Genomic DNA, 114,740 nt, shown 5'->3' with positions numbered 1-114,740 from the left:
CGAATAAGGCAAGTGGAGTGTGGAGGGTTGGGGCATAGTGGACGGGTGTTTGTTTGTGATGGAAATTAGATCCGACAGCCCTTTTCTCCACGTTGTGTGCATGGTCAGGCTGGTCCGCTCGAGTCTAATCGGAAACAAGTCCGGAAACTGTTCACCTTTCATGTTCCGGAGCGGTGCGGGCGTGGTGAAGTACATTGCCCAGAACAGCCCGGAACCGGCACTGCGCGATGTTTGGGTGATTAGTCATTCGATGTCAAAGCGTAACTCCGGTGGGAAATATACTGCCTATCAGGTGGATTAATTTCATGTGCTCGGTTGGGTTTCTAATTTGAGAAGATGATGAAAATTCTCGAGAAAAATCCGCTCCAGATCTCACGGGGAAAGCGATGGCAGATTAAATTGGCAAACGAACTCCAGAGGGAGTTAGAAATTGATAGCCAATGTAGGGCGGTTATCGTGCTATCAACATACCATTTTACGAATTGGAAAAATTGGAAACCTTATAAATTATAGTGACAAAAATTGAGTATTACAACTCTACCGAAATGCATTTTCATACTGGAACAACTGCCAACAACTAGCTTTTGAATATAGTGGAGCCTCAAGTTCATTAAGAACAATGTAATTTGTTACCACCAGCTGGCAGGCATGGACATGGAGCAGTAAGGACTTAATTTTATTACCAATTGAAAGGCGTTTTTCCATTTGTTTCTCCATGAAAAGTTCAAACGAAAGCACTGTAGAGTACTACGGCACAGAAAAAGGGAAGAGAAAAGCAAATCAGTAGATTCTTTTTGTAAAGTGGCAGAGTGTCCTCAAGAAGACGGAGGCAGCAAGAACATCGGCTTGCTGGAATCATGCCAAACTGTATCGAATGAATACAGCTAGAACGGGCAACAATATTTATCCCGGATGTTGTAATCAACAATCTGTTCGATAGTTTAAAATTCTTGTGATTTCCTTTACTTTCAATGCCGATCGAAAGCAGATTTCGACTTCAAGACATTCATGGCTACACATCTTGAACCTTGAAGCTCATTTATGCACGGAGCAGATACTGTTGAGCTAATCGAATCGATGGTAATTGTGCATGCATTGCGAGAGACCTGCCGCTTCCAAGGTGTCGAATCACAAATTAATCCTTCTGCCACGTCAGTCTCGAATCGTTCATTCAAATGAGCACGCTTTAATGGGCTGTATCGTTGAGCGTGCTTGACGCTAGTCGGGCCAAGAATACAGACAACTGAGCTCACTTTCAGTTGCGCCCCCATGAATGTTGCTTCTCATTACTGCTCGGTTCACGGATCCGGTTGAAACTGACAAGTCAAAGCAGCTCAGGAAAGAAGCTACGGATTGCAAGAATATCCATCTCGCACACAGTGCTCGTCCGGCGCGAACATCAATGGTCGGGGTTGGATGCCAATTAGTATTCGCCGGGCGGATGGGCTACAGGCAAAACGGGCGCGGTTGAAATCTGCAAACCGAATCCGAACGCCATGGACCCGTGAAACGCAATCTAAATATTGAAGCAGAGTTCGTGCGGAGCGGTGTTTTGGGAGGAGAAGGTAGCTATAACCTCTACCCTAATCAGTGCTGCTTCATTCCGGAGATGCTTCTTGCCCATTTTTAAACGAGATCAGCAGAGCCAACAGTTGGTGGCGATGATTCGGCGTTACTGCTGCCCAAACCCACCCAGCTAGAATTCCCTTGCGTATGCTTGAAAAACTCCAACTCCCCACTGTGCAAGATGGCAGGCGAATGCGCTCCATGCCACGCGCATTGAGCAAGGATATCTGCCACTGTTAAATGCAAGCATGGCAACAGAAAGGAAAGGCAAAAGAATCGATTCCTTCCTTCGTCAGCCTGCAATGGTCTTGAGAAAGGTTGTGGCATTTTGTTGGTGAAATAGTGTGTGTGTTTTTTTAGAATCTGGGTTTTGTGCAGTTTGAATCAACAGTTTCTTGAACGTGTTTGGATTTAAAGAGATAAATGAATCACAACTCGGATTGGAAGAAGATCACGAAGAAATCGATGTACAGAATTACCTATTCCACTGATTCTTGTCAAACTCTCTAAACTGTTGGACTTTAAATATTAAATAGCTTCTTCTGTACGAAAAATATGTATGCCTAAGATTTGACCACTTTAAGATGTTACGGTAGGGTCTGCTTCATAATAATCCAGTATGTTTTAATAAACCATAGGTCCAGAGTTTCGTGATGGCTCATGTCTTAGGATACGAAAGTATTACCCTCGACTTCGTAGCCAGGGTAACATTTGAATAATGAGATAATGAATAATGATCCAGGGCGACCTGGGTTTTTATTGATAACGGCACCGGTCTTCACAAGAAAGGACCTGTTAAAAATCCCATCGTCACCAATCCTCCGTACGCAGGACTGACTGTTACGGTGCGGGTAAATAAAGTCAATGAAAGCCAGAAAGGCCTAGACAACCTCTTGACGTTGTTGTGCCGTAAAAGAAGGAGGGATTTCGTGTTACTTCAAAAGACGATACAAACGCTTCTGTAGATACTCCTTTAGGTAGACCTCCTTATTTAAAGTCCCGGCAGTAACGACCTTATATTTATATTTCTTATCGAACTTTTACAGTCTCTGCTTCTGTTACTTCCTTAGAAATATCAAATTTATGCTTTGCGGTGAAAAACAGCAGTTTCGAAAGCTACTTGAAGTCCGTCTTGTTGAAAGTCTTATCATCTATGACGAGCTATTGAGGCTTCGTTAGCAACTGGGTGTGCGACTTTCGGGTCTTGGACTTTTTCACATTATTTAAAGATTTAAAATTAAAATTAAGTCATTCGTTAATATTTGGTTCCTTCTATAGTTTCTACCAATGCTGTCCCTTCGGCTCTTTGACTGCCTTAGCGAAAGACGTGAACAGATTTAACTTTTCAAGGTCACTGAACTGAACTCAAGGTCCTTGACTTAAGCATTGAAATACTGCTTAACCGGTTTCATGACACGTTTTTATCCTGAGTAATAAAATATCCATTCTAACCACAATTATTCTTCCATTCGATCCGTTTCGTTACATAATAAAACCGTTAGCGATAATAATACGGTATAAACAATACACTTCAAACAATTTCTACGCCAAAATTACTAGATGAAATACACAATGGGTAATTTTTAGCGCGTTTTTCCGTGATGCAAGTTTTTTGTGTGACATGTATTATTTTTAAAAAATTGTAAACTATAACAGTAAAATGCTTCCTTAAAAAAATTATAATGTTCTAGGAAACAAACAAATTCAAACCATATGAACTATCCATATTCAGATGCACCAAAGAGTATGAAACATATGATACAAATGCAACAGCGACGTCAATTCATCGGAAATGTCAACATTTGTTTGCATGTGTAAAATGCCACACCAAGGAACAGTGCACTATTTGCGTACCGTTGAACATTTTCGAGGGTAATTAAACTTTAGGAACAGACTGCATGGCTTAAAATAACGCCCATAGTTTAAATGTGGCTCATAATTTCTATCCCCCAGTACTATTAATAGTAACACTTTCAAAAAAAAAAACAATAAAAGAAACATGAAAGCAAACAAAACACAACAATTGTAGCAACATTGTACCTGTTTTCTTGATGTCACTGACGATAATAAAGCGCTTTCCTAATTATTTTTAATTGAAAGCAATGCAAAGGCAACGACGCGGGGCATATCGTGTCGTCATCGAGCGTCGAGGCCGAGTCGCGTGGCCGAACGGTGCCGCAACAATTTTTGATGGGTGTTTCGTACAATAGAGTTTTGATAGTTTGAGTAAATAATGAAGCACAATTTCCACAATTTGTTTCGTTCGAGCGACAAATTCAGTGTCATGTGTGTGTAAAGTGTAAAGAAGGGAAGCGAGAACGAACGTAGCAGAGAGAGAGAAATAGAGAGACACGGAGTGGGAAAGATGTTGGCATTCCATTTCCCATCGGACGCGGAAGTCGTAAACGGACGTGGGGCCGATTTTCGGACGCACCATCCATGTTCGTGAATTGTTATTGCGGTGTACGGTTTTGCAGTTGTTATTGTAAAGCGTGGCAATCAATTGCGCGGTGGGCAAGAAGCGGGTGGCAGGTGGAAAGCGGACATCGATTTGATTTCCGTTCCAGGCGGCGGATTTGTGCGCGTGTAGAACATCCGGAAGCGTTAGCAGTCGTAATAACGATCGCACAAGCACCAGCGCAAGAGAAAGAGAGAGAGAGAGAGAGAAAGATAAAAGGAGAGAAAGAAAGAAACATTTAGGTTCATTAATGAATTTAGTTTTATTAGATTGGATCTACGCTAGCGACATTTATCGATGGGAACAACATTAACGATATACTGTCAAACAACTACGAATCAGTTCAGTGAAGATCTAGAACGGCATCTAGAGGCATCCAATGGAATGAACGAAAACGATTGGCTTAAGCTACGACAGAATAAAGAAAACACAAACCGGATAGTCACTCCATGTAACGATTAACAGAAAATGGGTATAATGATCGTGCTGGTTGAAGGGTAGCAGAGACCCTTTTTCCACGCACTCTAGAATACGTCTAGACAGCTAGTCTACTAAGGATGCTCGTAATCATGCAGCATCGAAGAACTTGTCGATAAGAGTTTACTCGTCGAACAGTCTCGACATACTACGATTTCACTACTTCGTACCGTACTTCATCTATTGCTTTACACATACTCATACACACTACTTAGACACGGCTCTGGCTAGGGGGCACGGAAACACATAACAAAAATGTAATAAGCTTCAGCTCGTTGGTGCGCCCGGTTTGAGCGAGGTCCAACGATCCAAAACTCGAACACAAAGAACCTTGCCATTGTTGACCGGGCCGTGACGGTAGTTACCCCGTTTTCATTGGCATTACCCCCGGGGAGCGATCTTGAACTTACAAATTGTTTAGCGCCCCAAAAAACCACCCGTGAAGCCTTGAACGAAACGTCTTCGATAGAGAGTGAAGGCAGGAATAGGAATAGGAAAGGAAAAGAGAGAGAGAGAGATGGTGGTGAACGCGTGTGAAACAATTGCCAAGTTTTGTGCAATGAGAAAGTCGGACGGGATAAAATTTTTGGCATAGTTTTTACGTGCTGGCGGATTATTATTGTGATGGGTTCGGTGGTGGCGATGGGCAGGAGCAGTGATGTCGGAATTACTGTTCAGCTTTCTTTGCCGTTCGGTTTCCTGCTACATTCATCATGTTTTAAATGCGTTTGCTGCAGATGATACACAAAGCGATTGTTTTCGGCCAGTAATGAGCTGTGGCACGGGGAACTTGTTGCCGTGGAAACCACTTTGTTCGTGTGTAACAACTATTTACTTCTGTTGGCAGCATGTCAACGCGCTACGATGTTGGTAGTTAGTATCACTTCATTAAAATAACTTGCATTGTGGTATGATTGGCCTTATCTATATGTTTGGTTACAAGGTTAAAGTGAATAATAAAATTGATTTGTTATTTAACTAAGCTTGTAATTGTGTGAGATACATCTTTTTGTTAAAATATCGGGAGAATGTAGTTAAATATATCGCTTTCACGAATAGAGTAGTTTCAGCATATAAAACAAGATATACTCAAAATGAATTGAAGGATTGAAAACAACCAGGCGCCTCCATTCGAAAAAGTAAAATTTACTCATATAGGGCAAAACTATATTCCAAAGATTCTTATTCATTTTTTTACTTTCTTTTCTTCAAGTAGGATTTTTTCATCGTTAGTATGCAATACAATAATTTTAATAAGCTATCCGAACTGAAGGATGAGTATGATTGGTTTTTGAAAACAACCAGGCGTCTCCATTTAAATAGACATAGTAAAAAACTAATGATATTGGGCTATATTATATTCTTATGATTTAAAAAATATGTAAATGAATATCATATTGTTGCTTATATACAAATAAAACAGAGCATTAAAATGCAAGTAGGATTTCTTCATTGCTCAAAAGTAACAACTACTAGGCGCCTCCATTAAATAGACAGCAGCTAAATCAGATCGGCCTAATCACTTGATTTAGCTCTGATCTTGCTTTCGAAGGTTTGTTTTTGCTTAAATAATATTTTGCCTTTGTAACAGCACTTTGTATACAATACTTGGTTCAAACTAAATTTGAACCATCCCAGGCGTGTTACGAAATAGTGATCATTTTCATTTCAATGATTTGTTAATGCAAATAGCCGAAAAGTAATAGAAAAATCTTTACATCTTTAATATCTTTCCATTTTTACATACCTAAAACAATTTCTTACGAATTTATATATTTTTAAAGGCAACTCAAACATCACTGGTGAAAATGCCACTAAACGTGAATTAATAAAATGGTTTGAAGATGAGCAGTCACGCTGGGTAATATAATTTATAACCTCCACTACTCAAGCTTTCCTGTGGGGTCGATGCGCAATACAAATTGTTACCTCAACATCCGTCGGCCAAGGGTGAGAACTGAATGTAACGAAAATCCGATTATCGTAACTTTTTTCTCTCTCTCCCCTTGCGGGAGGGTGAAACTTGAGAAACAAATTAAATTTAAGCAAGCAGCCTACAAACACTTCATTAGATCTGCCGGACAAAGGGAAACTGAGAAAGGTTTTTTTTGTTACGCCTACAAGAAGCGAAAAGCATTGGAGCAAATGAATGAACAAAATATCGCCCATGGAAGGCACAACATTTTTCACATCTTCAGTGTACCGTGTCAAAGACACCGGCATGGTGACAAAAGATTTTATTTTTCTGTATTTGTGTGTGTATATGTGCGTAGGCCGTATGCTGTCCGTGTCCTTTAGTGTTGGCGAGTATCTCATCTTTTCATTGCAACATCGGGGGTCATGAATTTAGATTCGCGATCAAGGGTGGTTGGGATAAAAGCTTGGGTTTTATCACCGTTTGCCGCCCGTTGGTTCATGCGCGCCGCGCGTTCGGTTTTCTGCTTCAATGAGCTTAGAAAATCATTAAAACTGATATTTTACGGACGCTCATAAATTGTGGCGCACGCGAGAGGAGTGTTGTAGTGTAGGGAAGAGACCATTTTCGTTTTCCAAAACCATTACCTTTTGTTCCTGTGTTCTGTCAACCATTGTCGACTAATCATTGAAAAATAAAGATGAAAAATCACAAACACACCAGTGTATCCAATTTGCCAGCGTTAAAGCACTTTACCAGCGGATGCAAACGGTATGTGAAGTAGCAGAAACACGGCAGTTCACCCGGGAAGGAGGAGCAAAAACGTGACACTAAACAACAAGGATAACACGCGATTCCGGAGGTGGATAACAGATAAAAAATACGTTATTCGATTATGAATCGACAAATCCATGCCATTGCAAGTGCTTACGGTTCAGGGAAGGTGGCCAGCAGGCCGGTGCAAGGTTATCGGAAAAGCTTTTTCAATTCACCTTGATACTTTTACGCTCAAAATGTTGTGAAGCATCATGATGACAATTTTCTGAGGCGTATCGATCCAACATTAACCATTCGCGACGGTGCATGGAGACGCGAGAGCAAACAAGGTGCAAAAGGATGGATTTAGCTACAAGGAAAGCAACATTTGCACATTTATTTCGGGGCCATTTAACAACAAGGATACAAAACGAAGCCCCTTTTTTGAGGAAGCTTGTTCAAGATGGCACAGGAAGAATTAATGTATCTTTACACTTTAATAGCATTAGAGGCGCATGGTTGGGAAGCCGTCAAAAGTCAAACCGAAATGCCTCCAGAAAAAATTATTATGTTTCTCTCACAGTTGGTGGTTTATCGTCACACGACCGCTGTGTTGTTTGTATACAACAAAACAATAAAAAAAACTTCATTGCTTTTAAAGCGGCTTGAATTGGTAAACTCTTTTGGTGTCTCAATTTCTTTTCTCCTCCACGATCATATAATTCCAGTGGTTGTTTTTTGGTGAACACGGTGAACTGCAAAATGTAGTTCTTTTTTTAAACTAGTTGCCTGCAAGTTTTTTGGATGGAAGTGAAACTAACTTTGAACTTTTGTCTTGTTGCAGTTACTGTGACGGAGCAGCATGATTTATTCGTGCCGAAAGTTTTCTTCCCGATCAAAAAAAGGGGGTGTATGCGGAGCCTCGGCTGTAAAAGTACAATACAAATTGAAGAAAGACGCTCGGAGAAGGACAACAGGGAAAGACATATGTTTTACGATATCATTTCAGTGCGAATTTGAACGTTCACATTTTATGGACCACAATAAAAACGGAAGCATGACAAACGATTTCGAAGGAAAGTTTGCGACTTGCTTTAATTATTTCTCGTTGCTTTAAAGTTTTTCCTTCAATGTGATAATTAATTTATTTACAAACAAAAAAAGCTGCTGATTGGGCGAAATTAGCATAAATATTATAAAACAACGAAACATATACGGCACGAAAGCGTGCCGTTCAAAATCAGCTGACTTCAGCGGCAAGTTTCTTTACGCCTGGGCACGATAACATCCCGAGTGCAGCCTCAGAGTGCATGATTTTCCCGGAAAAAAAGCGTAGCACTACACAAAACCGGGCGGCCCAGGAAGAACCGGCGTTCTGCAGAAGAAAAAAAAACCGGTCGCCTTCCATCGACCGGAACGAATACGGTACAAGCGTACCGTTCCTGCCTGCGAGCCTAAAATATCCGCAATGCGTCACGACAGCCGAGCCGGTGTCGGTGAAAAGGCACACGACCGGGGGCCAACGGACCCAACGAGCCCGGGCGAGCGCGAGTGTGAGTGTCTGTGTGCACGCGTGTGTGTGAGAGCGACCCACACAGACTGGGCCCGGTTTTTGGCGGTTAAAATGCCAATGCCACTACCAGGTGCCGGGATACTGAGCGGCAGGTTTGTGCGTCGGTAAAACGGTGGGTGAGTGTCGGTACTGTGTGAGCGAAGCGTGAGCAAGAGAGCCCGAGATGATATTCACACGGTGTGCGAACAAATCTTTCTCACTCCCGGTCGGTGTGCACGCTACCATCTCGAGAGTGGTTTTTGTGTGGAGGTGTGTGATTTTTTTTTATGTGTAGCCGAACAATACCGGCTGGGTTTTGCTTTGGCAAATCGAATGAAGGCTTGTGAGCATCCAAAGAAAAACAAAATCAACAACAATGCAATCAAAAGTAAAAGAAAGAAACAGCGAAAAGGACGATCCTACCGGAGCGATCCTCAACAGTTACCGGAACCGTTTTATACACACTGGCAAAACGGGAGGATGGGATAGAAAAAAGTCATAAATTTGATTATAAATATGCATGCACCGTGCCCGGTTGTGATGAGGACGGCAAGCGAAGGCTAAACAATGGCTAGGCTCCATCCGGCATCGTGCAACGGTATTGGTTGGTTGTTGCTGTGGTTGGTCTATGACAGCAGAAGCTTTCCGTCCCATATGGATGTACGGCGGCTTAGAAGCGCGTAATCGGTGTCTGTCAAGCGGAAGGAAGATGTTTTGCTACCCTGCTACCGGCACTCGGATGCTGATGCTGGCGCAGGCATCTTTGAACGATGATTGAAGGATCGTTTGACAGATGAGCGAACGGAGCCGGATCCGAGCAGCTGAGTTCATGGGTATGCAACGTTGTTTAGCTGTTTGAAGTCTCCCGGTGGAGACTGGTTAGTTTAGGTGATGCATGATGATGATTAATTTCTTTACAGAATGATTTTCTTTACATTTTCCTAACACTAATATAATATCTGGCAATTCTTAGTTACGAAAAATACATTTCTTACTGTGTCTTATTAACTAGCTGGTTCTTTTGTAAAACATTTGTAGACATACGTTGAGTTTAAAAATGTCAAATTGATTCCAAACATTCCTATTTGTGAGCTCATCAATGCAATTGATGTTGTATTCGGTAGGGAAAACAGAAATCTATTGAATTTGAGAGAAATTCTTTAATTTATGTTTAAATGTTTATATTGTTGCATGATTTGTTGCCATTTTAAAGGTGGCTTCATAATTCCTCTCCCATAGTTCTGGTTCTTCTAGGCGAAAAACTAAAGTAATCGATATTCAGAATAGATTCTTTTGAACTCAACTTCTTATCACTCAGAATGCTGGTGGAGTTAATCTTGTGGTGATAGGTCTGAACTTTATGCTGGATGTATTAGACTTCCCTACCAAGCTCCACCAAGTTTCTGATGAGTCAATAAAGACGTGTGTGGCCTAGCGTTGTTCTAATAGAACACAACATCTCCTCTGTTGGCAAATAATGGTCATTCGCTAGTCTCAGACGGTCTGCTTGTTGACAGTGGAAATCGGAAGCAATTTAAAATATACGAATCCGTTTCAGTTCCAGAGAATAGACTAACTTTGTAATTCGTTTTTTCCAAGCAGTATTTTTGAAGTGCTTTATTTAAAGATAGAGAGAGAGAACTGCTTTTAATGTATTTTAATTTTCTATTTGAAATTTGAAATATTTTTTCAGATATGTGACTATAGAAGGAATTTAAACAGTTATACAGTACTTAAATATGGGATATATATCGAAGGAATTTTACAAACAATAAACCCGAAATATGTTATTGTTATGTGTGGAATTAAACCCACAAAAGACGGCGAGTCGAGAAGAATTATGATTCTTTTCCAATCAATCTCGCCAATATCATGAAAATACATTGGATTTCGCCAGATATCACTTCATTTCATCAGTAAATATAGCTTCATTTTGTAATATATAGCTGTCATCATTAAATTACTAAGCTCTTGAACTAAAGTATCACATTTTTCCTAATTACCATTATCTCCTAAAGATTTCTTTTCTGTTTAGTATGTAGAGGTCACACATTTTCTTTCCTTGCTACTTTAAACAATTTTAATTGGCATTGGCATTCAACGTTAGGTTGTTGGTGCGGGAAATTCAATGCCATTTGTATTCACATTAATCATATAGAAATAAAATTCATGCAGAATAACAAAAAAATCCATTTTAACCAGTGTCCCTTATTCTGGAACTAGCATTATTTTTTGCGTTTAACACACAAAGGCACGCAAATGAGCTACCTAATTTATGCATCAGAAATAACACTGCGGTTCCATTAGCAGAATGACCTTAACAGGAGTCATTCGCGATGGTCATTTGAGGATCGTTTATGGGCCAGTGTGACATTTATTTTCTTGTTTTTTTTTTTTTCAATTTGTGTTTCACCCATACCGAGTTAGGCTAAGCTTTTCTGTGAGCTTAAAGCAGAATCTAATTAGGACATCCATCGGCGGACTCAACGAGCCGTGATGTTGGTTTGGAAAAAAAACTAATTGCAGGAAATGAACCGGCACGGCTCTGATCCTAATCTATTTCGCAACAAAGTTGCAAGACTTTCTTTCATGAGCTGGAAATAGCTGTTTGTTTGCAAAGTTTAAAAGCACGAAAAAATAAAATAAAATATTAAACCAAGCCACCCGTGTTCGGTTTAATTTGCAAGTCTGAGCGGGGAACATTAGGCAAATGGTGTCGGGCCCGTTCGCAGATGTCTTTCGCTACTTTCTAATCGTAATATTTCTGCTGGCAATGGCAATGACGCCTTGACGAACGGTGGCGGTAATGATAATCTGACGCGAATTCCGTTTGGGTAATGAACCCGTGGAAGCTGATAAGTTAATCCTAGCGCTGAGCATGCACAGTTAATTATGCATGCAGAGCGCTGAAGAAATGTTGATTCCTTTTTTTTTCCTTTGCTATCCAAAGCTGGAAATTTGTAGCCTGTGGGCGATGAAACTGTCGCCATTATTTATCGCCATGTTCGCAGCTGAGCGCAACGTTACACATCATTTCTAGCGCACAGCGCCGTCCGTACCGGATGGCTGTGGAACGCGACTGCTGTCATGTTTCAATAAGGTAAATAGAATGGCATTATTCATCGGTTTCAATTTACCCCTTCCTTGCAAGATTTATGAAAACATTACCCAGGAACACTCGTTTTCAGCGCAGCAAAAAGTGAAATCCTTTATTCAGTGCAGTCGAGTAAGGATAAATTGCCGTAGTATTAAGATCTGACAAATATCTTCATTAAGTACTATAACTCAAACAGGCTCGTTGCGTTTAGGTTCTGGTCACAGTCCTGCGAAACTTTAACAACGAGCACGAACATTTTCCCCAGCATTAACACGCATGCATACGGAAAATCGAAGCCGAAAACAAATTTATTCCACCACCAAAGCCAAATCGCTCCTCCTACTTGCGGAAGGACCTTAAAAAATAATAAAGCAAAAGAAATATGACTTTGCATTGGTTTAAGCCCTAAGAACAACCGTACCTCGCAGAGTTCATGCGATTTTGCTCCGTGCCCTTTCTGCTCGGAGAAAGGAATGTATGATTTTGGCAGGGCAAAGATGAAATGGTGCAAAGCGTGAGAGATCGTTTCCGGTCGCGAATTTTTGCCAAGCAAGGAGCGAAGGCTCAATAAAGAAAGCAATTATCGTGATTAATAGTTATAGGCATGAGCAACACCAACGGCGTACCGGTGGTTGCGGTTTGCACCATGTGCCACGAATTATTGTTGAACAATGTTTGAGGTTTGTTTAGCATCGTATTATTAAATTTAAGAGTTGATTCCGACTGACGAGATTTGTACAATAATTTTACAGCTATTGGTTGCCAGGGTAAAGGCCGGCGCACAGACGGTTACACAATGCAAGATCGGTATCAAATCTCATTTGAGCTGTTTGCCCTTAGCAAAGACTGACTAACCGACGACGAGGTAGAATGAAGTCCGATAAGCCAGTTATAACAGACATGAACGAGGGGTATCATAATAATTAGAAGAAGAAGAACAATAAAAAGAAGAGCAATACTTAACATGAAAGTAAAATAAATTATAACGATAATAATATTAACACAATACAGCGTTTCCCGTCCTACTACAACGTGGCGAGCTCAATCATTACCGTCAGTGTTGCATCCATTATCGTCATTTTCACACCAAGTATCTCTCATTCGTTCTTCAATGACAAACTCGAACGTCATCGTGACAGTCAAATGCGTCGCGGCTGTTTAATCTCTGTTTATTTTGTAATTAATCGGGGGTATATATTTCCAAACCTTCCAACTAACTATACCAATACAAAATATAATGTTTAATATTTATACATAGAGTGGAGCACCCGGATGCTATTTAACAGGGCTGTCGGATTATCCGTGCAGGTCTGTAATGACAATTCCAAAAGAAAATTGACATATTCCCTGCAACATCGTAGACAGGAGAATTCTTCTTCTTCTTTGGCCCGCTCTTATTGTTGAGCACGTCGTGCTGACATGGCCTGGTCACCAATATGTTCAATATGACAGGAGAATTGAAAGACTCAATTTTATAAGATAAAAAGAGCCCCTCACATTCTAAAAACATAACTACAGTTTTTTTGCATCGATAAAACACACAGGACAAATAAATTGTAAACCAAAAAATCAGTAACAATGATACATTTTACATACAAAAGGAATTGTGCTTCTTATCCGTGTTATCCGATTATCCGCACGGATAATCGGCGCTCCATTGTATGTATATTTAATACATGAACTGAGTCAAAAACTCCATTTTCTTTGCACTTTATACTATAAACATATTTGTTCATAAATGCCACCGTGTGTTAGGTACGAAGAATTGAATTATGATATCAGAAATTAGAAATTTCATTAACTTTAGGTATTATATAACTCATGGAATACTACTCATCAATCTATCTTCTTTTGGTATTGGGAAAACCAAACTGACCAAACCAAACTTAATTATCTTGGCATAAAGGTTTTCATATTTAATAATATATAACTCGTAACATAATATTCTTGAATAATATTGTTAATATAAAAGAATATATATATAATATAAATAATAATTATTGAAAACAATTCTTTGCCGTTTCTGTTTACAACAAATATGGTTTCTATGTTTTCCTTGTTGAACTTTAGCTTCTTTCATTTTCGGCTTATTCCTTCCACAGGATTAGATGTGTAATCCATACATATAATATTTATACCACTGATGTTATACTACTCCAGCTTAAAGTGTGATCATTGCAAAAAATAACCTCCAATCACTATCAATCACACCAATAGCCCCAAACCTCAACAGCAGGCTTTTCTCGGACGCGTTCCTTGAGTATCTAGTTCATTGACACAGATATAAAACAAGCGTGTACAAGTACACGATAGAAAAAGTCCGCAGCCTTCCTTCGACGACTAGGCAAACAATCACCTAGCGTGCCACATTGCTTCTTTTTATCAAGCAGCATTGCACGACCTTTCCCATCGGGACTTGCGTACCGACCGTTCACGTCGGTTTCGGACGCGAACATAAAACCGTTTCATTGCGTACGTTTGCTTTTGGGCCACATTTTCGTAACCTTCGCACAAACGCGAAGCGACCCACGGCCGTATGTGTGATCTGTGCTGAACCAAAGCTAAAAAAAAAAACAAGACACCCATAACCATCGTTTGTTCGTTCCATTTGGGACCATTTATGCTGCTTAAGAAGACCGGGGCCCGGGTTCGTTTCGGTTGAAAATGGTTGAGTGATTTTCCGTACCTCCCCATAGCTTACGATTATGACTGCGAGCGGGCACCATCATTACTTATGGGCGCCTGGGCGTTCTGAAAGCTACCGTGTCACCGTCGTCAGCAGATTGTGGGAAGCTTCATCATGATTTGCTACCAATGAGTTTCGATCTGGTGCTCCCGTTTTATCTGGTAGAATAATGGTACGGCTGGAAATATTGTTCTGACCTAGCAATTTTCCGCAGCTTCCTCTCTAGCGACGGCCGGTTTCACCGGTGCGAAACTATGCTGTTACGATGAATCTCGATGAGCTCTTTAATGTGCGAAGTTCGTTGGCAGATGAAAACGAATCGAAATAAAGCGAACTGAAAGCATCTTTTTTCATTGATAGTGTTTGTTACGGTAATCAAACGTATGACATTCCTTTTTGCTCATACTCAAAAACGAATACTTTAGGTAACGTGTTGCTGTTTTTCCAGTTCGATTGTTCCCATCATGTTGCCAAAACTCGAATCAAATTTCTCACTCTAGAAACAGGGAAATCGATGAAATCGAATTTCTTGATAGCTTTTGGGACGGTAACTTGGGAAGCCTTTGCTCAAATATCCCTAAGGGAGCTCATCTACATTTTAGAACGGGGAATGAAATGTTCCCCCAAGGAATAACTGTTTCCGTTCTTATCTTTTGCGCTCCAACGCGTTGATTTGAGATTTTGCTGTGGTAAACTAATTTTCTCATTCGGCTTGAAACATTTCCAAATGGAGTGAGATGAATGAAATTTCATACTATTTACCTTATTTAAAGTAGACAAAATCATGACACTTCAAGCATTTCAAAACATGGAGTATAAGTAGGTTATGAATATATCTGGAAGGTGCAGCAGGTCTCTCCCTCCAAGACTCCGAGATAGCGAGATTAATTATGTAGTTGTACGGAATAAATAATATGTTTATACAAGGGTCTTGATATCATATGTATGAAAGGACACAAAATTTCCCGTGTTTTGCTAGGATAGATCTATAAATCATCGAACTGTATATATCATTGATTTTATGCTAAGTTTTCTCGTTATTTGCATTAAAACGATTTGGTTCCCAAATAAGGGACCTTTCGGTTATGTTACGGACTGTAGTGTTCCATATTGCTCTATTATTGTTAAACATATCGCATCACTGTTGTACAAAAACGTGACAATGCAGATCAGCTATCAAAATTGCATCATACAATGGAGTTTGGCAAAACTTTTAAAGTGCATTGATCGGCTGACTCTACACCGTTCTGGGTGTGTTTTCTATGCATCTATGAGTTATGTCTCTAATGGGCTGTTGCGATACAAATGGATGTAGAGAAAGCAGCAACAAACTCAATTTAAGAACACTTTTTTCGTTCTTCCTACGAACCGTACCGGTGATGCATTGAAAACCGCCTTTCCATTTGGCAGGGACGAGTTTGGTAAACGTGCCAACAATGGCGAACGACCGCTGATAAGAATTTGATGAAATAAAACTCACATTCCGTTCCGCAGAACTCAAACACACACACACACACACCCAACCACACACCTGTCTGTGGTCTGGGTCTTTTAATCGATTTGCTAGACACGTTTTCTGGCCGGATGCTGACGAAAATTTGCCATTTCCGCCCAGTTCTTTCAGTAGATGCCTTTTTTTTTCAACCATCCTTTCATTGGGGTTGAATAAAAGGGCGAATACACTTTCTTAGACGGACTTCTGCTGAAGTAGCACGCTGACAAATGGACCATCGAGCATTGAAAAGCATTCTTTTGTGCTCGACTATGACAAGATAGAAAATGTGATGTATTTCATCTGGTGAGATAGCATATTTGCAATCGTTGCTGCTAAATTTTGTTTTTAAGTCATCAAGTTTTAGCAATGCACAACAATAACCATGTCTCTACGGGATTAATTGCTGACAGTGTGAATCAAGTTTTGTCTGATTTTCTGCCTGTCTGTATGAAACTTCTAGAACAATTTTCGCAAATTGATTCAATAAAAACAAAAAACAATTTAAAGCATAAGTTCTATTTGCGTATAAAAAAGCGAATTATTAGCTTAATTCAGCAAAACGTTCAAGCGATTCGAAATTCAACAAAATAGTATTGTAATGGATGTACAACAATACAGCGAGTAACACACAAGTTCATTGTCGCATAACATTTGCCGTCTTCTTCTGCGAATACAGTGGTGGTCCCAAAATAATGAGCCCACTTCATCTTTTTTTTCTTCAATTTCTTTGCTGATTGATGTAAACATTATGCATTTTTTTGTATCTTGTTTATTCGCATCCTTTTAAAGTTAGAATACCGAAATGCTTTAAGAAACCAACGTGGATTGCTCGTAGTAAATCAAACAAATTTCTATCGAACACATAATAACAAAATACAAACAAAATAAAGTGCTCACTTCACTTTTTCCCCAGAAACAAAATTGTTTTAGTCAAACTATATGAATAGTTTATTAGTCTCCCTTCGGCTTTTAGGACTCTTTAGGACCAGGTCCTATGCCGTGGAGCAAATTTTCCCCCAGGAATTCTAAAAGGTTAAAAAAGATAATTTTATAAAGTAAAATCAGTTGTCAGTTCTGGAATCGAGGTGACTTACAAATTCTCGATCAGGATTTATGTGTGATTATAAGAACAAATATTGCCAATATTGCGTAGTAATTCAATAAAGTAAACACTTATGCAGTAAATACCTTAACGTGATCCACATAATGGAGATAAAATTGAAAAAAAAAAATCAGGTGGACACTTTATTTTGCCCACCACTGTACACGGTGCACACAAAGGCATGCAATGTAACTCTTTTTCCAACTCGTTTGTACACAAAAAATGTACCCTTTTGTTGCCTCTCAATCATTCGGTTAAAGCCCAAGACGGAAGCCTAAGGCGTGGGAAACAATTTCCTTTGACTTTTTTTGTTGTTTGCTCCAAAACCGATTTGCATTCCACATGCGGCAAGAGAGCAAGAAAAGGCCCTCCGTAACCACGTGACAGGTAATTTCCGTGAAGCAGTATTGCTCCGTTCATTACATGCTACGGGAAGCGAGTTTTTTTATTCTGCTCCCAGCAAACGTACATTCGACCGTTTGTCTTTTACGAAAAAAAAAAACCAAACGGACTTTTCATGTATCGCGGCAAGTTGGAAGGGGTGCCGTTACACATACCATTGCTCACATACCACTGTTGGCCGATGAAGCACGTTCGGGCGTAATTCATTGAAAGCAAAAAGTGAACAACACCAACAAGGACCGGTTGGTGGGAGCCGACTGCTCTCACTTACCGACTTCCGCCGGGTGGAACCCGTTACCGTATGGTAACGATCGAAAGCCAAACGGGGTTAACCGGCAACCGCTTCCATAATTGATCCACAAACGAAACGAAATTGCTAACGACCGACACTTGGTCCACGAAGGAATGATAATGTGCACTCGATACTTCCGGCTTGGGGAGGGAGAAATAGTGAGGCACCATCTACACCCCCCCTGCCCACTCCGTTCCGTTGTGTGTGCTACCTTATTTGCTTCCATTTCTTCCAAGGCAAAAGTTTTTCGTTCGCTTCAACTACTAAAAATGTTCCGCAAGCAGAATCCTTACGAAGGAGCAGGACATAACTGCGACTTCTTTTTGCCCCCCAAACCCTTCCGTTCGCATGTTTTCGTTTTAGCCCAAGTAATGTTTACACCCAGTAAGTAAAAGCACACCAGCGTAATCACTCGGTGTGGAATCTGCCTTCTTCACAACAACATCGACCAACGGCGGTAACTATCCTTCGGCCAGAAACCAACCGACGACACGGCTAAGAAACCGGGACAACCTTACCAGATGGAGGCCAATCGTGGCCAATGGCACTTAGGCGAAAGTGCGAAAGGTTGCTTGGGAAAATTGAATTAGGCACCGCTCCGGTAGTCGTCTTCGTGACGAGGGTCGCAATGGTCGGTAATTAATTGGTACACGCACCCGCAGGCTCTCCTGCTAGCAGAAAATCCACAGTGGTGAGCACGGGCAAAACAAAACGTATCAAACCTAATGGTAAAGAAATAAGGTAGCAACAACAAAAAAAAACCGACACCATTTTGGAATAGTTGGGTAAAGCGAAACGGGGAAAAAAAGTACGCAAACGGTATCATTTACTACTTAGCAGGGCGTTCACAACATGCTAAGAAAAAAAAAACCCAAAACAGACGCTGCTCAATCAGCAATTGGAACCACACCAGGAAGGGTGATGAACTGAAAGGTAATAATGAACTCATTCATCACCACTGTGGCACCGAAAATGCACACGAAACTATCTACGATCTACTTTTAAGCTTACGGTGGAGGCCTCAGGCGATGTTTGTGGAGATAGAAGCCAACCACCCCACCGTTTGCTTTCAGATTATGACGTAATGTGGTGTATTAATTGAAAGATATCTTATTGCGAGTGAAATCATGCGGTTCTCGCGGATGGGTTATTGCTACTGAGGACGTACTTTAGGTGTTGCTCTTGTCCAAAATCAACAAAGCTGTCCGACCACGTATATTAAAGCGTTGTATTAGGTATTAGCTGCTTTTAATGCGAGGTAAATATACTTAAACACTATGTACCTATGTGTATAATAAATGCCCGAAAGTTCATTCTGATACAGATTAAATCATTAACATTTTTAAAAAGACATAATTTAAAAATTCCATTTCGAAACATAAAAATCAATTTAATGATTTATTCCTTGGTTTTGTATGTCTTATATGAGGGAGTCTCTTTGAATGCAGGGTCTCATCAACAAGTTCACTGTAAAGATAACATTAAATATCTAATAAAATAAAGCACAAAAAACGAGATTGAAATCAGTGGTTTTCATGATTTTTTGGATTAACTTCCACAGTCTCGCGAAATCCGAATAATACGCAGTTATTTTCATAACTTGCAACTTGAATAACGGATTTGAAGAACGGTCCAGCTGTATTGTTTATAGCTAAGAAAATGGTTTCCTTTCTTGGTGTGAATCGTAATATTATTTAAAGACGTTAAGAATATTTCTAACCTTTAAGAACAGCTTTACTACCAAACTCCTCTAAAAAGTATTTACACGGCAGTGTGATAAATTATGCTCCAAACCATTTCGATTTGGCACCTGCTGTAAGTTCCCCATCACGGTAAGAATTCTAGTGTTCTACCAGCAAATTCCTGAGCGCCTCGGAAACATTCCGACACCGCGCAAAGCATTTCTCCGTGTAGCGTTACCAGAACGTTTGGCTGGGTGTGGAAAATCTCAGCCACAATCATTTTCGGCCACCGAAGTCTATTAGTGCGAAGTGGTCGAAAGCACTCCTGATTCTAGACAGACACAATAAAAATGGTCCGGTCACTTTTAGGTAGCTGGAGCTTACCATGAATGAAGATTAATGAAGTCTGCCACGATGTGACAGTAGATTTCTTTGCCATGAAGTAAAAGAATGAGAGCAAAAAAAAAACACCCCCCGCTAATCTTTCTCATCTTTATCCACCCACAGGAACTGCCCCAAAATCGCGTCCAGTACATGTGACGGGGCTAATTAATTAATGATTCTACCGGTGTGACTTTTATTGGGAAATGAATGCAGAACAGAACCTTGCGGCATTTCTTGCGACTCTTGAGGGAATAATTTCCGTCCTTTGCCGATGGACAACTGACGGTAACGTACCACAAAGAGAAGACGCCGTCGGTCAGTTCGGGTCGTTGTTTTTGGATGCGGATAGGCAAATGAAAGGATGGGTTTGGATTAAATGTCGTCAAATTCTTACACCGGGAATTGGAGGTAGCATCATGAATATTTCATCACATTTTCGGTGAGTGTCCGAATCAGTATTCGTTCAATACTACCTCTACCTGTACAAATTTCCTACATAAAGCACATTTTATGTACAGTGGTTGTCAAAATATAGTGCCCACATACTGATGCAAAAAAAAAAAAAACGTTCGGATCAGTGGTGGATTGGCCAGCCAGCGACAGGAAACCCTAGATTCTGGCTACCTATGACAGTACTATTCGTCGCCAGATCAAAGCGCAAAGTTTCGACAAAAAGCTGGCTAGGAAATGTCCGTTCATTGACAAGGCTAATAAAGTTAAAAATCCGCAAAAGACCATGCGGATACAGTTCCGATGAATCCAAATTCCAACTGTTCAATCGAAAGCGGTGGGACCGTGTGTGGTGCATTATGATTAGGTAATGAATTTGTTAGAGTGCGTTAAGAGTAACGTATTTAAAAGATTTGCAGTGTTGCAGCTTCATTTTTCATTAAAAACAATGTCATAAACGTAAAAAATCAAGAGGGTGCACACTTTATTTTGACAACCACTGTATGATGCTAGTAAAACAAGGAATCCGAAAATGTGTTATGAGGAATGACACCTTCAAGCAAAAGTAAGTAAAACAATAAACAAACAAAACAATACATGTCAGATTTATCAAAACATACATGTTCATAATAGACACAAAACGCAAAGTTATGACAGAGATAGATAAAGCTCTGCCGGCATGTGAATTAATCTCCCGGGCATATCAACGTGGCTGAACAATCGCCACATAATCTCATGGTGGTGTCTGTTACAAGCATGATTTTGCTGCACTATCGATGCTGTTCATCGCTCACTTTATACCACACCATCGCCAAGCAACGGGCTGTTGCTTTAAAATAGAAGCGTTCATGGATGATGTAAACAAAAACAAAAAAAGCATGGCTAAAGTGAAGCACACCAGGCGCCTCCATCGCTATCGCCCTATTCATAGAGCTTTGACATGCCGTTGAGCAAACAATGGCGTGAAAAGGAAAAGAAACCAAAAAAAAAAAGGTACACCGCATAAAGGAGACATTCGCTTTTGCCGGTGTGTTGCAAGTGGCAATGAACAGGCCGAGGTGGGGGAACAATAAAAGAACATAAGCGGAATCGAGAGTGTGCCGTGTGTACCTAAGAGCAGTAAAGATATCTAGATAATGCTCAACATGCCACCCGCACTTGTGAAGCATGCTTGTAGTGTATGGTAGAAAAACTCCCCTCACCCCTCAATAGGGCGGGAAACAATATTGAAATGGAGCGAAAAACAATGCCACTGCAAGAGTTGATCATTCCTTCACCTTTTGAATGCACCGACGTATGGTGTATCACGCCTGGCACGGTTTATGTTCACTCGCACCACGTGTGGCGCAATTTAAATTCCCTTCAGAGCAGTTGGAGCATGTTGTCGATTGGGTATTGTTAACCGTGGTGTGGTGTAGAAATGCACCGTCCTCCAAGGGAAAAAGTGCTTCCAAAGCGATGGTTTCTGTTGGGCATCGGTCGTGAACTGATTTAAATTTTCTAGATAAACCCAATGCACTCCATGCTACAGGTAGCGCGGTACCGAAAACCCCTTAATTAAGTAAAGTGCAATGGAACAGTTTTCCATTACCCGCGCGCGTCTACACGGGCCAGAATGGTAAATGAAAATCCCATTTGCACCACTTCCGCTGCGAACGTTTTTCACAGTTACTGCACGATGGGGCAGACACATTTGCATGCATTTCGCTGCGTACTTCATTAAGGATGCAGGTTATCAGGTACGTGTACGTCAAAATTTTGCACACGTTCGGCCAGTGTGCAAATGAATATTTAAAATCCGAGCCCCGTACGCAAGGGTGGTATGGACAGGTATGTCACGTACATGCCATTCTGGTGTAAGAAGAGAAAGCATATTGATGCAACAAAAACAATTGAGGATGTAACTATTGGTGAAGATCCTTATCCCTAGGTAATGAAATTGGGACGTGGGTGGCATATGGGTAGAGGCGACGGTCCTCACAAGACAGAACCGGTCCAAAATCCCATCCGCAAACAATCCTCCGAACACAGGACTGAGGGAAATAAATTCAAAGAAAGCCAAACAATGCAGACCTACTCCTATTGAGGTAGTTGTGCCGATAAAGATGAAGGTGCCATTTTTTAATTCAATTAAATTGAAATTATTTTTTTTAACAAACTCAAAGGTGCCATTTTTAATCCAATTAAATTTAAATGATTTTTTTTTTACAAAATCAAAGGTGCCATTTTTTTAACTCAATTTCAAATTTAAACGATTTTTTTACAAAATCCTTGTCATTATAATTTAAATGATTTTTTTTTACAAAATCCTTGTCATTATAATTGACAACATTCAGGATATTCGGGGTTAAGGAAGGGAAAGGATTAAAAAAATACTTAGAAAGTTTTTTAAAAGTTGCATAAAAGCCTAAATCGGCACTCCCTCAAATTATGACTCAAATTCGAAACCATCACAAGTCCAAGTTGGATGTCGAATGTATCATTTATGTAACGCTTTCACAATAATACCAAGAATAACAGACTTCTGGCGTTTTGCATCTTGCCCAACGAATAATAATGCCAATGAACTTTAGAACTTCTTCCCCTTCTACAGCAATCGAAAGGTTCTCGTCTATGGTTCGTAAATTTCCACGACACAACAGCTCCCCCTTTTTTGTATACACGTCTGCCAAAAGAGATTTTGCTGTGGTAAGAACGAACGCGGTTCGGCGGTGGAAACGAGCTCACACACAAAGAAACACACCATTCCATAACCCCCCGAAAAAGTCCGCATCGTTCTGCATCATCACCCGACGCCCGAAGACGTTTGTCAGCATTTCCATAATAAAGTGAGCAAACTAACAGCCCGCTGAGTATCGCTTGCAGCATTGCTGCTGATAAGGTTCCATCCCAGCGGCCAGCAGCTATCGATGATGTTCTGGTCGACCGTTTTGGCTTTTTCGCCATTATTTAACACAAGCTACAAATTTCGTTGGAAACATCGACCGCGGGAAATACGAAACGAATGTTGCACTCGATGGTGAAAAAAAAAAAACTAATGGAAAACAGTTGCCTAATCTGTTCGAGGCGCCATTTTTGAAATGGTTAACTTATTGTGCTTCGAAAACCGAAGTGTAATCAGCATCTTCGGTTCCTTGCACTGCGTTATTACGCCGATAGTCATGGAGAAGGTCATGAATAACGAACATCGACAGCTTCAGATACAGAAAAATTGCCAATATTTGGTGAATCGAAAGAAACAATGGATTCGCGTGGCTATGAGTTGAAAGGAGAATAGCAATCATATTCGTTGCGACTTCATCTTTTGGTCGAGTGTCATCGATTTTGTGGCAATCAGAAAGGAGTGTATTTGATTTTAATAGGTTCTATAAAAATTTATTACGAAGTAGACAATCTGTGCCTAACAGGATAAATGCGTTTTATGCTTTTATGCACTCTCTATAGATTTCTGTTGGGATTTAGCTGGGAGTGACTAAACGAACCAGCACGGCGTGACTATAGCAAATAAAATAAAACTTCACACAGCAGAAATATCGCAAAGCCCTTTCTTATACCTTTTGTTGTGATTTTTTCTACATCTCATTTCAATTTCCTTTACCACCAAACGTAATGATTGATTTTCGAATCGATAAATCAAATGAAAAACAAAACAAAATATTAAAATTTGATGTTACCACTCGTCTGTAAGCAGGTGTAACAGTTAGCCATTAATTTCAAAACTTTTTTGTTTCATGTTATTACAACCGTTATCGTAAACAAACACCGTCTGCGTACAATGAGGTTATTCGCTTGTGCAATTTCAAATAGGGTTGTTTAGAAGCCACCTACTACCGCCACCTGGCACGGTAGACGGAGCCGGTGCTTAGCTAAGAAAGCGGAGCGGAAATTTATGATTTCGTGCCAGAGGTGAATTTGGCAGTACGTTAGCGCAAGTAAAAAAACGAAAGAAAACGGAACGGAAGAAGCGTACGTCGCGGGGTTTTGGACAAAATTTACAAACAGTTCACGCTTCCAGTAATCCCAAACACGTGGGAATGTTTGTTGAATGCGCTACCAGGCGCCTCCACCAACTGTACAAACGGCACATGCATTTTATTACGTTGTTGTACGGTTTTTCTCTCTTTCTCTGTCTACAATGCATTTCCGGGCGAAGGATAACAGCCGTTGTTTGTAGCAGTGAAAAAGCACATAGAGACAATTGGTGTATTAAATATGTTGTGTGTCGGTAACGAATGAAGTAAGAAGTGCCTCATGCCGTGAAACGCGTCTTGCTTGAAGCAAAAGGCATAAAATTCATATTGGGGTAGATCATACCTTCAACTAGGTTTTCTACATGCAATTTAACGTTTGGAGAAATTCCTCAATAGCGAGCAATATCAGCACAAAGCATTTTTCTAACAGGCCTGAAGAAGGCAAGGCCATATTTCTCATTTGCTAAAAATATAAACAAAAAAAATCAACATTTCAACAACACAACAATAACACCTTACTCAATTAATATTATCACGTAGCTAGATAGTCAGTCTTTGCTACGGGAGATTGGACTGGATGGGATTTTGCACCGGTCCTATCGTGTGAAGACTGGTTCGGCTACCATTACACCACTGGATCGTGCTTATAAAGCAACATTTAAACTATTTTACTTACAAAAAAAATAATATTGTGCGATGGCAATCATTCTTTAAAACGTTCCGTACCACGTCACCCAAATAATGGGTGACGTGAAATGTTTCCCGTCAACCGCGTCACCCATATATGGGCGACGCTATTGTGCGCATAGAATTAAATATTCGTTTGCATTTTTGGAACGGAAACAATTGAACGAGATGCGTAGTGTAAATTAGTAATTGATTGTAAAACATTAATTTAAACTACTTTAAACAAGTATTGTATTTCATAAACAAAATACTTTTACGTTTTTATCGGATGTTAACCGCCCTGTAGTTGTTTAGACAGCTCTAGAAGATTGTTTGTTTTTAGTTTATTTCGGTTCGTTTTTTCTACAATTTTCTCTGTTGTTTGTTAAGTATAAAACATGTAAGAAATTATTTTTAAAATCTTTTTTCAAAAAATTCGATCTCTTAAAACACTTCTTGAACTATCGGGATGTACAGAGGCGTGACCAATTTAAGTTATATTTACTGCAGAATATAAAGTGCAAGAGAAGCCTAAACTTTCCATCATTCGAACCAAAACCGTACGTTTTAGCAGATGTTCGGGAGCAGTTAGTAAAGTTAAGTTAGTTAGTTATTATTTCAAAATGATTGTGCCCTCCATCGACACGATATAAAAAGTATGTACAGCACTGTTAGTTGCATGTATTGTTGATAGTAAAGTAAAGGCAGTAAAGAAAGATTGAGCGGGGTTTTGGTGTATTTAATTTCTCAAACAAATGCAGCTGATCTGTGCCGAAAAGGACGTAAAGTATCTTTTATGTCAATAGAATCTATAGCGCACAGCATGCTAATTTATCCCGCCAACATCTGTTGGAAACGGTTTTGGGCACATCCCGGATGTGCCTTCATTTAGTGCTGGTATCGGGTTCGGCCTTCGCCACGGTCTTGACTGCAAGGAAATTGCGCTACAGTGTCGGTCTTCCTATTGCCTTTATTGCCCAGCCACTTAAGCTGCGGCCACTGCAATGCGGTCAATGCGTCAATGACGTTAAGCTTGATTTTCAGCCGATAAATACATCCGAAACGAAACCTATCCTTATGGTAGCGACATTGTTGGAACTGTTTACGATAACTATTAAGTACATCTGCCCGTTTTACTTCCATGGCACCACGGTTGGTACATAATGCAAGCTGTTTTTTTTGCAGTGCGAACCATTCAAAGTTTAATTTAAGCGTTTTGCTATCCCATTACATTTGCTCAAAGAGGGAAGGAAACGATGGAAAACTTTTTCACCATCGCTCACCTGTTGTGCTTTGGTTTGATGTATTTTTGCGTGATTAAGCGCGCCAAAAAGAAGGGAAAAAATAACAGCTCTTTTCAATTTCGATTTGCATTGCTGCTTTCCCTGCCCAGCGGGTTTGTTTTTGCTCCCTCCCCCTTCCCCCTTTTCGGCGGTGTGAGAGTTTTCCAATTTTTCCCGACAGTGATTAATCACCGGACGTTCGGAAAAAAAGGCTTGAAAGGGTGGAAGAACCTTCACACAGAGAAAAGTAAACAGCGTTTCGGGTTCTATGGCAATATGGGCGGATGTTCGCAAAGGAAGCGAAAGTAAAGTTTTTTTTTTAATTTTATGTAGTGGAAAATCAATATTTAAACATTACATAGCATGAAGATGATTATTAAGTCTACCAAAGAAAATGTATAAAAGTAGGTAGAATCGAAGATAGACTCAAGAATGTAAGCTGAAAAGCTTGATTTGCTTTCAAGTTTGTTGTAAACAGCTTGAAATAATGACCCTGTCAATGGTAAATACACTTTTCCGCAATAAGAAAAGGTGCTAAGACAGCAATAACGCCTTGAAATATCCCCGGAACGAACCATTTCTGGGAACGAGTAGAGATAAAAAACCTTTAAAAGCTTTCAAAGAATGAATTCCGTACATATTTTTCATAAGCAAAAACCCTTTCCTTAACATTTCCTGTACAGTTTGGTAAAGTTTTTTTTTTATTGTTATGGCAACAGTTAACAAATGAGTCTATCCCACTGCACCCATAGATGGCCCCACAACTGTTTGAGTGGCAAGCAGTAAGCGGAGCGCGAAGGGAGAAAATATTTTCTCGGTGTTTAGAGTGTTCTGAGAAGGTTTATGAAGATGCTGTCGTCGTTTTCCAAGTGAAATGATAGACTCACATATTCTTAACGATTGGAACGTGATCTTCGGTCGTAAAGATGCCATTAGGATTCAGCTTTCTCCGTTGCTTTCATCGCACCGTGGTACCGCTTGCAGCGGTGTTACGTGTTCAAGCAGTCGGATCGAATGCCGCTTTAGGACATGTTTTGCCAACTTGCGTTTGAGATTATCGGACAAACATCGATTTGTTCGCCTGTTCAAAGGGCAAACGCAACCGGACACATTCGCATCCCATATTCTTGCTTCCCATCAAATGAAATCGTTTGATCCGGCCCGAAACACCTTGCGGCTCTTTTCGTGCAGGTTCGTTTCGCACAGGAAGCAAATGAAGGGTTCGAAGGATTCTCGATAGTGGTGCCATGTTCGGGAAATTGAATCCGATAATATCAACTGCGGTATGTGATGGGTCCCATTGTGGCACGGTTCCATTCCTGCTGGATCAACTTTCCTCCAGGAGCGCGCTGTGATATCGATCCTGAAAGCATACACTGTGCCGTTCGCAAAAAATAAATAAAAGAGAACGATGACAGGATGCAAAAGTGAAAGGATGCTCGCTCTAATCCGATCCGGTCAGTTGTGTTTCAATCGATCCACCAACTGCTACCTTCCTCACTTTAGCCTCTATAGCTTTGTTTGAGTTTCTGGTCAGTCGACGATTATACGTATGTATAGTGGAAAGACCAACAGCGCACCACGGTTCGAAGGACTTTTTGAGACCGCAATGCAGCAGCTTTCGTTAATCGCATAATGGAGAAAGTCTTGCGACGAATGACAGTTAAACATTCTTGTCGTAAGTGTGTCCAAGAGTAGAATGTTCCCCTTGCCGTTGTGTATACAAATTTATTCAAATCAAAACATATGTATCGGTAGGGTGTTTAAATAGCCATCGGCTCGCACTCTGGTGACATTTCGTGCGGGTAATGCTGGCTGGCCATTAGTTGCCTAGGAACGCAGCAAGTAAAGCAGAGACTAGCGATGACATTAATCACGCATTTAGCTCTTCAATGCATCTTGTTTCCATAGATTACAATAAGACGTTTCTATTCTCTGTATGTGTTTGGTACATGTTGAACCCAACACATTTCCTGAGTGTAAAAGCATATGCAACTAAATCTAATTTTTGCATGAATTGATAATATTTTCACGAGGAGGTACAGTCGAGATACTTCGAATCGAAATTATTTTTTTATTCTCAAGGCATTAGAACTCAATAACTTACTAACTTAGCAAACGCTACAATCCGTCTTGATCTGCTGGAGTAGTACCCGAAGTTTGGGACCACTGGGAGCTTCGACCGTCGTGTTTTTTTCAGAAGTTTCAAACTGTAGAATGGCCAGTTCACGTCCACCACTCTAACGCGTATCGCCACATTTTATTGTCGATGTTAAACTTTGACCCAAAAAAGATTTTCGAACCTATCTGTACATCATCCATTTTGTTAACAGAGAAGCCAAAATTTTAGATGATATTCTCCGAATGTCTCAGACTGATAAGCATCCGCCACGAGGAAAGCCGAATTTAAAAGAGGTTAGTGTAAAAAATATTTTTAGTAATTAATTTAAATGAAAAAAGGCTTTCGTTTAGTCCATTAGTAAATTGTCCATAAGAAAACGCCTCATGAAATTTTGAAGTAAAACGTTGAGTTTTACTTTCGCTGAGTTTTTAATTGAATTATTCGCTGTACAGTTAGTTTATACGAACATATGTCAAGAGTTAAGCAAAAAATAACCAACATTAAATCAATACGATACTGACAAATCAAAATGCAAATTTTGTTTAATAATGATTCGAGTTTTATGAGCATTCCGACTAACCGATGCAAACAATTTCGCGACCAAAATGATCCACACAGAACTTTCGCACAGAGGAATCGTTTATATTCGCTTATGAAAAAAACTCTTTTGCACAAAAAAAAAGAAAACAGCAATACGAAAAATCGACCCATCAGCAGAAGGTACACACGCTAGCATAAACGGAAAATGGAATAAATATTGGACTGGCGCTGAAACCGTAGGTAAGTGGTATAATTCCATTTCAGCAATCACCGTTAGAAACGAAAGCTTGTCGTTTCGGTGTTAAAGTACAACTAACCCTTATATTGGTGCAAATAAAATATGGCGGCAAAGGTTGGTAATATAATAAGGAAAACATTTGTTTTTGTACATAATTTTATTTACAAAATTTTTAGTTTAGTCAATAATTAAATATTAATAAAGCTTAATAATATAGCTACAAACTTTGAGTCAACATATGTATTTGTATTGACCAAAACAGATACAAATACAGATAAATCATCCGTTTTTTACCATCAGCTTCAGCAAACACTGGTAGAAATGTAGTACAATTCTTTGTTATTAAAATTATAGCGACTGTGATTTAACTCTATCTCATCGTCTACTAAGTATTCCATTCCAGATTTGATTATTTGATAACTCAACTTCAAATGCATACACCTTTCAGAACAAAAGTCAACAGAAATCTTCAGGATAGATACAAAACATTTATCTCCAATAATATGCCAAGTGTAGGAAGCTTGCAGCTCAGACAGCAACAAATAGAGAACTCTAAACCGTAAATCTATAACATTTTGTTCCTTTTTTATAGATTTTTAGGTGATAAGTTCAGAAGTAACTAAAGAAGTTGTTGTTGTTGTAATGGAAAACTTATGTGCAATTAAAATAATGGAAAATAAAAAAGTTTATTCTAATCAACTATTCCCCAAAGAAACAGTGCGTCTTACTGTGTTTTCAAATAATAGCAAATGTATCTGATTGCTCTCCATTTCACATATGCGACAAGAAGCTGAGAACAGGCTTGGGGTGTTCTGTAACAACGCCGAACCACTGCTCGAGAGAATTATCACAAGCAAATTTACGACCAGTACATACATCATCTTTATCGTACCATAAGCTCACTTTTCGGTTATGGAACTGTACAACAACAAAAATGTTGCCAAAACTTTCATTCCTCCGAGTGGCAATCACTAATCCCATAGAGGGCCCAACTGTGGATTAAGCGAAGTGCAGGCGTAGATGATTAATTTGTCGTTAGTTTTAATGAGTTGCAAACCACTGACACATATTTGCGGTTGTTGTCGACAGCACGCCCGATAAGAAAATCGTTACGGATGGGCTGCAAGTGATTAATGGAGCCGGTAGCAATTATTAGAAAGACGAGCAAGTAATAAAGTGAAACATTTCCATTTGATAAACTGCGAGCGGCACACGGGTGAGGGTTAGGGATGCTTAGGGCTATGGTCGATATGTTGAAGGTGCAAATTGAGATTAATATGTTGAATGTCTTAAGTTTGGTTTTAAATTAAAAATGATCATTCGGTGTTTGGTTCGTAAATTAGCATTTTTGATTTATGATGTAATTTAATTGGTTTTACTACGAAACGTTAAGTTTAGTATGTTAGACAGCTAATTAATTTTAAACAACAACAATTTGCATTTTTTTGAAGTAATCTATAAATATTTTTTTCAACAGCAAGCAAATCAGAAAGTAATATATCAAACAATAGAAATGAATGCAACATTCAGTGCATTTAGCAACTCTACGTTCAACAATAAGCTACCGAAAATCAACTTAAACCCTATCCCTACACACAGATGCACCACAAACACCGATAAAAAAAGAACACAACACAAACAAATCCAGTCAAACCTAAAGAGCTTTACTACCTACATGAGCTTAACTACAAGTAAAAAAAAAGCTTACCGTTGGAATTATGATTTGCATTGTTGTTGTTGTTGTTGTTGTTCCCATTGTTGTGGTGTTGATTGGCAGCATGTTTCTGGCCGTCGCCGTGGGCCATCATGCCGTGTCCAGCATTCGGCAGCTTGCCCGGTACGCCACCGACGACCGGCAACGAGTTGGCGTGCGCCAGATTGACCGGATGCGGACCGTGATGGCCCGGGACGGTGCTGTGATCCGCCGTCGTCTGGATCGCGGACAGCGGTATCGCGAGACAGTTGTTACCGGGCGCCTGCAAACAATCCTGCTCCGACTTCGGCAGTGGCGAGTAGGCAATGATGGACCCCCGGCCCGAGGATGGACTGATACGGTTGTACCGTCCACCGGTGAGCTTGTCACTCATCTTGTGGCGGCGATCTGGCACGGGCACGGACAGGCGGCGCTGGTAGCTGGACGGCACTGGTGGCGGCTTTGGTCGAGACGCAACGGAAGGATCCGGCTGGTGGTCAGTGTCAGATCCGGCACGTGCCGATCCGTACTGATCATTCTAGGTAGGGCCTTGTCTGCCACGATGGAACCCCCGATGGTGGCGCTGTGTCGGCTACTGCATGTTGGGGGTCCGTAATGCACTCACTTTGCGTTAAATTTGGGTCACCGCAATGCACCTGTGATTCACAATTTTTCCCTCCCTGGAAGGTGAAATGCACGTCACGAGCTCTGGTTTGCTGTAAAAATTAACCTTCCGATATGTAACTCACGGAGGAGAAGTAACATTCATCACACTAGAAGAACTTAATCCCCAACCGTACACGGCGGGCTACACAATTCGATTTACCGATCCGCCGCTAGTAGGCGACGACGACTTTCATCTGACAGCCACCTTGGGTGGGAAAGATTGCAATTGAACGATTGACACACATCGCAAATACAATTAAGCGTATTGTCGGCCCATTTCACTGCATCACCCCGCCCAACACAATGCATTGGCCATCCCTCCACTGCACACGTTGACTATTTTTCGTTTGCAAAATGAAGCATTTCAACAACCACACAGAGACACGCATTGCTAACGAAAAAACACTTGTTTTGTTGTCACTTTCGCATATTTTTTCGCATTCTCTTCTCAATCCCTCCGGATCACCCGTGCTGTACCTCAATTCTCATCCTCCACCGCTAAAGAATTCCACTCCCTTCCTACCGCCCTCGACCAAGTGGTAAAAGGTTGAGGTTTTTTTTTTTTACCGAAAGAAATTTCCGTTTTTTACGCTATAATTAGATAGCACAGGCTCAGCAGTAAGTAGCATCAACAATCATCATCATCTGATCGGTTCTCTCGCTTTCTTCTACTTCGTACCGCTCGCTCTCGTACCTCATGTATCGTAATATGTTATCTCGCGATCGTTATCCCCGTTGAAGAGCTATGTTTATCGTAACCTTTTTGATTTTTATATAAACCAGCTCGATAAATGTTACACATTAAACAAAACAGTACATTAATCACTAAAAAGTCTGATTCGTACGTGGTCCGGTGTGTCAATTGCTGGGTTTTACTTTTTTACCTACTGTACAAAACTATTTGTAGCTAAAATTAATAAGCTATCCGTTTAAATGCGTTGTTCTTTAAACACTCTCTAGTAGCAGAATGTGAAGCAACACAAGAGCACTAACACAAACTTAAAGTTGCACATCGAATGTCCTTAGTACAGCAACTGTAAACAACAATGTGGCTGCACTACATGCTTGCCAAGCAGCCGAAAACATTCACCGTGTGCTGTACACACCTACACTCGCTTGTTAAACCGGGCCCCGCGTGTCGTGTGGCGCATTCGGCAATATAACCCAAAGCGAAACGGACAGTGTAGCAAAGCAAACAAAATCAGATACAACCAAAAAAAAACTACGCACGCACCCACACACACACACAGAACAGCTGTCACGCGGCTGCTGCAGCACTACACACACGCGTTTTCGCACACTGTGTCGTCACCGGACAGGACGACCGCTACCGCACTGCACGAAAGCGTTCAAACGACTACTGCGTTTGTGGCTTCGGAGGCGACGAATTTTCCGCAATACCACCACTACTGCTACGAGAGCGCAGCACACCGAGTTGGCGTGAGAACGTGCGAGCGAGTGTGAGCGAGTGAGCCTTCGCTCTCGTGGCAAAAGCGGAACAGGCACAAGGTGCTTTGGGCTTGTTGTTATAATAAAAAAGGCACACCAAACAGCAGCACGGAATTCAGCATTCTTGAGAGAATGGTAAAGAGGTTTGAGAAGGAATCGAAATGAAATGCCAACGAATGGAGACGCCTGGTTCGCAGCGAAGTTTGTTGATGTGTAATGTTGCGGGAGATACCAATGGGTCTGATGTTGCGGGTTGAGTAACGTCTGGGAGAATGCAGAACATCCGGTGAGTTATCTTGCAATAGCCTTGTGTAGCTCCGAAGATTTCTGTTGATGTCTCGCCTTTCCCAACGCATGTCGTAGATCTCGGGACAGCTGATCTTGACCAACATGTGTTTCAAGCAGGAAAGATTTAACACGTTCACAACTCCAACTTGTGAAAATAACATACCGCTGTACTGAATATTATCCTTTAGTTTTAGATCTGTGATCATGTTTATTCTATTGGCTATTATCAATACACAATATGTCTTTCCTATAAATGATTGCAATCAGTGCGAGCTGCTAGTATGCTGATGCGCCATGTTACGTGACTAATAGTTTGCTTGTACGAAATCATCCTTACCGATAGGTGGTTGATTCGGTTCTGTTTTACTATCAATACAATTAAAAAAATAAAAACAAAACTGTTCTCACCTACTGTGCTAGCATCTACTGCTAACGAGTCCTGTAGCTGCAAGCTTCTAAAATTTGAATTTCCTACATAAATGGAATTCGATGTCGTATGGCATAGTTTGGGACCTGCCACCCAATGGCATCCATTTTGCGGTACCTCCTCAAACGGACAGCACCCGAGAGAGCGACAGCCAAAACACTTTTATAAGCAGTATAAACACGAATAGTGTGCCAATAACGTTGACCGCTAGCGAAATCATGTCCCGTTTGCCTTTCTGCGGTATACGCTGCTGGATTGTGCCGTCCGTCAGCAGCGTGTTGACGATATGCTGCCCATCGAAACCATAGCACGGCATTACGTTGATGAACGCTAGGCCGATCGCAAACACGGTCACATACTTGAGCAGCAACTGGATCGAGTCGGCAAAGCGTGGCGCAAACAGGCCCGTCTTTGGGACGAAGCGCGAAACGTGCACTGTTCGGGTTGCATCGCCCGGATGCCCAATGTAGATGACGTCCGGTTTAGACTCGCGCCGTATCTGCATGATCGTGGTGTAGTTGTTGATGCTTGGCTTAAAGCAATGCCCTTCCGAACATTGGCCGTTGTGTTGACAGTACCCGAAACTGTTCTCGATCGTTTTGCGTATGTTGAGGCACATGTGCTGCGGTAGCGCCACATCGTCATCGTTCGCGTCCACCATGTACTCGAAGCAGCTCGAAGCGGTGTTTTCGCTGCCGCAACACTCAATCAGCCCGTCGTTTTTGTGCGACATGGGTACGGATTCATCGTTCAGGTGAACGAAATCAGTCGACACGCAGTAGGCCGGTGGTGAATGAATCGTGTGAAGCAAACATTCGAACCAACTTTCCTCGTGGTGTATCTCACAACTGTTGATCGATTTTATGATGTCACCCTGCTCAAGCCCGCGCGAACCGGCCATGGGGGAATTGTTTTTGAGCGCGGTCACGATCACACCATCGCTGGTGCGATAGATTGCGGAGAAGAGTAGTGGGGTGGAGATGAACAGCAGGTACGTGAACAGTCCCAGCACCAGATTGTGCCAGATGCCGGCACACAGTACGCGCAGTTTCTTCCACAGCCGAAGCGTATTTAGCTGGTCCGAATCGAGCTGCGTGTAGGCCATCGGTATGATTAGCAGCACGTGCAATCCAAAACCCTTGATTTGTACGTCTTCGAGCACCGCCGCCAAACCATGCCCCAGCTCATGCACAACGCTGTTGATGGCTAAGGCCGCAATGTAATAACCAATTTCGTTGATCGGTAGATTAACGCCCGGCACCACCAGGTCAATTTCTACCATCCGCCGTACGGGTGTGCGGGAATCTCCTCCTACCCCGCCCGAAGTCACCACGCGGGCCGATTGTCCGTGAAGGTTTGTTTGGAAGGAAGATATTACTATCATCACCACGGCGAATGGCATCAGCACGAGGCTCAGGTAGACGCCGACATTGAAACTACAGTCAAGTATTTTCGGATACTTTGTGCTCCATTTGACGATTGACCGGTTCAGTGCCGTCGTGTGCCACTGCAGCCGCAGGAACTTTACCGTCAGTCCGGTCCCCCGCAGGAATGCATCGTATGGGTAGTGCATGCAACTCTGGAACGTTTAAAAAAGCTGGGTTAACAACGCAAAAACAAATGAGCGACCGTATTACATACCTTAAAAAATCCATCGAAAAACAGAAGCACTACGTACATCAGTACCACAATACCTAAAATCACAATTAGCTCCATGTTGACCAAACTTCATGTGCGTGAAAATATAGCCGCGGCGAGAAGCTTTATTGCAACAAAAGCATTATGGGTTGTACTAAAATAGCAAAACTCTTTTGCAAACACCGGCAAAATGCATTCCTTTGTATGTTTTGGTTGGTATTTGACATCTGTTGTCAAATAGGTATTTTTGGTGGTGGGGGGTTCTGCGCGATGGATCGGATTGAACCGCGCCGTTGTTCGATAGTTCCATGGCCACCACTACAAGCATTCGATCAGATCTATAGAACCCAGATAACAATTCCCAAGTAGCGATTTGAGTTAAAGGGCACGGGTACAAGATACAGGGTCTGACGATAGATGATAAGTGGCGTGCCAAACTTATTGAACCTCGCAAACGAATAAGAAAAAAAGGTGAGATTGATAGTGAAATACAAAACACTTTACGGTATCGCAAAAACTGAATATGGAATCGCGTGCACAATTTAGCGAATGCCAATTCATATAACATATAATACACAAAATTCTACGAAATTTAAACAAATGATTTGCATAGTTGAACTTAAAAATAGTGATAAATAATTGTGTTTTTATCTAATTCGTCATCGTCAATCATCAATCAATCATCGTCAATCGTCAATCGTCAAAAGTTTCAAAGTATGCCTTCAGTTTAATCATCAAAAGTCAAAAGTTGTAAGTTGTAAAATTTGTAAACCACCTGCAAAGTCAACTTATGCCTGTTCTTATTTGATTTTTGAACTCTATGTAATCTCTACCGTCGATTGAATGGTCCCTTTTCAGACCTTTTCTTGCCGAAATTGTTTACTGGGCTACGCGAATAATTGGGCTGATCGAAAACGCGAGATACAACTGCTCGAGTAATTGAACAAAGTGTTCCGAAATCTCACCAAATGAGACAAAGTGAGACGACGCTGCTCGAATGCCGGAACGGTGAGAAACAGAAATGCTCACTTGACATGAACACACGGCCACACAATTGTTCTGACAAATGCTCTCCAATAGGTGCATCAAACGCGACGAAAGTTAGTTCGGACCGTAAAGACAATGCATAAGTAGGAATTGTAAAAGAAACATTGCAGTAAACGCATTTCGCCAACTTATGTATCACCATTGTGCAGCGAACGCATAAGTAAATGTAGCTTGTTTTGTGCAAATAATCGTGATCGTCCAGGTGCGTCGTTTGTGATATCGCGCGCGCGCTGCGCTTCCTCTCTGTTTGTTCTGCTCGCACACCTCCGACGGACTGTCAATCGGTGAAACGGTATTTCAGTACATTTTGTTCTTTTCCTTACTCCCGATGTCGATTTGCAAATGAAGATGTTTCCCGTGACGCTCATATCGCGGTTGAAGTCGATCCTAGCGGGTGATGGAAACGGAGCAGGCGCCGAAAGCAACGACCGTAAGCGAAAAAGTGTTGTGCTACAAGACATCGATTCCAAGAAACGCCGAATGACGACACTGTCTTCGATTCTAGCACCGGCAGAAGAGGTCGGCAGCCGCAGTAGCACAGCGCCACCGCTAAACTTCGTGAGAGGTAGCATACAACATCTACAGAATGGTGCACCAGGGGGAGTGCCCAGATCGATGGCAGGCGCACGTCGGCTGAGTGAAATTACCGACATGCCACGGGTAAATCACATTTACGGATCGCACAATGTTCCTGCGCTCGTTTCGATGCATCGTTCGCTTGCAGCTGACAGTCGCAACAGTGATACTAGCAGCCGTTATGGAACGGCAGCCCCACGGCCGCTGGCACGACGAAGTGGGCAAGCTCCACCACGGCTCATCCCCATTAAGCACGCCATGGCACGACAGTCGTTTGGTCAACGTACAGGGCCGAAACCATCCGCTGGTATTGGCGGTTTGTTTAGCCAAAACGAGTCACCCCCTAGGGCGGACGTGAGTTCCGGTAATGTTTCGTTCCTTACGAACGACTTTCGCAACTTGCTGCGTACAAAAGGCAGCAGTGGGCCGGCAAGTGCGTCCGAGCACACATCCGCACTGGATCGCGACCTAAACGCAAATCGAGAGGCGCGAAAGAAGTATGAATCGTTGATGCAAAAGTTTATTCCCATCATGAACGAAGCACCGGAACGGGGCGGTGCGTACGATCGGTTCACACGGAAAACCGTCAATGGGGACATTTCGCGACCGACGGCCCAAAAGCCGTCATCGGTCGAAACACTCGATCTGACCGACGAAGCCAATAGTGAGACCGGTAGCGATGATTGTGTGGAGGTAGTGTCGGATGGCAAAAGTGAGCGCCTGTTTCTGCCGCTCGATTCGGTGCTGATGTTGGCGCAGGAAGAGGAGTACGAAATGAAGCAATCGGCGGTACCGAACCTACCGGAACCGGTCAACTCGGTAAAGGAGCGTTTCGAAACGAAACAGTTCTACCGGGACGATATCATACAGGATGTGCAGCAGCGCTACGGTTCGCTGTTCAGCCAGCGTAAATCACTGATCGAGCAGGAGAAGGATCGTCTCGGCAATCTGCGCAAGACAACGACCGTGCAGGAGAATGAGGCGCGCAACAAGATGCTCAACTATGTGTGCTCCTTCTACAAGTTCGATGTGATGAATGAGTCGGAACTGAAGGAATCGACGCCCGAGCCGGAAGATGTGCCGCTGCCGGAGCTGACGAAGGACCAGATCGATCAGATGCATCGGAAGCTGCGTACCGGTAACCAGATGGTGATGTCAAAGTTTAACCTCCAGATCACCGGTAACGATCTCGTGACGCTGCAAGATTTAAACTGGCTGAACGATGCAGTTATAAACTTCTACATGGAGCTGCTCCGGGAACGCAGCGAGCTAAAGCGCGATCAGGGCCTGCCGAAGGTGTACACGATGAATACGTTCTTTTTGCCGCAGCTGCTAAAGATTGGCTACTCCGGTGTGCGTCGCTGGACGCGTAAGGTGGACCTGCTGGCGCACGATATAATCGTGGTGCCGGTGCACGTCGGCGGCATCCACTGGTGCATGTCGACGATCGATCTGCGGCGGAAAACCATACACTATTACGATTCGATGGGTTCGCCGAACAATGCCGTGCTGAACGCGCTCGAGCAGTATCTGTGCGAGGAGTCGATGGACAAGCGGAAGACACCGTTCGACAAGAGCGGCCTTACTAAGCAGAACATGCGCGACTGTCCGCGGCAGAAGAATGGTAGCGATTGCGGTGTATTTAGCTGTATGTTTGCCGAATTCTTAACGCGCGATCATGCGATTACATTCGATCAGTCCAACATGCCGTACTTCCGGAAGAAGATGACGGTGGAGATTATGCTTGGCAAGCTGCTCACGTAATGCGCCTACTGTGAGGGGGAAAAATAACCGAATGCTAACATTGAATAAACACTACAGCCACATAGAGTGGGCGCTTTTCGACATGTGACCAAATGTCTCCACAATTGTGTGCTCCTGTCCCCCATAAACGACATCTCGCTCTACCTACCCCGTTACGCATTTACTTTTTTTCTGGCTGGACAAAATATTTATTCTTCAGTTTGTTGCACCGGCACACGATTCTCCAGGTAGCACACGTCCCGCACGCAAAACCGGGCCCTGCACATCGGGCAGGTCGTTTTCTTGCTCATCCACGTATCGCGTTCGGCACGCCGTTGCTGCGAGGCAAACCAAGTCGCCAGGCATCCGACACACCACAGCGGCCGACAACCGCACGGTTGGCAGCGTTCCGATTCTGCCAGTATCGCCCCATGCGCATCTTCATCTACACAGTATTTGACAATCTTCACGTCTGGCAGCACCTGCAGGCAGGCGAGACAGCAATCACCGTCCTCCGGAAGGTGCGTGCTGGCAACGGTGGGGTTCAGTGCGACCTCCTCTTTGAACGCGTCCACAAACCGCTCCGTGAGGGAACGAAACTGTACCGAAGGCATCACCACGATCGGACGCTGAAGTCGGTCGCCCAGTTCGTTGATGTGGCGAATGTTCATACGTATGGTGAACGGTTTGACCTGCGTTACCAGTGGCTTGACGAGAATGTTAACAAACTCGGCCGATTCGAGCGTATCCGTGATCACCTCCTTTGTGTCGATCTGCAACAGGAGAATAGCGCATTATAGGGTTGGGAATTTAGCCGAGTGCCGGATATTACGCGAATATTAACCAACTCACCTTGTACGCGAACAGGTGTGCTTCGCTCTGCGAGACAATGTTGTGCACGTACATGTTAGTTTTAATGATCCAACTTTCCGTAACCACTAGCGTTGAGATGGCGTTCGAGCGTATGATAATCTTTGTATCCCTAAGGAGGGAAGTAATTGCAAGGATAATATGGATGTGTGGGACCGTGGAGTGTATGTGGAGTGCCGGTAAACAAATGTTTATTTAAGAATAAATGCACGATACATTCGAACCAGAGCCCATCTGCCCGTTATACGTACCGCCGATACTCGTCGTTAATGTTGGTCGCTATCGATCGCCAATCGGGTAGGTCTGGTGTCGTCATGAGTTGCAGCTGTTTCGCGATCGGATGATTACTCCAACCGTCCTGTGCCCAGTAAAACACGGTAATCAGGGCGGTGAGCAGCAGCGTGCCGGTACCGCTGCAAAACGTGTTCCATGCCGTGTCAGCGAAATATGATGCGGTCTGTTGCATTACCATTTCGTGCGGATTGAGCCAAGCCATCACCCAGATGAAGATGACATATCCGATTGGTAACGTGGAATGGATCAGCAGCTTGACGCTGGTCGCTTTCATGTGGTACAGCACGAAATCGGTTTCGGCCGCCAGGTAACGTGTACACAGCTGATTCACCGTCAGCCCAACCGATTCCATTTCGGACGTTGGGAAAATCGTAAAGAAGTACAGCATCACAAAGACGATGATGTAAATTATGTGCGGTACCATATTGCCCTGCTGTACTCTGGAGTGTGCGGAAGTGAACAAAAAAAAAAAAACCGGGGGGAGGCAAAATTAAAGAAAGAAAACGAACGTATCTTTGGCCACAGTAAGCAACTGACCTTTTCGGGGAGAAAAACAAATAATTTTCGTTGGCAGTTGTCAGTCACTTTTTTAGGGCTATTGCCAGTATCGTTGGTTCATATTAAGGTGGTAATACACGACACTTGTAGCTAGGCTCGTACAACAAGCAACTTCCAAGATTTTCTCTTTACATCTTTCTTGCTGTTGGGCATACTACGCCTGCTCTGTCCATGTAGAAGACTTAAAAGTACTTTACAAGTTAGGTTGTAAGGTATTATTCTTAAGACATGACCAGTTTGTCCAGCTCTACGATAGTGAGTTTATCGTACAGCTCTTTGTCATTGTAACGGCTCCTTCATTGTTCTAGTCACACATAAGAGGTCAAAAATTCTTCTGAGCATTCTTTCTGTGGTGTATGCTAGTACCGGAATGGTACATGTTCTATACAGTGTTATCTCGCACCAGGTAAAGGTGAAGACAGCAAAGAATTTTCCTCAGGCTGAAGATAAGACAGGTTTACAATACGAGCCGGCTGGCGAATCGTCTTATCATCAATGCTGTTGTCGTTGGCAACATTTAATCCAAGACAGGATATGTCTCTAGAACGAAATTCACACATCAAACCATTGTAATCATCTGTTTACTTTGCTCGTCAAATTTGCCTGGAAAACGCATCGAAAAATAAGTGCGAGCTGGCACGGTTGCATGTGCCAATGTGTAGCTGCCGTGTATAAGCAGCTTTATTGCAATTAATACTTTGACAGTTGTGGCTGTCACAACAAAAATGTTGCTTTGTTGTTCTTTTTCTTTTGCGATATAAAAACAAAGTGGGAATCACTGAAAGCGTGTGCATTGCTCTGTTCCGTACTCGGTGCTTAATTCGCTGCGTATACATTTTACTCAATTGATTGGTGTTTTTAAATGATAAGCTTTGTGGTAATTTGTGCCCGGCAATTATGATTTAGATTGCTATCTGGCGGGATTATTACTTGTGAACGCATCCCGATGGTGATGCTGTGGAAACTGGCACCGACAGTCGAATTACATTGAGAAATACCAACCACACCATCGCCATGACCGTAACGAATCGGCGCTACCATCGGGCACATCTGTCAACCTCGGTTCATTTTCAGCAGACGGCCGGTACAACTTCCCATACGTTAGCGACGGTCAGTAGCGGCAACAGCAATAATGCACCCAACTGTCTGGACAGTAACGGTGAGGATGATGGCGGTGCCATGTTTACACCGTTCCCAAAGCACGTGCCGTATCCGAACGTGGAACAAAGCTCTGAACTGATGAACGAGTTGTTCATATTCTGCTTCACGATCCTCGCTAGTGCGACTCAGTTTTTGCACCTGTACCGATCGGTCTGGTGGCTGCCAAATTCTTACAACCGGCAGGCAGTGGTAAGTGTTGTATCTCGGGTGTAGCAAGACTGGCACGCTTATCGATATGATGCTTCTTTTTGTTTGTTTGCAGAACTTTTATCTAATCGACTGGGATTTGGCCATCTTTATCGACATTATGGCTAGCCGGCGGCTGCTGTACTGTTGCATACTGAAGTTCATCGATGCAAACTGCCCGGAAGCGTACGTGGAAGTGAGCAAAAAGGCGGCCAAGTATACCTTCCTGGCGTTTGTGGCGATCTCGTTTGTTGCTTGTGGGACACAAATTTACCAGAAAGCCAGCTACATACATCTGTTCGTGTTAAGCTACCCCTTGGTACTGTATCTAATGATATTTGGGCTGAATATGGAACAGTTTTTACGTACGATCGTCGACACGGAACCGAACTGTATTAACGGAATGCCACTGCACAGCTGTTCCTCAAACCCTGGCTCAATTCGAACGGAAATCGATGCACTAAAGACGGATTTTAACAGCCGATGCAAGCAGGTTATCTTTACGTCACTGCTGAACGCGTACTATGCCGGATTCGTGCCCTGCGTGCTGGCATCGAAGCATCTGTACTACAATAACTTCTGGACGACGCAGCATATGGCCTGTGTGTTTGTTGGCGGATTGACCATGTGCGTAACGTACTGCTTCCCGATGCGCTACTGTGACGTTTTTCACCGTGCAGCACTACATCTCGGCCAGTGGCATCGGGTGAACAATCGATCGAACAGTGCGCCGGCATATACCTGGTCGAAGACGAACATTTACCCGCACGGTACGTACGTGCGCCATTTGGGAGAAGTGTACCGATCCGTGGGCTACTGCACTTCGGCCATTCCAGCAAACAGCAGCCATTATAGATTTTACGTACGTGTAATCCTACCGATTTGAACGGTACGACCCACAGGAATGATAAAACTTAAAATTTCTTTTGCTTGCAGGCAATTTTCAGCAACCATGTCATCATATACATGTCACTGTTTACGGTACAGATGATGCTGATCGTTTTGCAGCTTGCCATATTTGCCCTAACGCCCGAATGGCAGAACGTGCTGTCGGTCGGCTTTTTGCTGCTGACCAATTTCTTCACACTGTTTCGGATCGCGCGCGATTACTTTATCGCTCGTCGGATATATGCCAACGAGCCACTTTTTCTAGGCATGAAGTTGCAGTAGTGGCTGTTGTTGCTGCACCATCTCAATCTACACAGTAACGGACGGTTAATGGCCAACGTTTGTAATTTATTGAACTATGCGATATAATTCTCAATACATGAACTAGTGATTAACAACTTGCAATCTCTAACCGGGGACGGTTGTTTGATTAGCTCTGCTTCACGTCCGAACTACTGGTCGGTCCGGTTCCACTCAGCTCGAGACTGGTTTGCAGCTCCTTCAAGTTGCGGGTACCATGCTGCAGCAGCATTTTGATGGCTAACTCATCCGTTTGGTTTCTGTTATTGCGAAAGTCAGCCCTTGCCCAGTCCCGCAGTTCCCGCCGGCTGCTAGCATCTGGAACTTGTCGGATGGTACGAAATATGGTACGGTACAGCTTAAGCACTTCTTGCCGGAGCATGAACTGTAAACAAAACAAAACCTGGTTTTAAATCGCGAAGAGCATAAGCAAACGAGTTAATTGTTACCTGCTTCAGGCTCAGTGCTGCTTTCGGTATTTTCGACATGTGGGACAGTTGAGTAAATTTTCTTTCGTTCTTTCACTGCATTTAAGAAGTATTGCGTTTAGGCTACCGAAATTTGCATTAAAAAGCTTCTTTCATTGCAAAATGTGTTCAGAAGAATATTTCTCCACCGAAGTGGACCGAAGAAAAACAAATGTGACATTTCTCTTTGTTTTGATTTTAAACGAGCGTTGTTCAATGCAACCCTAGCAACAAGATGAGGGTTGGTACGGCGTCAATTAACCGTCAGATAAATGTGTTTATAGTGCTCCGAACGCAACTGCGATAATGTCGTAACAGAGGAATTGTTCGTTATTGTGGCCAATGTTTTCCTTTCTTTCATTTTCAAACCATTAGTAAGCAATTAGCCTTACCGTTCTTCTTGAATAAAACGAAATCAGTAAAAATTCAACAGCAGCTTTGGGCAGTATTATGCATGTCTTCGCCCAGTGTGCGACTTCCGAAGCGGGCACGAAGCGAAAGATTGTCCGGTTTTGCGCCGGATTATCGGCCGAACAGCAGAATTGTCCGGCTCGTTGAGGGGGTGTGAATAGAAACAAATATGCAACATTCATTTGATGTACATTTTCCAGTGGATCAATTGAGATTTTATTTCATTTATCAAAAGAAAACAGGAGTAGGACGATGGGAAAGGACGATGTGAAAGGACCAAGAATGTTTCAGCTATCGCCCATAAACTGGGATAAAGTTGTTGCACGCTATTTTGCAGCCAAAAATGTTGATACCCGCATTTGAACATAGGCTTTAACTCTACATTAGTTTGAAGCTCAATGAGTTCTTCTTGCAACAGCACATTTATCTCCTCCCCATTTCGAAAAGGCTCATGGCTCCAGGGGACATCTAGTTTTAAAATGTCGTTAAATCTTGTGTTGAAGTCCTCGTATAGCATTACTAACGGTGGGAAATATACCACGCAATACCACTTTGAAATCTAAGCTGATTTTGTTCTGCTTTCCGTTCCACCGGTACCAACAACGCCAAGAGCTCATAGCCCATTCAATATTTCCCGGCGCCTACTGGTGGGCTGTAGGGATCACTGCTATCGAGCGTCTATCGAGTACCTATTAAGCGGGGTTTTTTTATATGTATGGGTGGGATTTCTGTCAGCTGGGACGCGCGTTCAACAACAGTAGGCTGGGTGCGTGCACACCGGTAGAATCCCATGCATTTGTGTTTTGAATCGCGGCAAGTGCGGACGGGACGCTCGGAGTCTGTTGGCGCCAAGTTTCGTGAGATTCTCTGCGTGTTCTGAAGCAGTATGTAGTGTGTGGTTGCTTTTGCAAGTGTTAAACTGGTGCTGTATGCGTTACATTGCAAGAAACAATTTCATAATAAGCCTACAAGAAAGTTTCTGCCAACATTAAGTGATCTGTTAAAGCTGGAGAAGAGTCTGACAAACCCAAAACGTGAAACAAAACATTGCGTGTTTGTTTACCCGTGGGAGATTTATTTTGACCGGGAAAATACGTACGCTGTAAGATCGCTAGAACTAGTACGGACTGTACGGACCGCCTAGTGAAATTCAATACCATCTTTGTTCACCATGAATTCTGAAGAAGTGCTTGATTATCGTGTCGTGTTGAAAAAATAGAACTTTGTTTCGCAGGGTGCCTCATCTTTGGTAAAAAGATATCGGCAAACTCCTCGGGCTCCACACAAATCGCGACGTTTTGAGTAATAGCTATCATTAATTCGAACCACATTGGAATTATGTTCGGTGGTCGGATTGAATGCTAGTGGGTAGCAGGATATAAAAACAAAATTAAATGACAACAGTCAAACAAAAAACAGCGTCAAATAGTAAATTGAATCTACGGAACTACCATGATGATGCGTTTGGAATAACTAACATAATTGCGAACCGATCATCGCCCTCCACCCCGCCCCACATTCCCATGCCGCGATCATGCAGCGTCCAATCGTATGGTCTTATTGCTCAACGTTTCATTCGTCGTAAACAGTGCCGTAAAAGATCAATTTCAATCATTAGCATACCAATCTTTCCCAAACGAGAGCTTCGGGCATGGTGCCCCCCTCCCCGCCCCTCTCCGTATGCGACGCGGCTTGTTTACGTTTTTCCAATTTTTCATCGCATATCAAATCACACGAGCTTAAATCCAATTCCTTCCACTTTTCTTTTTCGAGTGAGGTGCGTTTGATATTAGAAAGACTCACGCCGCGCGCCGCTAGATGCGGATTTGCTAAAAATATTATCTAAAAAAGGGAACAAAATGGTGGAATAAAATAAACACACGCTCCCCACACGGTGAGGTACGATCGGGATGGACGCGCGCGCGACACGGTCGACAATGTTGCTATTCCTGTAGATAAATTTATTAACAGCAAAACATAAAAAAAATCATAGCATTAAATTTAGAGTCGATTTATAAATAGACGGGCGGGGATGGTTTATCCGTTGGAAGCGTTGGAAATCGGTGTTTCGCACTTTACAGTGGTTCGCGCGTGTAGGTTTCGTAGCATCAAAAAGGTTTGATATCAGATTGCTGATTGGCAACCGTACAGAGCGCGTTCCTTGGCGTTCCTTCCCTGTGCTATGGTTTTGTTTGTCCGGGCTCGGATGCCGTTTCGGAAGAAGGCATGTAACCCGTGGCGCGGATTCAAATGTGACAAATCACTGTAATAATATTTTCTACCATTTTAGTTCAGTCGAGCGTACACAAAACAGTGTCCTGAAACGATAAAAGCTAATTTGAAAATATTTTTTAAACACACAAATTACCGCACAATTAATTCGAAAACCCCTTTAATTTTCCAGCCGGAGTGCAAATAATTTCCGCGATCATCCGCAAACCGGTGGACCAGCGGTGAAATGTGTGTAGAAGTTAACCCGAACCAAGCATGCCCGACTCCAGCCGGGCCACTGGCGCTGGGCTAGCGTGGAAAACAAATCATTACAGAACGGAACGATCGAAATTCGTATCGTTGCGCGGGCCGCCATCGCCACCCCGCGGTCCCGGCCGCGTGTTGCACGCGTTTTGCGCGTATCGAATGACATGGGAGGAATTTGGTGGCATGTGAACGGAATCATATTACGGTGGTTCGGTACGGAAAGCACAAAGAACTACCACTATCACCTTTCTCCGTCTGTGCGTCTGGCTGTGTGAAAAAAAAACAACAACAACAACGACAGCCTGCCAGCCACCGGGGTTGGTGGTAAGTGGGAAGAACGAAGATATCCTTATCCATAAGCTGAACGAGCAACTAGAAGATTCGTCCGTTCTGAGAGTGTGTGTGGGTGTTTTTTTTTAAAATAAAATACCGGTAGTGTAATGCGACCGTGAGCAAACCGGGTTACTATGGCAACGGCATCATCATCGGCGAGTACGTCACCGCCACGGATAAAGGTGAAGAAGGAGATCTGTACCGATAATGATACGATCAAGGTGAGTGGTTTTTCTGAGGGGTTTTTTTTTAGGATCTATTGGACTTTTGCTATTGGAATTTTATACGATTTTTACCCGACGCATTACAGAACAGAAATTGATTCTATAAATATGGCTTTCCGGAAGGGAAAGTTGTGCATTTGATCATTTGCCCATTCGTGCAATGATGCATCAGCGGCCAATACACCATGGTAGCGAACCGTATCAAGTTTCAAACGGCACGCGTGCGTGAGGCTGAGCGCATGGTGGAAAATCGATACTAATCGATCGGTTGCCGGGGTTTGTTTTTCTTTAATTTTTGGTTTTATACTTCATTTTGAGCGAAGAACAGATTCAATGGAAATGCCAGTTGATAGGAAAATGCAGTTTTAAAACTTACTTGTGTTTTAGTGTTTAAAATGTCAGCTTTATAGGCTGATGGAAATACGGGGTGGAGTTCGGGCGGTCCGGTGCTGTATCCGAAGCGGACCTGTACACGACAGGACCGGTTCAAAACCCCATCCGGACCAATCTTCTAACAACCATGTTTGTGTTTTTTCCACAGGTGTGGCTTATTCATTCATTGCTTCTGGTTCCATTCCTTTTTACAAATTCATTCTTCCCGATTTGCACTAGTGTTGTGCATAATGAATCTTTTGAGGAGAGTCATTTCTATAATGCTTTAGCTAGGATTTCACGCTCACGGTCGAGCGCCTCCCTCTGCCAATCTGCCAATCCATTATCCTGGCCTTTTTGGCAGAAACATCAACGCCATCAATTCATCTCAATTTGGGCCTACCACGCCTCCTCTTTCTATGTGAGACGATCTAAAAGGACTTTACGGGTTGGGTCGTCCGGCGTCATTCTCATGACGTGACCAGCCCATCGGAGCCTGACGAGTCTAATCCGCTGTACGACAGCGAGTTCGCCGTATAGCTCATAGAGCTCGTCACTGTAGCGGTTCCTCCAATATCCTTCCAAACATTCCGGGTCAAAAATTCTTCCGAGCATCTTCCCCTCGAACGCGGCTAAGAGAACTTGTGCTGACTTTTGACCCAAGATAGGTAAAGTGTTGGACGATTGCGAAAGCGCGCTCGCCTATTTGTACGCGATCCCTGCGTAAGCTAGGATTTGTTACACTAAAAACTTTAAAATGTCGTAGAGCGCATTAACCACTATAGGGTAAACATGGAATGAAAAATATCAAATTTAGCCCAATCAGCCAGTATATAACGCGCAGAAAAACATTGCATTAAAAAGACTTGAAAGTCGTTTCCATATCGATTTGATGCTAGTGATCTTAATAACCAAGAATTCCAATCGATTTGCGTGGTAGCTGTTTATTCGTTTGTACTCCTTGCGTCAATCCAATGTGCGCTACGGGACGATTACGAAGCTGTAGCACGAAGTATATTCGGTTACATTGGACAAAACCTCAAGCGCCCTAGGTTGCAATTGGAGCTGTTGCCATCCCTCCCGAACACGCATGTGTGCGTCCTATTTTGGTGGAACACCTTGATGTGTGAGATCTTCCGAAATGGAAAACGGTACGGTACGGGAATTCTCGGGTGTCCAGTTGGTAATTGGAGCTATGGCTATAGTTGAGTCTACTGAGAAAAAAAAACACACACACACATTGGGGAAGTTATTTAGAAGCAAGAAAGGAAATCTTGTGTGGGCGACTCGACGAACTACAGTAGCACAAGGACTATGAAATTTGGAATTCGATATGCACAATATCAGACGAAGCCGAGTTTAATCAAGACACAAACATGTTTAAATTTAGTCTATTCCTTGATCTCTGGTCCCCGACAGTCACTGGTTTCGTGACTGTTTCTCCACTGTTGTAATTTAGCTTGTACTAACTACTACTGTACTAAAAGTGTACTAATGGTTTGTTATGGGTGATATACTCGTGTTCTGACAAGCACGACCAGTTTGTTGTATTAATTTTATCAAAGGTATTTAATTTCACACGCGAGACCCACTGTGTGCAACACTGGTTTCGCGGAAACAGAAACAAAATAACCCCATAAATGCCCGTTTTAGCGGGAGAAGCAACAAGTAGTAATGAGAGCCGTGCACGAGGTTTTGCACAGCAGCATAAAAAGTGGAAAGAGGCGTAAAAGGTTGGTAGAAAATTATCATCCCACCCCACCGGTTTGATGCAATTTACCGCGGCTTATATTTAGGTCCTTCTCGGATCGTATCAAATGCGTTGCTCGCTCGCGGGTGTGCGATGGGGATGTGGAAAACTGGCCAGTGGAAAGCTGCTCACAGCTCGAGTTTTATCTTTCTCACACCGACATCGGGATGCAATCATGCTACACACACACACAAACGGGGGTGGACGGGTGGATGAAATAGACGAACCGGCGAGACGACGGCATATCTTGTGAAGTCCTCTACGATTTCAAACGGTCGCACACCTGCCGTTGTCAGTTTTTTCTCGTGCTTGGTGGTGGTATGGGGTAGGACATGGGAAAGAGGTGAGCAACATATGAGACATCCCTAGTACCGTACCTTGATGTTTCTCCATTGTGCGCGCCCCCTTTCCCCCCTTTTGTAAGCTGCCCTTTTTTTCGAAATGGTTGGTCGCTTTTTCGCGAATATTGCCAGGCGCATGTTTTGACGTGGTCTCATTAATAATGGATGCATGCAGCAGCCGTATATTGTTGTGTCAGTGCGCTAGTCAAATTTGGGGATATCAAAGACAGCAGACATCAGCGGCAATGAGGATTAATTACATTGTTACTATGCTGTTAATGTCATAATTGCATATAATATGCTAAATATTGGGTGTTCCAGTAAGTTGTCAGCGTTTATCGGGCAGGAAGGTTGGAAGGCATGTTTCTAAACTTTGGTTAATAACAATGTAAGATTACATTGGAGCTTTTTTATCGCCGTATTATATGTTTTTTCTTCCAAAATCAGGGCAAAGTTTGCAGTCCGTAAAACCTAACAGCTTAAAGATGTACGCTAAATGCGGTGAGCAAGCTTAATCCGCAAGAAAGTGTAGTATTCAATAGCAGAAATATATATATCTTCGCAGACGGTATGCTTAGATAGGTGTCCTATATTACACTAATCAGCACTAGTGCTAATTCTCTTTCTTCTTCTCCTTCTCCTAAGTTCTTCTTCTTTTCCCTCTGCTTATGTACTATCTACTAGGTCATGCTCGTTATTTATGGCTTACTAAATTAATTTTTAACCTAACGTAACCCGATTGTCAGTCCCGTGTAGGGGGGAAAGGTCCGGATGGGATTTTATCTCGGTCCAGTCGTGTGGGACTGTTGCACTGCTACCAAATACACCACCGCGTTTTTGAAATTTGAATGAATATTTTTAAACCTTCCTTTTTTCATGATAGTCTTTAAATTTGTTTTACATAATAAACGCTGGAAACTTTCCTGTGCACCCAATACATTTTTGTAATATTTTTCATTTTCCCATCAAAGAAAGTAAAGGAATATGTTACTAATCCGCGTTTTGGAACTGCTTAGTTTTCTTTCTGTAACGATCAGCAATAATTTCTTTAGAAACTTTTTTTTAACATCAAATGCATAATCAACGATTCGATCGTTGAAAATCGTATCCATTTACCATAATTTCCGCACATGAAATAAAACACTCGCAATTATATTTAGCACGTCACACACGCATACACACTAACATAATCCCTTTCAATCGGTGGAAAATGGCACCACCTTGGGTTTAATGCTCCCCCTCCCCCTCCCGGAACCGGTGTTGCTTCTCCACACCTTCGAAAACTCGCGATTCAATCGAGCGAGTAATAAATTTGGACACGAGCACGCCGGTTTACTGACGGTGACACAGGTTTTTGGACATCGGTTTCGATTTCTACATTTCAAAGGCATTTTCCCGTGCTTTGTGTCACATTAGCGATGCGCCATCGCGTCGGTGGAAATTGAAAACTTTCCCTCTCGCTCGTCATCTTGTGCGGATCTGTTGCGCAAATCTGTATGAGGGCGGTTGCGCGCTGCGTTTGATCCGTGCCAGAACGCAACAGAATCCTTCACCTACGTCGGGATGGAAATGGAACGTAAACGTATCGGGTTGTTTTCATCGCTTAGTTTAAGGGGGTGTGGAAATCCTTGCTTTGACTCTTAAATCATGGCGGGGTTGAGGTTATGAATCTTCTTAAGTATCCCCAGATGCCTTTTAAAAAAATCGAAAGACGTTACTTATTTAATATATATACAGATTGAATGTTCAAAAATGTCGAGACTTTCATAAAATGTTAAAGAATAGAAAATAATTATTTTATAAAAAATTATTATGCAACATGTTCAAAATATATGTATGTTTACTATTTAATGACTCATCCATAATCATCGAGTTTGCTTTATGAATTACTAAAATTATTTACACCGCCCCCCCCCCCCCCCCTCTCTCTCTCTCTCTCTCTCTCTCTCTCTCTCTCTATCTATCCCTTATTCGTATTGTCAGTCGTTGGTTGGTTTGGTTCATCAAAAGAGATTCGAACCACGATCTTTTCGGTGTCCCAAGACCATACGATGGAACACTAAGCCATTCAGCCGTCCTCAGAAGCAAACGTAATTAGATGTGCATATGATAGGAATAATTGAAAATAGTATTGCCAATTGGACGTATTGAGAGTATCCTTTAATTGTTTGTATAATTATTACCAAATTCGTTGAATTGAAGTGTATGAAATAAACCTTTCATCTTCTACACTATTACAGAAACTATTCTGACGAATTTCTTCCGAAAAAAACATGGTAATGTAAGTGAACGCTGTTTCAAAAGCACTTCCATATTAAAAATGTCCAATGAGCCTTACAAATAGGTAGTTTGGCAGTTCGGTTTTCTTTCCGAGCATCACGCCAGCGTCTTATTTCTTTCCTGACTTACTTTTCCCGCTGACAATTGTGCCGGTGGGTTTGTTTAGTTTAAAGTATCCACTGTCATCAACCGGCACTCGGTCCCACAAATGTTTTTAGCCCCCTTGTTAGTGGTTTGGTAACGAGTAACAACAACAACAAAAAAAACCCTTAAACGATCAGCAAACAAGAAATAAAATAACCTACAAAACAATTGCCTGTAATGACGGGTCAATGAATTGGTCCCACTGGACACAAACTGGGGCTGGTCCGTGACGAACGAACGGCTTAATTTTCTGTCCAGTTTCACCGTAGCCGTTAATTATTTCAATGTACCTACGGTGAAAAAAGGAAAAGATCACATATCAGGTCAGTTGCATGGCGGGGCTGAGTCTGCACAAATTCTTGGCCATGGTAAAACCGGCTGAAATTGAATCCAAATCACCTATATTGAATTCATATCAAAGCCAAAAAAAAGAGGTACTGAAGTAGCAGTAATGGTAGGCGCAATTGTAACGAGACGTAAAAAAAACAAAATAACAACCTCCAACCGTTTTGCAGCCGGTGAGAAACAAAAAAAAAACAGTTGACAAACAACTGTGCAAGTAGAAATCAATGAACAGGGTGTTGTCGCTGTGTTTTGATACACACTGCTAATAAATGCTATCGTTATTGAGAATTTTCCAACTAAAACAAAACGAAAAGCTGCCCAATTTTTGGACATGCTCAGTGTAATGTGATATTGATGTTGCATTCAACATTATTTAACCGTTCTTCTGTTCCCAAGAGCAGCGCTGATGCGGTTGCATTTCATGTACTTATTAGGTTCGCCGCTGAATACATCTATTGAAGCAACACATCAACACAGTTTAAAGTTTGTGTGATGTTTAAAATGGAAATTCCTTTGGAGATTATTATTTTCTGTTGGACTAAATTGCGCCAAAAATGTACGATCGTACGATCATCTAACATCACTCTTATTAAATCCATAATGAATGATAGTGTTTTTAAGGCACACCGTCTTTTCCCATGCTCGCCCGGGTAACGTACTGGAATGTCAGTAACGGGACCTCCGTCAGCCAGTTGAACGGATCGGGTCGCGTAACGAAATGATTTGCTAATTGAAATGCGATCCAGTGCAAATGAAGTTGCAGTTTGATAATATGATATCCGGCAGCTGGCCCGAAGTGGGACGCAGTTGCCGCCGGTGCGGATTGTCCGGACAGACCCGGACACTTCGCCGTCCTTACGATATGAGGGCACGAAGATGCCAGCAGCGGTTTGTTGTAGTTGTTGTTTGCTGGGTTTCGAGTGCTGCAAAGCAATGGTTTTGAAGCAAGCAGCGAGTTTCGAGGTTTCAAATGACACCCTTTTTCGTGAAGTGTAATTTACACAGACATGTCGTGTGAGTGATATAATGAAGTTGAAGTTTTTATGATACCGCACCGCAAAATGTCAATGGGTGGTTAAAATTTTATGTTTATTTTCTTAAATAATTACAACTGATCTTGTTCATCGGGGGTTTTTTTACAGGTAAAGCTAAGGGATTTTTTTTTCTGTATTTCTGTTGTATTTTACTGTTTTAAATTGAGTAATTTATTTAATAACTTTTTTTTAATTATTAAAAAAAATAAGCGATTTTTTTCGGAAAATTTAGTCAAGTTCAAAAGAATTGTTTTACAAAAGCTAAGTAAGCATAAAAACAAACGTATATTGATCTGATTCTTAGTAATTGATGAGAAGAATTGGTGTAAGTGACCCGATGCGGCTTTAATATGTCATAAACGTAGATTTTGCATTGTCTTTAAATTTCATCTTGGGTAATATTGGGTGATGCTGCATGTTGCTTAGAAGCCTAAAATCTGTAGATCACGAACATATTTTGAATTTCTAGCGATATTTGGTCAGAATCGCTAACAAATAGAATTGCTACACTGTTCCTAGTTGGGGCACGTGATGACGATGCCCTACGCATGCCTTACCAGAAAGGTGATCGTCACACGCACAGCACAGCGAATTCGTTGGCTGGATCAGGTGGAGTCGCCCTGGATGAAGAATGCAGTCCTGGACCGAGTTTCCTAGAAGCGGATTGGCGACAATTTGTTTGATTCGTGAATTGTAGTTAACACAGTTGGCTGTGAGAATAGGAGCGTTTCAAGCGAAGCAACACATGGAACTCATCCCAACTCGATACAAACGATGCACATTTTTTACAATGCTCGAGGTTTTGATACAAACAACAAAGTAGAATTAAAGCTATTTCTAAGCTTATAATCATTATTTCAGAAAGAAAACGACACCAGATCGTAAAATATTAAGTAAAATAAATTAAAGAGCACTTTTTTTCTATATGTCCATAACAGTTATTTAGGAGACATACTTTAACAGTGGATTATTTTACCAATTTTAGTTAAAACTAATAACACAAAAGTGATAAAAAATGCCAATATTTAAAGATAAAAATGATTTCGTAATGAGCATGATTTCGCTTTCGATGGAATATAAAGCCCACTATTGAAATAATTGGCGGTCGCTTACCCTAATTCCAATTGCCCATAGTTGTTTTGAGGCGGTTGTCAATAGAAAGGTCGTTAGTAAAGCGTCACTAAACAACATCTCCGGTGTGGGGTTAGCCCTGGATTGAATGGTGGCCTTTACACATAGCATACACAACGCTATTGAGAAATAGAACATTAAAACATTATACTGTTTTAAACAATTTGCAATAGATTCTTCATGCCTTCATCATCCACGACCGTTGCATCTGGAATTTTGCACACTTTTCAGGAAGGAAGACCATATCCTCGATGTACTGATCGGAAAATTGTGATCCTTGGGACTGTTATCCACTCTTACCAGACTAGCCCAACAACCCCTTCAGTCCAGTCGATCGGGGCTAGGCAGAAGCTAGACAGTGCACGGTATCGGATTCCTTCCAGCCGCACCGTTGGCCAAAGATGATGATGATGATGGTGATGGGTGGATGCTCCGATGTATTCGTGTCGGATCGGTCGCTCGATGCACATCGCCGGTGTCGCATTACCGACCAGGCAGTAGTGTAGCGAGTAAGGCAAACAGCTCTGCCTGTCGGAGGCGTGGAATAGACGGGACAACACCGGGTATGGTTTAGATTTTCCATCTATTACCGGCTCTTTAGACTTCGGAGCTTGTTGGAGCACAAGGGACCGAACCGGAGGGCGGTACAAAATTGAAAACATATTTTCCACACCAGTCAGCCACGGGCACGGGGGTTGAGTGTTTCAAACGTCGACCACGGCCGAGAGTGTTGTTCGGTGCGAGAGTGTGCGGGCGCACAACGATACTAATAGTGTTCTTCGGTTAGCGTAGAAGACACGCATGCGGATACATTTCGTGCACACGTCCAAGGTTGTGCGAATGGGGCGAGCTTTAGAGAATGGGAAGGGGGAGAGATGGTTTAGGGTGGCCAGGTTTTTGGTTTCGGGTGAACGAAGGTATCGCATTCCGGTAGTCCGGATAGAAAAGTGGAACTTCCCAGGATTAAATAATGAGGCGTGAGGCTATCGGAAGGGACACACGCCATAGGACAACGGTCGGCCGGGTACCACGTTTCGGTAAATGAGACATTTCAGGGTGTAGAGTTACGTTGGTGCTCTTGGAACCCATGATCTCTCGTGTCGCTGGGTGCGCTATTGTTCCCGGTGCCCCGTTGAATGTGACTAATGATGCTGGACAGTCATTATAAACCTGCCTCAGTAGTAGTATCCGCGTTTGGCAGTTGGTTTCGCCCGTCGGTTGGGTGTTGGAAGGGTTTGGCGTTGTAGTGGGAAGAGAAAATTGTACATACGCTTCTTACAGTGATCTCGCTCGGGGTGAAAGTCTTTAGTATCATTTTCCAAATTGTTTTTCTTGCTGATTCTTACATTTGTAAAGACTGTAAAGAAATTTTTTTAATTTGTTTTTCTGCAGAAGTCAGTGTTAATCACGCTTCTTTTTTTACTAAACGACCTGGTACGTGGTATATAATGGTTTGTTTATATTAGGTTATAACACTGGTAAAAGGCTGTAAAATGTGTAGTTAGAATGTCTTAGATATACAAAGCTGTTCTCCTTGATGATTAACACATTCTCCAAAATGTTCTTGGGCGCTTACTTTACTGATGATACCAAGTCACTATTCCAATTCTTTACTCATATGATTGTTATTATATTTCTCGTTTTTTATGCCCTGGTCATTCGAATTGTCTAATCAAGCTTCTTTATTAGAAAAAAATCCTTGCCAATGATGAAGTTCCCATTATACTGGAACACATACACTATCTGACTAAGGTTTGAAGATTTTTGGAGAATTAAACGACTCAATATTCTTTGATATACCACCGACACTGTTTTAATCGCTGCTCATTGCTGAGGTATTTCTCCATGATACGATCTTCGTATTACTCCAGTGCTGATCTAGATTTATCTTGGGTTATCAGTCACAATATCCTTGGTAACAACTCTGGAGGACAGGCGTTGTTGTGTTATGTTTGTTTACACCTATTTCTATTGAGTTATGTTATTGTACCCACACACTTGCTTAGACAACTCTTTGTTTGTCTATCCCCAAACGACGTACTGCAGTTGGAAGTAGAGATGGTGTTTTGAGTGCCATGTTTTCTCTTAATATAAATTCTTACCATTGAAGAGGTAATTTACAACCTTTCCCGAATCTTAATCACACCTGATTTCTTTTTTTTATGGCTAACTTTACTGTTTATTAAACTCTTTATTGTTTTCAATTTACCTATTTTATACTAGCGAATGACGTTTTCTACTCAAAATTTCTGTTTTTAAAATAATTTGTACTTATCTTACTAAATTGTCTTCTTCCACATCGGTATAACAAACTTCAAGAGGTTTAGGCCTGTCCTTTCTGGCTTTCTTTTGACCTATACCTGGATACGGTCATTATTGGTTCGGATGGGATATTTGGGCTGGTCTGGTCGTGGGAAGACTAAACGAGAAAGTCAACTTCGATATCTGGGTTTTTAAAGGTGTCTAAGTCAAAATAATGCCCTAGCCTCCCATTTTTGATAATTTCCAAATGGACTGCAAAATTTGATACCATTTGGATAAGGATTTCGTACCTCTGGGATTGCAACTGGATGGAAAATCGATCTCTCTATCTCTTCATTGGTGTCTTAACCGTTCGTTTAAGTAATTTACACTGTAGGATAAATTCTGTTACACCAAAAAGCCAGCAAATGGATGAAATATGAATCAAATCATTCACAATGTCGGTCGGAACTGTGCAAAAAACGACGGACGTATTATTGTTGTGTGTAATCTGACATGCGCTTGAGTGAAACCAAACTCGCGGGTAAGGATTCGTGCAAAATGTAACTCGTTGGTGCTCCGACAGGCGCACGATCCTTCAATCGCACATTACCCTTGCCGGTAATCCGACCGGAACGCGGGAATGAGCGAGCCACCCGGGGGGAAAAAAACAGAGCGCAAAACGTCATCGCGACACGAACCACATGGTATTGGTAGGGGGTAACAATACCGACGCAACGCTAGACCAGGAAAGCAAACGTGTTTCGAGTTACCCGGTCGGTTGCCAGCTGCAGAAGCATGGGAAAATTGCGATCGTAAGCTCGGTGTGGTGAACTGCAAAACGTGGGTTCTAGCGCTGTATGCAAAGTGTCTGGAGTCACGGTGGAGATAAACCACGCTCCTTTCCGATAAATTACAGAGCTTTTAGACATATTTCGATGCTGTTTGGGTCTAAATGTCTGTCAATTTTTTGTTATATAAACAGCTGATTGGCCTCATTTGCTTTGTTAACTTTGGCTATAATTCGAGCTCCACCTTCACTAGACGGTCGCCTATGCATGTTCGCACATGGCTGACAGATTTTCCGTGCGTGATAAGGTTTTATATTTGTGCGCGTTCCTCGCGCCCAGTGACCAGCCTCCGGAATGCGCATCAGCTCTCGTTTCGTGGAAATGCGCCAAAACACAAAAACCCAACCGTCCAAAGCGCATGTATTTGGTGAATGGCGCTCGTGTTCTTTCGTTCTCTGCCAAAAAAAAAAAAAAAACACGCGAAACAGTGCGCTGGGAATCACCGTCCTCGGTTGCATATCCGATTACAATGATTTTTATCACGGGTTGTTTGTGTGTGTGTGTGTTGTATTTTTTTGTTTATTTTTCATTACTCGTTCCTACCATCCGTTCTTTGTACACCGGGGGTTAGATTTTGGGCCTTCGCTTTCCATCTTCGATGGGTTTCAGTTTCGAAAAGTTCTCGCCTTTCGCTCGGGCTGAAGAAGATCCGTCCGCCGAGCGCCGATGGCGGGCGCACGAGTTGGGTGGAGGAGGGCGAAGGCTTCAGTATGGTTCCGGTTACGCGCTCCGACGCGTCAGTCAGTTGCGTTGGCAGTAGGCAGGCAGGCAGAGCGATACCATCCCCCCCCTGGGTCAGGGTGAAGATGACGACGACGATGATGATGATGATGATGACGACGGCGATGCACGAGTGCGGCAGGAAAAGGGGTACGGTCCGGGGTTTGATGATATTGGAGCCGGGAGGGCGAATTCGTACGCTAAAATAACACATAATTTTCAAACGTTAAAACATTATTAAGCAACTCGAAACCATCGTTCGAGTATCGAATTTGAAACCAAGCTTCTCTCTCTCTCTCTCCTTCCTTGCTCGGTCTCGTCGAACCGTCGTGGGTTGGCTTGTGGACGGTTGGTTTCAACGTCATCAACATCGTCAGTAGCGGGACAAGCAGCGTGGGGTTGTTGGAAGAGGACGAGTCAAATGTGGATAAGACGGGGGGACGTTCGGGTGTTCTATGACCGATCGGTTCTTACCGCTGCAGTACCTCGTTGTGGACATGTGGGGAAATGTTTTCCCGTGCGGTCTACTCTAGGGAGAAGTATTTTTCCAAATTTCCACACCTATTTGGTAGGATAAAATGCGTGAGATATTGTTTTATGCATTAATTTGCTTCAATTGTTTTGCTTTTTTTGTTATTAATTAATATTTTATCTTATCATCTGATTATGTGATGTGATTAACATGTTTTGATTACTATTTTTAATGTTTTAATGTTTAATGCTCAAATATCAAAACTTTGTTTATTAATGCAAATCGTGGACATATTTGGGTTATGGTTTCTGTTAACTTTACTACACAGTTTGTTGTAATATTTGTTTAAAAACAATCAACTTTCGACCCAATCGTTGCTGTTGTGACTTTTGATTCGTTAACCATCTCCTTCCGTTGATTATCTGAAACAAAAATCTCTCCCAGAATTAAACTTGAAGACGCTACAGCCTGGTTTTGCCCCCGGTTAGCGTCGTCTCGATCTCCGGCTGTCGGTACACCAAACCCGCAACAAGAGACGCAAGCGCACGCGTGTACGCTCACGACCGGTCTCGCTCGGTGCCACGGGTTTCATCAACGTTCGGTGCGTAATACGATACGCTGGCTGTAACACGATATCTTCCGTCAATGCAAAACATCTTGTCCCGGGGTGGGGGTACGGTGTCTTGAACGTTCCAGCGCCGCACAAACGTACGAACGTTTCGGGGTGTTTTGTGCGTTATTTTCCTCCCTGTCCTTCGCGGGAAGTTCCCACACGGCCAGCGAATGGGTTTCTTGAGGATCGTTCAAAATTGGCATCACGGCACAGTGTTGCGAATGCGCGCGACCGCGAACAGCAGGAAGAGGGGCACGGTGGAATGGTTCCGTGGTGTTCCATCCCGCCGGTGGTGGAAGACGCGCCCGCCGGAGTCTGTCAGGTCCCGTTCGAATCCCGGGGAAGGATGCATCTGGTCGGTGCCTCCTTATCGGGAAGGCAATCCTTTGTTGGGGGTCGGGCTGCGAAGGGAATCTCCGCATCGTCCGTACAGAAATGGGCGACAGCGTTTCGAATGGCATTAATTAGGTCCATATTTTGTGTCGCAGGCGCAATAAATAAATGCGCTCCGTTCATTATCGTCTCAAGGATACGAGTTTACATCAGGACAAACTGACAACGGATGGCCGAACGGATATGTTACTTGATCGAAGTGACTTTTTTTTCCTTAACATGAATTAAGATACATTGCCGATTGCGATAGAGCTTGGCAGTAGGGACGGTGGTGGAAATAAGTATAATATTTGGCATTTATATTAAAATTTGTAAAAATTTTATTATAAATATTTTTCGGGTTGGATTAGATACGTTTGCGATTGAAGAGCAGGTTGTTTTATTTTTAGGATGTAAAATAAGATAAAATATTCGAAAAGATTTTCCTCAAAAATATATATGAAGCTTGAGAGCAATAACATTATTAGGATTATTTTAACATTGTGCGTTATTTCTCTTCCTTATTATTACTTGTTAAAGTAGTAATGTGTATCCTTTGTACTACTGTTTACTTCAACTTCAACGAAGAAATAATTCTTTCAAACTCAGTTCGCTCAAACTCAAACAAAGAAGTGTTTTTTTTCAAAACTCGGCCAAGGGATACTGCATAACATCTTTATGATAGTGTATGAAGTGCTAATTGATTGTCGTTGTAAGCTTTTCTTAGTCTTCTTTATTCACTTATACGGTTCTACAACTGCTTTCTTTCTGACAACAACGAACGTCGTCCTTTCTGGCGGACGTATCAACATCATCATTCCATCTCAACTTTGGCCTTTCCTGTCCATTTGGACGACCTAAAAGTACCTTATAAGCTGAGTCGTCCGGTGTCATTCTCATGATGTGACCAGCCCACCCTGGCGTGTTTAATCCGCTGTACGACAGTGAGTTCATTGTAGCATCTCCTGCATTGCTACCGAATACACCACCGATCGCCCCAAGTTTTAAATCTAAGTAGAATGAAATATTTTCATTAAAATATGCGCACAAGCAAGAGCATGAATAAGATTTATTGGAACACTTATTTATTGGAACTTTTGGACTAGAGAAAATTAAAGTTTGTACCTTTATATTTATTGCCACCAGTGTATGTTACCATTTGAGTGAGGAATTAGTGACAGTAAATTTAATGAAAGATTTATTGCACAATTTTCAACCTTCTTATGTTATTTGATTTGTCATTTACCGACAGTGACGCAGTGTGTTAACAGTTCCCTGTTGTATAATATGGCATGTCTTATTGGCCTACATCACGCTTAGGCGTAGACTATTACTGGCCTTTTCTTGCTCCCTCCTCGGTGGAAAGGCTTCTCCGTTCTACGCAAAACTGTTTATTAATTTGTTTCGAAAACCCCGTCTACATTTGGTTATTATTAAACACTCGGCTTTACCCGCTCGATACATTGTAGCGAGACCTGTGCGCGTATATAGTCATACGAATTATTAAGTTCATTGGATCAGCCGATGAGGGGGGGAGGCTCCGGGGGGAACACTGGGAGCTTAATTACGAGAATCCGAGAAGACGAATCGGTGATCTTTTGCTGGCCGGCTGCATGCTCCGGACGTGTACGATCGGGGACTCGTACGGACGCAGGGCACAAATTGAATATCAACCGTAATTTTAGAACTGTGACATTGGTCAGCTGCGAGGAATTTGGTTCGTTGAAGTCAATGCTGTGTGCATAGTCTGGCTGGTTGTAAAATATTCTATCGCTGCTAATAATGTCTTTTGAATCGTTCTGATGCTGTAATTCTTCTCATACATGTCGTCTGTTGGAGCCATATTTTAAAAAAATTGTCGTACTTTTGTTTTAAATGTTACCTCTTATAGCCTCCACCAATGCACCACCTTACATTGTATTTGCATCAAAGTGCAGTTTTGGAAAATAAATTACTTGCATCCATGTTGGTCCCACTATCATCGCTTGATCTTTAATTGGACGAAATTGAGCCGCACGATAAGTTTTCCCCGTCCCGGCATATTAGTCAAGCCGCTACAATTTCGCATTGGCACGAGACGGCGGAAAACATGTCCGATGGTTTCTTTTCCCTTTTTGACTGTTTGTCGAAAATTCTCAACAGCAACAAAAAAAAAAATGCAGGAAGAAGGTAGATTCAGCTGGTTCTGCTGACCAAGGGCCAAAAACGGAGCACACTACAAAGTAGTGATGTGTGGTGCGCGCGTCTTCCTGTCATCGAAGCCAATGAAACCGGCGGGTGAACGCCAACACGAACGTCACGGCATTCTTGCACATCTGCACATCGACGCGTTTTGGCGGAATGGCAAACCGAAAACCGTGCCGATACACCGCGCAAGTGGCAATAAATCCCGGCACTTGATCGTCCGGCGACGAACGAACCCTGCGGGCACAGGGGAGGGAAGCGTAGGGTTCGGCCAATTGCAAACCATCACCGAGGCCAATCACTGCCACCATCGCTCTTGGTACGCGCTTGGTTGGCCCACGTGAATGATCCCGGGCCGGCGGCAATGTGACACTGTTCGTTTTCTTATTCAATTAATTAACTTTAGCCGTCATCGTATTACAATACTTGTTTATTTCCCTGTCCTCTGCAACGGGAGACGTTTTGTCAACTACGGCGCTGCATCTCTTCTCGCTTCCAGCGGTTCCAGCGGCACTCGGTACGGGGCAGGCGGTGCCTTATCGATTTTCAACGTTAATCTCCGGTCGCTGGAGAAGGAATCTGAGCTGCTTCGACCGGGTATGACATTTGCAGCAAACCGACACTGAGAGAAGGGGGGGACCGAGCGGTGAGACGGCGGGAGGGCCCGCGTGCAGGAGTAAATGAGTATCACATTTACACGTCTTCAATCCCACCTACCCTAACGTGCACTCGTCTTACGACGGCGTTCCGCTTGCCCGTCCTAACCAAAGCATCGATCGTACAGCATATACTGCGAGGCGCTGCAGCAGCAAGTAATCAAGCCACACTGTTGTTCCACTCGTCGAGATAAACTCCATGTGGTGGGACCGTGGCAACGGGCACGTTTAGTTCTCATCCGTCTCAACCGTCGCTACGTGCCGGTTTAATGAAATGCAGACACTTTTCGTAAGTTTCCACTTACACAGTAACGCATCGTTTAGAGTGCTGCAATCGAGCGAACTGCCGATCGAAGCTTAGCAAAACTGGATGGGTCTTCGCGGTACTACGGCTAACTATTACACGATGTGCAATCATAAAGACGGATGTGGCGGGATGGGACGGAAAGAATGCCTTGCGGGAGGTAATACGTGCAGATGGGGTTGTGCGTTGATGTCTTGGTCGAAGACGATCCTATCGGTGGCGCCCGTTGCTTCAAATTACACGCAGTTTTAAGCACGAGCAATGCGAACGTTTCCGGATATCTGTGACGTCGCTTGCATGTGCTGCGACCGTAAACGGGTCACACACGAGGAAGCTGTTCAAATTGTTGCTAAATTGAGGATGCAGTCTAGTCTTTGACAAACCCGATCGTCAGCAGATGAGGTAAATGCTCCAAAATCTTCATAAATCCTTATGCGGGTACATGTGAGAACTAAAATTTTATACAGACCGAGTACTTAGTGTACTTAGTTTTGTACCGATGTACTTAGTTTTGAGTATTAATTCCGAAATAATGAGCTGATTGTGAATATTTGTACAAAATCAATCATGCAAACCTATATGAGACAAGATACGAGCATAATTATGTTACTAGTTGTGAAGAGAAAAGTATAAATTTAGATCAGCTAAACATTTGCTCCGTAACGCCTTGAAGGTGTTTAAAGCCTACCTTTAGGCGTTCGAACAGTAATATATTTTTAGATCGTTGATATCTTTTTTAAAGCTTTTTTTAAAATGTTACAAGAGTTTTCATTAATTAATCTTTTACGTTCATCATTGGGAAAATAAATGTGCACAAATGAGCTCCAACTGCAGTGTTATAAACTCAGTACAGCGTTTGCGACCCCTAACAGTATGCAGTTCACGGAATTTTGAGCTTTAGTACACAATTGTGGCTCTACTGTCTACGGTAATATGGTAGTGTTTCATCCGACTGCATAGAACGTGCCAGACAAACACGGCATCGAACAAGACAGTTTGATTCTGCTCGATACGGCTGTGTCTTACTTGGGAACTGTGATTGAATTGCGTCATTGGGACTGCTTGGAACATATGTTGCATACCTTCAGGCGTTTGTTTAGCGATGCATGCTTTAGCAGAGTACAGTAATTTCTCGTGTCGCGTTTATATCATCGTTTTCTATTTAGTATTAAGGTACGTATTGTATGAAGGAACTGTCCAAATTCGTGTATCTCAAACTAGCGTAATTTGAGTGTCGCTTGAACTTGAGAAAAGACTGTACAGGCAGTCCCCCGAGTGTAATGACCACTATAACGAGGGAAGTAGTCCCTCTTATTTTGAATTTCCGCGTATGTCTGGTGCAATCCTAGTACAACATCGTTTATACATCATTGTTGCCGAGTCCACTTTGTTCTCTGCTCTTTATTCATTCATTTCAATCGACTTTTTGAAGGCCAACATTGACAAACATTAAAAACAAATGTTTTATGACAAAGGAAGCTACAACAAATTCACACTGTTTTCTCAACAAATTTTATATTGTTTTGCTTAAATTTTTATGCTTTGAGCTAACAAAGTTGTCGAATTTCAAATAGTTGGTGCCGTATTTCTCGAGAAATATCTGCACTTGTAAAATGTAATGTACAACATTAGGTTTATGAGCGAATGTTTGGTCCACGAGACGGATTAATTTGTAATATATCTAATAAAAAGGTATAATCCGTTTCCCTGGGCTCTTATTACAAGGCATCCATTGTTCCTGGTGTCGCTCACTGGAACACTCACATGGTTTGTTTTGTTTTGTTGTGATGGCGCCATCGCTCGATGTGTGAGATGAAAGGCTCTTGAAGCGGTGATGATAGGCATCGGTTACATTATGCTTAGCTTCAAAACCGGTGACCCTTCGCGTGTCGCCTTTCATGTTGCGTAAAGTAATCGATCAGACATGCTCATTTCCCACCTTCACGACACGTGTCTCCCTCTTCTCCACCCCGTGTCCACCATCAAACCCACAAAGCGGATCGGGGTTGCCTTCTCTTGTGTTTTTTTTTGTTGTCAGGACCACAGCGTCATCATCAGCCGAAAAACACTATTGTAGACAACGGTTTAAACGATCGATTAACGCCATGGGAAAGAAATTCGATCCGCAAGCACACTCTTGAGGTGACGACAGTGTGGTGCATAAGCAACACTACTGAAAAGTAAAGCAAACCTCCTTCTTGGTTGGACACCTTTTTTGCGGTGTGGAACATTGGTTTGACACCTTCGGTGTGAGTGCATGGCTTATTAGTAGTGTTCGAGTTTAGGGCATTTTTTTCTGTTACACCACGTACACCACGTGCACATGAGCATATAGATGTATTAAAATGTCATAAAAATCCTCTACTAACGCTGGAGGAAACCAGAACGGCAACGGTGAACGTTTGTTGCGACCAAGTTGGTCCCGGAGCAGAAGAAACTCTATATTCTAATAACCCTTCCCCTTCAAGGACAAAGGTTTTTTTTTTTTTGTAGGGTTGGGCAATGGGTGAGAATGTACTGTGCAGTCGGTTCCGTCGGTCATCAAGATTCCTACGGTGTTGGTGTTACCGTCTCTCGACACAGTAAACGCTCTGTCGAACGCCCACGGGACCGCTAATTAATCCGAACGAACGCTGGTGGACACGATTTACTACCGTGCAGTGCGAACCGTTCTCCCTTCGGGACACAGTGGTCAGCCTATTTTAGGTCGTCGTCCATGCGATTGCGAAAGCTGCCGTTTCGAGAGGGTATCAAATTTCGTCGACCATTCGCTGGAAGGGTTGTTCCGTATTCTTCTGCACGAAGTCAATACAATACAGTGGCTGTGTGTAACCAGAGTTTCAAGCCAGATTCTTGGATGGATGTTCACTGCCGTTGTCGTCATCTTTGACATTGGCTTTGTGAGAGTGTTGGTTAGAGTGTTTGAAAGCCCCATACACATCAGAAATGATTATCTTCGGAGTACAAAATCCGCCAAATCGGCCCGCGAATTGGGCTCCATTACCCTTCGGCATCGATGTAGATCAATCATCACATCCGGTAAAGCTACCGGGGTACGTTCGCTAATCTTCACACCAGCCACGAACCCAGTTCGGGTTAAGGGTGCTGAGGCTGGTGGTGTTCACACAGTTTCGCAGTTCGTGACAAATTGATGGATTGTCCGATACGGCGAGTCCGGTCGCCTATGGGAAATCTAGCCGGTCTCAAGGCTTTCTCTAAAACCCAACGCGACCACCTATAGCTCCGACCGATTTGTTGTCGATTGAGGAGATATTTGGTTACGTCCTGTCATGGTGTCCCCCCCCCCCCCCCCTCTTGGCTGTGGGACGGTCGGCCCATCGGTGGGCAGGATCGGTACCGTGCACGATCGTTGAGCCGCGTGTGAAGTGTGATAAATTATTTAATGGATTTTGTTATACGACTGTGAAACACGACCGTTGCGTTGAAGGATTCGGTTCTCGGGCCCCGTGCACAAAAGGCCACCAAATCTGCGCCCGGTGACTATCGGGCGAGTGTGTAGAAATATTGTCTTGTCTCGAAGCGAAAATCCTCATCACATTTCCTGCTTGAGTTTTGTACGACAGTGTGTTTAGTGTTTTGCATCGTGTTACGAGATCTTCCGCGCGCTGCCTGTTCGAATGCGCACAGGCACATGTCCGACCGCGTGTTGTGCGTGTTGGGTTTGAAATCGATCGCCTTTTTTTATGTTTATTTAGGTTTTTTTGCGCCTATTTTTTTTGTCTTCCCCTGCGCCATCTTTGTCTGGGGCCAGTTTTTTGTTGTTGTTGTTGTTGTCTTTCTTTCCTTGGGACGGTTGGGAGGTACTACTTTCCAATCACTGCCACCCGATCGAGAAGGTATCGGTATCAGTTTTCTAACCTCGCCTTCCACTGCCTTTTTTCTTACCACCCGCGGGCGTACGGACTGGATTTGTATTTTTTGTTGTTGTTGTCTGTGTTAGTTAATACTTTTGTTTTTATTAATACTAATTTATTGGTTTACGCTCGATTATCGGCAGATCCGATTTGCCGCGACCGGTCACGTGGTTGTCTGGGACAACCCGCGAGCGTCTTGCCGTATCGAAAATGCAAAGCAACGTCTGAGCGAGACACGATGGGTCTCAAACAAAAGCAGACGAAAGGAAGTGGTGGTGGGATCCGTTCAATCGCAGCGTAGGTATCATCTTTCCCCGATTCCCTCCAGCAGTGCAACGGGTGGCCACGGTTCGCGAAGAATTAATTGCTGAAATTTAGAAGTATTGTATGTTCAACTGACCCATGCGCTTGGCGTGAGGCGAAGAGAATCGGTGCTGGGGGAGCGTTCGTACCCTTACCCCCTGACGTTACGTTGGGAGCGTAAACTTGGCATGATCAAGAAGCTGTAGGACATTGTAAACCGATTCATCATCCGATCGCTTCAGCATTTCGATTGATTGGTCAGAGATGTAAATATGCTTAAACGAATTGTAATTTTGTTGTGATAGAGCGTAGCAACCGCTCGATCGGATCGAATAAGTTTGATCGATTGAAAGAATCACCAAGAAACGGCGGTGGGTATTGTTTATCAGCATTCGAATCTTACGTAGCTCGTTGTTTGCTAAGAGAAGACGTAAATTGTGAGCTCGTATAGATTGAGAGTTGAAAAGCAGTTTTTTCAATAATCAAAACTCACACAACACAAGTTTAGTCCAAGTCGAAGAATAGCCCAATCATGTATTCAGATGGTTTAGTACGATACATCAATATCAGTAGGTCCCAAAACAGTTAACACAAATCTGACAGTACACAAAGTGGTAGCAGTATTCTTTTTCGCACGAGGGGCTCAATCTGCTACACGGTACAAATGTCCAACAAGCTGTAATAGAATGTCCAAGTTCGCAGAACAAGGTGACCCAAATTACTTTGCTAAAGATGTTACCCGTAGTTTGTGGACGGCATCGCAAAGGTAACATAATTAATATTCCTCCTCAAGATGAAGATGTTTTCAACTGATACGCTACTGAATGTTTGGATCGGATCATAGTTTTGGTGTTACTACTCTGTTAGCTGTAAGGTCTTCAGACCAATATCCAATATATCGAACGAAATTAGAACGAACTTTGTCAGTAGAGTCACCAACAATTGTAACATCAATGGGGTAGATCATCCCAAAAGTTAGAAAGCTTAAGCTTTAAGCCTGTATCTGTCAAATAATCCAGGTACCGAGCTGTATCATTCTGTTCAAAGGACATAGCATTTTGACATAAAGAATGATACAAGGGATCATTTTTGTGAAACCAAAATTTGAGAAAAATCGATTTAAGTTTAGTAATTTGATTTTAATTTCAATGTATTTGAAATAATATCTGATTATCAAAATAATCCTTTTTCAGTTCTTTTCATTGAGAAACCAATCTAATCCTTCTTTCCTAGGCTTAACTTGGCTTGCTATTTGTATGGCGAGCTGTAAGCGGATAAGCCTGGAAACGTCAAAACGCATACAAAAAAACTGGCTTAAACCGTGATCTACCCCAATGTTGGTCTCACATCAGTTACGTCTATATCATCACGATATTTCGAGATCTTCATATTCCAAGCTTCGCACACAGTTGTCTATTGTACTTTAGAGACTTCAACTGTACTTGAGACTTCAAGACTTGTTCTTCAGATAGACAGACATCAGATAGTCCCCTTACTTCTTAAAGCAACTCCATACGGGTAAGAACTATAAGAACTCTTTCAGGTTGATTAAATACGGAATAGTTATTAAAGGAAGATTAAGCAGAATGTAGGTGCTTGTATCGTTCTCTTAGCATGTCACGGTTTAGTTACCAACATTGCTCTTTGCATTCTAAGCTGTGGGCAAGAGTACGAAGTACCATCAAAAACCTAATGAATTTCATCAGCGATCTACCATATCAAATATTTCAATATTTCCACGTTTGGTCCAAAAGTCCAGGATTCAAACTTACACACAAGAACTACGTAATCACGCCCGTAATGGGGATGCATCATTCTATTGTTGTTTGATCCGCGCTCATGGACTGTCGGCCCATATTAATTAAGAAGGTAGCTTTGTGTTGTGTCCTCGGAGCAGATCCAATGCTGGAATGTTCTACCCTAACTACCGTGCTGTAAATGCTTTGGGACGGTTTTCTCTCGGGTTTTGGTGTTCGTGTCGTGTTGCGGTTTAAAATTTCAGGTGCCCTATAGCCAAGGGGGCCAACGTATTTCAGTAGAAGCGCTGTAACTGAATGCTGACAAAGTATATGCGTTAAAAAAAAAAACACACACACACACACATATACACAAGAGACGGTGCTAAACAATGGTGAACGTTGACGCTACTCCCACCAAACTGGCCGATGGTGTCGGATCTAGAGGTGGTTGTCCATGGAAATACGACGCCGTGCATGAGTGAAGATGTGGAAAAGGATTCTGGCATATTGCAAAACAAAGTCCGTACAGGAAATTGGACGCTTTTTCCTCGTCCGAAACGCCAATTCTAGGACTTTCATATTGCCACATTTGAGGCGAAGGTTTTACACAAACCGCCACGTACGGTTGGTTTTCGGGAAGGATATTTTTAAAACGCTACACAATCACAAAAATCCTGCAAAATAGGAGCACCATTTCCGTGTTGGTTCCCGATAGGTGCATTTTATCGTGCATCGTGTGTGTGTGTGTGTTTGCAGGTCGAACGTGTTTGGATTCCATTTAATCATGCATTTAATATCCACTACCGAACGCGTTTCGTATTTCAATTACATTCAATCGGGACGGAAACTGGTCCGGGCTATGACATTGACTCAGACACCCGGCACGGTGACATCGGGCAGAATCGGTGGTGTCTCGTTACCGGTACACATAAACGAAACACCTTTTGCTGTTGGGTTTCAATTTAATAAAATAATGACATCCTCCTCGCCCCTTTACGGCTACGATACTGTGTGCTGGCGCATTAAATCGAGCTCTGCTTGCGTATTTATTTGCAGGAGCTGGCCGAAACGGCTATGAATGATATACTGGGCTGGTACGGGTACGACAGTGTCGATCGTCTCGAGCTTGCAGCCAACAACGTACCATCGGCTGCTGCATCCAACGTCCACGAGGAGGACGGGAGTTCGGGAGTTTGCTCGAAACCGGCCGGCGAACCATCCATCTCTTCCTCTTCGTCCAAGACGAAACCAAGCGCTCAAGCATCGTTGATGCCGGCATCGTCGAAACATCATCATCATCATCTGCAGCAACCCTCCATCGGTGGTCAGTTTCTTTCGCGACAGCCGGACGACCTGACGATCAATCCGCTCCCATCAACGTCATCGAACAGCGAGCGACGAGGCCGAGAAATGACACCCTCGCTAGCTGGCCGTACCGGGCGCTCTGGATCTCCACCAGCAACTGCACCAACGTCGTCAACAACGGCACGGAACGGTATCGTCTTACATCATCAGGCGCATCAGCACCACCACCATGCACCGGTGCCGGCCGGTGGTGGTGAAAGTTCCACCTCGGAGAAGGACAGCTCGCGGGAAAGCTCCAAGAGTCCGATGCTGATGAAAATGCTCGACAAGCAAGGTAAGCAGGCCGGCCACCCGTCCAGGAGTGCCGTGACCGTTACCGGTATCTATGACTAATGGGGTTTCTAAAGGGGCTCTCCGCCCCGAGTGGAACGTTGCGGCGTAAGATTAAGATGCATTGACCATCGACATGGCCGCACCGTTCCTGATGTATCAAATGTATCGTATCGCATCGACACGGCCCGGTACGTTATCGGATATTTAATTAGAGTTTTTGATACCGAAACAAATGGTCTTTTGCGTTTCCTAATTGGAACGGTACGACATATTGGGGACGACAGGTGACACGTATAGAAATGGTTAGCAGTTCGCTGATTTTTACCAACATTCAGTGTAGGAGCCTCGTAGAAAAATATGCGCGGTAGTTTTTTTTTTGGTCAAAGTCAATTCTTGCAAGACTGTCTCACAGCTCTCTTCATTACTGGCACTGCTAGCATGAAAGATACTGGTCTAGGCCTACTTCGTTTGCCTTTACCGTGCTTACTTCAGCGTTGATTGTGGTATTGATTGCGAATTTTATTACATAATACTCCGGGGTCTAATTCCGTAGTCGACTCTGAAGTCAACCGTGGAACCGTGGAATCAAACCAGGAACCCAAATCCGTAGTCTACGCTTTAGTAATCCGGAGTCCAATGCGAAGTCGACTCCGGAGTCAATCCGGAGTAAAATCCCTAGTCCATCCTACTCCTATCTGGAGTAATTCGGAGTAATCCCGAGTCAACTCCGGAGTAATTCAGGAGTCAAATCGAATTTTTTCTCGGAGTTGATTCCGGGTTTTCACCTTCAAAATCGTAGTGGATCCATGAGTCTTCTCTAGTTCCTATTGAACCTCACACATTCAGTAGCTGCTGCAACTATGACACGGTATTGTTGTTTGATGCAGTTATTAATTTTCCCGGTATGAAATGATAATGATTTACCGTGAAAATGCTACCGCGCTATATTGGTCCTGTAGGACGAAATGGAATCGTTCCTACCGAGTTCGGTAGAAAAAAAAATGCTGCCTGTAGTAGACTGTGTGTGGCCAATCCAGTGAAGGAAACCTCATTGTGATGCTAGGATTACGGCCTCATTGTACCTTTGCATGAGATGAGCAGAAATCATCTGAACCGTCCGGGATTTCCAGCATGAAGGCGCACCATATGCTTTTCGGTTCATTAAATTCGCGAAAAATTCCACTCTTCCCGATAAAGAAGATAGTGCATATCGATGGAGTTGCGGAAACAGCGGAATTGATACTTTTCTATGCCACGCGTAGCCCGTCGGTAGCGTCCCGGTGGGCAGTAAACTCGTTCGGAACGGAAACGAACATTGGCCATTGGGGCACCATTGTTAAGGGTTGATCGGCATCCCGGAAGGGACCGCTTGAAATTGAATCCAGCCGAATTCGGTGAAATGGGTTGGCCATTGGCATGGGATTGATTAAGGCTGGTTGGTCATTATTTTATGAGTTTTTAGACAGGAATCTTTACACGGTCAATGCGTTATGGACCCCAGCGTAAAGGATGATGATCAGACCGAACTCAAATGGTGGGCCCTGGCTGGTTAGCTAATGGCACGGAGGGCTGCGAACGCACACCCAACCACGCACAGCAGCACGGTTGTGATCATTAACATTTCACGCTCACATTAGTTAAGTATGTGCACCGTACAATCCAAACTGATTATTAATAATGAGCGCTAGGACGATTGAACAATGGACGCCCATTAGTCGTTGCTGTTCTGCAAACAGCACAGATTCAATCGCTGTTGAAACATACATAATGCCTATGCATATGCGATAATTCAATGAAACGACCGAACAAATTCGGGCCTCAGTGCAATGTAATTATTTACGGTGAAATCAGTGGATGGACAAATTGTACTGGGAATTAATTAACGAATGCAGCAACGTAATAGTTAGTATTTTCGTGCGTGATTGTGGTTTTTGTTTTAAATTCCACCGGGAAATATATTTGATTCGGAGAAAATTATACTTCTTCGTTCACATTTTAACACCGGTTTGAGAGAGAGAGAGAGAGAGAGGAATATGTCCTCTAGATACTTTAAACTCTGGTGTCCCAATCAATAACAATACTCCGAAGCAGGGGTTGCGATAGTGCGGGCCAATTTATAGCCAATTTATAATTATCTACATTTTTCAACGAAATTTCTATGGTCGTCTTTTCCCGACCGATTAGCTCTTTGGTGGGTCTGAAAGCTTCAACGCGAAGTCCAAAACGCAGGTGGCTGTACAGTACAGGGGGTTGTGTTGGAGAGTTATTCCACACACAAATTGAAACTTAATCGTTATCGGTACCACCTGACAGGGCTAGAGGATGGTAGAGTCAATGATTTCAAAATCCGACTGAACAGCAACGTTCTTTATCACATTCCGCAAGTATTCTAAGGATTTTGAGTAAAGTGACAGTGGAACGAAGAGCTATTATTATTATTCTTATTTGATTAAATTTCTGATCACGAACCGAACCGAACCGAGCCGAATTTGGATGATTGCTTACGGGTACATCATTTTCTGCTCCTTTTTGCTTCCCCAACAGAACAGACGTGTCAGTGGTGTCGTAAGGTGATACCGTCCCATCAGACCGGCATCTTGGGCACTACCGAGGGTATGATATTCTGCACCGAAGCCTGTTTCTCCCAGTCGCGCCGGGCGTCCTTCAAGCGTGCGAAAACGTGCGACTGGTGCCGGCACGTGCGGCATGCCGTCAGCTACGTCGACTTCCAGGACGGTGCCTCCCAGTTGCAGTTCTGCTCGGACAAATGTCTCAACCAGTACAAGATGCAAATCTTTTGCAACGAAACACAAGCACACCTGGAGATGAATCCGCACCTGAAGGAGAAGAGTTCGTCCACGGGTAAGCATACGCAATGGTTCCGTCCGTGGACATTCACAATGGTAACTAATTGCTCTTCCCGCTCTTTTAGGAAGTCTTATAACGCCAGAACTTTGGATGAAAAACTGCAAAAGCTGCTCGATATCGCCGGTGTCCGATCGGTCGGAGTCGGTATCGCCCGTTCCATCGATACCGGTCCGTTCATCGCCGGAACCCTCGCCCATTACGCTGCGGTCTCCAACGCCGGCCAAAAAACCGCTCATCTCCGTAGCTCCTCCGTCGAAGCTACTGTCCAAGTCGCTCCAACAAAGCAGCTTGGGCCGTTCCAATCCAAAGAATTCTCGTAAGCGTCGTACTGGTCATAGGCCAATTGGAGGATTACATGGAACCGCTGCATCCAAACGGTCTACATCGACGCAACAAACTGAGTTTAGCAGTGGTATGAACAGTAGCTGCACTAGCATCAACAACAATAATTTGACCATCCCGAACAATAATCTTACCGGAAGTCCACCAACCATCGCATCTACTGGGCCTCCGAAATCTGCACCCAATGTACAAGATTTACGAATATTGCAAAAGAAACATAACTCCGTGGTGAATCTCGCTTCCAATGACGGTCCTTCGATGGTGGGCTTCGATGGACGCGATCTGACAGCAGCCGGAGGATCTCTTGGACCTCCGGTTCCACCACCGCCGCCACCACTTAATATTCCACCCCAGTTCCTTCCTCCACCGATGAATCTCTTGCGAGCGTCATTTTTCCCCTTAAATCCGGCACAGTTACGTTTCGGGAGTGGACTCGCAAACTTACAGAGCGCTCAACCTCCATCGCATGGACCACCGATGGGTCCACCGCCGAGCCCACTGCCCGGTGGGCCATTAGGTCCAGGCAATCGGCCACCTATACCAAACATGTTCGGTTTCGGCAGTGCTCCGCCCGTTACGATTCTAGTCCCGTATCCCATCATCGTACCGCTACCGTTACCCATTCCCGTACCGATTCCTGTGATAGATTTTTTGAAAGCCGCCCTACCGAAGGAAGACAATGGGAAAACAGGAATCCGGTCCGAGCAAAACAAGGCTACGGCAAATGATGAAAAAATGGAACCTGGTGGTACGGCAGTGACGGTTGATAGCGATGAAACGATGGGTGAAGAACTTCCAGAGTCTTCGATTGTCGAGGAGGATTCGGATGCGCCGCTAGATTTCACTGTTGGTGGGTCAGGAAAACATCCGGACCGAGACGTAGCGTCAAGCGGAGCCAAAGTTACTGTATGGAGCGAACACACGGAACACACAGTCCCGGTTGAAATGACGAGCGAGACGATTGACGAGACGGCAACGTATGCACTTTCCACTATTGTATCAAACGGTTCCAAACCTATTCCGGCAATAGCGGAAGATGAAGATCACAGGGACGATTCGAAACATGAATCTGCCAAGAGATTATTGCCGAAGTTTAAAATAACCCGCCTGGAGGTGGGAAAGCAACGTCCTGAGGTGGGTGAAGGAAATGGAAGCGGGGAAGAACTACCAAAGGAGGAGACCGATATCGAACGCGAACGGAAAGAGATGGTGGAACGAAGTCGACCCTTGCGGAAACGGAAGCGGCTCGTAGTGCAGCAGCATCTGCACACAAAACATGAGCTGCAGGAACCTTCGAATGATGGAAGAACGGATGAACTAGAGTACGGTACGGGGATTGGGTTGCGGTCTGGTAGCAAAAGTCAATAATGGAACGGGGTTAACGTAGGGGCAATTTAATGGTGCTGTATAGGATCGTTTTAAAATGCTAGCTGTTAGTCAGTCGTACGATGTAATGGCCCTGAAAAGGCTGCCAGATTTAGATTAGTATCACCGTCACGGTAGGAATGAAATTCACCATCTTCCGGGCAGAGGATCTAAAACAGGAAGCGGCTATGCGTTTCTCTTACCTTTTCCTTATCGAGTCATAGATGTAGTCTTGCTCCCCGCTGAATAATAAAGTAACACATTAGGACCCTGTTTGGCGAGGTTCTGGCATGCTGTATAGAATTTTATTCGTAGCAATTATTTCATAAGTAACCACTTACGAACCATAAGGATGGCGAAGCCCCACAATATAAATGTAAAACAAAAAAACGTATAGAAATGTTATTTCAATTCAACGAAATGAGAAAAAAGCGTAACATATAGTAGGCGTGCTGTCAGAACACGTGTGTGAGTGTTGGTGTTCTCTTTCAATGTTGGATGGATGGGTTTATTTGTATAGATCCCACAGGGAAATTTGTCCATCTTTTCCGGCGGCAGCCATCACCGGAGCATTCCACATGGTGACCTTTGCTTCTGAGTACGCGACATCCAACAGTTCGCCCTTGTGCACGGTAAGTACGGCCAATTGTCGAAGACTTTTCCAGGAGAAAATGCGCAACCTTCCATCCCAGCCGGCGCTTACAAACACTTTCAAATCCTTCCGAATGCGTAACCGATGTACACCGGCATTTTTTATTCCGATTGCACTCTTCGGTATCAGCTGGTGCGATCTGGGGTCGATAGAAAATACGGACAGTTGGTCGGTGGTACCACCACACACGCCACGGTTAGTGACCGGATCGTAGTCGATCGTTTGAATACAATCGGCGTCATCCGTAATGTAATGGGAGGTCGAACCGACCGGACGCCCAGTACGGTAGTCCCACAGTACGAGCGTTCCCGACTCGTACCCGGCAAGCAGATATCGCTGGCTCTGGAGTTCGATCGGCTGGAAGCACATTACGGTACCGTACGGTAACAACTTCTCGTCGTCGGCCGTCGGAGACAAGCGCATCGTTTCGCTGAAGGTTTTTGCGCACAGAACGCTTATGGCTGCCCGGTCACGAGGTATTATCACAGTACTCGATTGTGCGTCGTATGCCAGACGGCAGTATCCAACGTGTTCGGAGGAGATTTCGTGGCGCAAGAGGTATTCGGCATCGGCAAGTGTCCACAGCTTCACCGAACCGTCCTTTTCCTGAGTAATCAAGGCATCGGTGGAGTGGGCAAGGTTCAGGATGGGACTGGAACCTACGTTCAGCTGATATGATGTACGGTTTGTCTGTGGGATAGCAAGTGCAAACAAAACACAGATAGATCGTGTTTAATCAACTTTGTACGTATCATGAAGACACTCCACCGTACCTGTAACTCCCACAGCTGGACAGTTCCTTTGTTCGTGCCAGCGTACAGGTGCTCCGGTGTGTGGAAGCACAGGGAATAGTACGAACAATTGTCCGGCGAACGCAAACAAAACACCGGATCCGGCGGAAGTAAGGCCATAGTTCTATAGAATTTTGAAAATGTTGGATACAAAAGGATACGGTTTAAAAATTGCGTACCGAACGTTGGCCTATCATTCCGAATAGATCCGAAATGTGGAAAATGAGTTAAATGCACTAAACACGTAAATAGAACAACAAACACGCAACTAAAAACAGCTGTTTACTGTTGTGGTGCAAAGCTAGCCGCATGCTTGACAGCTTACGATAAAGTATTGAAGGAAGGGCTCTTAAACGCAAACATCTTGACTGCATACCGACACCTAGATGGCGCTGTTAAACTGGATTTTGATTCAAATTGGTCTAAAACGATCGTTATTAGGGTTATTGTGAGTTTAAAATTATTCAGAAACATTTATACGAGTTGAAAAAACTATCAATCATTAAAAATTTGTCACATTTGAGAATGACGATTCGTGATAGTTTTAAAGCATATAAACATTTAAAAAATATTTTCTAATGTGGTATTACTAAAGAAAGAACTCTATACTTGGACCAGGTTCCTTAGTTTCTCACACGATACTTAAAGGAATTTCATGCGATATGATACTCGTTAATGGTTAATTAAGCCATTAAACCAAAGCTGTATTGTTCAGTTTACATAAAATGCAGGTGTTACAACCAAAGCTGGGCTTTTTTGCAGTTGGCCTAAAGCGATTAGTTTTTGGTTAGCACATCGGTAGAACTTTTATCTTCTTCATCAACGCTGATCATCATCATTCCAATGGAATAGGTCTTTCGATAAATCTAGAATGATACCGAACATTTCTATTGGGACTCTTGTTCTTTGTTTAACGAAATATTTTACCTCAAAAAATGCACGCATATTAACGGTCCCAAAGCCGTACGAAAGGCGTCCCGGGTGTTGCGAAGCCATCAACAACATTCTCATCGCCTTCTGATCGGTGGCCTCCATATTGTACCAGGGCACGTTATAGATCGCAACCGTTAGTTCAGCGCACTGAAAACATGAAAATGTGCGGCCTCAATTGGTATTATCTGCTGTGCTCCAACGAGAAAACAGCTACCACTCACCTTTATGTCAAAAACTTGCCCTAAAGCACAGCTGAAGAATAGTTGTACTGTTAGCATGGTAAATAGGAAGTATCCCGGGTACCAATCGGGAACCTGTGCGCAAGAGCGAAACACAATCAACGTTCGTTAGTGAATGTATTGTACGCATAAAAGCTACTATCTTACAGCCACTATCACCACAATGATGCTGACCAGCTGACAAAAGATGCATCCGAACACGACGAAGAAGTGCAACTCGAACAGGCTGCACATGCTCTTGGAGTAGCTAGAACGCGACACAGCAAACAAAGAGACGGGGTTATGGGCATTTGGCCACCTCGCCAGGCTCTGCCTACTCACTTCAAATGGTCGTCATGATGTTCGATGATCTCTTGTATGCGGGTCCGTATCACACCGGTGTGCCGTCCGTCGGTGTTCGCGGCACCTAGCTGCCCCAACCGATCCAACTCGAGTCGCAACATGTCCACCTGCAGGCACGCATTTTGCAGAAACATAAAGAAAGCACACTCGCTGGAGACGATTCCGGCCACCATGAGAGTGCTTTGGAATAGCTGAAACGCGTAGTTCAATGCGAACCCCTTCAGCTGGTCCATACCGACCGTGGGAATGAAGAATCCGAGCGGGAGCGTATATTCGACCACGATCGACCAGAGCAGGGCGTACACGAAGATGAGCATGGCCGCTGAGCCAGAGCAGAACCCAAACAGTACCATCAGCAGGTACGTGTTCTGCAGCATCTCGACGAGCAATGCGTCCTGTTCCGGATCGCCGTGGAATCGTTCGAAGAATTGTACCATAAACTGGTGCATCTTTGTAATGAGCGCATGGTCTTTCAGGAACGCGTGTATCTTGATCCAAGCGATTCCCACGAACAGCAGCGTACAGAACAGATACATAAACTCGACCAAATCACCGTAGCTTGTGCACAGATTGAACAGGTTGATGCAGAAAAACACCACCGTGTCCAGCAGCACCAGCCGCAGATGCCGATTGCCCAGTGAAAAGTCGGGCGAAAAGATGTCGAGCCCGAGAATGCCAGCGATACGGTTGATACCATCCACGAGGACGTCGTACTGCTTGCGTGGATCCAGCGACACACGTTCGAGGCGACGTCTCACGACGGTACGGAGTCGCTCCAGTAGGTACATCCTTAAGCGTCCGTTGCGCTTCCACGAATGGTTGATTAAGCGCTCGTGCCCTTGGGTCATGCTGCGAGGTTTGATTTAGTGGTGCTTTGAATATTGTTTAATTTATGTTACGATCAATTAACAATCGGGTGTTTTTTTTTTGCTGTGAACTTTCACCACGCCTTGGGGTAAGATTTATGCGATGGGAATTGATCAAATGTTTAATTTCGCTTAATTAAATTGCTGCTTTTTTGTGGCATCGCCTTAAAGTGAATTATTAAGCTCAATTAAAATGAAGGGTGGGTGAAGACGCGGCTGTTTTTGTGATATCACGCACGATCGGAACGTACCGTATAGAGTGAGAGTGGAGTAAAAAAGGAGACAAGGTAACGCCACTAGGGCACGTTCCATTTATTACGTAACGATGGGTTGAACGTAGCCTGTGGAACTCCGTTTGTGAAATTCGCGATTTTTATGGACCGTGACCCAATGGAGTAATTATTGGGAATATTTAGTGCGATTTACTTGCCATCAAATAGTAAATTCACACATGGCAGTCATGTGGGTTTCATTCGATGGTTAAGAATCTGGACCCTGGATTTTGGAATTTTCTTTCGTTGGGGACTTGAGGGATACGCAATATATTCAAGACGTAGCCACCTATATTAAGAATGTGTTTGGTCAAGGTTTATATACTACGAGGTATATGGTTAAGGTTTGTATTAACCGACCATTGGACTGACTTTCCTGGAAACATATTGGTGATCTTCTCCCAAACACCAAGCATGATCTAAGTTCTAATAAGTATCGAAATATTAAAAATAACGATAAGAAAACCCTCCGTGGAAAAAGGTGGAAATTTCTTTCGAAAAACGTTTTCACTGGAAAATCGTCGAAAGGTCGACCAAATTTGTCACGTCACAAAGGTCACAGAGGTCTAAAATTGTCATCTTTTTCATTACGTCATAAATGAAAGTGACCCGTACGCAAAATTTGTTCATACTGACTGAGGCATTTATTTCACATACATTATATGTTTTAAGTATATGTATATATATATAATATATTTTACGATGTATATAATCTTTTGTCTTTTTTTTTGGTTTGTTTTCCATTTTCAATATCCAGTATAATAAGAGCTTTTGTTTTCGTGTCTGTATCTGTGTGTCCATGTTTGGTTGCTGTTTTGTTTATACTTTTTCGTTTCCCATTTCCATACTCGTGTGTGGTTTTGCACTTTCATTCCCGCTCCTCATTTACGGCCTTTTTAATGCTTGAAAAAGGTAGGAATATTCTTCTTACCGTTCCCCTCTCATTTCACTGTTGAAGTGTGTTTTTTTTTACATTTTATGTTTTGTTTTTTTCTTTTTTCCTTCTTTTTCATCCCGTCATTGCATTTGGACTTGTGGATTACTTGTTTCGTAATAGCTGCACCGTTTGTGTTGTGTTTTTTCATTTTCTTCTCACAATCGCAATTGTTTTGTTTATTTTCTGTGTGGTTTTTGCTGTTGTTGTGCCGTACATATTGTTTTTTTTCTATGACGTGCAAAGCACAAATAAAAAAAAGGCTTGAAAAAAGTTGTTTTAGATGTGGTGGTACGGTTTCCGATAGCAAATGCAGCGTTTTTGCTTTGGTTTTGGATTTTCTTTTCTATGTTTTTTTTGTTGTTGTTGCCGTTTAAGCAAACAATGTGAGACACCGAACATTTCCACCATGGGTTTGTTCTTGCATTTCTTTTTGCATTTTGTTTTATGCTTTGTTTCTTTCGCCGCTAGTTTTGCTTTGTTTTGCATCATTTGCACTAGTTTTCACATAACTTTCGTATGGTTTGTTGGTAAGAGGTAACATAACAAACGAACCGAACACTCTCATCCCGTTGAACGTAATGTTTATAACCGAAGCGTACTTTTTTCCGTGCAATTACACTGAATCGTCAAACACACACACACGTACACCGATATAGTGGGTTGGTTGTATTTTTGTTTTGCTTCGTTTGCTTCAGTGTATTACACTATGTTTCTTTATGCGCATCCTGTTTGCTTTGATGCTAATTGTCCTAAGCCGACACGTTCAATCGGTTTCGTTTAAATTGTTCCTTGTTCAGTTAAATAACGGAGTTCAGTAACGGTCTAGCATTTGCTGTGCATGTTATCGATTGGTGTGAATGTTTGCACGCCAGCAGTGTTGTAATTACACTCCGACGCTTGCATTTTTTGTTTTCGGTTTGTTTCGATGACCTTTTAACAATGGTTCATCATTTTGTCACAAGGGTTCGGTGCTCATTTCGGGTGGAACGGGAAAACAATCCAGCGGTCAGTTTTAACAAGGGTTAAAGGATTCAAAGGGGAAGGGGCGGGGGGAATGGGGGTGACTTAATATCTTTATCGGTTTAATGTTTCAGCTCATTCGCATTGGCCGGTGTCGATTGTCATGTTAGCGTTTTGCGTGTTTTGTGTGCGTGTGTGTTTATTCATTCATTTGTTTAATTGCATTTTCACAATCATAGTGTCGGCTTCGCATTGCTTGTGTGTTTGTTTGTAACGCGAACGAAGTAACGGATCGTAATCTTGTCTTACGCATGTGTGTGTTTGTTTTACTTTTTTTTTTTTTTTCGTTCGTGCAATTTTGGAGTAGCTCGATAGTTGCAGTTTGCAGGCAAAGTTTAAAAGTTTTGAAAAGAGTAATTCGTTTTTTGCGTTACTTTTTAGATGTGGGGGGGAGCAACGGTTTAATTGTGGGTGAATCATTTTCTTGTTACCGAGTGACAAGTTGCGCCATCGTTTCGTGTGTTTTTTTGCATTGTAATATTGTTGCTTTATGGAGTATTTTTTTTAAATATGCAACAGTTACACGCTATTCGTCACACTTGTTTTGAAAACATTCCATTCCCTTTCTGATTGTGGGAGGGTTTTGGGAATGGGGTTTACTTTACAACATTGGCGCCTGATAGTTCGAAGCCCCGATCACTGCCGATTAGCCGTGGCGTTCTAGCGATATTCCGATACAGGTTTGCGGTGGCGGCCCCCTAGTGACTAAATGATTATTTACAGCAAAAGTCTTTTTCTTTGTATCGTTTTTCCTTTATCACGTTCACCTTTTTGCTACCTTCGATGGCCACTTTGTGTGGGCGCTTTAGAGTTTATTTCGCTTTTAGGCTCGTCTTCAAATGAGTTCCTTCCATACGGGTACGGCTTTCGGCTTTAGGCGTTCATTTTCCATTATTTGTGTTCTGTCTACTTTCCTTGTTCGGTTTTTTTTCTCTCCTCTTACTAAGCTAGCGAGCCTTTGGCTAACCACCTTCGGTTCGGTTTTTTTTTGTTATTGAAACTGTTCTTTGGTTTTTCTGCTGTGTTCACTTGCGAGTGCTGGTTAGGTTAAACACCGGTCGCCCTTTCGTCCGCCGCACATCGCCATTGTTGCTTATCGTATGGATGTAATAGGAATAAAAAAAAAAACAAACAAACGATATTCCAAACTTGGCAAATGTACATTACTCACGTCGATAAAACTTGTGCTTATGGTTCGCACTTGTTTCCCCATTTGTTTCATCTCCTACCTTTCTATGCCTTCTTCGCTGTTGTTCCCCTTACACGCTAATTTTGGTTTTCTAGTTGCTTGTTTTTTTTTTTGGTTGGTAAAGTGCAATATCAGTTGTTGGTTTCTTTTTCCTTAGGCGCTAAATATTTAAGTGCATTTGTTAATGGTGCTTTTTGGTAGTGCATCACAACACTTAAGAAAAAGTGCGTTATAGTAAGCTTTTCGTTTGTTGGTTTGTTTGTTTTGTTTTTTTTTAAAATTTTATAATAAGTGTTTTTTAGCATATTTTTCCATTCTGCTTTTCACATTCGTTCCTGTGATTTTTTTTCATTTCCGTTTGACGTTGCGTACCGTACCGTGTTCTTGTTTATCTTGTTAGATTTTGTTTTATTCATTTTTGTTTTGTTGTTTTTTCAGCTTTTCCTTTCGTTTTGTATGTTTTATTCATTTGTTTTTATTTTGTTTTCCTCTTCTTGCTTTCCCTTCATTTGTTTTGTTGTTTGATTTGTTTTCATCTTCGCTTTTTTTCATTTCTAGTTTAAAATGTTCATTGTGATTAAAAAAAAGTTAGCATCAAAACATACAAACACACGTTAATTTTTATGACTGTTTTGTTTTAAAATATTAAAATTTAGAAAATAGAATGTAAGAAAAAGAATATCAAGCAAAATGAAGCAAAAGCAATCAATTTGTCAGAACGATAAAAAAGCGATTGAATTGGTACAAAGTTCATGCTTTACATGCAAACGTTTGGAAAATGCATTACGATGTGTCCAAGGGTGTCGATTGGTACGATGGTTCAGCCACATATTTATGTGCCAAAAAAATCAGTGCTGGTCAACGTGATAAATATAGCACAACCGTTTCGTAACGTAAGTATCACTGGCCATAAGTTCCGGCATGGGTCATAAACCATATTCTCGCTGCTAAAGTGTCGTTCTGCTGTATGAATGGGTCTCTTATGTGCTCCGGTGTAAAATAGCAATCCTTTGGCCCTACACTCGGATATGGGACGTCTTCATTTGGAAGTGTTTTACAAGCTGCCGGGAATCAATGGGTTGGAACGTTCGATTTAAGAATTCAGCAGAGGAGAGTTGGAAGTCCCATTGCGTGGTGTGTTAGTGTGCAGCGCGTCACACACAGCAGCGGATGGATAACTCACATCTAATGAAGGCGTCACAGCAGTGACGTCATTTGTTCCATTCTCCGCGCGCGCATGACCCGGCCAGCAGTTGAGTTGTGTAGCGTATCGTTTTGATCGGAGTTTTATCAAGCTCGAGCACATCCTTACCGGCAAGCGAGCAAAGCGTGCGACAACGTAAGTGGGATGGACCCGAGCGATAAATATACGCCTTCGCATGGTGGTACAAAGTTGCGCTGATGACGTTAGGCAGTGCCAGTTAGGGCACGCCACGCCAGGAAAAGGGGCACATAGCACCGTTTTGCTGGCCAAGCCCGTGTCGAAGGACGAAACTATTAGTGCACGGTTTTGACCGCACCCGTTGCGTTACGTTACCGGGGGTGGGGGGTGTAATTCGATTCGTACCGAAGCTCCATGGCGTCAGCGATTATTGGTGGCGTTCCCAAAATGAAGCAAAACCGTGGGAGGGAGTTTTGTTTTTCGCTTGTTTTTTTTTTTCTGACGCACTAAAATACGTGGGAAGCCGTTCGACATGAACGCAATTCATGGCATTTGGAAGTTTCATTGTTTATGTGTTTCCCTTCACTGGCGGGAGGTATGAGATGGGACATTTCGGGGAAATTAAGCGACCATCGACGATATACTTTCATACTGTTCTAAAATTCGACAATAAATACAGAATGGAAAACATTTGTTCCGTTAAAGTTGTTGAGAAAAACTGTACGTATTTTGGAATATGTTGTATGACTCTTTGGAACACACAGTTCTGTAACTTTCGGATAAGGGTTTTGAGGCGAAATGGTAAAGATTTACCCATTTCTGGATGAATTTCAAGCTTAAGTTGAACGTAAAGTAGTAGATGTAGATATTTTAAATCCTATTTCTTTCGAATTCTTTGGACCGAATCAATCTTTTTTTTCGAAACAATCATTCATCTTTAGAGATTTAAGAATGTTGTACGGGAGAAAATGAAAACTTCTATGGGCTTTTCCGGGCCACCCCAGACTGATCTCAGAGGATCATTTAAATATTCGGTAAATTCGATTAGTTTACGCAATCGAAAGCTAGCAGTGTTTAATTTGTATAAGAAATTTTTATTTCCGAAGCAAAACAAATTAAAACGAGCCTAAAATTATGTGTCGAGAGAAATGCATAAATATGTGAGGATTTATTAACATTTTTAGAATTTATTTCCAATTTGATTGACCTCTCTCTAAAATGTAAACTACTCGTCTTAAAGAATTCATTAAGCACAACACCGTAAAAAGAACCAATTCTTTTCCAGCTGAACCTCAATATGGAGAAGTTATCCTTTGCTATCGTTTATTCTACAGAAAGGAATTAAGAGTTTGTCTGATTTTCCTAATTTTTAATTCGAACAGAACACAGAAAGAAGGTTAAATTTAATCACATGAACAGCAATACGCTGCATTCACGTTTTATAACGTCCTTTGGACACAGTACATAAATGCAGAAAAATGCTCCGATCGCCGTGCAAGACAAAGGTTTCACGCGCATGAAGCCATTCAACGTATTACACAGTGGGAACGGAAATATTTGGCTTCTTGAGAGATGAATCCGGTGGTAGTTTTGCATCTTCCGACAAATCAGTGTCCTGTGACGTGCCTGACAGGACGCGAACACCGGTACCGGGCAGTGGATCAATTTTTAATGGACTTTTGGGTAAACCATTAATACGATACGGGTGTCAGGTATACGAGCTAGACAATCTTCTTAAGATCCTCCCCGGAATGGGGTATCTGTCATATAAAATGGATAATACCTCCTATCACTGTGCGCTTGATCGTGAAGCTGCAAGCTTTCCGTGGCTTTTCTGACGTTTCACTTCAACGGTGGGATTTTGTGTGGGTGTGGGTGTGTGCGGTAGGGAAAAATAGAAACAGAGAGGATGAAAAACGAATAACGCAACGAAATATGAGGGAGCTATTCCTCGCTGCCACGCTGTTTATGATTGACCTTGCCCTGGGGGAGCTTTTTTTGGCTCCCCGGGTCACAAAACCTCCGGGGCAAATGGTCCGTTTTCATGTGCTATAAAAAATGCAAAGGGGGGGGGGGGGGGGGGGGCATCTTTCTGTGCGCTATTTTACGACCAGCTGATGGTCGCCGAGGTCGAGACGGTGGCGAAAACCCCGGGCATGCATTTTCATCGCGCGGATCGAGACCTTCCGCGGGAAATCTTTGCGAAAAAGGTTAACCTTCCTTCACCAGCGTAAAAAGGAAAAGCGGGAAATGATTTTTTTATTTAATCCTCTCTGCCTCTTGCTTCTCTCTCTCTGTTTCCTATTATCTGTTGCTCGGCAAAGGAAACCCCCGGTGAAACGGTGGAAAACCATTTTCCGAACGATGCGTGCCGGTTCGTTCCTTCCCGATCCCATCCTAATTAGGTGCAACAAATTGAATTTTATGAATGGTATGTGTTCCTCTTTGCTATAATGCCACTTTGGGGAAGGTCGTTGGTTTCTACGAACCCGGAACTCACAAATTTAAGCTCGCTTCTCATCCATTTGCTGCCTCGTCCACATAGTTTAGCATTGTTTATGTGCAGCAAAGTGCCCTTGAAACCGTGTGGCGGCTCAGAAAATGTTGTAACATAATTTTATGCTTTACCCGCCGGATTATTATTCTGCTTTTAACGGTGGTTGTTGTTGTTTCGGTTGGAAGCAAATTGATGAAAAACCTTCACCCCTTAAAAGGAAAGACTAATTTGTTTTAAAGATGCGCTCTGTAGTAAGTGGTACCACGTGCAGATGCTTGTTGAATGTTGTACAGGGAAACGATGGCGTAGAAATAAAAAAAATACAACCAACCCCATAATCCGTGCAGTGGGAATTTAACTGGCCCACGGGAGAGTGGAAGGCCCCGTGGCCGTCCCGTGGAGATATCTTTTTAAACCATTATTTATCATTCGCCTAAAAGGAAAATAGCTGGGCAAAGATTCTTGTGCTTGCTTTTCAAACTTTCCGCATCGGTTCACTGATTCGCCAACGCCACCGCCGACATCTGATCGTTTCCAAACCGAGACGAACACCCCTTTTACGCTCCCGGAACAAACGATTGTCTGGCAGGATGGCGATGGTCGCGTCGCGTACCGCGTTATCTCGAGCGTCAAAAATACATTTTCCGACAAATTTTCCACCAGCACTGGAGTGTGTGTGCGTGTGTGTGTGTGGAACTGTTGCGGGTGTTTCCCCGTACGGTCGAGGTTTAATCTAATTTCGCTGTAAAATGGTTTAATATTTTCATCTTCAGGATAAACCATAGCTGCTAGGCATCTTCCCAACACGCGCGAAAGCGCGAAACGAACGCAATTGCGAATGCGATCGGTGAGGAAAAACCCAAACCAAATCGAAACAAAACCAACAGAGAGAGAGAGAGAGAGAGAGAGAGAGAGAGAGAGAGAGATAGCAAAATAAAACAAACAATGATCCAATAAAAGTTCACAGCCCATGACGGGTCGACAACTATGGCGGGAGTTTGTTGGGTAGTGATTTTCGGACGCTTACCTCTTGTGGAAATGTGGCCATCTTTTTGCGCAAATAATGCGTTCGATTTTACGATGGTCCAGCCGGTCTCTGGTGAGATTGGATTTCCGTTTACAGTGCCTTGTGCGCTTGTGTGATAATAATTTTCCGGGAGCTTTTGCCTTTTCCCCATTTAGCTGTCGGTTAAGTGCCGATTGGCTACTGACGATTGGGGACGGTTCCGGGGCGAGTGGGGAGGTTTTTTTTTTAAGACGACAACTGTTCCTATATCTTTCGGTTTCGAAGATAATTGAAGCAATTTCCCATTCGAACCTTTTACAAACACAATGGGTGGATAAAGGGGCCGTGTCGTAAATTTTTTAAATCCTGCTTCAAACAGTGCCAATTTCTGTTATCTGCTGAATAGAAAGGTTTTTCCAGCGTTGTTTCAAGGTTGTTCAAGGTGTAGTCCAGGTATGGTGTGTTATTTGATGTCGAATTCAATATAAACTTATACAGTCGTCGTTAAATTTTTTCTCGAGGTCCCCAATGTATGACCGTGTGCATCAATGTTGATGGCCCAACGGCATACATTTTATGAAAGCGCATTAATTTCTGTCTCTAAATCAACAATTTTTGTCTCTAATTAACGATTTGTTGCCTCTACATGATCAGTTGCGTGGGTTTAATTTATCATCAGTTAGTAGATGATGCATAAACTTCGAATGCAAACTCAAAAATCAGAAAATTTTAATCGTCACCATGTCCACTACAGTTTTAAGAAAATAAAAAAAACTAAAGCTTCAACGGCTTTCCTGCTAGTAATGATTCATTTTTTTTGGTCAAGGAGTTTCGGACACCAAAATTTCATAACTCGAACCTAAAAAGAAAATCAGATTTTATCAGACAAAATGTTGATGGCCTACTGACAAACATTGATGCACGCTGTGTAAAATTGTTGACTTCTAGATAAAAATCCTGCATTTGAGGCAAAAAGTTAGCGGCAATGATTTTAATGAGATTATAACAATAAATAGTAAAAAAAACAACAACACGAGAGGCTAAGCGACATAGCGAACTCAAGATACTTTAGTATCTTTATCATCAACGCTATGGGGTAAAGTTAAAAATTGATTCGTTCAAAAAGCAATTCATTGTTCCTGGCGCTTAAACTTTATTTTTTGCTGAACATGCTACCATCCGAACAGCTTCTCAAACGTTCCAAAGCACATCAAAAGCAGTCAATAGATGGCTGGCGACGGTCATCGAAACATTGCCGGCACTGGCCGATGCTTCGAAACAAACCAAACACCAACGCCATCGCTTCTGATGTCGTTTATCGGAGTTGGAATCATATAAATCAATTTACGTTCATTGATTTCATTATTTTCACTTCGAAAGTGACCAAAGCCGGACGGGTGGACTTCAGAGAGTTCGAGCCAGTTTTGACGGTCGAGCGATTTGTTTCGCCTCACACTTCGCACCAATGTTGTGGCTGAGATGTGGAAACGTCAGCAAAGATAAGGAAAATGAGAGTAGATTGAAGTGCAAAGCAAAAAAGGCGAGCAAAACATGTGCCTTTTTATGGAGAGTTAAATCAATTAACTAGAAATATAATCCCCAGACAATGGTAATAAAAGAACGGGTAGTTTTTAAAACAATGTATCCAAAAATATCACATTTTCGCTTGAAATTGTCGAAAAAACAAAAACGGGGAAAACGAAAGTGTCGAACCCACCGACACGATTGCATTAGTGCGCATTACTAGATAAAGCTTGGTGAGCTTAAAAATAGCTTCCAAAGCACCTGATGTCCTGTTCCGTTGTGACGTACAGGATTTTTATGTCCGAATATGCTTTTTCTTACCGTAAAATCGAAAGAAAACTGCAAATCGCACAAAACGTTAACCGTTGGAGTGTGGCCGAAAGGGAGAAAACGGGAAGGGAGAGCTTTTCCCGTAGTTTCACCAAGCCAAGCATAAGCAACAGGTGAAAGTTAACAACCAACCATTCCAGATATCGCTGACGAGTCCCACGAATCAGGAAGATGTGTACCGTTTGTGTGTTCGTGACTATGTGTTGTTCCCCCCGGGGGGGGTCATAAATCACAGTCACCCTTCCTGGGTCAGCTCGTGGACGGGGGGTCTGTGGGTGGGTTGGTAAAACAGAAACCCGGTTGGAACAGTGTTCACGGTGGAAAATCGTGAAAATATCCTTTTCCCTCGCCGTGATTGTTTTCCAGCGTCGACTTTGCGTCAGCAATTTTGAGCAGCTTTTGCAACAAATACCCTGGAGGTATTGGCCCACACAAAACCAAGGGGACAAAAGGGTGTAAAAGTGCTTGTGTGTGTGTTTAAAAATGAATTAGGTGTGACATTTAGATCCACGAAAACGGATTGCTTCGTTTAGTGCAGGTAAGCGTTGTGATGGTTTGCGTTGAAGTAAGCATTGAATTTGGGAAAACGTTAGTAATCTAAGTGCACATTGGTTTGAGAATGAAATGCGAGTATTCGTGCGTTACAAGCGCAACGGAACTATCTGTAATAAAATTCAAGCTCCTTCCTTCTGAAATATGAACCAGATTCCGATTGTAGAACAAAAAGTGACAAACATGTGTGTGTCTGTGTGTTTGAGTGTTATTTTAAAGCTTTTGTTGTTTCTGAACAGCTAATTCAAAATGGCGGATCATCAGGTTGGGTAGAAGGGTTTTTTTTCTATTTAGACACTATTACAGGACATTTTTGCTGCTGTTGTGCCGGACCTCTCTGTACATTACTGGCCATCTCGGTAAAAGCCTCCCCTTGCATCGATAAACGTTTGTTTAACAAGCGAAATTAAATGCCATTTCATGGGCGGGGGCTTTACATGCATTCCTGTTCGGTGAGTGTGTACGCACTTGCCAACCCATCGTTGCTAGAATGGTGAGGGTTGGTTGACTTGTGTTTTAATTACATTTTGATTAATTTCTTTTTCTCCATTTTCCGCCAACCAAGGTGCGAAAAGCGGGTGAACGGAACGCCGATCGTTTGTGTAGTTGTATTTGCCCCTCCGATGGCAAACAACACCGAACGGCTACATCTCTCAACACGCCTTATCGTGCTAAAAGACTAGGCGTAGGCACCAAAGCCATACCGGTGAGAATCAATTTGAACACGCAAACACAGGGATGGTTCTGGGGTGGAGAACGGAAGAAAAAAAAAAGTCGCTGCTTCCGGTACGACGACTGCGGTGGAAAACAATTCCCTTGAACAGGAAAACCGTACTGTACGTGGGTGTTGCAAAATGTTGACTTCTGCAAAACGGGAAGGTAAATCTTCGCATGTCAAGACGCATACATACAAAGTTCAAGGGCAGGCGCATGGTAGACATTTTGAAATGGTAATGGTCTTCGAGAAGCCGAAAAGCATTATGGGTCGGTCCAATCGCTCATTCACTTCAACTTGAACTGAACTACGCTTTACGGGATTCTTGATGCGTCAAGAGCAATGGAAGCGATCTTTCAGGATGGCAATGTTTGCTGTATCTTGAAGCGATAAACACAAGTTAATTTTATTTGGCCAAGCACTTTCCTATCCCCTGAAGTTTAAATTATCTCATATAGATTCGTTAGGTGCTGAAAATACATGTAATAATTCAAGAACGAATAGGCCATCAGAAACAATGTCACGTAAGTTTTCAAATACAACTTTCAATTCTGAGTAAAATAAACAAAAGGTATTGCGGTAACGTATCCCATTCGTGAACAGACACAATTACTGTTGAGTCCAATTTGGCGCCTCCAATTGCGCCAATTAGTAAGGACAAATAAATTAAGCAGAAATAGAATTCTTCCATCCGGACGACCACGGCTGCTGTCTGTCCACGGAGGAACGAGTTTGCTACAAAAGGTTAGCACTTAATTGATGAATAATTAATTGCACCAGTTGAAGGAAAATGGAGCTGCGAGCTAGTTATAATGTTTTCCTGTTTGTAGTTGCGCTCCACTGTTTGAAACATGGCAACTATTTTATTAAGAAAAAAAGTGCTGCAGTGTTTATGTATCTAGTACAGTACTTTACTAAATGAAGTTACATAAAAACACTGCAAAAGAGTAGAATTGGATAGACATTAGTGTTACAATAGAAGAGCCATTTCTGTGGGCACGATGGTAAAATAAATACGCATCTTATGTGCCTGAAAATTTATAAATGGTAAATTTTTGTTCGATTCATCTACCAAATCACTTACGGTCGCGTGTAACTTGTTTACTGCTATTGCACTTCATTAATGCGGTGCTCACTGGGTTTATTCATTGTGTTTGACAGAAAGCAACGGTTTGCACTCTTGGTGGGCCTGTAATAAATTCTGCTTCACTGTGCCAACCGTGTCAACACGGTGCCAACATTCAATTGTATGACTTCAAATGGTCTGTTTAAACGTGCAGACGCGATACAACAGCCGGTAGATTAAAACAACCGTTCACACTGACCATCCATCTCTAGCTTTCACTTGTAAAAGCGATAGAACAACTTGCTACCATCGTCGGTTTAATAAAGAGCTATTAGACAAAAGCTTGGTTCGTTAGCTGAAAACTTTAACAACGGTTTTGTTGCGGAATGTTATACAGCCTTAGCCGACCCCAACCAGCGTAAAATCATAGACTAGAAAAAAAAGTTTGCTTAGAATGCCCATCATAACAGGAATATTGTGCAAAGTTGACCGACCTCACGTCAGACGAGTTTTGTCGTTTGAGAAAAATTTGTAAGTTGCACAGAAAAGAAAGAAAGAAACTTGATTTCAAGAATTTTTGCCCCCCGTGGTGCTGTGTATCATTAGGTAATGAGCGTTGTGGTTTGAGTACTGTTAACCCACCCCATTACTCATCTGTTGCGTAAAGAACAAGTCTTCATGTTCGCAGAACTCGAACCGCATCGTTTGTTTGTAAGACAAACAATAAAGCGTCCGGTAGCGAGAATGTTTAGCAAAATTAATGTGCTGTCGTTGGAGAGGGCGATTGTGTCTTTCTAAACATTTCCAAAACATTTAGAAGCTAACGTTTTTTTTGTTACTGAATCTAAACAACGTCAACGGCCATTTGTTACTAACTTTGTTGCTCTCATAATCTCGCATTGACGGCTGTTGTCTTGGTAGAAGCTAGTAAAACGGGTGTCACTTAACGTGGTTAGTTTCGATACTTTGTAAGCTCCATTCTGATGATCAGAACAATCGTAATGCACACACAGGTGACAGCAAAGAAATAGGAAACCACCGCCAGTTTCATCGTTCGATTACCAAAGGCTTAGCATCCGGTTGTATTTGCATGTCAGCAGCAAGTTGTTTGCTGTACCATTCAACGGATACGTACTGCACACAATGGGGGTTGGGTTGAAATGTAAGCCAGATTATGGGGAGCATTGGTGAGCTCTTGAGGGTGCTTCATTATTCACACCACTCTTTCTGCTCCTATTTTTACCAGTTCATCGGATCGCATAAAAAAGCAGCAATCCCAATTGTCAAGTACAGTCCGGAAAACAAGTAATCGGTGCATTTTGCATTGCGCTAATCCCTGCTGCTAAGCGGCAGCTTTGCCGCACGACCGCTCATACACTGTTCACTTTCATTCTGCCTTTATTCCACGCCAGGAAGTTCATTGATGTCGGAAGCTTGCAGCTTACGGTGGCTCTGCAGGTTCGTACCTTCACCCATGAGAAACGAAAGTGAGTGTGTGGTTGTGTAAAAGTAAGCAACATTTGCACAGCCGAGCACGTCCACAGTACGCAGCCAGTTACACAGCATGGGTGACTGGGCGTCTCCATTGGATTAGGCTCACGGTGACGCAAACGTTTTCCATAATTGCATGTAGCACATTTTTCAACAATAGCTTGAAAAAAATTTGAACAACATTTGAGAAAAGAAAACGCGTTAATATCCACATATCTCTAACTTTACTGCAGAATACGTAAAGGCATGTAAAAATTAGCATACCTTTTAACACACCGAACGCACCGAAGCGTAGAAAGTGTTGAGGTACTTTACCGGCCTGCATAATAAGGTAGCAATTGTATTTTAACAACCTGACGTGACGTGATCCCGTTCCGTGTGTGTGTGTGAGCGTGGGTATAAAATGTCACCGGTCTCGTACATTTGCGAACTTCGCTTCCTTTCCTACCTGTCACGCTACCGCGCGAAAGTGGCCTATCTCGTTGGGAATTGCAGAAGAGATCATCTTCTTGCCTGTTGAGGATGAGAACTGGCTAAAAATAGAACATCCTTCTAACACTTCACACGGCCTGATGCTTATAGCATCCAAACAAAGCCACACCTATCCTGCTGCTGCTGCACGTTTGATGTCTTCGGTGTTGACTGGTGCCGGTGGACATTGCTGCAGAAGGAGAACTGAAGCCATGGCGGGCGAACACGAACAGCCGAAAAGCCCCAACAACCATTTGTAGCCTTGTAATCAAAATGAAACAGTCAAACAAAGGTATCGGTTGAGATGGGGATGAAAAAGGAATGGTCCAAATTCCCGTTCCCGTGTACAGTATCACCTGTACGCAGGATGGCTTTCTTTTGCCTTTTTATGTCTGGACCATCTTTTGTTCCATGGTGGCGCTAGCGAATGGCATCAATCTTTGTCGTGCGCATCGTACCGAAGAAAGAAGAATGTGCTTGTGGGAAGCTTCTCGAGTGACCGTCCGTTTGTGTCATTCGTTCGGTAAGCTGAGACGGTAACCATCGCTGGAACTCGTCCAGAACGGTTTGGAGCGTGTGCGCAAGGCCACCGGTCTGAAGGCATGGACACACTCTGCACTTCAGGTGTAGGTGCATTGAAATTTGATGAATGAAATCTAAAAATAGCCCACCTGCTTCACCCGGGTCGAGCTGATCCGATTTTGTGGCCGGTGGGTTGTGGCCTCCCTGCCTGCCTACGCTGCGTACCTTCTCCCACCTCCCGTGAACCCATTCTAGAGGTAACTCCTTTAATTTCCATCAGCTGACAGGGTGAAGGCTCCAGTCGACTCCATGTTTTTGCAAGGCATCCATTTCCGAGCAGCAAATCTTATCATTCCCTGCCCGATGCTCTCACTCATTTTCACCTTTTCTTCTTTTTTTTAATCCTTATCTCGCTTGTTCGCACGTTTCGTGTTCAACCTACGGTTGAGCGAAAGTGTCATGGTGTCGTGTAAAGCTCGGCAGCAGGCAAGGTGCTAATACCTCGTGAGGTGCAAGCGTGTGTGTGTGTGTTTTAATGGCGTTTTAGATGGCAGCGCGAACAATAACGATAATGAGATTATTTGGATGGGAAATTAAATCCCTACCACCGTTCCGTTCCACGTGCCCTTACAGTACAGCCCGCAGGTAGATCGAATGATTATCCCGTGTACGAGTGGGTGCCACCTGACGTGGTGGTGAAAATTGAGAGCTTTGTGAAATTAGACGACAGAGCCATTTTGTGCTATTCAGGTTGCCCCGAGCAGACACGGTCGGTAGATGATGGTTTGTTTTGGGAGATTTGCACCGGAGGTATGGTTTTAAACTGGATGAATTATCCCTCGTTCAAGGTTGAAGGTCATGATGGGCTGGTGAATGACGCGCGACAATATGGCGGTGCTCCGTATGAAGTTTTTTTTTTCGTTCGCTGCTGTTGGTTACGCAACTGCCGTATTCGCAAATGATTGATTGGGGTGAAAAAAAAACAAGGAGATGTGGATCTAGATTTTAATTGGCTGTGACATTGTGGGCTTATGGATTGATAGGAAAGGCTGATTATAGAGTTGGATGCGGTTGCCATTTTGTACGCTATCATTTGGACCATGCCGATGGTTGCATTGGTTGCAATGTGGTTCGCTGTGAACGTATCATCTCAGTCGGAAGAATCTAGCGCATTTTCAGCAGAAGAGAGTGTATTTTGTGTGGTATTTGGTTTAGGCTTTAGTTTGGACCAGCTATATTGCAACTCGATGGGGAAGGAATGTTTAACAGGCTTTGGGAAGTAATTATTTTCAATAGGGTTTAATGCTTTGTGTTTAGGTTTATGAGTTATTGCAAATTATTCCGTGTCTATCAAATACCCTTTGAAAGCCCAGTAAAACATTTGATCGGGTTAAGAACTAAATAATGGGTGTTGTCGTTTATTTAACAATGAAAGTTTAAATAAAAAAAAGCTCTTGATAGTTTAGTGTTTTCAGTATTGGGAAATTTTTGACAAGCAGTTGGCGTGTGTTGTAAAAAAACAACAAAAAATCGGTACTCTTTTCAGCCATGATACACATGCCTACTAGATGCGTTAAAATATTAACAAAACTACAAACAAATCACTAAATAGCCCGTGAACGATGATTGTGCAGTTATGTTTTCCACTATCGCGGTAGAATAAACAGCAAAACTGGTTGAAAACTTGTCAGAAACGTCCGCTTGTCTGAACGTTGCACAGTACCATGAGAGACTTCACCGGCGGGGGCAAACGGCAAAACAAACGAAAAAAATTCCCCCATCCACCCAACACAAACAGTGCAGGAGTTTAGGAGTACCGCTTTAAGTTTCAGTGGCGAACCTTTGACCGGCGTGTGAGTTGCAACCAGCACAGTACGATGAAGTTGCAGTAGAAAGCAAATAATACAACGCAAAAAAAAAGCACGGCATGATTATGATCGGTAGCTCATAACGTACGTCTAAAGCATCTTTGCTCGCTGGCAACCCATTCCGTTGCGCTAGAGCTAACTGATGGTGTGGAAGGATGGGACGCGGCAGACACAGCTCCCAGACACGTCTCTCCCACTGTTTCGTTTGCTGGCACCCCGAAATGGGGCAGTTGGAAAGGATGGAAATGTTAGTCCGCCTTCGTACGAAGCTTACGGAGTACGTGTGCATAAGCAGATCATGAATCATTTATGAATGATAAGTTTATGAAAGTTATCCAGCGGCATTCACCGGTTGTTTCGGGCTGTGGTAAGGTGCCATTGCGGAAGTTGTAGGATCGGACGGGCTCGTTTTATTGGCAGGTGGATAGCCGCGATGCACTTGGCGAACTACTGTTCGAGCCATTGCAATGGAATGATTGGCATGTGGGGTTGCTTTTGCACACGTTTGCAAAGTGTCAAGTGTAAATGGAGTGAAAGAAAACAATTACACACACACTGGCCGGAGCGAGAATAAGCTTCGTTGAGTGTTTCAGTTTTCTGAAAGAAAAGGAATTTTCCCTCGGATCATCATCGTGATGTGAGAAGAAGTTTTACACTTTCACATGCACCATTACGGTAGCAATGCAATTTTATCGTCGATGGAGTCGGTTTTTGTTCGTATTGTGTTTGGGCGTAAGTCATGGATGAATGTATGTTTCGGAAACTAATTAGTGTAAGATATTTTTTCCCTTAGTCATGTCTGATTGAAGAATTTTTCAGTTTAGTCTGGAGTCGAACATACCTTTAACTATTTTTTTATATCTGTTTTAACGTTTAATGGTTTATCTGCTGCTAGCCTGTATAAGGTTATTTTGTTTTACTATTGAGTCTGCCACCTTTTCCATGTTTGGAAATGTAAAAAAATAATAGCGATGTATTTGAAATTAATTAAAGAATATATTTTATATTCTTCAAGAAATTACGGCAAAACTGTCGATTAACGCGTCAAAAGATTTGAACAGAACAAAAAAAAAAAATCCTTGCGCATTTAAAACACAACATGGCATCGATTTACCATTCGAAATTTGCCCGATTGTTTGACAAATATTGTCTTAAGCCATGAGCTTACTAACTTAAAGCATGATAAACCCTTATGTCAGTTATTCAATCACTTATTTTAATAGATAATAATGTTGATTTCCATTCAAGCCTTATGCAAATGCAACCAATGAAAACAATTCTAAATGCAAAATGTGCTTACTGGCTGTAACAGAATTGAGTTCCTTTTCTAAGATAAACCAGAAAAAAAACCTCCAACGTGTTTCAGTGGAGTTAACCGATCGATTACTCGATTGGTCACACACCAATCGTGCTGTCTTTAGCAAAAAAAACGTACCTACCGAAGCAGTTACATGTTGCTCCGGCCCTCCGAGGCCCACTTAAAACCACCCGCCCTGCATGCCCAGCATATTCGTGGCTCCAGATAAGTTTTCAATGTGTCTGACCCTTTCGTGTGTCGAAGCATGGCCAAGCTGCCAGCCCGGGCTACCAGTCTGTTACATGATCTCACCTTTTTCCCTCGCCTTATTTTGCTTTTCACACTGTGCTCCGCTGTCGTATTGGTTGGTTATGCTTCGAGCGGGAAAGTGTCAGCGCTGTGTTGTGTACATTGCCTGCGCTGCCGATATTGGGGGATGGCCGCACACGGTGCGTTTGACCGAGCTCCCTGTAAACCTACCGACGCAAGGCGCTCTCGTTTGCTTTCGGTTCGAAAACATTATCACATAAATACTGGGCATGTGGCATGTGTGTTTGTGGTAGATGATTCCCACCTCTCCCTTCGGGGATGCTAACCGGTTTTGGCTATGGGGGCTGGACGTTGCGACACGTAAAACAGAGAATAGCTGCTGGCCGAACGGCATTCATAAATTTGATAGGTTTTTTTATTCTTCCTTTTCTACAATTGAATTATTCACAATCCATGGCGGTCATGGTGGGTATTGGCAGGGCAAAAAAGAAAAAAAAGAGCAACCACAACACTACAAAACTGCTGTGTACGAGGGTATCGCCAAGCTGCGGGCTTAGATGGCTCCAACCGAGCTTCGTGATGGCTCGTACGGTGTGTTTTGTTGCTAAACGATAGTTTTACTCTTCTCCAACCGTATCCGTTCCCATCACATCCGGATCCATGCAGCTCTACAAATGGGTGTAAATAATTTAATTACTGTGCTCCGTCATCGGTCCTTCCTCGTGGGAGGCTAACCGACCCGAACACACGCACGTCAGGACACATTTTAATTGGTCAATGATGATTTTCTACATCCAGTGAGATACAACTACGAGCTAATACCATGTCATGGTAGACGACGACACAATGTACGCACTACAAAGAATAGCCTGACATGGGTACCTGTCACAAAATCTCTACTCCCTGCTAGTAGACATCAAGCTAAGACTTATCCATTACTCACTTAACGCACCTCTGCGTTCACTCTAAGATCATCCAAAATCAGCTTCACCATCAGCAGTGTCTTGTTTTAGTTTTACTTCAATAGAGTGTTATGAATCAAATTCCAAAGCCAATATCAAAATATACGCCCTCAAAAGCTAGCAAAAAGGGCCAAATCCTGCTGGTCCGGATTGCACCGGACACCTGTCCTGTCTGCTTTCGGTGAAAGGTGCGGTGTTGCTGTTGTCCCTCTTAGGACGGTTTGCTCCAGTATACCCTTTTTAGCCCAAAGTTCCTTTTTGCCCGCAGGCAAACCGTTCAATATGCGACTGAGCATACCGTCCACCCCGTCCACAAATGTGTCAGTTGCTCTCGTCGGGTGACGTTACCGGTACACTGGCACACTATTCACCCGTTAGAGCCCTAATAGTACAATTGACTTTATGCGTTAAATATTCATTTTGCTAAATAGTGTTCCACCGTTTAGGTGGTCCACCGGTTCGGTTACGATTAATGCACACACACTCACATTTTTCTTCTAATTGTTTTTTTTTGTTGCTATTTTTTACATTGTTATTTTGTTCTTTTTTTGGGTTTTTGTTAAATTTTATGTGTTTTTTGTTTTGATGAACATCTACATACAGTGACTGCGAGCTGTGTTTGGATCGTTGGATCGAAAAGCGAAACACGTTTTGCGTTTTACACGGATATCGGATGGATGTGTGGAAGGGTTTTTTTTTGTAAGCGAATAACTATCGTTCGTAGTGATTGGTTTTCTACAATTTTTCTCCCTGCCTTTCTCCATCTTTACGCCAGCGTCCCCAAGAAGTTATTCAAGAAAAAAGCCTAATCTTTGAAAAAAGCTGAAACTGAAACTCTTTAACATTTTAGTAATTGGCTGAATGCCATGAAGATGCCAAAAAGCTTTAAAATAAATCGTTGACAAGAAACAAATCTTTTACACTGGTATCTAGGAGATGTAATATGCAATATGAATTGTTCATCCATTCCGTTTGTGACAGTCCGACAGTCCAAGTTTTCTAGTCATGTCCTAAGTTTGATCAGATTGTTTTCCATTTGGCATATTTATTTTTCTTCTTTCCTTCCATCTATTCATTGACTGCAAGGCCACATATCATTTAATGTATTTCATTTGATAACATGGCCAGGGTAAAACATTGTGTTACGACACAATGAGCTCCTTTGGAACCCTGGGCAAGCTTATCAAACTGGTACGAATGAAAATGACCGACGAAGTGGTGCTAGAAAGCGCCATGGAGACGACACAGCAAACACCGTTGCAGGGAACCCTACAACAGTTGCACGGTCCTTCCAACTGAAATGATGTAGTTCCTTTCTCGATCCGTTTAATAAATTACTTACACAAGGGTGATATACAGATAGGTGATCGCATTTTCAGTCACCTTGAAAATCGTTCTAAATTTCAAGTACCTTTGGTCTAAAGGTACACTTTCGACAACATTCTTAAATTAATTGAGACAATTGATTGTTGAACTCTGGCTTGCATCGTTTGCAACTTTTTACGTGTTAACCGCACATGTTTAGTGAGCTTAACGAAACGGTGTATTCCAGTCAACAGACGAAGTTTCCCAACTTCGTTACAAAACCAGTAACTTTTTTTGCGTATTTGACAAGTCAAGATTCTGGAAGTATGGTTTGCACTAAAGCATTATGTACGGATTGGAAGAAAGGTTAAATTAATGCCCAAAATAAAACAAAAAAAAAGAACAATCGGTTAAAAACTTCATACTGAAAAGCAAATAAAACTTTTACGACAACACCCCCTGCTAGAAAACGTTCCAAGAACGCAAAGGAAATGGGTTTGGGTTTAGTTTGTGGAAGTAATGGGATTAGATCTGATAGCAAATCTATGAATGCTTGATCCCCATACAAGCGGTTTCCACCGTGTAGCTGGCCAATAATGCAAATAAAGAAACTTCGCCAAAGGTACATACGTCGGATGGGTTTGGAAAAACATCCTAATTTGTGTGATAGAGCTTTCAGAATCGTTTCTAGTGCACATGGGGAAATTAGCTGTTCATTCAGTAGCTCCAGTTTAAGCTGCTTCAAACTCCTTAGGAAAGAGCGGATAGCATTAGAAGAAGCCGCTGCGCGGAGAAATGGTGCATTAAAATGGTATAACAGTTTGAACTATGAACTGAAGCCCACGTAATGCGAGGGGAGCAATTAAAGGAAACCAATTGGGAAAGTTTTAATTAGGGCCAGTTGTGTGTACCTTGCAATGGACTTCGGTTACTGCTTGGAATTTCCACTTTTCATAAAGTAAGTTATCGAGCAATTAAACGTTACGAAACCAGCGGCTTGCAGGCAATCAATTTCAAACCATTTAAGCTGTAATGTGAACATTTTTTAATTTCCCAATGCTGTGATTATAATTGCTGAGCTAGCCGAATGCCTTAGTTCTATCATATAGATGTAATTAATGGAAAAGTTGTTCGCCGAAGAAATATTAATTATGTCGAAGTTGCTTTGCATTTCATTGTGAATGCAGTTTGAAGCAGGTTTTAAACGGCACAGTGATGTAATTAGGAAGTTTCATTACAATTTTTATACAGAAGCCAGCCATTTTTCCATTCGAAAGTAGAATAGGAAAACTTTTACCTAGCTGACCGTTTTGACAGAATCCGTCACGCATATTCGTTCGATGTTGTAGATGGTTTAGCGGAATTTGTACCGCCTCAAAAAAGGGTGCCAAACCTGATTAGTGTTTAGTCTGCCTACGGGCTACAAGCACTGGTTTCTACTGGTTTCAGCTGCTCCGTAATGGTTGAGTGAAAGATCTGCATGAAACACCCCATTCGCAATCGGGTATCGGGTTTGTTTATGAAGATGATGAACCCGATTTTATCAAATCTAAAGGTGAAGCCCGCCCGCGAGCATTGCTGTAATTAGTTTGTGTATTTCTTCTCGAAGTTCAAACGACACAAACTTAACCAGAAAAATACTGGTGGAGTTGCTTTAAAGTGTGAAACATAGTTAAACTTTGTTTTTTCCAAAGAATTGCTCAGCTCTACACATTCGTTACTATTTGTTAACAGGTAAATACAGTATAAATACCCTGATCATGTTTAATTAGTAATATAAATAGTATCTTAAATATAAGATCGAAGAAGATTGGCAATAAAAACAATGATTAGGTTATGATCCGTCAAATTGAATTAGCTGTTCAAACGACAACATTAACATTTAATTTCATCTTTGGTTTAAAGGTTTAAAATCAATTTTAGCTAACAAAACTGATTTTCTCATCCCGCCCGACTGATTAAAACATTCTTCTTTATCGGCACAACAACCATTCATGATACCAAAGTAATCATTTTAGTTAATGAGCAACGATTGTAAGAAAAGTAAATCCGTAAAAATGTCAGTGACTCTTGGTATTTCATCAAGATCATTTATGCGTTGTTTACAATATCAATAACACATAAATTAGAATAAAAGCCGATCATTTGTTTAAATATTGTTAAAAATTAACACTTATAATTACACAAATGATACCTTGAGAAAACAAACGTAATTCCTGAAACGAAAAAAAAAAACCTACATACAAACAAGCGAGAGTCACAAAGCTGGAAAAAACGATCCGTTTAGCCCTTCACTTGATTGCAACCGATAACAGAACGTGGGATAATCTTTTTTGAGCTAACGATTTTTACCTATTTGATTACACCATGGAAACCGCAATGTGTTTGTGCTGGTGTTTGTGTTTCGAAACATCAGGCCCAACCCCCCCCGTACCGGGCTCGTGAGGTGTCCGGGAGGGAAGTTACGAGGGTGAACGGGTGAACGCTTCCAGACCCAATCAAAATTGGGTTTATTTCGCTCATGTGCGCTCCTTGCCCATGCTGCCGAAACAAAGCGAAACCTGACTTATTCGTGCAGCGGTAACAAAAACCCGGGTAAAACACAATCCAAATCCTATCATGCAGTTTGTTGAACCCACTTGACAACCGAGCAAAACAAAAAAAGAAAAGAAGGACGCGTAAGGGGTTTAAGAAAAACTGTCCTTCGTTGTCAAACCAACGTCAGGTTGTGATAGCAATCAAATCCCTTTTTTTCCTCAAGATACAGGTCTGCCACAGATGAAATCTGTTATTTAGATGGGCTTGAGATGGTGCTATAAAAAGCCGACAAAAGCGTGAACACACATATTGCTCCCGGGTAGCCGGCGAAGGGGGAAACACTGTGGAGCAAAACTGTCTCTCCACCAGAAGGTCATTGTTTGATTTAATGTGTGGTGAATGTTTCCAAGAGCTTGCGATGCTCACCTGTGCATAGTACAATTTTTTAATAGATGCAATTTTCGAGCCCATCATAAATGCAATTCAGTGAAGAAGAGATGAGCTCGGAACCAAGAACGATGGCTGTAGGAACCTGAAAGAGAAAAATAAGAGAGAGAGAAAGAGAGAAGGAAAAATTAGTAATGTTTCTTCTCAAATATTCTATTCGTTTGGGAAAATAAGGTACAATATGCCACTGATATGCCAACTAGCACACCCTGTATGTCATGATATGAAACAGCTTTATTGCTTAACATGATCGAAATCCCAAGTACGAGTATATTATAATCAAATAAGAAAAAAACCACACACACACACATTGTTGAAATGAAAGTAACTTAGAAGGTAAGTAAAATATTGACCGTGTAGGAGGACATTGGAACGTGTTCACTTCGAACGGCACGTAGGCTGCTCCTTCAAGTATGGAAGGTAAGAAAGCGCACCGTGGGTGCGTTTCAATCGAACGTGAATTGATTGGTAATTGTGGTGCAGTTTTTCTTCCGTTCCGTTAGCACCTGAAACGAAACGGTGCCAAGGAGATCGCTGGAAGTCATATGCGGTCATCATAATCATTGCCATTAAACGATTTCTAACCGTGTAGGACGTTTTAGTGACGAGCAGTAACGGCATAACTATTACAGCATTCCATCCTGTGATGTGTCATTCTCATGCCTAGCCAAACCCACGGTAGTTCTTCTAGTGGTGTCACCAGCACATGAGCACGGCACGTGCGTGTAAGTACGCCCCGACATGCCATATCGTACAGATTCATAGGTATGCAGTACGCAGCCAGCTGCTCACTGTTAGGTACCGGGCGTCTCCATCGACTAGCCGGATAGAGGAAAATGATGGCTGAGTTCGTCTCACAATCACACATGCACACATTTCATATTTAGCTATCGAACCTTGTCAAATCGTAATTGTGATTTGAGTGGATGGTGTCTACGTGCGTGTGTGTGAAAGTTCGTGATTTTGATGCGCCACGTGTGTAGCGAATCGATGCATGAATCTCAGCGCTCAGTCGCGCAAGAATGTTTTGAGCTTTATTCATGCTGGGAATCAACCGGATGCACAATGGGATGTGTTAGGTTAAAAAAGCGTATACTGGATTTTATTTTTTTCACCTTTTTTCACTGGAACAAATTTCACTGGAAGTTTTGATGTTGAGCATGTTGCTATATTTGTCTAGCTGTGACTGAGGTGAGATAAAACATTTTTTACTTCTAGGTACAAATCGTGTTACAAAAAAAAAAAACAAATGTCACAGCAAAAGCTGTTTATCTATGCTACTTATGTACAAATTTTATGATTTATTATACAATATTTTCCAATACACCGAATTATAATGCTCACAACAGCAGAAGGATTGTTTTTGTTTTCAACCAAAGATTTCTTTAATTTTCTAAAGTGCAATATTTTAGCTTAGGTTGAAGAAATATCGTTTCCACTCAATGGCGGTACGCTCAAAATTTTCCATTCCAACATTTACATGGATAAGCTGAAAGATTTCCCAACCATTGAAGGTCGGCTGGTTCAGCAGACACGAAATCAAAGTGGAAAACCATTCGCTCGATCGTAACGCTGTTTCGTTAGTCAACGGTGAACCAAACGCCGGTTTTGGCGTACGATCAAGGTTCGTAACATTCATTAAAGCGTTTCGCTCTTCCCACGGTGGGCACTAGCTACGGGGATAATTTGCACCGTTGCTTCGACCATCCACCGATACGGTCGCCAAAGCATTTCCTGAGGTAATCAGAAACTTTTGTGGTGGCGCTCAAAAGTGCGGCTGTGAAATTTGGCTGACGTCAATCAAGTACAGTAATTGAGCCCTTCAGGCACCTTTTCCAGAGACAACCGAACCGGCACCCGATACACCTGACATGCGTGGAAATGAGCCAAGGGACAGCATGGAACGACTAACCCGGTATAGTGGAGCGGCGCTTTTAGACGGCGGCCACCAGCACGGTGAGAATAGCTACGCGATAGGGCCGGGACGGTTCTACCTACTACGAACTGTGCGTGCTAAACGAACGGTTGGAGTTTGTGATTGTAGGATTTTCCATATTTCATTCCAGTCTTTACCCAGAGATGGCTTAATTTTTAGCGAAACTCCATTTTTTGTCCCACCGATTCCTCCGCACCTTTGGAATTAGCAAGTTAAAACCGCGAATTAGTGTGGCTGAGGTTTCACTAATTAAATACACCGTGCACGATTCGCACCCTTCCTGCCTATCTGTGTGTTCCGCACCGGGGCGAAATGTATCGGATTCATAATGATATCCAGGTGGAATTTGTAAGTTTGTTAAACCTGATGCTTTTAGTGTTTGAGCTTTGGGAACGACGCCGGGAGTGGATTGTGGCGCGGTCTGGCAACAGCATTGTGGTGACTAAATTCCAGCAGGGCAATTTACTTGTTCGCCGTAATCGGAACCGGGTGGCGTGAAGACTCACCATTCTACCGTCATCAACCATCGGTGTGGCAGCTGGTGCAGCGGTTGATTCATGTATTTATGCTTGGTGATTAATAATTTGGCCGTAATTTGCATTTGCACAACCACAACTGGGATCGCCCGTGACTGGAATATGATGTGCGGCTGGAGTGATGACATTTTGTCATCCCATACCAGCCGGCATTTGGCTGGGGAAAACCCATAGCCCACGGAGGGGTGTATTATTTCAATCAGATTATTATTGTCGTGCGTGGTTCGCAGTACTGTCGAGAGGGTGATGAATAGAAATGTAACCAACAGGCCAACAAAGTAAAGGGTCGTCGATGGTAGGTTGGAAATGATTTGACAAATAAATTTGAATGCAATAAATCAGATACAATTGGCAGCAGCAAATTGAGCTGAACTGCTGTTTTACAAGGTTATTGAACGAATATTTGTACTGAAAACAATAAAACTTTACAATGAGCTGAATTGGTAGTTGTGGGATTATTGTTTTCGAGTAACTAGTTAACATATTTTAAGCTGTTAGTTAACGAGTTTCAGAGTTTGTTGTAGCTGGAAATGTCTACTGTAACGATCAACCTTTGACAATATGCTATCCCTGGACCTGGTGGAAGAGAGAATAATTCCTTGTTGCAACAAATTGCTGAGATTCATACTTTGAATATCTTAGGACATTTAGAATCGCAATGAAGTACGCGCACTTCAATGTCGTCCCACCAGCATCTTTGGTCTGAAAGCTTTCAAATTAATGTCTCGGATCGACTAGAGTCTATCCAGCTACGGTAATCGGTGGTATCTATGGCCACCTGACAGCCAGCATCCACCTTATATTTGTTGGTTTACATCCATTCTGTGATAGACGTCGTAGTGGATATCAAAGTTTGCGGTTAAGCTAACTACAACAGTGCACGCAATTCTCCTGTAAGTTCGCTTGAATCCTAAAGCTAATTCTTAAAAATGCTTTAAAGTCTTGCCAGCGGTCATGCGTTAACTGGCCAGAATCTTACCAGATATCACTCAAAATTAACGAAAAGGTTGCATTTGGTATAGCTTTTTCTTAACCTTGGCTTCCAACTTCCAACGTTGGATTTGATTCCCATATTGAGGTAAGACTTTAAATGAAAATCTGTCCTCCGCTTTTGCGTCTTAAACTTTAGATTCTGTTGTCATTTGCGATGATGTTCTGTCTTGTGGTGGAGAGAACAAGAATAATACTTGGCACTCTGTTTTTCTTGAGTTTTTGAGTTTTTTTGTCTTGAGAGAAGACATAACATATTGTCTTCACCTTGAACAAAACCTCGAAAGCAGTTGTTTAAATAGCTGTTTAAATAGTGGCCTTTACAAATGAACTGTTATCGATGTCTAATGTTGTTTGTAGACTTAGGCCAATTACAGGGCACTCACTGAAATTCGTCCATTATTTTATGCATACATTGAGATAGTTCAAACACTGCCCAAGGCAATACTAACAAATATTTACTCCAGTAATCCTCTGACAACGATTTTATTAAAGTTTCTATTTTTTAGTTAGAGGTGGTGGTTAAAACATTATAAGTAGATTTACACTCCTTATCCTTACTCCAACAATCAAAGCAAAATTGTAGATATCTAAATATAATTTTCTAAATATAAATGTAAATGATGGAAGGCGGCCCGGTGGCATGATGGTAGCGGCGCCGGTCTTCACACGAACGGACCGGACCAAAATCCCATCCGGGCCAATCCCCCGTAGCAAGGACTGACTATCCGGCTACGTGGTAAAATAAGTCGATACGGCCAGGCCGTTCTAACGAAAAAAAAAAAAAAAAATGATGGATTACCAGGAACGATTTCATCCGGAGCTGCATACACAATTGTCCTCATAATAGCGTATTATTATGAAAGGATAAGATGGAAAGCAAAAAAATAGATCGATTTTTTGCGTGGATGTACTAACATGACCGCAGCTGTAAATGATACTTCCATTATAAATAGATGGGATATAAAACGGCGAAAAAAGATTTCCAATCTTCCATTAAGATTGACCACGATTACTTTCACCTTTACTTAGAGCGCATCATTTTGTTAGTGATAGCATCATCAACTGAACCTTCCCAACGGTTTATCATGCAGCGTTGACAGATTCGTTTACTGGCACTACGGGAGTTGATTAATTTCTGCTCACTCTCCAACAGTAAACACATCAAAGTAGGTCCGCTTGTGAAGGATGTCACCCTCCGTGTTAGTTACTGCTCAAAGCTATTACGTCAGTACGGTGGAAAAGTTAGGTTTATTGAAAATAAACAAAAACAAACTTCCACCCATACAGCTACACCGGTCCGTGTGCTGTACGCACCGCCGAATGACATTTTTCGGACAAAAACCCTGCACCGCTGCATGGGTACTTAAATTGGTGGTTTGGCGCACACTTATACAACCCCACCGGTGGTTGTTTTCACCCTAATTATGAGATTTAATTAAAAACACAGTCACCGCTACACGGTTTCTTGCTGCCGCATTGCAAACGTACCGAGGCTGCGATTAGACAACGCCACGCTAGCAGCTCGAATATAAAATTATAATTCCAAAATTAGTTCCCCCTTCCATAAAGTGGACACCGTCGGCAGGCGGGATGGCTTTGGGTTCGGGACGGGCCAAGCTAATGATGGTAAACCATTAAGGTCAAGACTGGGACAACATTTTGGTACTCGGTCGATGGCGTTCGAAGCGGAATTGAATAAACAATCATTACTGCGATGAAAGTGGTGACGTGCTTTCCCGACCGTCGTCCCGGTGTGCCCGGTGTACGTAAGGATTTAATTAAATTCCTACATTTTACAAACCCGTTTACAACCAGTGGAACTATTTTCGGACGAAAGCGGAACTGATCGGCGCGCCTTTCCCGCGAGCCGAACGGCGGTCGCAGTGTGAACTATATTTGTGAACACCTTGAAAGGTGTGAAGCTGTATTTGGGGCAGAGCACAATATTAAATTCGCGCTACCACAAACCTTCGGTTTGTGTGCACATGTGTGCGTGTGTGTGTGTGTTTATTTTTTGTCCGTCCACACTTCATCATTACCGAGCGTGTTCGCGTAAAGGCAGCGAAAAATGTGAACGACATGTTCCGAACGTTTAATGGCGCTCGTTAAGGTCGTTTTTCCGTAGGTGGTTGTCGGTCGAGCCGTTTCTGTTTTTTTTTCATCAGCAAAGCTCAGACCGCACACGCCCAGCCGACATACGGAAGCGGCGACGGGCCGCAGAAGGAACAAAAGCTCCAAACAAGGCAAACAACAGCAAGCAAAAAAAGAGTATAATCAACATCGAGTCTTATCAGCGCACAAGGGCCAACAACCACTGCCCATGTGCTGATTGGTGTCGATTTATTGATGTGCCCATAAAAGCGACCGGTTGTTGGATGATTTTCCCATTTTCGGGGCGTTCGCGAAACGACCTGGTTTAAGTGCCTGTCGGAGTGGTTTTTTGGAGTGGGTGGCATTATCTTTAGGTGCGTGTGAATTGCACTTTGTGATTGGGGAGTCATGTCATGGCTGGCTTGGCTTTAACTGCATCTATTGTTGGAAATTGTTGTGTTGCACAGTTGCGGTTGGAGTATTGTATTGATGCATTATGTTGAATCGAAAGTATACTTCTTTTGTGGCGTTTTAGCTATGAGCTAAGACATTTTATTTTAAATAGTCCAATTTCCTCATTGACTGGCATGTTTTGTTAGACTTATTCATAATTTTTATCGTACTTAATATACAATCGGAATAATGCTATACGGCAATTCACACAAGTCATCTCAAAAGGATATTCCACATAAGATTGAATCACAAAGCAACACACTGTAGAAAATTATCTAGTTAATCGATCTTCTTTATACTTCAGGACATTTAAATATAATCTATTGCCAATGTCATCAATGTCATAATTGTATGCTCGCACCTTACGCGTTACTCCAGTCATTCTGCAGTTTCTTCTATACTTAAACGTGCTTCCAATTCATGTCTGCTTCTTTGATTTGATCTTCTTAGGGATGCTTCCTTAAGGTATGATGCATAATCCTTCCAGCTTAGTATTTTTCCTAGGGGCTTAGTTCCTTAGGCTTAGGCTTAGTTGAGAGGGTTCATGTCGAAAAAGGTGGGTACGATAGAGACCAGCTTTGTTTTGTATCTAGCGAAACAAACAAAATGGCACGAAACTTAAACAGTCAGATCATCTTGATGCTTCAACAGAGGATGTAGATAGTTCTTGACGTAGAGTCTCTCTCGTTACAGTCTATGTAGTACCGAAGTAACAAACACGCACTACTTTATTTGAGCACATGAGCTTGCTAAATGAGGTATTTCAATGCAAACTTTCAAGGTTTTCGCAACTTTACTTTCGCCGGACCATACAATTTTTTCATGGCGATGGAGAACTGTAGCCCCAGATACGTCATGAGACAATTAGGCTTCTTTAGCTGTTAGTGCTAAGGCGATTTTACCCGTGTATGTGCAACATTTTTCCGTATGGTTGACGCATTTTAAGGTGACGCATTTTTTATAATTTTCTTAAAAACGGCATTGATCGGAAAACAAATTATAAACAACACACCCTACACTATTACTTAAAGGAAAATTATCCAAAAGTACTACTAATGCAAGATTATTGTAATAAGTGGATGGAAGTAAGTTTATAGAATCTTGTTCAACCATGAAATTAATGTTTTATATTTAGACAAAAATGTATATGTTAAAGTGTGTATCACATGTTTTACATTGTTTTTATTCGCTCCTATAGGTTATTGATATTATTCACTTTAACGCACCTGAAACTGAGTTCATTAAAAGCTTTTCCCGTGTATAGTGGACAAACTACTCCCAAATGGGACATTCACAGGTGACCGACAGAGTTTTCCCAAATGAAATTCGGAAAACGGCACGAAGGGGCGGCAAAAGATAAACAATTGCGCAATGCAACAATTATCCTATCGTCAACCGCAAATTGTGTGCCTGAGCGCTCAGCTTATTGAACCGTGGGAGAGCGGTAAAATTTATAATAAGCCATACCGAGAACCAGCGTCGATTGCACTGTGAGTTTAATTAAATTTCATTGCCATTCTGGCCAAAATGGAAAACAAACGTACGAACAGTATTCGTGCTGATGTGTGAAACGGAAGCAGCACATACACAATGTGTAGCTACAGCGAAAAACATCATAAAGTTTCACTTCATCGTGTGAAAATCTATTACAGCAATGACTCTAATTCACGGAAATGGCAAACTTTTTTCACTGGTAGAGCAAAAGTTTGACGTGAAAAATAATAGTGTGAGCAAGCGGGTTTAGTACAAATTGATTCTCCTGCCTGGACAACCAAGTGTTTGCGATTCAGATGTTTCTTTCTCCACTTTGTCGCTTTTCCGTGAATTCGTAGCGGGAAAGGAGTTTGCAAACGAAACCGAAACCCTTTGAGAAGAGAAGCATATTGATGGGAAAATTGACAAATGGTTCAAGATGCGCAAGAAAAAAATGCAATACCATCTGGAAAGAGGGGCCGTCAGTTGTAAACGAATCAAAATAAAGCATAACATCAACTGATTTTTGTTTGATTTGGAACTCACAATTTGAAAAAAGCGATTGAGTATGGTCTTTGCTTTTTTGCGTAGTCATTTTTTTTTGTATAACTTTTGCAATTTTCCATACCTATAGTTTCGAATATACGAATCGAGCATGAAACAGAGGTCAAAAAAGGTGGTTGTTTGGGATGTATTGGGACGGATTGTCTCAAAGGTCCCAGGAAATATAAGGACCGGCAAAAGAAAAGAACAGTCGCCGTAAGGATATGACAATTTGATTGAGTCCGGCAGTCGAAGTGGAAGGGAAAAATACACTTTGCTGATGTACGCCATCTGTCCATCGGTGTGAAGAAATTAGAAATCCACCCTACCGGAACCGTCCTGCCGGTGTTCGGTAAATCTGCTTTATCCCATCCTCCCCCGTTGTGTTTATCTCGCTTGCGCACTGCAACGCCTGACGTTTTTGGGGGGTTTCTGTTTGTTTAGGACATGTGTACCCGGTGTTTTTCTCAGCTCATTGAATCAGCTCAAATAAATAAATCATTAGGTTTGCTGATTGATGTTACGCCCAGGGCGAAGCAACACCGACGCAAGACGAACAGTTGGAGGGAAGGTTGACGTGGTACCTTTACTTCCCTTATGACGCTGGTAGCGAATTGGTTAAAAAAAGTACAGAAAATGTGTTCAACTAGGCAGTGGAATGTTCGTGATGGTGGAAAGGTTAAAAGTGACAATTAATTAATTGCTATTTGTAATTTGGCAGGAAAAGATTCACCTTACTGAGAAAACTGAGAGGGTGATAACATTCGTTGGACGAATGTCAGAAAGGAAAAACGTTGTCTTTAGTCGTTGTTATAAAGTTTACTGTAACAAAATAAACTTTTGCACGTGTCTGTCACTGGTAACGTAAAGTATAATTGATGAAAGTAACCCATCTATGTATACCTATAAAAAAAAGTTGTATCTTGGTGTGTGTTATCGAACTCCTCTGGAACGCCTGTACCGATAATTCTAAAATTTTCGATGTATTTGTTCGATGGATGTGTTGGGGAAAGGGAGGAGATGAGTCTGGTGGTGCAATTAGTAGCAGCGCTGGACTTAACACTGCAGTACCGGGGAAAAATCCCATCCGGACCAAACCCCCCCAAACGCAGAACGTGACTATTTAGCTGCGGGTGAATTAAGTCAAAGAATGCCAGCAATCATAGGCGTAAACCTCTTGAGGTTGTTGTAATAATTAACAATAATTAAGCGATTACTAATAATTTTATCAGCTGGGGCAGGTTATACATGCATCATAAAACCAAGTTACAATAACAAACTCATGGAAATGAACATAACTACTGGTTTCGAAAGTCGAAACTGGCACTTAAAAATCGAAGTTCTCCGCTTCGGTATTTAACATATGAGTCATGGCGCTAATGAAGATGTTGCTGGCGTAATTGGTACTATTGCGAACACCTATAAACATTTTACGCAGGCTAGAGATCAGACGAGTTGCTTAGCAGCAGAAAAGCTATAACGATTGTCTTTGCTTTTCAACGTTTATTTTCTATAGTTTCCATCTCTTATAGCAACACATCGTGAAGGATAACTGGCGAGCTGGGTCTCTCCACGTTAGATCGTGGAAAATTTCCTCTTGACACCACACAACATAACAATATACCATAGCCTAAGCTAAGCGGATTACAAAGCTAAATTTGAGGCGGTTATTGGCTGTGGAACATCATTCGAAAGTGGTGCCAGCGCTGTTTCAAGAATGTTTCAAGAAATGTTTCAAGCGCTGATGTTTTGTTCTAATCAAAGAATTTGTAAAAGATGAGGAAATTTGTTAATAAAGGATGTTGCGACGTTGCTATAGCCTATGACACAGCTTATCATCAAGAGAAATACCGGTAAACAAAAGCAGAAGGACCAACACAAGGACTATACAAAAAGACTGATTATGCGTTGAAAGAAATCAAAATACGCATTTTTAAACTTTGATTCACAAAATTTCGGATTTTGAGGGCAAAACTAGTCTCGCCAGGATAACCTAGTTCCTTATATTAATTTTTGAAATGACGAAATAGAGATAAAAAAGTTCGATATCTTCCGTATACTTTCGTGGCGACTTTTGTTGAAGTTTTGTTTAAGTAATGATTGCATAAAATTTATTCATCTTGTTGTTTAAAAAATTGGAAAATATCCATGAAAATAAGGCATTTTTATAAATATAGCTTATAACACCCCAAGGTACTGAAAATATTGCCCCATACCACGAGAAGATAAAAATGTCACCGAAAGGTGATCATTTATCGCCCAAGTGAGACAGATGGAAGGCAACAGTAAATGGACAAATGTAATTGAATTACATTTCCTCGAATTGTCCAACGATATTGTCGAAAGTTTTTTGCACATTGTTGTTAGCAAGTTCTGCTGTTACCGTGAATGTGCATCAATTACTCCGGTGAGAGAGTTTCGCCACCGTGGGGAGTTTCGCACTAGTGACAAACAGGGACACGAACGAGGACACGCGAGATTTGATAATTCTATTTACACCCCAGCAAATGACCTTCGCATGTTAAGTGCGAGATGAAACAAAAGCCGAACAAAATGGTGAAAGTCCTTTCGGTGGCGGAGTTTTTACTTCTGTTTTCCAGGGGACCCCACTCTCGAGGTGGTCCCGTTGGGAGTTACTTAAAAGCTTATCACGATGTAAGAGTTTTTTCTTCAAACGACTTCAAGAAAATCAAAGCATACGGATGGAACGATGTGGAATTTGGAAGCGTCTAGCAAATGCTGTCGGAAGGACATGGAAGGTTTTTTGTTTTTTTTTTTTTCGTTGATTTTTGTTTCGTTTCTACTCGACATCAGTGGTTGACAGGAATTTGGTCGCTGCTGGTGTTTTTTCCGCTTATTTATCACATTGTTTGATTACTATTTTTAGCATGCAAGAATCGAACCGGTGACGGCGTAGATATACCATTTCTCATTCACTTTTTACTACAATCGCCAGACCCAGTCTAGAGGAACTAGAAGCAAAAAAAAAAAACACTGCATTCCGTGTAGGTTTTGCTGAAGGAGAAACACGTTCAAACGCAATTCAAAAGCTTCCTTTACCGTGGGTTGACATGGCCGATGGATGGATGGATGAACGGATAGCGCGTGAAATGATTTATCGTACCATGGTCCAAGCCATGTCGTCAACCGTGCCCGACCCGACAGGATGGGAGGGAAAATCTTGTTGCCTGTTGGGCAAACGTCAAATCACTCGGCGACGGTAAAAGTGGTACAGCAACGAACTGTGTCGGTCGTTGGGACGAGATTGATTCGCTTATAATTATAAGTGATTTCCGATCGAGTGTTCCGTTCAATAAATTATCGGGCTAAAACATTCGCGTATGACGCGTGTGAAGAGCGTGAGTGGATGTTACAAGCGATTGAACATTATCGTCGTTGGATTGAGAAAGAATGGAAAGCTTGTTTATGTAATAAAAACAAAACTTACAGTACGTTCAAAAGCCACCAGGATCGTTAGCTTTCATTTCGTCTTACCGTTCTAAAAGTGGGACGGATCATACTTTAAGTTAGAGCTTAAGCTTTAAGACGACATATTTTATTAAGTTGTAGCATGCGGCAGATTGCATGCTTATTCGTAAAAAGCGTAGTTTTAAAGAAGAATTATCATTTTTGCGCGTCCATAATATGAGTAAAATCGATTTAATTTAGCAACTTAACGTTCAATTTATTTTAAACCATATAAATCAGATGATTAAAAATTAGCTGCGGGGTCATTAAAACGAATCTTCATTACTCAAGCCAATGCATTTCAACGCGTGAAACGCAAGTTATGTAAAAAACATCTTAAACATATTGAATCTATGCAGTGTTCAAAGAAATTTGGCAATATTAACTGAATCAAATAGAATTTGTTGTACTTATTTAATTTAAAAAATAAAATCATGATTAAAGTTTAGATTACCTCATCACGAATCGATAGTAACTTTAGCTTAGTGATATTCGAAGGACAAATAATAGTCAACCACTTGCCATAGTCACCACCTTGTCTTGCCGATTTGTATGTTGAAACGTCAAAACTAGCTTAAAGTATGATCTTGCCCAGTGTTGGTTTTTGTTTTATGTTATGATTTTTAGACACGAACGAACTGTGGTGCGATTGAAGTCCCGGTCTGTGGGGGTGATAGCGATGCAATCTACAGGCAATGTTTGTTTCCTGTTCCCCGATGTACTTTCATTCCCTACGGTGTTTATTAACACGGCCGGTAAGGATAACGATTGTTAAACTCCCTGCCCGAGCAGTTCCACAAAGCAACAGGTGCAATACACTCACCCCAGCACGGGTTCGAGTGGGCGAGTGTCGTGACCGTTGGTTGTGCGATGAAATTTCCTCACGCTTCGCCAGGACTTTAACAGTTGTTTACATTATTCGTTACATTAGTAAGGTATGTTTTGTGTTTGAATTACTATGCAGCACTATCTATATCACTTATTTCCGATAAAATGCTGTAATTTCGATGTATTTTTTGACCAAAAATAAAATTAACCACTGTTGGGAAAGTTTTCCCCGCGCAGACAGGCGTTAAACAACAACTCGTCCATTATCTGTTCGTGCAATGAGTGCCGATAAGAATCATTAAACCAACGCAAGGGTAAGGTGATTGTTTCGGGAGAAATTAATGATCCCCTTTACGAAGCAAAACCTCCAAACGCACTTCCTTT

At 42.5% G+C, this 114,740-nt stretch overlaps 8 protein-coding genes across 8 annotated transcripts; 3 read left to right on the top strand and 5 right to left on the bottom strand.

The window, feature by feature from the left end:
• Positions 1 to 33,778: 33,778 nt before the first annotated feature.
• On the bottom strand, positions 33,779 to 35,373 carry LOC128708068 (membrane-bound transcription factor site-2 protease). Its single transcript, XM_053803026.1, has 2 exons — positions 35,299 to 35,373; positions 33,779 to 35,236 (listed from the first exon to the last, which is right to left on the bottom strand). Exons 1-2 carry the CDS (start codon positions 35,371 to 35,373, stop codon positions 33,779 to 33,781), a joined length of 1,533 nt encoding a protein of 510 aa, XP_053659001.1.
• A 1,311-nt stretch (positions 35,374 to 36,684) lies between these two features.
• Positions 36,685 to 38,682, top strand: LOC128707454 (uncharacterized). Its single transcript, XM_053802405.1, has 2 exons — positions 36,685 to 36,772; positions 36,848 to 38,682. The coding sequence occupies exons 1-2, from the start codon at positions 36,685 to 36,687 to the stop codon at positions 38,680 to 38,682; spliced, it is 1,923 nt and encodes a 640-aa protein (XP_053658380.1).
• Positions 38,683 to 38,870: 188 nt separating this feature from the next.
• On the bottom strand, positions 38,871 to 40,249 carry LOC128707595 (E3 ubiquitin-protein ligase TM129). Its single transcript, XM_053802553.1, has 3 exons — positions 39,783 to 40,249; positions 39,514 to 39,643; positions 38,871 to 39,434 (listed from the first exon to the last, which is right to left on the bottom strand). Exons 1-3 carry the CDS (start codon positions 40,247 to 40,249, stop codon positions 38,871 to 38,873), a joined length of 1,161 nt encoding a protein of 386 aa, XP_053658528.1.
• Positions 40,250 to 41,397: 1,148 nt separating this feature from the next.
• LOC128708019 (transmembrane protein 39A) lies at positions 41,398 to 42,900 on the top strand. The gene is made up of 3 exons (XM_053802975.1): positions 41,398 to 41,733; positions 41,807 to 42,592; positions 42,667 to 42,900. The coding sequence occupies exons 1-3, from the start codon at positions 41,398 to 41,400 to the stop codon at positions 42,898 to 42,900; spliced, it is 1,356 nt and encodes a 451-aa protein (XP_053658950.1).
• A 148-nt stretch (positions 42,901 to 43,048) lies between these two features.
• On the bottom strand, positions 43,049 to 43,406 carry LOC128708512 (LYR motif-containing protein 2). The gene is made up of 2 exons (XM_053803491.1): positions 43,368 to 43,406; positions 43,049 to 43,303 (listed from the first exon to the last, which is right to left on the bottom strand). The coding sequence occupies exons 1-2, from the start codon at positions 43,404 to 43,406 to the stop codon at positions 43,049 to 43,051; spliced, it is 294 nt and encodes a 97-aa protein (XP_053659466.1).
• Positions 43,407 to 46,741: 3,335 nt separating this feature from the next.
• Positions 46,742 to 74,774, top strand: LOC128707033 (sine oculis-binding protein homolog B). The gene is made up of 4 exons (XM_053801976.1): positions 46,742 to 46,828; positions 69,615 to 70,197; positions 72,741 to 73,058; positions 73,129 to 74,774. The coding sequence occupies exons 1-4, from the start codon at positions 46,742 to 46,744 to the stop codon at positions 74,772 to 74,774; spliced, it is 2,634 nt and encodes an 877-aa protein (XP_053657951.1).
• Positions 74,775 to 75,279: 505 nt separating this feature from the next.
• LOC128708082 (guanine nucleotide-binding protein subunit beta-like protein 1) lies at positions 75,280 to 76,334 on the bottom strand. The gene is made up of 2 exons (XM_053803040.1): positions 76,197 to 76,334; positions 75,280 to 76,113 (listed from the first exon to the last, which is right to left on the bottom strand). Exons 1-2 carry the CDS (start codon positions 76,332 to 76,334, stop codon positions 75,280 to 75,282), a joined length of 972 nt encoding a protein of 323 aa, XP_053659015.1.
• A 1,369-nt stretch (positions 76,335 to 77,703) lies between these two features.
• LOC128709423 (uncharacterized) lies at positions 77,704 to 78,516 on the bottom strand. The gene has a single exon (XM_053804417.1). The coding sequence runs from the start codon at positions 78,514 to 78,516 to the stop codon at positions 77,704 to 77,706; it is 813 nt and encodes a 270-aa protein (XP_053660392.1).
• Between the last annotated feature and the right edge of the window lie 36,224 nt (positions 78,517 to 114,740).

This window comes from Anopheles marshallii, chromosome 2, assembly GCF_943734725.1.
Source record: "Anopheles marshallii chromosome 2, idAnoMarsDA_429_01, whole genome shotgun sequence".
NCBI classification, from domain to species: Eukaryota; Metazoa; Arthropoda; class Insecta; order Diptera; family Culicidae; genus Anopheles; species Anopheles marshallii.
Note: the sequence above shows the minus strand (reverse complement) of the source record. Positions and strands in the feature narration are given on the sequence as shown.

Coding starts and splice junctions, on each gene's coding strand:
- LOC128708068 (XM_053803026.1), bottom strand. CDS start 35,373: ATGGAGCTAATTGTGATTTTAGGTATTGTGGTACTGATGTACGTAGTG. Junction 35,237..35,298: donor TTTTCGATGGATTTTTTAAG/GTATGTAATACG, acceptor TAAACGTTCCAG/AGTTGCATGCACTACCCATA.
- LOC128707454 (XM_053802405.1), top strand. CDS start 36,685: ATGAAGATGTTTCCCGTGACGCTCATATCGCGGTTGAAGTCGATCCTA. Junction 36,773..36,847: donor AGGCGCCGAAAGCAACGACC/GTAAGCGAAAAA, acceptor CTTCGATTCTAG/CACCGGCAGAAGAGGTCGGC.
- LOC128707595 (XM_053802553.1), bottom strand. CDS start 40,249: ATGGTACCGCACATAATTTACATCATCGTCTTTGTGATGCTGTACTTC. Junction 39,644..39,782: donor ATTAACGACGAGTATCGGCG/GTACGTATAACG, acceptor TTCCCTCCTTAG/GGATACAAAGATTATCATAC. Junction 39,435..39,513: donor CACACCTGTTCGCGTACAAG/GTGAGTTGGTTA, acceptor CTCCTGTTGCAG/ATCGACACAAAGGAGGTGAT.
- LOC128708019 (XM_053802975.1), top strand. CDS start 41,398: ATGACCGTAACGAATCGGCGCTACCATCGGGCACATCTGTCAACCTCG. Junction 41,734..41,806: donor CTTACAACCGGCAGGCAGTG/GTAAGTGTTGTA, acceptor GTTTGTTTGCAG/AACTTTTATCTAATCGACTG. Junction 42,593..42,666: donor GCAGCCATTATAGATTTTAC/GTACGTGTAATC, acceptor TTTTGCTTGCAG/GCAATTTTCAGCAACCATGT.
- LOC128708512 (XM_053803491.1), bottom strand. CDS start 43,406: ATGTCGAAAATACCGAAAGCAGCACTGAGCCTGAAGCAG. Junction 43,304..43,367: donor CAGCACTGAGCCTGAAGCAG/GTAACAATTAAC, acceptor TTTTGTTTACAG/TTCATGCTCCGGCAAGAAGT.
- LOC128707033 (XM_053801976.1), top strand. CDS start 46,742: ATGGCAACGGCATCATCATCGGCGAGTACGTCACCGCCACGGATAAAG. Junction 46,829..69,614: donor CCGATAATGATACGATCAAG/GTGAGTGGTTTT, acceptor ATTTATTTGCAG/GAGCTGGCCGAAACGGCTAT. Junction 73,059..73,128: donor GGAGAAGAGTTCGTCCACGG/GTAAGCATACGC, acceptor CCGCTCTTTTAG/GAAGTCTTATAACGCCAGAA.
- LOC128708082 (XM_053803040.1), bottom strand. CDS start 76,334: ATGGCCTTACTTCCGCCGGATCCGGTGTTTTGTTTGCGTTCGCCGGAC. Junction 76,114..76,196: donor TCCAGCTGTGGGAGTTACAG/GTACGGTGGAGT, acceptor GCTATCCCACAG/ACAAACCGTACATCATATCA.
- LOC128709423 (XM_053804417.1), bottom strand. CDS start 78,516: ATGTACCTACTGGAGCGACTCCGTACCGTCGTGAGACGTCGCCTCGAA.